The 144,179-nt window shown below is 37.3% G+C and overlaps 5 protein-coding genes and 1 pseudogene across 6 annotated transcripts; 2 read left to right on the forward strand and 4 right to left on the reverse strand.

Annotated features, from left to right (window-relative positions):
• Positions 1-16,458: 16,458 nt before the first annotated feature.
• On the reverse strand, positions 16,459-16,971 carry LOC142175750 (uncharacterized). The gene has a single exon (XM_075242738.1). It carries the CDS (start codon positions 16,969-16,971, stop codon positions 16,459-16,461), a length of 513 nt encoding a protein of 170 aa, XP_075098839.1.
• Positions 16,972-20,244: 3,273 nt separating this feature from the next.
• LOC107780210 (bifunctional pinoresinol-lariciresinol reductase 2-like) lies at positions 20,245-31,558 on the forward strand (annotated as a pseudogene).
• Positions 31,559-32,942: 1,384 nt separating this feature from the next.
• On the forward strand, positions 32,943-52,942 carry LOC107780209 (mitogen-activated protein kinase kinase kinase 20-like). Its single transcript, XM_075245009.1, has 5 exons — positions 32,943-33,033; positions 45,947-46,576; positions 46,771-46,787; positions 52,550-52,630; positions 52,784-52,942. Exons 1-5 carry the CDS (start codon positions 32,943-32,945, stop codon positions 52,940-52,942), a joined length of 978 nt encoding a protein of 325 aa, XP_075101110.1.
• A 2,051-nt stretch (positions 52,943-54,993) lies between these two features.
• Positions 54,994-57,418, reverse strand: LOC107785891 (premnaspirodiene oxygenase). The gene is made up of 2 exons (XM_016607283.2): positions 56,441-57,418; positions 54,994-55,756 (listed from the first exon to the last, which is right to left on the reverse strand). The coding sequence occupies exons 1-2, from the start codon at positions 57,356-57,358 to the stop codon at positions 55,136-55,138; spliced, it is 1,539 nt and encodes a 512-aa protein (XP_016462769.1). The 5' UTR covers positions 57,359-57,418; the 3' UTR covers positions 54,994-55,135.
• A 39,739-nt stretch (positions 57,419-97,157) lies between these two features.
• Positions 97,158-106,554, reverse strand: LOC142176392 (premnaspirodiene oxygenase-like). Of its 2 annotated transcripts, XM_075243933.1 has the most exons (3): positions 105,127-106,021; positions 98,113-98,489; positions 97,158-97,992 (listed from the first exon to the last, which is right to left on the reverse strand). In XM_075243933.1, exons 2-3 carry the CDS (start codon positions 98,326-98,328, stop codon positions 97,378-97,380), a joined length of 831 nt encoding a protein of 276 aa, XP_075100034.1. In that variant the 5' UTR covers positions 98,329-98,489; positions 105,127-106,021; the 3' UTR covers positions 97,158-97,377. The 2 variants fall into 2 exon arrangements, 1 of the variants encoding a protein (XP_075100034.1); XR_012704968.1 differs by lacking the exon at positions 98,113-98,489 and having other exon boundaries at positions 97,500-97,995; positions 105,127-106,554.
• A 2,513-nt stretch (positions 106,555-109,067) lies between these two features.
• Positions 109,068-110,994, reverse strand: LOC107785890 (premnaspirodiene oxygenase). Its single transcript, XM_016607282.2, has 2 exons — positions 110,048-110,994; positions 109,068-109,929 (listed from the first exon to the last, which is right to left on the reverse strand). Exons 1-2 carry the CDS (start codon positions 110,948-110,950, stop codon positions 109,309-109,311), a joined length of 1,524 nt encoding a protein of 507 aa, XP_016462768.2. The 5' UTR covers positions 110,951-110,994; the 3' UTR covers positions 109,068-109,308.
• Between the last annotated feature and the right edge of the window lie 33,185 nt (positions 110,995-144,179).

Genomic DNA, 144,179 nt, shown 5'->3' on the forward strand with positions numbered 1-144,179 from the left:
CCACACTTTAAAAGTGTAGTTTTAGGCATGAAAAAACGTTGCCATATGAGGTAATACAAAACATGGCCTTTGTACCTGATAGGCCACGCTTTTGAAGCGTAGCATCTAAAACAATACTTGAAAAGCGTAGCCTTAAGGAAAAGGTTACGCTCATTTAGGCCACCCCTGGAAAAGCGTTGCCTAATATTGAAAAGTGTTGCCTTTGATCAAATGCTACACTTGTGATAGTTCAGGCCACACTTTTTTGGGGTGGCGAAAGGCCTAAAATGGTGTAGTGGCAGTAAGAAAGTGCGAGCTAGCGTAATTGGAGAGAATATGTCTAGTACATTATTATAGTTGCTCGAGAGAGAATTACGATAAGTCGAGTGCTCATAATCAGTAGAGAATAATTAGGCGAAATTATATAAGATGTAGTGGGAAAGATTCTAATAATTGAGAAAATCATAACTCTAGACCTCCTTAATCTTGTCTCCAACCCTTAGTTTCCTTAGTTAATAATTTTTACTGGGCTGAATAGGTAAAGACCCCCCCCCCTCCCCGAACTTGACACCCACATGACAGTGAAAGTTGTTTCAAATGACTGAGTGCGCGTGAGAGTGTGTTTTGTTTTTCCACGTTAGTTTAAAATTTCCCTTTCCCAATCCTTTCCCATCCCCTAACGGTAATAAATTTATTTTCCCCAAAAAATTAAGACCCGAACGGTAACAACCTTATTCTCACCCCTATTTATTCTTTTCTTTCTAATTCTTCAATATTTTCTTTCTTCTCACTTTCTTTGTCCATCCAAATTCTATTATAGCCATTTTTGGCTCTTATTTTTGCCCAAATAACAACTATGTTTTTACTTGGAAGATACAAGATGAATATTTTTTGTAGATGTGGCAAGCCGGCTCCTTTAAAAGTTGCATGGACTAATGCAAATCCTGGACGACGATTCTTTGGATGTAGTCTTTATCCGAAGATAAATTCTTGTCAATTTTTTCAGTGGTATGAACCTCCATTTCCGAAGCAAGTAAACATTGTTATTCCAGGGTTGTTGAAGAAGACTAACAAACTATCGAAGAGGGAAAGAATGCTAAAATTTCTATTGTTTTTCAGTTTGCTTTGCAATCTGATTTTGCTCATGTGCAAATAATGGTTATCTGGTAGTATGTAATAGAAGTTAAGCAATATGATATGCTATTCGAGACTACTTTGTTAATATTTTGTCAACATAAGGAATTGATACCAATAACAATTTATATAAAAACAATCACACATAGCTGGTAATTTGACAAAAAAATCAGAATTAACATCAAACAATAAAGTTAAACTATGATGTCCATATACAGCTAGACATACGCATGACAAACAAGTTCACAAAACAAAGTTGTGTACCACCATCAGTATCCACAAATACAGTCACCCGACGAATTAAACAAAAACAGCCACCCCACGAATCCAACAAAAAAGAAGTCTAGTATCTCAAATACTACCTTCAAACAATAAAGAAATTCAAGTGGTCTTCTTGGAGGGAGATTTTTCCATAACTTTAGATCTTGTTTGTATTCCAGCGGATTGAGACCTTGTCTTGATTCTAGCCATTGCAGCTTGGACTTGAAATTGTCTTTGAGTCACAACTTTCTTCCCTTTTCATTTCAAACCTTTAGAAGGCTTATATCCAATATCACTAGTAACATGGGTAGAATCAATTAAAGGGCCAGTATAAACCATTTTGGCTGTAGGCAAACCATGCTGATAACATTCAAACCAAAAGATACATTTAAAACATCAGATAGTATGTTAGACAATATAATCTAAGTTAAACAAAATAAATATACTTACATTAACACTTGTAAAATCAGACTGTGCAATAAATACACCATGTCCTTGAAGCCTAGGCCTCTTGTAGTGGCTTCTTGCCCTCCTAGATTTTTCTCCAGTACTTGTAGATACCTTACTTGTAGATGCCTTGTCGGAATCCTTTCTGCCTCTCTTTTGTGAAGTTTTTGTTGTTGATTGTTGTGAGCAATTAGTAGTCTAGGAAATTCTGGTGATGCAATTGAAATGGTGCTCTAAAGTCAACTTTATTTATTCGAAGTTAGTGATGGAGAGTTTTGGACAGTTATGATGTTTATGATACTATTTAAATACATATAATTTTATAAAAGTTCACTGCTGGTATGCACCTTGAAGCAATTGGCTGTATTAGCTGATAAAGCATGAAATATTTCTTTTTCCAAGTGGATAGAAAATATGTGCATTTAAAATAACTTTTGTTGTTTATTGATTTATGTAGTGTTTGAGATCTGCATGAGTTAATATGTTTGAAACAAATGTGATTACAGGATATTGGGAAAGAATATTTATCTTTTTAACCACACAATTGCGGCTCTTATAAAGGTTAAAAGTATATGCTTTACAATGTTGACAAAATTGTTAAGCTTTAAAAGTGTGGCCATAGGGTACTAACAAAAGTGCGACATGTATGGTAACAATTGCCACGTTTTATAATTGTTTCTTTAGGAGCAACACATAAAAAGGGTGCCTATAAGGTAGTAAAATGCACACTTAAAAAATGTGGCTATAGGACTTGAAAAACGTGGCCATAGGGGAGGTATTAAAAGCATGGTCTTTGCTTCACCAAAAATGTTTCCTTAGGGCAAAGATTACGCTTCTTTTGGCCACCCCTGAAAAATATTGCCTTAGATCGAAAAGTGTGGCCTTTGGTCAAATGTCACACTTTTGTATAGTTTAGGCCACACTTTTCGGGTGTGGTTAAGAGCCTAAAATATTGTAGTGATTTTACAAACTTGTATGTAAGTTGTAACTTTGAATTAACAAGCAACTTTATACCATATTGCATAAAAGCTCTTTTCTAACCGGGATTAATCATCTGAATTTCCAGATGGGAGCCATATTACTGGTTCAACGTAGTACACTAAATATTAACCATATTACAGATTACAATATGATATTGTATACTTATATTCTTTTTAATTGTTAATTTTATTTTGACCGTGTAGGAAAATACGTGTGATGCGACTGAAATGGTGACCACAATTATGAAGTAAATGATGGAGACTTTTTGAACAATTGTGATGTTTATTATTCATGCCTTCATGATACTATATGAATACATTTTTTTTTGTAAAGTTCATTATTAATGCACATCTTGAAACATTGTGTTATTAGTACGCATATTATATAAGATATATCTTTTTCGAAGTCTGTTGTAAGTTTAGCTAATATGTTACTTACGAGCTACTTTAGTGCTTTAGATCATTAAAATGGGATAATAATATATATTCTTGAAATATATTTGATGATAGCATCAACCACTAAATTATGGCTTGTACAAATTATTTTAAGAAATGTTTATAACTTAGAGCACGCTTCAAAAGTGTGCCATATGGACTGTCAAGTGTGTGGCCTATTGATTGTAAAGTGGAAGATAAATTACGCTTCACAGGTGTTGTTCTAGCAGCTACGCTTCAAAAGTGTGGCTTATAAGGTAATAGAAGCCACACTTTAAAAGTGTACTTTTAGGTAATACAAAACGTGGTCTTTGTACCTGATAGGCTACGCTTTTGAAGCGTAGCCTCTAAAAAAGCGTAGCCTCTAAACCAACACTTGAAAAGCGTGGCCTTAGGGAAAAGGTTACGCTCATTTAGGCCACCCCCGGAAAAGCGCTGCCTAATGTTGAAAAGTGTGACCTTTGATCAAATGCCACACTTTTGATAATTCAGGCCACTTTTTTTTGGTGGTGGCGAAAGGCCTAAAATGGTGTAGTGGCAGTGAGAAAGTGCGAGCTAGCGTAATTGGAGATAATATGACTAGTACATTATTGTAGTTGCTCGAGAGAGAGTTTGTCACAACCCAAAATCTAACCGTCGTGATGGCGCCTATCGTGGAACTAGGCAAGCCACAACTCAACATCTCAACAAAGGAAAATCTTTGAACATAAACACCGAAGCTTAATAATTTGGGAAAGCCTTTTTGAAAACAGAAATATCCAAAATACGATATAATCCATCCCAAAACTGGGGTGTCACTGAGTACATGAGCGTCTAAATCAGAATACAGTCCACTACAGTGTCTAGAGAAATAAACTGAAAATACAACTAGCGATATAGAAGGAGAGTCAAGGCCTGCGAACACCGTGAAGCTACCTTGGTAGTCTGCGAACTCTGAAGTCTCAATCAGCAACTGCCGTCGTGACAAAATACGCCTGGATCTGCACACGAGGTGCAGGGAGTAACGTGAGTACATCCAACTCAGTAAGTAATAAGTCCAAACTTTGGACTGAAAGGTATTGACGAACTCAACCGGTACAGATAAAATAGAAATAACTGTACAGAAACATAGGCATGCTTTCAAATTAAATAGGCAACTTAAAACAATAAAGTGAAGCAGATTCGAACAGTGTAAAGAATATAACTCTGCTATCTCTTGTAGGCATGCGCTCACTGAGGGTGTGTTACAGACTCCGAATGGGCTCCTACGGCCCAAGCGCTATCATAAAATCAGTATAACCGCTGCGGCGTGCAGCCCGATCCCATAACTGTCACTCATAATCAGGCTCTCAGCCTCACCCAGTCATCAATCTCTCCAGTCTCACTCACGGGCTCACAATATCATGAAAACTAGCCCAAAACAATTATATGATGTATTAATAAATAACAACTGAGACTCAGATATGATATGAAATGCATGAACATGACTGAGTACATAATATCAATGAAATCAGTGAGATGACAGCAAGAAACAACCACTAGGGGTCCCAACAGTACCAGTATAAAGCCTAAACATGATATCTATCATGATTGATAGCTCAATTACTTAATCACAAGATGAAAACACGTATATCAATAAAATACAGTCACTATACAGTGCCATGGAATTAATCAGGCCACAATTCTCAAGTTGAACGCTCGCACGCTCGTCACTTTGCATGTGCGTCACCTCAATACCAATCATATAACACATAGTTCGAGGTTTCGAACCCTCAAAACCAAGTTTGAAAGCGTTACTTACCTCAAACCGAGCAAATCCTACTCTGAAATGCCTTTGGCCCTCGAATTAGTCTCCAAACGCCCCGAATCTAGCCACAAGAAGTACGATTTAATTAATATAGACTAAAGGAATCAATTCCACAAGAAAAATACGAAATTATAAGCCAAAATCCGAAATAGGCTCGACCAGGCCCCCGGGCCCACACCTCAAAATCCGACAAAAGTCACAAAATCCGAAAGCCCATTCACTCATGAGTCTAACCATATCAAATTTATCAATATCCGACACCATTTGGTCATCCAAATCCACTCTCCAATTCTCAAGCCCTAAACTCCCAAATTTCACTTCAAAATCTCACTAATTAGGTGGGGAAATCAGTGGGGAAACAAATTTTATGATCCAAAACGAGTACAAGAAGCTTACCTCAATAATCACCTCGAAAATCTTCTCCAAAATCGCCTAAGTTCGAGTCCAAAATGTTGAAATAAGACTAAAATCGCGAACCCTTGCTTTTAAACCTTCTGCCCAGACTTTTTGCATATGCGGACCTATTGTCACACCTGCGACGCCGCATCTGCGGTGAAAATGCCACTTCTGCGAAAGTCACTTGCACCTCTAGGGCCCGCACCTGCGCTCCAGGTTCTGCACATGCGAACGCCCATCTGTGGCCCTGGCCTCGCTTCTGCGGAGTCGCTCTCTCCTAGCTGCCCCCGCACCTGCGCCCACTTGTTCGCATCTGCGCTACCGCAGGTGCGGGAAATTCATCGCACCTGCGACCTATGTCCTTCATGTCCTTGCCTGCATCTGCGATTCATGCCACGCTTCTGCGTGCTCGCACCTGTAGTGCCCACTCTGCAGGTGCGGTTATATCAGTAGCAACAGCTCTTCAGATACTTCATCAACTCAAAGATCAAGTCCGTTAACCACCCGAAATCTACCCGAGGCCCCTGGGACCTTAACCAAACATGATAACAAGTCATATAACCTAATACAAACTTAGTCAAACCTTCGAATCACTCAAAACAACACCAAAATACTGATTACACCCGGATTCAAGCCTAAAGAACTTCTAAACTTCCGAATTCTACAAACGATGCCGAATCATACCAAACCATGCCCGATTGACCTCAAATTTTGCACACAAGTCATATTCAACATTACGGACCTACTTCAACTTCTGGAATAGGAATCCAACCCCGATATGAAAAAGTGAACCCCCCCGGTCAAACTTTTGAAAATTCGACTTTCGCCATTTCAAGCCTAAATCAGCTACAGACCTCAAATTTATAGTAACGACACGCTGTTAAATCCAAAATTACCCAATGGAGGTAACGGAACCGACGGAATTCCATTCCGGAGTTGTCTTCACACCATTCCGACTACAGTCAAAATCCTAAGACTTAAGCTTTCATTTTTGGGACTAAGTGTTCCAAAACACTTCGAAACCAAAACAAGACCTCCCGACAAGTCAGATAAGCATAAACATATACGGGGAATGCAGTAAATAGGGGATCGTGGCTAATACTCTCAAAACGACCGGCCGGGTCATTACATCCCCCCACTTAAACATACGTTCGTCCTCGAACGTGCCAAGAGTTGTTTCCATGCCACCAAATCACTATTCCATCTTACCACGCACGTACCCGGGGTGATCTCACGTCACCCTATCCTATATAGGTCTGATAACACCACATAACTGAAATTTCTTAATTCTACCTAGCCCACAAGCCTTAGAATCCAATTTCCAACATCCAGAATTTCTTATAAGGTCAGAATCCAGCAACCTACACACTGTATAAGTCTGAACAAGCTGTACTAAAAGCCGTAACCATAACTCAAATACTCAAAACTCAAATACCACACAGCTCAAAAGCTCGAAGCAATGATTTCTAATCACCGTAGCTGCTCGAAATAACCCCATGCCGGTAATAAATCTCATATCAAACAAGACTCCATTCTAAAACCTTCGTACACCACCAATGATGAAAGAAACACGCAGAGACTCATAACCATTCATCAGATCTACTAGTCGTGGAGCTCCCTCTCCTTCGACAAGAACCATAGCATATTCCTAAGCCGACTTTCGATATTATCCTTCCAAATATTCCACAATCAAATCTGATAGCACCCATCCTAGATCCGACGACTTCATCTTATCAAATACTAGCTACTATTCTGACATGCCACACCAATACTATCTAAAGCCACAACCCGTGCAATCCGTGCACTAATAAACAACATTCCAAATGTACTCAGTCACGAAAATGACTCAAACAAGAGAATCGTCCCGTAAGCTCGATGGGTACCACCCCAACGCAATGCTAAGAACCCATCACAACCGTAGAACTATAACACACAAATCTAACACAAGGATCATATCTCAACATAACTCTGCCGCAATGCGCGACCCCATCCAAACGCTGATCCATATGAAATACCTCAGCCACCATGCAAAAAATCAATAACCACGCGCAATCCAGCATCAAGTACTCGAAGTGCATTACCATAACCATGGAGAAGCAAATGACACAATGTCACACAAACCCGAAAGAACATAACCAATGCGCAACCACTCATGCATCACCCAAATACCCATCTCGCACAATTTCTGCTATAAGGCCCCAATAGAACTGCACCATGGGTGCATACAACCAACGAGTCACAACCCCTCGTAGCATAGAATAATAACTCACCGAATATATCAAAACACGAATAAGCTCAACAACAACCGAATGACACATCCCTCAACAATAGCAGCATAGAGCCAACCAATCCAACTCGGTGTAGAATACACATCCTAATTGGGCCTACCAATGGACCCCAAAATCAACTTCGGGCACCCACACATGGATAAATAACCCTCCGAAAGCCCACAATGACTGCATCATAACACCTACTATCGTCTAGCTAGCTTCGGCCATTACTTCACAGTCCACAACCATGGAAACAACATGCTCTTGAGAACTTCCAGTCTCCAAATCCATATAAAACACAAATCCCATATCTGATCCTAACTCTACTGCTAGAATGTCTAACACATCTCTCATACACGATCATCCCACAAGGAATACTCCTAAAATTCTTCCGTGCCACATAGAAAAATTGAATATCAGCAGTTGATCAACCATCAGAGTACCGCAATACCAATGAACATCCGTAAATCAAAACAAAATGTCCCTTTCAAACGCGCACCCCTCTGAGGGATTACCGAGCAACTATAACATTCATCTAAATATACAACACTGACCATTCTATCTAGAATTCGTGAACTTGCCTTCAAGAATGAACTGTCACCTTGTACATGTAAATCTTAATCTTGCACAACACACCACATCTATCATGTCATCATGTGGAAAGCACAAGAATCTCACTATCAATTTTGAGTCACCAGTAATTTACATACCCGGTTAGTTAGAAACCTTCCTCTTGCTTCCTTCCAAGAGAAAATCAAAATACACAGCATGTTCCCCACACTGGTAGAAATATCCGGTTCAAACCATGGTAGAAACCATCAAGAACACTTTGAAATCCATTTGCACCTAATCAAGCTATCAGAACTAATTTCCTCCAACTCGCCCAAGCCACGCAGATCACTAAAGCCCAAGAATATTGCCACCAAAACATCTGTAACGTCTCCACATCATTATTACCCAAAAGAATCGAGCATACCATTACCATACTGGTCTAGCCTACTACCCAGTTGTCCCAATTACTTCAAGTTTCTTCTGAATTAACCTCAATTTGATACTTTTCCTTGTCAGAACTCCACGATCCTTACCCAAAGCTCACTACAAGACACCCTAACATAACACCACACCACCATAGGGCCCGTAAGCCATTGTACTCTTCTTAAGTACCTCCATAAATACCGCAAATATAACGCTCACTCTGAAAATACCTTATGTAAATTTTAAAATTATTATTCTTACCTTTCTTATACTAAAATGTAGAATCCATAATCATACAGAATTATCGCAAATCACGGCACCATTAAATATAATTTCATATTCTAAATTGCATCGCCCAAATGGGCTGAAAGACACGTGCCTCATTAGCACAACAACGCTCGAAGGGCTAACCCTGCCTTAACACCACCGATTAAATTCACACTCCGTGCGCACTACATCCTTCAAAATAACAATTTAATCATTTCATGATTTTTCATAAAGTGTAATATAACCCGCATTCAAGAAATTTTCTTACTCAAGTCATCCCCGATATCAACCTTTGCAAGTCATAACCAATCAACAAGTATGCCTCACCCCAAAAACTAATACCGTACAAAATTGTGCAATCAAATCATAGATAACAGACTACCTTACTTGGCTCAAAGCCATATAACAAAACATCTGATAACTCACCATACCCAAGATAACATCTAAATTGACCATACTAAGCAATAAGAGATCTACTCTAGTCTCCAAACTCCCAATAGTCACCATACAAGACCAATATACACGGTCCACAATGACAGTATCGCCCACCAGCGTAGACATATGAACAGGTGAAACTAGAGACTCACGGGGCATATCCAGATAATGAATGAAATACGAGGACACATACGAATAAGTGGAACCTGAGTCAAATAATATAGAGGCATTTCTATGGCAAGCTAATACAATACCTGTAATCACAGCATCCGAGGAAATGGCATCTGGTTTGGTAGGAAGTGCATAGAAACGGGCCTGACCACCACCTGATCGGCCTCCCTCTCTAGGGCGACCCTTAGCTGACTGAGCTCCACCCCGAGCTAGCTGGGCGGGTGGTGAAGTAACTGGTGCCGAAGTCGAAGGCTGCTCCTCTGCTGAGATGAACCTCCCGAAAGGCGGGGACAATGACTCTTGATATGAACCAATCCTCCGCACTCAAAGAAACCTCTCTCTGCAAATGGTAGTAGGGACTGAAGGGAACCCCGAGCACCGGAATAACTGCTAGAAGGTCCTGACATAGATGAACCCTGAGCTGATGGTGCATGAGACAAACTCTGAGCTGGTAGTGCACTGAATGAAGACTGGCCCTGCTGATAGCTGTATGCACCATAGAAGTATGATGCACCACAGTGAACCGGGCGAGTCGTCTGAGCATGTCTGAAAGGACGACCCCTACCGTGGTGGAACTGACCCCCAGAAGGAACACCGTTGAATCCACCCTGTCCACGAGACCTCTTGGCCTCCCTGTCAACCCGCTCATGGCTGCGAACCATCTCAATCTGATGAGCAATATCGACAACCTCATCAAATGTAGCACCAGACACTCTCTCCCTAGTCATAAGCAATCGCAGCTAAAAAGTGAGGCCATCTATGAATCTCCTGATCCTTTCCCTGTATGTGGGAACCAACCAGATAGCATGACGGGCCAACTCTGAAAATCTCATCTCATACTGCGTCACAGACATATCACCCTAACGAAGCTGCTCGAACTTCCTACGCAGCTTCTCTCTGCGGGACTGAGGCACGAACTTCTCCAGAAAGAGAACAGAGAACTGCTGCCAAGTAAGGGTGCTGTGCCGACCGACCTACGCCTCTCGTAAGTCTCTCACCAACTGAAGGCATCCCCAGAGAACTGAAAAGTAGTGAAAGAGACCCCAATGGTCTCTAGAATACCAGCTGTATGGAGTATCCTCTGAAACCTGTCCAAGAAGCCCTGCGCATCCTCTCCCTCTGCACCACTGAAAGATGGAGGCTAGAGCCTCCCAAACCTCTCCAATCTATGCTGCTCATCCTCGGGCATAGCAGGAATAACATAGTCCTGAGCAGTTGCAACCGGCTAGACTGGTGGTGCCCCCGATGTCTGGAGTCCCTGTACCACCTGCTCTGGTGTGCGGGCGGCGGGAGACTGAGTGCCTCCCCCGGCTTGAGAAGTGGCTGCTGTGGCCGGAACAAAGACCGCCTGAGCAAGACTGGTGCACATGGTCAGAATCTGAGTTAAGGCCTCCTGAAGACCTGGAATCACAATGGGCACAGGTGGTGCCTGAGCTGGTCCCACAGACTCATCCATAACTAGAGCCTGCTCCTGAACTGGGGCAACGAGTGGATCTGCAGGTGCTTCCCTAGCTGCGGTGCGAGCTGCACCTCTTCCCCAACCGAGGCCTCTACTGCGACCTCGACCTCTCGCGACCCTGACTGGTGGTACTGGTGGTTGTCCATCCTGCCCCGTAGTATGCGTCCTCACCATTTGTGAGAGAATTAGAATAATAAAAATTTAGTTAACAGAATCAAAAGATTCGCACGACAAGAATTCAAGAATGTGTAGTTTCCTAACGGTTTGGCAGCCTCTCGAAGATAAGTACAGACGTCTCCTTACCGATCCGCAAGACTCTACTAAACCCGCTCATGACTCGTGAGACCTATATAACCTAGGCTCTTATACCAACTTGTCACGACCCAAAATCTAACCGTTGTGATGGCGCCTATCGTGGAACTAGGCAAGCCATAACTCAATATCTCAACACGTAAATATCTTTGAACATAAAGACGGAAGAAATTTAATAATTTAGGAAAGCCTTTTTGAAAACAGAAATATCCAAAATACGATACAATCCATCCCAAAATCGGGGTGTCACAGAGTACATGAGCGTCTAAATCAGAATACAATCCACTACAGTGTCTAGAGAAATAAACTGAAAATACAACTAGTGATATAGAAAGAGAGTCAAGGCCTGCGAATGCCGTGCAACTACCTTGGTAGTCTCCGAACTCTAAAGTCTCAATCAGCAACTGCCGCAGTGACCAAAAACTCCTGGATTTGCACGCGAGGTGCAGGGAGTAACATGAGTACATCCAACTTAGTAAGTAACAAGTCCAAACTTTGGACTTAAAGATAGTAAAGAACTCAACCGGTACAGATAAAATAGAAATAAATGTACATAAACGTAGGTATGCTTTCAAATTAAATAGGCAACTCAAAACAACAAAGTGAAGAATATCAGAACAGTGTAAAGAATATAACTCTGCTATCTCTACATGCTAATGCACATACTGTACGTGATGCACCATGTTGTCAGCCTCATGTGCTCACACTCTCGAATGCTCAACCACTCGGTACTGTATATGGCCCATAAGGCCCAGGGAAGATCCATCCCGAAATAGATACAACACTGACTATAAGTCACCCAGTACCGAGGAAGGCCAATCCAGCCCTGTGGAGAAGATCCATCTCCAGGTATCAAGTACTTCAGACAAGATCCACGTCCAGGTAAGATCCATCCCTCAATAATATCAATTACGCTCACTAGGGGTGTGTTACAGACTTCGGAGGGTCTTCTACGGCCCAAGAGCTATCATAAAATCAGTATAACCGCTGCGCCGTGCAGCCCGATCCCATAACTGTCACTAATAATCAGGCTCTCAGCCTAATTCAGTCATCAATCTCTCTAGTCTCACTCACGGGCTCACAATATCATTAAAACTAGCCCTAAACAATGATATGATCTATCAATAAATAACAACTGAGACGAAGAAATGATACTAGGGGTCCCAACAGTATCGGCATAAAGCCTAAACATGATATCTAGCATGATTGACAGCTCAATTACTTTATCACAAGATGAAAACACGGATATCAACAAAATAGAGTCATTATAAAGTGCCATGGAATTAACCAGGCCAAAATTATCATGGTGCACGCTCGCACGCCCATCACTTGGCATGTGCGTCACCTCAATACCAATTGTATAGCACATAGTTAGGGGTTTCGAACCCTTAGAACCATGTTGGAAAGCGTTAGTTACCTCAAACCGAGCAAATCCTACTCCGAAATGCCTTTGCCCCTCGAATCAGTCTCCAAACGCCCCGAATCTAGCCACAAGCAGTACGGTATAATTAATATAGGCTAAAAGAATTAATTCCACAAGAAAAATATAAAATTATAAGCCAAAATCCGAAATAGGCTCGACCCGACCCCCGGGCCCATGCCTCGAAATCCGACAAAAGTCACAAAACCCGAAAGCCCATTCACTCACAAGTCTAACCATACCAAATTTATCAAAATCCGATACCATTTGGTCATCCAAATCCCCAAAATCCACTCTCCAATTCTCAAGCCCTAAACCCCCAAATTTCACTTCAAAATATCACTAATTAGGTGGGAAAATCAGTGGGAAAACAAGTTTTATGATCCAAAACGAGTACATAAAGTTTATCTCAATAATCACCTCGAAAATCTTCTCCAAAATCGCCTAAGTCCGAGTCCAAAATGTTGAAATAAGACTAAAATTGCGAACCCTTGCTTTTAAACCTTCTGCCCAGACTTTTCGCATCTGCGGACCTATTGTCACACCTGCGACGCCGCATCTGTGGTGAAAATGCCACTTATGCAGAAGTCACTTGCACCACCAGGGCCCGCACCTGCGCTCCAGGTTTCGCACCTGCGAACGCGCATCTGTGGCCCTGGCCTCGCTTCTGCGGAGTCACTCTCTCCTAGCTGCCCCCGTACCTGCGCCCACTTGTCTGCATCTGCGCTACCGCAGGTGGGGGAAACTCATCGCACCTGCGACCCCTGTCCTTCATGGCCTTGCCCGCATCTGTGATTCATGCCACGCTTCTACGTGCTCGCACCTGCAGTGCCCACTCCGCAGGTGTGGTTACACCAGTAGCAGCAGCTCTTCAGCATCTTCATCAACTCAAAGATAAAGTCCGTTAACCACCCAAAATCTACACGAGGCCCCCGGGACATCAACCAAATATGCCAACAAGTCATATAACCCAATACGAACTTAGTCAAACCTTTGAATCACTCAAAACAACACCAAAACAATGATTACACCCATATTCAAGCCTAAAGAACTTCTAAACTTCTGAATTTTACAAACGATGCCGAATCATACCAAACCACACCCGATTAACCTCAAATTTTGCACACAAGTCATATTCAACATTACAGACTTACTCCATCTTCCGGAATCGGAATCTGACCTCGATATCATAAAGTCAATCCCCAGTCAAACTTCCAAAAATTCGACTTTTGCCATTTCAAGCCTAAATCAGCTACAGACCTCAAATTCACAGTTCAGATATGCTCCTAAGTCCAAAATCACCCAACGGAGCTAACTGAACCAACAGAACTCTATTTTAGAGTTGTCTTCACACCATTCCGACTACGGTCAAAATCCTAATATTTAAACTTCCGTTTTAGGGACTAAGTGTCCCAAAACACTCCGAAATCAAAATAAGACCTCCCGGCAAGTCACATAAGCAAAAACAGATACGGAAAATGCTGTAAATGGAGGATCGGGTGGCTAATATACTCAAAACGATCGGCCGGGTCATTACAGAATTGCGATAAGTCGAGTTCTCATAATCAGTAAAGAATAATTAGGCGAAATTATATAAGATGTAGTGGAAAAGATTCCAACAATTAGAAAAATCATAACTCTAGACCTCCTTAATCTTGTCTCTAACCTTTAGTCTCCTTAGTTAATAAATTTTATTGGGCAAAATAGGTAAAGACCCCCCAAACTTGACACTTTTAATGAGCGTACACCTTAACTATACGTGATTTTAATTACCCCCTACGTTTATTTTTTCGGATGTTATTACCCCCTAACTTGCCACATGGCAGTGAAAGTTGTTTCAAATGACTGAGTGCGCGTGTGAGGGTGTTTTGTTTTGCCACATCATTTAACATTTCCCTTTCCCAATTCTTTACCATCCCCTGACGGTAATAAATTTATTTCCCCCCAAAAATTAAGAACCCAACGGTAACAATCCCATTCTCACCCCTATTTATTCTCTTCTTTCTATTTCTTCAGCATTTCTTTTCTTCTCACTTTCTTTGTCTATCCAAATTCCATTATAGCCATTTTTGGCTCTTATTTTTGCCCAAATAATAATTATTGTTTTACTTGGAAGATACAAGATAAATATTTTTTGTAGATGTGGCAAGCCGGCTCCTTTAAAAGTTGTATGGACTAATGCAAATCCGGGACGATGATCCTTTGGATGTAGTCTTTATCCGAAGATAAATTCTTGTCGTTTTTTCAGTGGTATGAACCTCCATTTCCGTAGCAAGCAAACATTGTTATTTCAGGGTTTTTGAAGAAGACTAACAAACTATCGAAGAGAGAAAGAATACTAAAGTTTCTATTATTTTTCAGTTTGCTTTGCAATCTGATTTTGCTCATGTGAAAATGATGGTTATCTGGTAGTATGCAATAGAAGTTAAGCAATTTGACAAAAAAAGTTGGAATTAATATCAAACAATAGAGTTAAACTATGCTGTCCATATACAGTTAGACATACACATGACAAACTAGTTCACAAAACAAAGTTGTGTACCACCATCAGTATCTACAAAAACAGTCACCCCACGAATTCAACAAAAACAGTCACCCCACGAATCCAACAAAAAAGAAGTCTAGTATCTCAAATACTACATTCAAACAATAAAGAAATTCAAATGGTCTTCTTGGAGAAAGATTTTCCCATAACTTTAGATCTTGCTTGTATTCCAGTAGATTGGGACCTTGTCTTGATTCTAGCCATTGAAGCTTGGACTTAAAGTTGTCTTTGAGTCACAACTTTCTTCCCTTTTCATTTCAAACCTTTATAAGGCTTATATCCAATATCACCAGTAACATGGGTAGAATCAATTAAAGGGCCAGTATAAATTTTTTGGCTGTAGGTAAACTATGCTGATAACATTCAAATCAAAAGATACATTTCAAACATCAGATAGTATGTTAGACAATAAAATCTAAGTTAAACAAAATAAATACACTTACATTAATACTTATAAAACCAGACTGTGCAACAAATACACCATGTCCTTGAAGCCTAGGCCTCTTGTAGTGGCTTCTTGCCCCCCTAGATTTTCCTCCAGTACTTGTAGATGTCTTGTTAGAATCCTTTCTGCCTCTCTTTTGTGAAGTTTTTGTTGTTGATTATTGTGACCAATTAGTAGTCTAGGAAATTCTGGTAGATGCAATTGAAATGGTGCTCTTAAGTCAACTTTATTTATAAGAAGTTAGTGATGAAAGTTTTGGACAATTATGATGTTTATGATACTATTTAAATACATATAATTTTATAAAAGTTCACTGCTAGTATGCACCTTGAAGCAATTGGCTTTATTAGCTAATTGTTAAGAAATGAGAGTACTTCTTTTTCCAAGTGGATAGAAAATATGTGCATTTAAAATAACTTTTGTTGTTTATTGATTTATGTAGTGTTTGAGATCTGCATGAGTTAATATGTTTGAAACAAATGTGATTACAGGATATTGGGAAAGAATATTTATCTTTTTAACCACACAATTGCGGCTCTTATAAAGGTTAAAAGTATATGCTTTACAATGTTGACAAAATTGTTAAGCTTTAAAAGACAAGAAGGTACCTCTTGATTAGTTGTTGGTCTTGTTGGACAATTCCTCATATTATGAGTACTTGCTTTGCAAATGGAGCATGTCATAGTTATTCCCTTCTTTGATAATTTTTCAGCCCTTTTTATTTTTCCAACTTCCTTTCTTCTATTTTTTTCTTGGCCTTCCAGGCATATTTTGAACTGGAGGAGGTAATACCTTGGGGTTACTACTTTCTGGCCACATTATCATGTTGGAAACTGGTTGTATGAAGTGTGAATATGCCTTCATGTAGGTCTCTTTCCTGTACCAGTGTACAATATTCTCTGAAGGATCAAGTCTCTTGTAGTGCATTGTTATAGCATGTGGACATGGAATGCCTTTCAGTTCCCAAGACCTGCAACTGCGGTAGCCTATTCTTAAATCTACAATGAACTTGCATGGACCATCTTGGAGTTCAAAGCCTGTATCTCCATTAAACATGAAGTCAACCCTCATTGACCTCTCAACATTAGTATTGAACACCATCATTGCCATTGGAGATACACCATCCTGCCAAGTTTCAGCAAATTCTCTCATTTTTGCTATCCTACTCATAACTTTGACCCTTATTTCCTCTAGCATTGATATGATTATCTTGTGTCTAGGGCCCAATATCCAAGCATTGAATCTTTCACACATGTTATTATAAACACTGTCACACTAGGTCTTCACAAATATTATGATCCAATTTATCAAGATCATCTAACTTTCTTTTCACTTCAGACTCAAATGTTGATCTAACAACACTCCATAATCTTTTTCTTTTTTCAACCCCTCTCCATTTTATTGCCCAGTTTGCCAGAATGTGTCCAGAATGTGTCTAGCACACATTCTGTGCTCACACTCAGTTAAAATCTCTTCAGTAACTGAACATAGACCCTGCATAAAAATAGTACAAAAACAATACAGAAGTTTGTGTTAAAACCATAGAAACAATAGTGTTAAACTCAGAAAAAACAGTAGTGTTAAAATCAGAAAAATAATAACAAAAAAACAGTATATACCTTTTGCATGTCACTTATCATGGTGAGTTTCCTGCCATCTCCCAAGTTTAAATCAGTTTGCAATAACCTGAGGAACCAACTCCATGTTTGCTTTTCTGAGTGCCTACAACAGCCCAAGCTATTGGGAATATTTGGTTATTCCTATCCTTTGCTACTGCTGCCACCAGTTTTCCTTTACAAATGCCCTTTAAAAAACATCCATCTAACCCTATACATCTCCTACAACCCTCTATAAACCCTAGCCTCATAGCTGCAAAACAATGTAGAAACTGGAAAACTATTTCTGCCCATCATCTTTCTCTGTCAATTTTACTACACATATGCTACCAGGATTTGTTTTGAGTAGCATATCCCTATAGTCCAGAATCCTAGCAAACTTAGCAACATGATCCCCCATAATTTCTTTCAACATAAATTTTTTTGCCTTCAAACAAACAACCTTACCAACATATAAACCAAGTTTTTTTCTCACCGTATCCTGAATTTTCCAACCTTTAATTCTAGGTTATGAGGTAATTCTATCTCTAAAATGCTTTGCCAAATATTTTGAATTACACAGATAGTTGTAAGTGATTTTATGGCATTTATGTCTTGGATTATAAGTCTTGATTGTGAAGTTTGTACTCATACCTTCCTTGCTAGCAAACAACAACCAAGGACAACCAGTTTTGCATTTAACGCTGACCCTATGTGGCTCATTGTAATCCTTAACTAGCTGAATACTTTCTTTATTGCATACTTGGTAACTGCTTCTCTAAATTCCTTCACATTCTCAAATACCATCCCTAGTTGCCAAGTAACAATTTTGGCAGAAGGATCATAAACCACCCTATTGGTTTTTTTCCTTTCCCTTAACTGTCCTTTATTATCTTCCCCATCTACATTATCATCAGATACAGGATCACCCTCCCCTTCCAGATCAGATTCTGATTCAAAGCTATCTAGATCTGAACTATCATAGTAAGGCTCATCATCACCTCCTAATTTGTCTCTCATATTTTTTTGGGCTAATCTATGTTCTCATAACCTTCATCAAGTACAACTTCACCTAAAAGCCCATCAGGGTTTTCCTTCCTAAGTTTTCTCCTATTCTTTTGTCTATATTTCTTTAGATCTTCTTTAACAACCCTCAGCTCTTTATGGACATCACTTCCATAATCAAATGACCTCTCAGATTCATCATCAGATGCTATTTCTTCTTTTTTTTCTTCTTCTTCTTCTTCTTCTTCTTCTTCTTCTTCTTCTTCTTCTTCTTCTTCTTCTTCTCCAGCAGGTTCTTCCTGTTGAGAATCAGCAGCAATGTCCTCTTCAATATCAGCAACAACATATTCTTCTTCTTCTGAAGAGGAAGTCTAATCTATGGGTGAATCCTCTTCTTGAGTGGTATTCAAATGAGTAGGTAACCCTAGATCTGGGTTTGCAACAGTAGTATTTAAAGGAGGACCACAGGGAACAAAAGATTTCCTATTGTCTTGTTGTGTGCTGGATGATGCATTAAAAGGCTCACCCCACATGGCTTATTTGGCTACCCTCTATACCATCCACCTCCTCAAATTGTGAGTCAGAAGAGACAAAAATATTTATTGTGTCCCCATTGTTTAATAACATAGCAAGGTCCATTAAATCCCTATCTTTCGTTAATTCAACCAAATTGCCACTCATAATATAAGTTTTTTCTAACTTTTTAATCCCAAAATCCTTAGCATAATCAGATAACTCTGGTATTAAAAAGTGGTCAGAGTCGACATTAGTCACATGTTCAACCCTACCCCCAACATATAAAGGTCTTACCTCACTCACCAATATCCCACCAATTTTTCATCTTAAATTCAAATACTTAGCATCCATGGGAGCCTACACAACAATAAAAAAATAGTAAAAAATAACTCTCAAGACATATATATACAGAAGATTACAAATAAACAGTAAAAAAAAAAAAAATAACAAACAACATAAAAGCCTTGATTTTAAGAGCATATAAATATAAACCCTAATCGGCATGCATGCAAAAATCATAAATTTTTACTTGTTACAAACTACAATTCTCACAACCCTAAATTATTTTCAGAATATATTCAAATCCTAGTCACAAATCAAAGGAAAAATTTGACTATACATTATACTAACAGAAAGAGGCACATATACCTTCAAATGTGGAGTGAAAATAGTAGAAATTTTGACGAGAATCAAAGAAACCCAACGTCTTTTAGCTCCTCCATAGTCGGCTCTAATTTACCCTAAATCAAGATGATCTAGAACTTAGCATCACCTCAATGGAGAACCCTATCGACTCCCAAAATCAAGCTCAAGCACTCACAATCGTCTTTGTCATTGATGGAAGTGAAGTGGTGAGAAACCCTAGATTTTCTCTATGTTATCGACCAAATGAACTAATGGTCGAAGGGAGATGAGTTAAACTTGAGGGGTTAATTTTAAAGGCGGGTCGGGTATTTTAACAGGGTACCTGAATTATTTTCACTGTGAACAGCCACATCAACAAACATTTAAACGTATACAACGCGTGTATTCACAATACAAAGGTTTACTACGTTGGGGGTGGGGGGGTAATAACATCCGAAAAAATAAGCATAAGGGGGTAATTAAAATTACGTATAGTTAAGGTGTACGCTCATTAATAGTTGTTATATTGAATATTGAAAATTCTTGTATCAATAGCATGAGTTTGCAACTTCGTGTCTTAGTTTCAGAAGAAAAATATAACACTTTAATGTCCCAAAAAGGAGTAAAATCTAAAACAAAAAAAGGCCTTGTACTCCAAGACAAAAACCCACAACAGAAGGAAAATAAAACAAAATTAACATAAAGAAGATCCATTCTATAAATAGGCAATGAAGTATCATATATATAACAATCCATTAACAATAGAAGAAGAAATTAATATATTGAGATGGGAAAAAGCAAAGTGTTGATTGTAGGAGGAACAGGGTACCTTGGGAAGAGATTAGTGAAAGCTAGTTTAGCAAATGGTAATGAAACCTACATTTTGCGTCGTCCAGAAATAGGAGTTGATATTGAGAAAGTTGAAATGCTTATTTCTTTTAAGATGCAAGGAGCTCATCTTGTTTCTGCTTCTTTAAACGATCATCGGAGCCTCGCCGACGCCGTTAAACTCGTCGATGTTGTCATCTGTGCCATCTCCGGCGTCTATATTCGTTGCCATCATATCTTACTTCAGCTCAAGCTTGTGGATGCCATCAAAGAAGCTGGAAATATCAAGGTATAATATAATTAATGAAGAGTTTTCTCATGCATAACTCGTTAATTATGGAGTGCTAAATCTTAGTGGTCTGTATGTTGATTGTCCTTCCTCGAAGTTTGGTGGAGTAGCCATGAAGATCCTTTCTAGGTGTTAACCTTTTAGAAAGAACCTTTTCTGATACCAATTGACAGAATTTAAGGGTCCACCAAACTATATAGAGAACCAGGTTCTCTATCAGTTCCCATAGTAAGCAATAGATTATAAAACCAAATAATATAGGGAACCAGGTTCTCTATCTGTTCCCACAGTAAAAAAATCACGACCTACCCTTGTAGGATTTCAACTTTGCTACTGAGCATCTTTTAGATTACAACCTAAGTAACCTACGAATTAACCTCTTAATCCCTCACTAACTTGTAATACTCTATTACAAGCCACTTTATAATAACTCTATTACAAAAACTTTACAACTCAACTAACTCTAGCCAAGACACAAACACAAGGGTTTATGATTTACAAAAGGTTTCCTACAAAATGCTTCTAAACAATCTAAGTAGGAATTACAATTGAGAACTTTAACAAAGTTACAACTCAACTAAGGACATACAATCACTTGATATGGGAACTGATCCGTAGCCGTGTTGTTCTTTGTTCTTGATGCACTTGAGAATTGTTGACTGGAGGCTTAATCACTGTTGGAGTGCTTGAGTAAATTCTCTAAGTGTTCAAGTGATATTTTGTCTTTGGTTTAATGTTAATATAATATTGATGACATCACTTGAATGATATAAGCAACTTTGGTACAAGGTCCTTCCCAATGGAGGTGACTGTTGCACTATGTTGTACTGTTGCGTGTACAGTCAGTCACTTTTCAGCTGTGGAGAGTTGACTTGGTACAATCACCAGGGGGACTGAAGACCATCCGTTCCCCTTGTTGATTCTTTAACTTCTGAGGTACTGACGAACATCTCCAGCTTAAGTCTGGTTGTTTTCATGCGCTTGGGAATGTAGACCAATGTGAATCAGGTTCCTCATCTGGTTCTTGACATTAAGTTTGTTAGATCATCAAAACTTAAAACAAAGGTACTTATAACCTATCAATTTTCCCCTTTTTGATGATGACAAACTTATAGTTGAAAATCCTACAAAGAGCCACAAAAACCAGAAACAGGACGACCATTTAGTTCCCCCTGAATCTGTATTCCCCCTTAATCAGTGCACTCATCATTATTCAATTATACAAAAATATTCCTCTTTTTGGCATCATAATAAGAAAAATACGAAGTAAGTAGCAAAAAGAAGTCTAGCGTGGTTAACTCATGCCACATGTGTGCACACAAACATGATAGAAAACAGAGACAAAGAAACAATATCATGCACGACAAAAGGGGAAAAGCGTCCATAAAACAGTTTGGATTTTACAAACGGGAGTAGATTCAATGTTACCATCCACAATTCCTAAACAAAAACAAAAATAAGTACCAACAACAAAAGGGCATCATCAGAGACATTCATAAGAGACAGACACTGGAAATTGGACACTGAAGGTGACACTGCTTAGAGGGCACTGGAGGAAAAGGGCTTCGAGGATGGGGCAATGGTTTTGAGGACAAGATCCATGCGAGCATTCACGGACATTTGCTCATTGAGCAGTCTTTCTTTCAGGTCTCCTCCACCTGTTTTCTGAGCTCAGCATTCTCATGCGTCAGGCGAGCAACCTCTAAGTTTGGAGAACTATCGAAACCCGGTACCTCTTATAGCTGACTGAGCTGACTCTCAAGAATCGCGTTCCTTGCCTTCAACTTTCGGATCTCCTCTGTGGCACTATTCTGAGCATTTATCAGCTGAGAGATAGTAGAGGTACTTCCAACTCCTCCATCTTTGACAATATACTCACACTCCTCAAGAGTGGTCTTGGAGACGGTTTGCTTTTTAGTGCCCACTTTGGCCTGTCCCAAAGGCACTTTGAAGAACTCAAAGACCTTTGTGAGAAGAAACCCATAAGGTAGTCCATGGTTGCCATCCTTAAAGTCTGCCACTTTTTACATATGCTCAATCATTATCCCAGGCAGATTGATGGTGGTAAAACCATCCAAGGCTTCCATAAGGACCAGGTCAGCTTTGGATGTAATAGATCTCCTCTCAACGCGGGGAAGCAATACTTTGTTAACCATCTCAAAAAGCAACTAATATACTAGAAGGAGTGTCTTCTTATGCACCCGTTCCCCCTGTTGGATTGCCTTGTCCTTGACAATGGCATTTCTGAAATTGGACGAGTAGGCACTCTGAACAGACGACAACCCCTCAGCAGGAACACCCAAAATTGACCCTAACACGATAGAGTCCATCACTATGTCCACCCCATTTACCAACACACATATGTGATCATCTTTAACTGTGAATAGGTCGGCATAATAACTCCGCACCTCCTCCTCATATACTTTTGGAACATCATTTGTAAACAAATGAGTCCACTGTTGGAAATCACAAATCTCCACTAACTGTCTCATCCCAGCAAGCTCCACAATGTCAAGGGAAAATGTGCGGCCCCACAACACCTTCTGATTTCTCAACTTCTTTTTCCCAGAACTCAGACACTTACCAACCTTTGGTTTCTTGGAGGAACCGGGTTCCTCCTCATCACCCACTTTTCTTTTCACTGACTTGCGAATAGACTTTCCCTTCTCCACTGACTTTTCATGCATATTTTCACTAGAAATTTCCACTTCTTCACCATCAGACTTTCCACCACTCTCTTTCACTGTCTTATCACCAGATTTCTCCACAAACTTTTCACTAGAAACAACATCAACACTCTTGGTTGGACCCTCAACACTGGTAGAAGTATTTCTTTTGGATTGAGAGAGAGTGTGCTTCTGCCTCGAGGGCTTGTCACTCAAGGAACTAGGTTCCTTTTCTGCTTCCTCATCTATAATAACAACAAGAACGACCTTTTCATGTACAACTTTTCCATCCTTTACCAACTTTCTCCTTCTTTGACTCCTTTGACTTTTCTTGATAACAAACTCTAGAGCCTCTTTTTTCTGTAACCGTTTAGTGGGTCACTTAGGTGTTGGCTCTTGAGTTGCGACTGTCTTACTCCTAGACCTGAAAAAAACTAGCAATCACCATATCATCCAAATCTTCTTCGCTATCAGATAGCATCTCAAGCAACACCATAGACAGGGTTCAACATAAAAATGGGGAGAAGGAGCAGGATCAATACTGACCTGTGGAGATGACCCCTGATCGGGATCCTCCGTGGAGGGATCAGGTCCATTATTAGGGACCCCAGTAGTATCATCTTGTGCCGAAGTTTCAAGCGGCACAAGCTCTCTCCCATCTATTTTGTCCTGAGGCTCTTCCCCTGAGGCTCAGACCCATTTACACCATCCTCAACAAAACCCCATTACCAGCTATGGAGAGCATATTTTCTATTGCCTCATTTTCTTGTGGTTCCATGGAAATCTCAACAGAAGGAGGAGTGTTACCTGTAGACTCACGACCTGTCATGGTTGAGTCAGCATTGTCAGGACTAGCCTCTTGGTTTGCACTTGAGTTCTCTTCCATAGCGAGATTCGATGTTTCCTGATTTCCCTATTGGACCAGGTTACCTTGTTCACTCTATTTTACTGGCGAGACTGCAGGAGAGCTGGTAGCCATAAACTTTTTCGGAGTCGAGGTTTTGCGACTCCGATGAGAACCAGAACCTGAGTGGGTAGGTGAGGAGACTAAGTGTGGGAGAGACTCCGCTCTAGGGTTTGGACTGGTGGTGGTATTTATGGAGGAGTCTACTATTGGAGTTTCGACTGGTGTGGACTCGATGGGGGTATTGTTGAGAGCATCAGAGTTTTCTTGATTCTCAGTCATGATGGAGTTTACTGGAGAGATTAGTGGTTTGAGAAGAGAGAAGGGGAAGTGAAGAGTTTGAAGTTTGATGTGAGGAGTTGCGACCTTGATAGATGCATTTATGAGAGATGAGGGACCGGTTAAGAAAAGGCGGTAGTTTTATTTTGGGAGTCGGGTCGTTCAGTAACAGGTGAGACGTTTTGGTTCAAAAGACACAATGTAAAGAGACTGACACACTGATGATGTAGCATTATTTTTATCCGTTCTAAATTGTGTATGAGAAAACAAAGAAGCTACTAACCTATGTCAGGAGAACCAGGTTCCCTGACAGGTCTTGCAAATGTAAGCTTAACCCCTTTTACCAGTATGCATTGCATCAACTGCTCTGTAATAATTATGCTTGTCTACCTGTAACGGTATAGAAATGAGTTAGACTTTGCAAAAAAACAATTTTAGCTAATTTTACCTGTACATTTCTTTCATAACTAGTCATTGGGGAACCGGGTTCATCAGTTGGGTTTTATCAACCCCAGTTCCAGGCGATTTCTTTCAAAATATTCTCTGCTTAGGGCTTTGGTAAACATGTCTACAATCTGATCCTCAGTGCTACAAAACTTCATACAGATAAGCCCTTTTTCAACATTGTCTCTGAGGAAGTGATGACGTACATCAATGTGCTTGGTCCTCTTATGTTGGACTGGATTTTTGGCTATGTTGAGTGCACTTGTATTGTCACACAAGAGAGGTATACAATCTGAGTACACTACAAAGTCCTCCAACTGCTCCTTGATCCACAGCAATTGAGCACAACAAGAAGCAGCTGCTAAATATTCTGATTCAGCAGTTGAGAGTGCCACTGAGTTTTTCTTCCTTGTACCCCATGAGATGAGACAAGAACCCAGAAAATGTGCCATTCCAGACATGCTTTTCCTATCCAACAGATATCCTGCATAATCAACATCAGCATACCCAATGAGATCAAAGTTGCCACCTGAGGGATAGTAGAGAACCAGGTCCTGCGTTCCTTTAAGATATCTCAATATTCTTTTAGCAGCCTTCAGGTGAGACTCCTTTGGATTTGATTGGAACCTTGCACAGAGACCCACGCTAAACACAATGTATGGTTTACTTGCAGTGAGATACAAGAGTGATCCTATGATGCCTCTATACATGGTCTGATTTACAGGGGAACCAGGTTCATCCATGTCTAGACGCGTAGCTGTGCCAATGAGGGTGTCAATAACTTTAGATGCTTCCATGTCAAACCTTTTTAGCAGCTCCTTGAGGTACTTATGCTGACTTATTAATGTTCCCCTTTTAGATTGCTTCACTTGAAGTCCCAGGAAGAAATTTAATTCTCCCATCATACTCATCTCGAACTCGCTCCCCATGAGTTTTGCAAACTCTTCACAAAGAGAGCCAGCTGTGGCTCCAAAAATGATATCATCAACATATACTTGAATAATGAGCAGGTTCCTCCCTCGTTTCTTTAGAAAAAGAGTGTTGTCAATTTTCCCTCTTGTGAAGCCATTTTCAGTACAGAACTCATTAAATTTGGCATTGTCAAAATCTGTCCCATGATCAGACCTGATGCAAGCTGCATTATTACCCATCTTCACTTGAATCCTTTTGACGAAGTCAACAAACACTTCAAAGGTTTCATCCTTGGTTCTAAGAAACAAAGTCCAGGTGAATCCGGAGTAATCGTCAACTATAACGAAGATATATTTCTTTCCTCCCCTGCTTGCCACCCTTATGGGTCCACATAGATCCATGTGAAGAAGATCAAGTGGCCTTGAGGTACTGACTTCCTTTTTGGGCTTGAATAAGGACCTGACTTGCTTGCCTTTTACACATGCATCACACATTTTATGATCCTTGAAACTTGACTTGGGCAGACCACGAACCAGGTCCTTCCTGACCAATTTGTTCAGCAACGTGAAGCTTGCATGAACCAACCTCCTATGCCATAATTCAGCATCATCATCAACAACACTTAGATAGCTGAGATCACCATTCTGTAGAGACTCAAAATCAGCAACATAAATATTTTTGTATCTTTTTGCTACTAGCACCCCCTCACCAGTCACTAGGTTTGTGACTGTACATATTTTTGACACAAATTCCACCTTGTTTCCCTTGTCACAGATCTGGGAAATACTTAGTAAGTTGTACTTCAACCCGTTCACATAGTACATATTTTTGATTGAGTGTGAGAGAGACTTCCCAATCCTTCCAACTCCCAGAATGTATCCTTTCTTGTCATTTTCAAAGGATACACTCCCTCCTTGCATGGCTTTAAGTGAAAGGAATTCATTTGTACTTTCAGTCATATGCTTTGAGCAGCCGCTATCCATGTACCATTGTAGGCTGCTCCCTTTCACTGTTCCCTACACAAGAAAATCAGGAGTTAGACTTAGGAACCCAAACGAGTTTGGGTCCCTAATAATGAGGAAAAGGGTGAATGAGGGATCTTCTGGTCCAAGCAGGCATCATGCGTTTTTTATATGAGGGACCTAGTTCTCTACCAGTAGTTACTTTTTCAGCAAAAACTTTGTTTTTTTGCTATGACTGAAATCTGGCCTTACAGTTTTCTTTAAAGTGCCCAGTGTTGCCACAGTGAGTGCAAAGCCAATTATCAGGTACAGTAACGTACTTGATATGAGGGTTGTAGGGAATTTTTTCCCTTTGGAACCCAGTCCCCTGCATGTTTCTCCCATTGTTGGTGTATATGGCGGTGATAGCATCAGAGGACCAAGTCCACTTGAGTGATTTTTCAAGGTCACTCTTCACTCTTCTTAGTTCTTCATGAAGCTATTTGTTTTTCTCAAGCTCAGCACACAGACTAGACTTCACTGAGTTTAACTCACTTTCAAGCTTAATGTGTGCCTCACTTGCAACTTCCTTTCCCTTTTGAGAATTTTCAGGTCTACTCTCCATTTTAGGTTCCCCAATTGTTTCCTTCAAGTCCACTACCACCACTAATAGGTCATCTCTCTCATGCTCAATGTTAGTAACTCTCTCAGCTAAGACTTCTTTTTCCTTTCTTACACACTCAAGGGTCTCTTTTAGGTCTACCACAACGACCATTAGATCATCTCTTTTATGTTCTATATGTGCAATTTTTTTATCTAAGGCATCCTTCTCTTTCTTCAGGTTCTCAATTGTTTCCTTTAAATCAACAACAATGATTACTAAGTCATCTCTGGTTTGTTCTGCTTCTCCTAACTCCACAGTTAAAGCATCTTTATCATTTATAAGACTGTGATAAGCATCAATCAACACATTTTCCAAAGATATGAGTTTTTTAGGAGAATAAGATTTCAAATTTCTCTGAACATCTAGAAAATTTACCTTATCATCGTCGTCATCTTCATCATCATCAGACTGAGCCATCAAGGCAAAGATTGAGTCATACTTAGTTGCTTCACTTTCCACTGCCATCATTGAACTATCATCATGATCATTTTCTTCTTCAGATTCACTGGAGGAGTCTCCCCATGTAGAAAGAGCTTGCTTTACAACATTGTCAGTGGCATTCTTTCTCTTGAAGTGTTTATCAGGAACCGGGTTCCTCTTGGCTGCTTTGTCAAAGTTATTTTTGTGCTGATCTTTCTTTAGGAGAGGGCACTCCTTGATGAAGTGTCCTGGTTTTCCACATTTATGACAGAGGTCATAATTTTTTGGCTTGCTAGAACTTCCCCTTTTTGGAATGCCTCCATTCTTGCGAACCATCTTCTGGAATCTTCTTGTCAAGTAAGCCATATCACCATCCTCACCACTTGAATCATTGATGTCTGTCTTGAGGACCAGGTTCTTCTCCCTTATGGGTTCTCTTCTTTCATTGCCCTTCTTATTCTTCATTTCATATGTTTTCAGATTGCCAACAAGTTCATCTATGGTTAGTGTCTGCAAGTCCTTCGCCTCTGTAATGGCGTTCACTTTGCTTTCCCAAGAACTGGGCAGTACACTATGGATTTTCCTGACAAGCTTGTTTCTTGGAATAGTTTCATCAAGAGAGTGAAGCTCATTAATGATGGAGGTGAACCGAGTATGCATATCTTGGATGGATTCATCATCTTTCATCCTGAAGAGCTCATATTCAGTTGTGAGTATGTCGATCTTGGATTGCTTAACTTTTGTTGTTCCTTCATGAGCTGTCTGAAGGGCTTCCCAGAATTCCTTAGCTGACTGACATACCGATATCATGTTGTATTCATCAGGACTAATTCCACAAACAAGAATTTTCTTCGCACGAAAATTCTTTTCTATGGCCTTTCGATCAACGTCATTGAATTCCTTCCTCATCTTGGGAATGGCTATAGCTGGGTCGCCAAGATTCTTGGTAGGAACAAATGGACCATCACAGATAACATCCCATAGCTCTGAATCTTTAGCCATGATGAAGTCGTGCATCCTAGTCTTCTACCATCCATAATACTGGCCATTGAACCTTGGTGGCCTGTAGGTAGACTGACCTTCTTCAAAGTTTGGTGGAGCAGCCATGAGGATCCTTTCTATGTGTTAGCCTGACAGAAAGAACCCGCTCTGATACCAATTAACAGAATTTAAGGGTCCACCAAACAATATAGAGAACCAGGTTCTATATAAGTTCCCACAGAAATCACGCACACTACAGTAAATAAATGACAGGAGGAATTTTACATGCAAAATTCCTAGCTCAACGGGATTAAAAACCACGACCTACCCTTGTAGGATTTCAACTTCACTACTGAGCAACTTTCAGATTACAACCTAAGTAACCTAGGAATTAACCTCTTAATCCCTCACTAACTTGTAACACTCTATTACAAGCCACTTTGTAATAACTCTATTACAAAGCCTTTACAACTCGACTAACTCAAGCCAAGACACAATCACAAGGGTTTATGATTTACAAAGGGTTTCCTACACAATGCTTCTAAACAAGCAAAGTAGGAATTACAATTGAGAACTTTAACAAAGTTATAACTCAACTAAGGACATATAATCACTTGATATGGGAACTGGTTCGTAGCCGTGTTGTTCTTTGTTCTTGATGCACTTGAGAATTGTTGACTGGAGGCTTAATCACTGTTGGAGTGCTTGAGTAAATTCTCTAAGTGTTCAAGTGATGTTTTGTCTTTGGTTTAATGTTAATATAATATTGATGACATCACTTGAATGATGTAAGCAACTTTGGTACAAGGTCCTTCCCAATGGAGGTGACTGTTGCATTGTGTTGTACTGTTGCGTATGCAGTCAGTCACTTTCCAGCTGTGGAGAATTGACTTGGTACAGTCACCAGGGGAACTGAAGACCATGTGTTCCCCTTGTTGATTCTTTAACTTCTGAGGTACTGACGAACATCTCCAGCTTAAGTCTGGTTGTTTTCATGTGCTTGGGAATGTGAACCAATGTGGATCAGGTTCCTTATCTGGTTCTTGACATTAAGTTTGTTAGATCATCAAAACATAAAATTAGCAAATACCCATTTCTGTGACAGTGATGTCAAAGACAAACTTCAACATGTCATAAAATTTTCTAAAAGGGAGAAAAGTCCGAAGTTTTAATTAGATTTAAAAATCAGAGAACCCTCACGTGGATGACATGAAGAACCGAAGAAAGTCCCAGAAAGTCTTTGCTTCTCACTAGTATCCGGGGTACATTATCAAGTTAAGTAGACTAACAATTAATAACACTGTCATTTATTCATATAATATAATTGGTTCTACACAATTAAATTGTACTTTAGTGTAAAAGATAATAGTACATAGCGTAAACTCTTTGTTAATGATACTAGCACGTACACGGTTAGGTTGCATTTGTTTCTGAAATTATTCAGAACTTGCATAAAAAGGTTGAAATATAAATTGAAAAGATCGTAAGATACCTCGAGTTTAGGCACATTGAATGTGGAGCGAAAGTATCATAGCACTTCGAACCTAAAATAACACTTATTCATCCAAACTGATAACATATTCATAATTAAAGTATGCATGTGTGTTTTGAGATTCGGCGATATCTCAGTTTTAATCATTGCCGAGTTATTTTTCATTTAGGATATAAAATATTTGAAAATATAAAATTGTACAGAGATTTTTGCCTTGTGAGTTTGGAACGGATCCAGCAAGAATGGAAAATGCAATGGAGCCAGGTAGAGTGACATTTGATGATAATTAAATGGTGGTGAGAAAAGCCATTGAAGAAGCTCACATTCGTCCTTACACTTACATCTCTGCTAACTGCTTTGCTGGTTACTTCCTCGGCGGTCTTTATCAAATTGGCCACATTCTTCCTTCTACTGATTCTCTTGTTTTGTTCGGAGATGGAAACCACAAAGGTAAATGTCAATTTTTTTTGGGTATTGCTTTCCTTGAGTCTGGAAAACAGATAGAGGTAAAGTTGGCTTACACACTACTCTCCCTAAGACCTCACTTGTGGGATTACAATAGCGTTGTTGTTGTTGTTGTAATGACTTAGTGAAAAATATGTTCATATGATCTTAAGGCAGAAAACAAAATGAGCTGCTTAATTAAGCTGTTATTTTTCTGTTTATTGTGAGTTCCCAATGGTTGGAACAATAATTTTAAGAAAGAAAACAAAATTAGCTGCTTAATTAAGCTGTTATTTTTCTGTTTATTGTGTACTTTGTATAAAACTCTTTGTTATGATATATAGTTTGCAGCAATTTGTGTGGACGAAGATGATATAGCAACATATACCATAAAGAGCATAGATGATCCAAGAACACTCAATAAGACACTTTACCTTAGGCCTCCTAAAAACATACTTTCCCAAAGAGAGGTTGTTCATATCTGGGAAAACCTCATTGGTAAGGAGATTAAAAAATCAACTCTTTCCAAAGAAGAATTTTTGGCTCCTATGAAGGGTAAGAACCATAAATCATATACTCCCTTTGCCCCAATTTGATTGGCATTTCCAAAAGAATGAAAATGTTGTATTAATTTTCTCTTTTTTTTTTGTTCCATAAAAAACAGAGCTTGAATATGCAGAACAAGTTGGAATGTGTCACTATTATCACGTTTGCTACGAAGGATGCCTTGTTAATTTTGAAATAGGAGAAAAAGGAGAAGAGGCATCCAAACTCTATCCAGGGTAAGAATTTATATGTTGCATCTGCTACTATTATCTTCTCCGGTCTTCTCTCTAAAGTTCCTTGAAGTAAAATAGAATACTAATTTGAAATTATTAGACGATATATGTAATTGATAACTAAATGTTATTATTTAAAAGGAATATTTGAATAAAAAGTTAAGACATACTATCAATTACTAAATTACCTCAAATTGACTGAGAATTCCTCTCACAACAAAACCAAGAGCCATCAGAAGATTTAGTTAACTGCTAGCAGATATTCACTCCTATTTTGAATCAACTTTGTATTTTTGAATTACTGTTATGATTTGTTGTATATCTTCAAATTCAAATCTAGAGAGATTATAGGACTTGTGTAACTGAATCCTTGTACATAAGAAATATTTAAAGGACTCTTCCTCTCGGCAGTAAAGTTAACCCAGAGTCTGCACATTGGACTTTCTTTCATCTTTCACATCCTTACTTCCTTATATATGCTTTACACTTGTGCATAAAAATAACTTTTCTTCTTGATGATTCATGCATAATTATTCTATATATTTCAAGTGAAAGTTAAAACCGTAGTTAGCGAGCTTAGACATATTCTTGTTTATACACAATAAATAGGTAATAAAAAACTATGTACAACACTAAACAAGAGTAAGTTAATTATCTATTTTTGATGAAAAAAGTTAAATATCTCAAGAATAAGAATAAATTTTGAACATTGATTTAAAAATATTTAGCTATAGTAATATTTAAAGATAGGAGTTGATAAAAATATTCAGAATAATTCTATTAACAAAGAGAGTTAGTATATTTTGCTTTAATTCATGCTCTTTACTCTTCCCTAAAATAAAAATTACTAAATTTAAATGACCTTAGTCTCTTTTGAAATAAAATATGTGTATTTTTATCGTTTAAACTAGTAAGAAAATTAAGGTGTATATAAGTGGTAAAATTGAGAAAGATCAATTATGTAGAAGAATCTAAAAAGGTGACAATTTACAATGCAAAATTCGATAGGAGCAAATGGGACATATAAATTTTACAATGCAAAATGTTTAGAGTTAAAACAGAGGATAAATTCCATAATACTAAAAATAATTAGTCGAAAGGGTTTCATCATTTTAAAATTCTTTTATTTTTTTGGTGGTGTGATGATTCATCTTTTGAGAAAACTTACTGCGTATAATTAAATGTTAGTTGTAGAATAATTTAAGTAATCCAATTTGGAATAGGAAAGGAGACGGAATAAATTGAAATGGAAGTTAAGCGGCAAGGAATGAATAGGGTAAACAGAAAATAGGAAACAAAGGTTTTACTATATAACCAAAATATGTATAATACATCAACGTCTACACTGCGCAGCAGCACAAGAGACATTCACAAATTATTCTGAGAAAGAAATTGTAGAACAACGATCTAGTTCTAGTTCTAGTTCCAGCTCTACTTTTGTAATGGCCGACGAAGAAGAAGTAGAAGTTATGTGGAAAAGTGGCAGGACACTGGGGAAAGGAGGGTTTGGCTTTGTTTCGCTAGCTTCCACTGGTGATACCAATCTCGTTGCTACTGTTCATCATTGTGTAATTCCATCACTGATTGGTAAAGTCTTGTATGTTGAGCTGTTCTGAAACGCTTCAAGTAGAGAGGGAATTTTTCCGCATGTTTGAAGACTCTCCTCACATTATTCGCTCTTTTGGTGTTAAAGTGACGCTAGAAGATGATGGAAGCTTGGCTGATCGTTTGAATTGTGGTTAAAGTTAAAACACACACCTGTGTACGGTCAAAACTGATTAAGTCAGTCGTACGGACTGGTCGAGGTAATAATATTTCGATCAAAGGGTATCCGCGTGATGACGGGTCGAGGTCCAAAGTAAGGGCATCGAGCTTCGAGCTCTAAGACCGATCAACGACAAGCTCGGTATAATTATCGAGCTCATATCCAAATCGAACTATGAGGCAAAGCGGATATTATCGAAGATGCATAGACCAACCAATACTCACCCCGAATATCGAGACTTCAAGTCAGAGTCGAGCTCGAACCAAGGCCGAGGGCTCGATCCAATACCGAGGTCGAGCCGGTATCGAGCTCACAGACAAGAGCCTTTGCAACCGCACTAGGGGATAGAATCTTAATAGGAATCGAGGAAAAGACAATTCATCATGAATTCTCCACTATATTTTTTTATAGATAAAGTAGGATCCCTCTACTATAAAGGGAGAATCCTTGTAAGCATAAGGATAGATTGCAAAAAAGACAACTTCAGAGAGATTAACACTTTTGAGCTCATTTACTTTTCCTTGTTCATCAACATTTCCTTTTTCGCTGCCTTATATTTCATTCCATCTGTCAAAGAATATATATATTTCTATTTCACTCTGCAATTCGTACCAAGTTATATCACGTATCCTTAGAACCATATACAAATTTAACTCTATCCAATTTTTCGGGTAAACAGTTTGGCGCCCACCGTGGGGCTAAGGATAACAGTGGTTATTTGATACGAATTTGCAAAAACACACTGTTGTGTTTTGCGCTTGTTTCCGAAAATATCTTGGATTTCGGATTAGCAACGGTTAACTACTAGTCAAATGGCCACGCCGATCGACAACGAAAGCGGTCTTCAAGATGAGAATAATAACTTGACACCCAGTACCGAAAGACCACTTGTCAACCCCCTTGGAGCCCGAATCGGAGCAACGATAGATATCAATCCGCATGTGGCCATTGAGGCGAACCTACATTCTGAACCCGAAAATAGCATTCATGGAGGCACTCGATCTGCAGCTCGAGATACCCATAACGTCGAGGAAAACAGTATCAGCTTGCGTATGATTTTCGAAATGTTGCAAGCTCAACAGGCAGCAATAGCTCAGTTGCAGAGCCAAACCCAGCTACAAAGCAGGTCGGAGCCCAATCCATCTCGAGAAATCACCCACAGAACAGAGCCAGCCATAGTGAAGTCAAATGAACAAGAATTGGGGACTGCTCCCGAAATAGCTAAATTGCTCGAAGAACTCACAATGCGAGTCGAAGCCAACAATAAAATAGTAGAAACATATAACTCCAGGGTCGATCAGATCCCGGGAGCTCCACCAATGATAAAAGGGTTGAATGAAATATATTGAAGCTTGTTCTTTATACATTCATTGGGTTTTTGAGCATCCTAGGTTCCATATTCGATGAAGCCAGATGTGCCTAAACACTACTCAGTAGTTGAGTTTGTTATTATGATTAATCTTCTTGGTACTAGAATTCTTTGGTTTCATTTAATATGACTGATCTACTGTAATTTTAGTTTCCATGCTAGCGCCCGCTCATTTTTGTCCACCAATCTAGAAACAACTGGCTTCCTAAGAGATTTAAGTTTTGTGATAAAAAAGAATCTGAATACATCTAGGAAACGGTAGAATTGGAAATGAAAAGTTCTTGTGAAGGAACTTCTAGAAATACTTAAGACAATAATGAATGTGTAACGACCCAGCACAATCGTTTTGAGTGTTGTAGCTCTATTTTCTCATTTACTGTTTACTTTATGCTCATCTGTCGTTATGTGAGTCGCCGGGATAGTTGGTTCGATTCCGAGGACGTTCCGGAATAAGTTGATATACTTAGTCTCAAGGTTGTAAGCTTAAGTTGAAAAATATTGACCGTATATTGACTTATGTGTAAATAACTCCGAAATGGACTTTTGATGGTTCCGATAGCTCCTTTGGGTGATTTTGGACTTAGGAGTGTGTCCGGATAGTAATTTGGATGTCCGTAGTTGATTTAGGCTTGAAATGGAGAAAATAGAAAAATTAAAAGTTTTGGAAATTGAGAAGTTTGACCGAGAGTTGACTTTGTAGTTACCAAGCTCGAATTTTGGTTCCAGGAGTTGGAATAGGTCCGTTGTGTCATTTATGACTTGTATGCAAAATTTGAGATCAATCGGACTTGATTTGATAGGCTTCAGTATCGAATGTAGAAGTTAGAAGTTCATAAGTTCATTAGGCTTGAATTGTGGTGCAATTCATGTGTTAATGTTGTTTGATGTGATTTGAGGCCTCGACTAAGTTTGTATGATGTCTTAGGATTTGTTGGTATGTTTGGTTGGGGTCCCAGGTCATCGGGTGGATTTCAGATGGTTAACGGAGTGAAATGGGACTTTGAAGATTCCTGAAGTTTTTCTGGTATACAGGTCTGGTTTCCTTCTTTGCGATTGTGTGGATAGGTCCGCGATCGCGAAGGCTTGTTTTGGCAATTGGGATTTTTACTCTATGCGTTCGCGAGCGAGAGTCTGCGATCGCGAAGAGGAAATGAGGCAGGAGCTGGTCACGTACTTTGTTTTTTGCGATAGCATGAAAAGGGTCGTGATCGTGTTGGTCTGAGGAGGCAGTGCTTTGCGTTCGTGTGGAGATTGTCGCGTTCGCATAATATTAATTTTTGGGCAGCTTAGTTTGTGATTCGCGATTGCGAAGCATTTTTCGCGATCGCGATTGAGGGATAACTGGGCAGAATTTAAGTCTAAAAATGAGGGTTTGAGTTTATTTCACAATTTTATTTTCTAAGCTCGGATTGAGGTGACTATTAGAGAGATTTTCAAGGGAGTGATGGGGGTAAGTGATTCTTACTTGGTTTTGGTTAAATTCCATGAATATATCTTTGATTTCATTATTTAATTAGTGATTTGAGTTGAAAAATTGGGGGAAAATGGAAAAAGCTTCTTAGGCAGAATTTTGGGGATTTGAGCGAGATTTTGGTATCGGATTTGAGTAATTTTGATATGGTTAGACTCGTGGTTGAATGGGTATTTGAATTTTGTAACTTTCATCGAATTCCGAGACATGGACCTATGGGTTGACTTTTGAGTTGACTTTTTGACTTTTGATTTAGAATTTAGCATTTTCGTATGGAATTAATTCCTATAGCTTGAGTTGATTGTATCGAATTGTTTGTAGCTAGATTTGAGGCATTTGGAGGCCGATTCGTAAGGCAAAGGCTTGTTGGAGTAGAGATTTACACGGTTTGAGGTAAGTAACACTTCTAAACTTGGTTCTGAGGGTATGAATCCCTAAAATTACGTATTATGTGATTGGTGTTGAGGTGACGTGCATGCTAGGTGACGGGCGTGTGGGTGTGCACTGTAGTAATTATGATTTAGTCGATTCTATGAAACAGTGAGCTATCTTATCTGAATATTATTACTGTACTCTATGTGTTAGAGCACTTGAGTTGTGATTTATGCTAGAAATCATGTTTAGACTATGTGCTGGTACTATTGGGACACACAATAGTCATTCTTTATTGTTGAATTATTTGCTTAATTGCAGTTATGTACTTAGTCGTATTCATCATTATATGTCATATCTCAGTCTCTGTTATCATATATTTTCACATCATGTATCATTGATTTGGGCTGCTTAGCATGAGTGTTGTGAGCCCGAGAGACTGGAGAGATTGATGATTGAGTGAGGCCGAGGGCATGTTTGTGAGTGATATTTTTGGGATCGGGCTGCATGCCGCAGCAGGTTTTATTGATTCATGCCATGATTGGCTTATTATATCACTTGGGCTGGATCTGCCCCTCCGGAGTCTGCACACCCACAATGAGCGCAGTTGCTATTGATTCACAATGGGATCGGGCTGCTTGCCGCAACATGATTTATTTGCATTTGGGACAGACATTTTCATTTAGTTTTATGAGACTTTTACTTACTTAAGCTTATTTCCGTATAATTTAAATTTTAAGATGTTGGTATGTGTGAGTTGTCGGCTTGCTGCACTTGGGATTTTGGGTCGTGACAGAATGTATTGCATTTAATTGGAAGAAACAAGCCCTGATTTGTACTGTAACTTTGATGACCCAAAATATCATATTTAAATTTAATAAGTAATTCTGTGTTCTAAAACCTCGAAAAGCACTAACGGAACTAGCAATTTAAAGGCTAAAGACTTTCAAATTTGACCACGGGGTTGACTTTTTGATATCGGAGCCGGAATCCGATTTTGGAAATTTGAATAGCTCTGTTATGTCATTTATGACTTGTGTGCCAAATTTGAAGTCATTTCGGATTCATTTAATATGTTTTGGCACATGATTTGCAAATTGAAAAGTTTAAAACTTAAAAGTTCGAATCGAGGTGTGAATTATAATTATGATGTTGTTTGGCGGGAATTGAAACCCCGAGTAAGTCCGTATTATGTTTTTGGACCTGTTAGTATATTCGGACGGGTCCCGAGTACCCCGAGTGTGATTCGAATCGAAATCGGAACAAGAATTGGACTTAAGCAAAAATTTGAAATTTGGCCTTCTAGTGTAATCGCACCTGCGGATTTTTAACCGTAGGTGCTAGCTCGCAGAAGCGAGCCTTCCACCGCAGATGCGCCCGGGCGTGGCTGGACAAAAGTCCGCAGGTGAGGAAACCTGCACGCACCCCCGCGTCCGCAGAAGCGGACACAGTAATCGCAGAAGCGGAGGTCAGCGCAGGTGCGCATTTTTTCTTCCGCTGGTGCAAGACCTCGCCTGGTAGCCCATTTCGCCAATGCGAGGTTTTTCTCGCAGATGCGAGCTCGCATTTGCGAGTCTAGGCACTGCGGGTGCGGAAATGTCTGGGCAGTGTATATATCGAAGAGTCCGACATTTTTACTCATTTTGGTCATTTTGAGCTCGGTTAAGGCAAAGTTTTGGGCGATTTTCACGGGAAACGTTGGGGTAAGTGTTACTTATCCTATATTGATTATATTTCATGATTCCATACTCGTTTATATCATGAATCCGTGAATTTATAGAAGAAAAATCAGATTTTTATAAATTCTTCCAAAAATAAAAATTTAAGATTTGAATGTTCATTTGATATCGGAATTGAATAATTTTTGTATGATTAAACTCGTAGCGGAACGGGTGTTCGGATTTTGTGAGTTTTACGAAATTTGAGATGTGGGTCCCACTATCGAATATTTTTAAAAATTTTGGATTTTTATCTGAAAAATTAGTAAATTCATATGAAATTAATTCCTATGATTCGTATTGAGTATATTGAATTGTTTATGAATAGATTTGAAGATTTTGGAGACAAATTTAAAAGGAAAAGTTGTGGTCGAGTAATTGATTGAAATTTGCACAGCGAGGTAAGTGTCGTGGTTAACCTTGACTTGAGGGAATATAACCCTTAAATTATTTGTTATGTAAAATGCATGTGAACGACATATAGGCGAGGTGACTAGTGTCTATACGTCGTCAAATTAATGGTTTGCCTGCTTACTTAAAAAATCATAAATTATTTTAAATCATAAATTAATTATTATAATAATTGTTTCTCTCTTATTCTTTGTCAAATATTAATTCTTGAATTTCTGCATTAATTATTACATACTATTTGAATTATGTATTTTAATTGTTATTTGACATTTAGCATATTAAATATTAAACTGCCTATTTTCTCCCTGATTTCCATAATAATTTGCTATTTGTCATTGTTTGTTTTATAATTAAATCATAATTATTGTATGCTTGTTGTCTTATAATTTTATATTAACTGTTGCATTTATTGGGGAAATTTCTTCTATAAGAATTGGTAAATGGATATATTGGATGATCGAGTTGCACGCCGCAACAAAATTGATTGAAATGGATATATTGGAGGATCGGGTTGCACGCCGCAGCAGACTTATTAAAAAATTCATATTGGAGGATCGAGTTGCACGCCGCAACAGACTTATTAAGAAGTCTGTATTGGAGGATCGGGTTGCACGCCGCAACAAACTTATTAAAGTCAATATTCGGGGATCGGGTTGCACGCCGCAACAGACTTATTAAAAAGTCTATATATACTTGATTGAAATAAATATATGACAAGCTTGATTAAAAGGAATATATTAGAAGAGCGGGTTGAACGGTGCAACAAAATTGAATGTGAATATGTTGTGAGAGCGGGTTGCACGCTGCAACAGATTTGATGGAAATGATAATTGGTTACGACTGCTGAATTGGCTTCAATTATTATAAATGAGTTACCTGATTTATTTCTATTATTTGTTGTTGTTACTAATATTGCGTACAGGTTAATGTAAGTGACCCGCCTTAGCCTCGTCACTACTTCGTCGAGGTTAGGCTCAGCACTTACCAGTACATGGGGTCGGTTGTATTGATATTACACTCTGCACTTCTTGTGCAGATTTCGAAGTTGGTCTCAACGGCGTACCATAGACTTGCTCGGATTTCAGCTACCAAAGGAGACTTGAGGTATAACTGCATGGCGTCCACAGTTCTGAAGTCCCCGTCTATTGTACTTTAGCTGTTTTCGGACAGCTTTATTTTATTAAGACCTTTATTTGTATTTATTCTAGAAACTCGTGCACTTGTGACACTAATTCTGGGATGGTATTTAGACACCGTTATTTTTTTTATGTATTATTCACTACATTTCAGACTTTACTTCCACATTTGTTCTTTGTTATTAATAAATTTAGAAATTATTTTAAAAATGGATAATATTGTTCTAACGTTGGTTTGTCTAGCAAGTGAAATGTTAGGCACCATCACGGTCCGAAGGTGGGAATTTCGGATCGTGACATACGTCCAACTCCGAAAATATGTCATGTTTCGCGTAGGAGAAGGTATATTTGTAAATGGTTGGCGCCATGCTGGAGAATTACATTTTTTTCAGATATAATTCACTACCTTGTGTTGGATCCCTTACTAAATTTGTATGTACCTTAACATCTTTTATAGGATTTAACTTATATACGTTGGTAGTGTAAATAATTTTTACATTATGAATGTTGTTTAACTTGATGTAGTAGGTTTCCTATCTTATTTTTCAGATTGCCTGCTTCTGTAGCTACTTTGCAACCAAAAGGCACGGAGATAAGTTTCAGACGATGCCCACAGAATGACATAAAAGGTAAGCATTCAACTACTCACCATATCGAAAGATCCAAGCATAATCCTAAAACAATTTGTAGAAAGTTTCTTCGATCAATATAAACTGCAGTGTTACTTGGTGAACATGAATGGTGCAATTTATCAACTTTTCCAAGCTAGTGCTACAAACTTAATAAGATCACATCAGGCGTTGGGGTAGCTGATTCGAGACAGTAGACCTATAACGTGCTTGTGACCTTAAATATAGTCCATAAATCAATTGAAGAAGGTGAAATACTTAGCATACGCAGAGCCCTTTATTCAAACCAATTGCCAATGACCCTCACACCACACACATCCCGACCTTACATCCAACTTTGATATCCTATGAACCAGCTTCACCATGTCTAAGATAAGTAACGATGGAAACAATCAATTGAGAGACTGTTATCAATACAAATTTTAATATCCTCCTAAGATAGTAGACTAGAGCTCCTTCCTATTGTAATAGTAGATTAGAGTTCCATCCTATTGTAAAAACATGTAAAGATTTGACTAGATACAAGGCAAAGATTTTATATACCATAGTTAAGCAAAGAGTAACATGACGCTGCAACAAAATAAACATGACACTTGATCTTTCAGCTAATCGATTAACTGGTGGGCTTCCTTCAGCCTTTGTTTCATGCTCTTCACTCTTCAGTTTGAACCTTGGTGAAAATGAACTCTCTGGGTGATTTTCTTGCTTTTGTAGTGAGCCATATACCAAAATATTATAAATCTACATGTACCATTTAATAGAGTTACTGGTCATGTCCCTCGATAACTATTGGCAAATTTTGATCAACTTCAAGTACTGGATCTCAGCTCAAATGCCTTTACAGGGGATGTACCTTTTTGAGTTCTGCACGAAAAACTCAGCTCGAAAAACTAATATTGCCTAATAATCATCTCACACGCATCATATATGCCATCTCAGCTAGGACTCTGCACAAAACTGAAGATAATTAATCTCAGTTTCAATAACCTAAGTGGTTCAATCCCTCAGGAGATTTTGAATCTACCAAGTGTTTCGGACTTAGTCGCTTGGGGTAATAGTCTCACAGGAAAAATTCCAGAAGGATTTTGCATGAATGGGGGAAGTCTTCAGGCAATAATTCTCAACAATAATCTCATTACTGGACCACTTCCAAATTCTATAATCGATTGCACTAGTCTGGTTTGCGTCTCCCTGTCCAACAAATAGCTTACTGGGGAAAGTCTTCTTGACATTGGTAATATGGTTTAGGTGAATTACTTGAGATCGAGGGTATTCGCGTAGATAAGCTGGTAAATTTTCTTAGTATTCTTTCATGTCCATCGGGATGAATTTACTTGGCTAGCAAACTATACACTTTCTAATCTCATTAGCACTTCCTTTTTCTTTATTCATCCTTGTCATATGTATAAACTATAGGAGTAATTAGTAGTTAACCCTTTATCCAATTATCCGTTAGGAATATTAGAAAGAACATCCCTTTATCGCGAGCTCTCTTTTCTAATTTCTATATTATTTCTTGTTGACCTTTGTGGACTTTTTAATTTAAATTCCTATCATTCCTTTGTAATCGTATATTATTTCCATTTCATTTTATATGATAGTGGTTAAGTAGATATGGCAATCCTAAAAAAAAACATGTTTTATTGAAGATTAAACGAAAATGCAAAGATAAAAAGTTTTCGACAATGTATCAACATTTTTAGGAATGGACAGAAAAAGAATGTCCTATAAAATACGCGGATAGAGAAATCTTTACTACTCATGACTTTGGTCCTATTTACTTGTCAATTTAGCCTTTCTGCACACCCCTTAACAAAAATGTTAATAATATAAGTTGTTTCGACTAAATTGATCTTATTTATTTTTTGACCTTTCAATGATTTTACTTCTTTCTAGAACACTCATTAGAGTAATAATGATAAATTGAATAAAATAATCAATTCTTTTTTGTTATTCTAAAATAATAAGTATTTTGGAACAACTAATTTTAGCGAAAATGACAAGTAAATAGGAAAGTATTTTCCATTTTAGAAACACAAGAGAATGATTGTGGAGAGAGAGATTAATGAGATAAAATCAATTTGTAGTATTACTTTGAAATGAAAGAAAATAAGGTTAATTTAGTTAAATTCTCCTTTTAATTAATATTTTTTAAGGTGCGCGTAAAAATAGAAAATAACAAGTAAAGTTTAGTGGGAATTGTTTTTAACAAATTGCAAACATGCAAGTTGAACACTTGGTGCTTATTGCACATGCAACATTAAATTAAAGGCAAAAATGATTTGATATAAATAGTGAATACCAGTAAAAGAAATATTAGATTAGTGGAATATCGATGAATCATATTGAGTTATGAGAGAAGAAAATAATTTTAAAATTTAGTACCACCAAAAATATCATTCAGCCTAATTTTAAGGTTTGGACGACTCCTTTCATCATTCTTTATTGTGGTTGTAGTCTTCCTTGGTAAGCTTATAGCCTCAGTTAAGAAAGCAGTTTTCTTATGATGTTCAGCTAAATTGGCCAAAAGGTCTGCTGGGATATTTTCTTCCCTGAAGATGTGATTAAACTGGAACGCACTACCGGGATTTCCTTTGGAAAAATTAACCGGGATTTGTTTATCATATGTGTTTTATATTTCAATTTCTAATAATTTTAATTTTTTTTATACTTACTGCAACTCTCTCTCATATTAAATTATGGTTGTGTTGTCCTTAATGTACAATTTAGTAGTTGACCATGAAACTAAAAATTCATGGCATTAGTACAAGTCACACAGTCAGAAAGAGAAAAATATATAACTAACGAAAAAGAAACATAGAACGAAATGAAAAATGAGAAAACCTCCACCCCTATAATTAGGAGTGTTCAAATCGAACCGAAAAATCGTACCAAACCAAAAAGTCAAATCAAACCGATCAAAAAATTCGACTAGCTTTGGTTTGATTTGGTTTGGTATTGAGTAAAAAATCCCGAACCAAACCGACATATAAATATATAATTTTTATATATTTTGAAGACTTTATATAGAATTTTCTTTAAAAAATATCTAGAAATATTTTGGTTCCTCTCATGAGATATACTCCCTCCGTTCACTTTTACTTGGCACGTATTGACTTTTCACGCCCCTTAAGAAATAATAAATGAAGTGCATAATTTATCATGATACTCATATTAATTTATGCATATTTTATGAGAAAATGATTTAAAATGAGTAATAAATATTGTGGGTATAACAGGAATTTTTTTTTTATCTTCTCTTGATATGCGTAAAGTGACCAGTAAAAATAAAAATCTATTTTTAGTATACATGCCAAGTAAAAGTGAACGGATGGAGTAATATTTAATAAAACTATAAAGTGCATTCATTTTTATTTACTTTAAATAGTGAGTTGTATCACTTTCATATCAAGTGTTATTGAATGTGTTAATCATCTCTATGTTCTTATATATTCATATGTCAAGATTTCTTATATCTACTTTGAATTTGAAATGGTATTTTGATAGTTTAAAATTAAATAGAACATATCATTATTTAGGTATTATATTGATTTATATGTTTAATTATTAAATTCGGTTAACCTTGAAAATGTATATCAACTAATATTATTAGACAACTAAGAAAATAACTATCATGTGTTACTAAAAAAACTTCTCCCATAAGAATATTTTAATATATAAATCATATGTTTGTTAATTGTTTTTAATTTTTACTAAACATAAATTCACTTATCAAAAGTTTATCTATAACTTTGATAAAGTAAAATTACAATAATATTCATGTAACAAAAAAATCTGAAAAACTCGACAAAACCGAACCAATCAAAACTGATATAGTTGGTTTGGTTTGGTTTTGATAAAAACCGAACCAACATGCCGGTTCATGTCCCCTACCTACAAGAGTGTTCCGGTTTTTATATAACTAGTCAATACTTTCTTCTCTAGTTGATCTTGTGTTTACCATTAATTATAAGTCATTTGAGAGATAGAGAAGAATCCTGACTTCAATATCTCAACTTATAAATCAAATAATTGAGATGAGTTGTGTTCATCATCGAGCATGGTTAAGGTTAATCTGAAATGTTTTTTCTTGCAAATACTTTGTTTAGGAATTGCTCTGCATTCTTCCTCCTTGTAAAGTTAATTCTTATTCTCCGGATTGGTACCTGACTTTGTACCACTTAGCTTTTTGAGTTTTTACTTAAGAATATTTAACTCTCGTAATGTATATGAAAATAGGAGTTGACATAATTATATTAAGAATAGTCATATTAACTCAAGATAGTTCTTCTTTGAAATAAAAATAGCTAAATTCCATAAAAATGACTCCATATTAGTTTCATTTGAATAAAATAATTGCATGTTATTTGCTTAACCATGAAAGATTCTAAGGTGTATAATCTGAGGTAATAATTAAGCTGAAACTACTAGACGATAAATAATTATAAATTTGTTGCTTAAAATCAACATTGAAGTAGAAAGTAAAGATTTACTAGCTAGAAACTAAGTAATTCATCTCAAATTTGATAAAGTAAATTGATTAGCGGGAATTGGAGATTGTTCGTTTGCTAAAACCTTGTATCCCTGATCGTTGATTCAGTACGTTCCTATTTCCCAGGAACTTTTATAAATCTTCATATGCTTTATGTCTTTATGATAATAGTATTTATTGCAAAAATCAAGAGGATGATTATAGTAATACATGAAAATTTGGGCGTAGTACTTTTGTACTCCCCATTTGAGTAAAAATCTACTATGAAAGACATTCTTCACTATGAAAATTTTTATCAACGAAACTTGTATGACAGTCTAATTCTAGAATGTATAAGCATAGGAATTGACATAATATTCAGCCTATTAACAAAAGAAACTTGTTATATTTGCTTTATTTTTGCTCATAGAAATAATTAAATTCGTCAAATGACATTAGTTTCATTTGAAATAAAATATTTGCATTTTTATTGCGTACACAACAAAATTTAAGGTGCATGTCTTGTGGTAAATCGAGTATTAATTTGAAAATAATTATTACTTACAAATTATTGTGTAAAAACGAGAAGAAGATTAAACAAATAATAATAGAAATTAACAGTTCACCCAAAATTTCATAAAATAGGCCTTATTACACTAATTAATGTGTTAACATATGACTTCTAAATTATGTGTTAACATGACTTTTCTTCTCGTTTATATACGTTTATATTAAAAAAGACAAAAGGACGGTTTTGGAAATTAATAAATAAAAAGTTAGTAGTTCTCTTTTTTGAATTTTTGCTGGAGACCGGAGAGGAAAGGAATTTAAATACGTGAATGACTAGGGTCATATTTTGAGAAAATAAAAAAAATGAATAGGGCTAGCTGTAACAGAAATATGGAAAGTAAAAATAGGAAACAAAAGTCAGAATCCTACTTAATAAAGGATTGGGACGTCGTAATACTCCTCAACTTCACCTTGTAACATAAGAGTACGAAGCAGCAGCAGCAGACGTTCACAAATTACTTTCAGAAATGGCTTCACTCTTGTGGAAGAGAGTGAGAATACTGGGTAAAGGTGGATATGGGGTTGTTTCTTTAGCTTCAACGTCCGATAATCAACCTCCCACGTTAGAGCGTCTTCCACCTCTCATCGCCGTGAAAACTTGCTTACTCCATCGCTCTCAATCGTTGCAATATGAAGAGGCATTCCTCAGCATGTTTGCGGACTCGCCTTTCATTATTCACTGTTTCAGACCTAATATTGAACTACAAGATGGCGTTGCCGTTTACAACTTACTACTCGAATATGCCTCCGGAGGAAGCTTAGCTGATCGTCTTCACAACTACAACTCAGGGAAAGGACTGTCAGAATTTGAAGTTAGAAAACACACGACGAACATTGTTTTAGGTCTCATTCACATACACAATAGAGGAGTTATTCATTGCGACATCAAGCCCGATAACATTCTTCTTGCGGGCACTGATGAAACTGCCAAGATTGCGGATTTCGGGCTCTCTATGACTTTGGAACAGAGCAGAACAGGAAATCAGGGACTGAGAGGAACTGAAAGGTATTTGGCACCAGAATCCGTGGTTGACGAAAAGTACGGAACAGAAGTTGATATATGGGCTCTCGGTTGCACTGTCTACGAGTTGATGACGGGGACACCGCTGTGGGAATCAGATGAAGATAGTCAAGATTCGAATGTTTTATACAGATCAGAATCGGGTTTGAGGAATGATGTTTGGCATATTTCGATATGTGTTGATGTTACTTTGCTCATGCTTTAACCACTTTTTGATGTTATTTAATCTTTAAAATACCCAACATGGTGTAATTATTGGTTTGATGACTAATTAAGTTATGTATGACGATTTAAGGTGTTCGGAGTGCAAAATATGAAGAAAAGGTGGTTTAGCCAGAGGAAGAAGGGTTGGATGCGTCGCATCCAACCTAGGAAAACATCATCCTGCATGCACCCTTAGCAGTGAAGTCGGCCCATAGCGTCCACCGTAGCATCCGAAGCTGAGAAGTGGAGGACGAGGTGGATGCGACGCATCCACCTTAGCATCAATCCCTGAAGCCGAATTGGACTAGGAATAGGAGAGCTTTGGCCCACGACTTTTGTATGCAATATATAAGCTAAAAACGCCTCTTTTAGGTTATCTAACATATTGGGAAGAGGGAAAAAGCCAGGAAAAAGCTGTGGAGGCCGGAATTCATCAAGTTTCATCTTTCTCCCACCAAACTTAGTAATTTTTATGTTTCTTTATATGATTTGTTGTTTGGCTACCATGTCTATGTGGAGCTAAACTTCACGTTCTAGGGTTGTGGTTCTTTCATGACTATTGTTATTCGGATATTGATTTTGACTTCTTGATTTATCATATTAGTTTATTTATTCAATCTTGCGCTTAATTATTTAATTGCTTGATCACCAATTGAATATTATCTACGAATCTAGAATTGAACTCGAAAGTGGGAATTCTATATTGCATATAGGATTGAGTAGGGCAAGTTCTTGAACTCGGGCATCGGGGAACGGATTCGTGGTTAGGATAGACATATACCTAATTGCCTTGCTTGGTTGATTTACAGGAATTATAAATGCGTTCTTGTTGATTCTAACTCCATAGACATATAGGCGTTAGGTTAGCTTGAATAGGCGAGTAAGAACTCGACAGATTCTTATGAGCAATATTAACCCTGTCAACCAATAAGCTAGATAAATTAGTCGGTCAATTCAATTGAAGAATACAATAGGATTGTTAGATAGCCCATAACCCTAGATCGTTTTAATTACATTGATATCATTAAAATCTGCTCTTTCTCTGTTCAAAGTTTATTATTTATATTTTTCTTATTTAATTAGTTGGAATAAAATATTTTTAGATTTAATTCTTGTTTAGATAATAAGGATAGTCTAATTTAGTTAATAGTTAATCATAAGTCCTCGTGGGTTCGATATCCGACTTTTAGTCACTTTATTACTTGACGACCGCGTATACTTGCGTGAGTGTGTTTGGTCGCAACAAGTTTTTGGCGCCGTTGCCGGGGACTTAGAAATTTGCTATTTTTCTAGATTAGACATTTTTTTTATCTATTCATGTTTTTTTTTATTATTTTATTTTAGTTAGTATTTTTTATTTATTTTAGCATGGCATCTTGGAATAAAAATTGTTCGAATGATGGTTATTCTTATTTTGATGATCCTTGTCCATATTGTGGAGGACCCCACTGGTGGAAAAATTGTCAGAATGTTCCCAGGAGCGAGTTGTGCGCACAATCTCAATCCTTTGAGTGGAATATTTGTAATATGTGTGGTGGTCAAGATGGCCATTGGGATGGTTGTCCTAATTTTGTTCATCCTTCTCTGAGCCCTTATTATGATCTTTCTAATGATATTTCTGAGTTTGATAGGGGCAATGAAGTGCAGGATATGGAGCCTGATGCATATATCAGGGATATTCTGAGGCAAGTAGCAGAGCAACAGGATGAACTCAAAAAAGATATGAAAAAAATGAAGGCAGCAATCACAAGAATGAAGGCCAATATGGAAGAATTGAATGAAGAGAGCGAGTACCAGCAAGAGAAAATTTTTGAAAAAGAGGAGATTTTGAGCCAAACTTGGCTGGTAGAACAGGCTGAAAAGTTAGAAATATATGAAGCTCAACATGAGGAACTTACTGATGGGATGAGACACTTTATAGAGGGAAGATCTAAACTGGGACAAGGGATCTATAAATTTGTCACTACTATTCACGACTTGCAAGATAAATTAAATGCAAAGGTTGTTGCGTCTATCGCCCAACAAAATAGTAATGAGTTGTCAGAAGCTGAAAAGGAGCTTATACGCCAAATTGAGGAGCTAAAAGTGGAGAGCCAATCATTCGAGCATATTTCTGTTGATGATGCCCATGTTGAGAAAAGTACACTAGAGCCATGCGAGGTAGCAGATAATGTTATATTTGAAGACTCTAATGTGTGCACATATGAGGATATAAATAGTAATACAATTCTAAAGTTGGGGCGTGTTGGTCCTCATTCTAAACATTTTTCGACATTGTATTTGGATGATGACATGGAAATCGAGTCATCTAAGCCTTTGGAGGAGTCAATGGAAGAGGAACATGATGCCTATATTTTTGAATTTGTCATGCCAAAAAGCAAAAAATATATTCCTCATCTAAAGGCCGAGAAGTGTAGAGTGAAAAATTTATTACTTGGCCTGGTTATCTTTGTAGCCCCACCACTGGAGCATAGCCGCAAACTGGATGCCATGTTAGGGGCTCAATTCATAAGTTCGAGGTGGAGGCAAAAAGTGGTTCACGTCGTGCCGCTACGTTAAATCAGGCGCTTGTTGGGAAGCAACCCAGCGTTACTGCTTTCTTTTATTTTTGTTTACTTTTTATTTTATTTTATTTTTATTATTTTGTAGTATTTATTTTTGTTTTGTAGGATTATGAGCATAGGAAGCAAAGCCATTAGAAGAGTGCAAAAGCGAGCTAGATGGTGAGGACTAAGTGTGGGGTGCCCACACAAAGGACGATGCCTGGGGGAAGTCTGAGTACCTCGTGAGCCGCTATTGCTTCGGCCTTTGGCCTACCAGGGAGTCTCGTTTACCCTCTTATTATTTATAATGTGCATTGAGGACATTGCAAAATTTTAAGTGTGGGGTGAGGAGATCGTTTGGATAAGTTTCTGTGCTATTTTAGCTTAGTTGTAGTACTCATTCTTAAGTGTAGTAGCTTTTGTGAAGAAAAAAAAAATGAAAAATTAGAAAAATTGGACTTTTCCAGACGATTGATCGCTATATATATATATATATATATATATATAGTATCTTTGTAGATAGTAATAATCCCCTGTGGTTTTTCTTTGTGCCTCGGTTCTTTTCCATGGGATGTAGTTTGAACCGGGTAATTTTGTTTTCTTTTTAGAGTAGAGTAGGAATGTATGGAATAAAAGGAGGAAGAATGATGAACCTAGGTGACCTTGACTTGGTTGATACTGGCATATTTAAGCTTTTACATATGTAATATCTTCCCTTCTCACTCTGAAATTATTGATGATGCCTTGTTAAAACGGATAGCATGTTTTGTGGCGCCTATTTCTCATTTTCTTGACTTGTGTTCACTTTGCGCTTAATGCTTAATATCTCGTGGCTCCGTGAATACTTGCATTACTTGAGAGTCGGAATGTAACCGTCCTTAGTGAGTCATGTGCCATGTGTGGTAAGGTTTTTGTGTAGTCCATGTAGTGTACTTGTGTCTAGAACTTGCCCGGTATGTGAGTTGAAGCGAAATTTTAGGTGATGCTCGGTTTGAAAAATGATTTTAGGCTTTCTTTGATCTTTTTGAGCTTATTGCTTATCACAAATAGAATCTATCCCTAGTTAACCCTTTTGAGCCTGTAGACCTTTTATTTGGTACCCACATTACAAGCCTATACCCTTTTTATTCTTAATTGACATTGTTTTGATCCTTTTACCTCTTAAAGCACTTTAATTGTTAGATGAGCGCTAAAAGAAGTAAGAAGGGACTAAGTATGGGGTGACTTTTGAGTGGAACCAATGAAAGAAAGAAGGGTGCACTTATTTTGTAAAATAATACGCCACTAGCGAAAAAAAAAAAAAAAGAAAGAAAAATATAGAGGAATAAATTATTGTCTTATTCTTGCTAGTGGGTATGAATTAAAGTAGTGCTTAAAGAAAGAGGAAATATTGTTGGGGTGATATTATTTGTGAAATTGAAGTGGTGTTGAAGAATTTGCGCTTAAGTTATTTGATGATGTGTTAAAGTGCTTAGGAGGTTGAGTCATTATTCCTAAAATATATCCTACCCGTCCCTTAGCCCACATTACAACCATGAAAAAGTCCTAATTGATTTTAGATCGAGCGAGCTTACATTAGTAGAGATTTACATTAAGGGCAAGCCTATGGTACTAATTTCATGCATGTGACTTCTTTGTGAGAGTGAGCGATTTTCTTTGATATATGTGAGTCATTAAAATATATTTGATCATGAGATTCGAATGTGTGGATTGAACTCGCTCTATTGTTCTTGTTGTGAGGGCACATGGTTTCACGAGGGATAGGTAACGTTATTAGACTTCTCTATGATGTTGGGTGTTCAAGCCATGAGTACATAGTGACATTGAGTCGGTTTTTGAGGTTAGGGTTGTTGTGAGCATGTTGTCTTTGTTCGAATATGTTTAAAGAAGGGCATAAGTAAAGGGAAGTGTATGTGATGCATAGTCTAGAGCCTAATTGTTGCAAATAACCATGGTCATAGATGTAGTGTGCTTTGAATGATAAGAGCTTAATTTTATTTTGTTTACTATAGTGATGGTTTGTTCGAGGACGAACAAAGGTTTAAGTGTGGGGTAGTGATGTTTGGCATATTTCGATATGTGTTGATGTTACTTTGCCCATGCTTTAACCACTTTTTGATGTTATTTAATCTTTAAAACACCCAACATGGTGTAATTATTGGTTTGATGACTAATTAAGTTATGTGTGACGATTTAAGGTGTTCGGAGTGCAAAATATGAAGAAAAGGTGGTTTAGCCAGAGGAAGAAGGGTTGGATGCGTCGCATCCAACCTAGGAAAACATCATCCTGCATGCACCCTTAGCAGTGAAGTCGGCCCATAGCGTCCACCGTAGCATCCGAAGCTGAGAAGTGGAGGACGAGGTGGATGCGACGCATCCACCTTAGCATCAATCCCTGAAGCCGAATTGGACTAGGAATAGGAGAGCTTTGGCCCACGACTTTTGTATGCAATATATAAGCTAAAAACGCCTCTTTTAGGTTATCTAACATATTGGGAAGAGGGAAAAAGCCAGGAAAAAGCTGTGGAGGCCGGAATTCATCAAGTTTCATCTTTCTCCCACCAAACTTAGTAATTTTTATGTTTCTTTATATGATTTGTTGTTTGGCTACCATGTCTATGTGGAGCTAAACTTCACGTTCTAGGGTTGTGGTTCTTTCATGACTATTGTTATTCGGATATTGATTTTGACTTCTTGATTTATCATATTAGTTTATTTATTCAATCTTGCGCTTAATTATTTAATTGCTTGATCACCAATTGAATATTATCTACGAATCTAGAATTGAACTCGAAAGTGGGAATTCTATATTGCATATAGGATTGAGTAGGGCAAGTTCTTGAACTCGGGCATCGGGGAACGGATTCGTGGTTAGGATAGACATATACCTAATTGCCTTGCTTGGTTGATTTACAGGAATTATAAATGTGTTCTTGTTGATTCTAACTCCATAGACATATAGGCGTTAGGTTAGCTTGAATAGGCGAGTAAGAACTCGACAGATTCTTATGAGCAATATTAACCCTGTCAACCAATAAGCTAGATAAATTAGTCGGTCAATTCAATTGAAGAATACAATAGGATTGTTAGATAGCCCATAACCCTAGATCGTTTTAATTACATTGATATCATTAAAATCTGCTCTTTCTCTGTTCAAAGTTTATTATTTATATTTTTCTTATTTAATTAGTTGGAATAAAATATTTTTAGATTTAATTCTTGTTTAGATAATAAGGATAGTCTAATTTAGTTAATAGTTAATCATAAGTCCTCGTGGGTTCGATATCCGACTTTTAGTCACTTTATTACTTGACGACCGCGTATACTTGCGTGAGTGTGTTTGGTCGCAACAAGTTTTTGGTGTTTCAGAATGCCAAGTTGTCGAACGAAACACAAGATTTTTTGAAGAGGTGTCTAGTCAAGAATCCCAGATCACGTTGGACAGCGGAGATGCTATTGAACAATCCGTTTCTGAATTCATCCAAAGTAGCAGACAATGTCCAGACTGCAACAAAGACAACTAAGAAGCTAAAGATTATTTTACGCAGACCGCAGCAGAAGACAGCAATCAAGAATCCCAGTTCACGTTGGACAGCCGCCGACATGCTATTGAACCATCCGTTTCTGAATTCGTCCAAAGTAGCAGATAAAGTCCAGCCTGCAACAAAGACAGCTAAAAAGCTAAAGATCATTTTACGCAGACCGCAGCAGAAGATAGCATTCAAGACACCACATAACCGTGAACTGATCGTACAACATTGATGCAATAATCAGAATCTACCTACAGAATCTGAGGAAATTAGAGAAGGATCTCGCGGAAGGCTGCTGGTGATACTGAAAGTAGATACTCATATTGATAATTGATTTGTAATATTATGTAAAAGAACTACGTGTGGGCTTGATCCCTCTTTAGGATTTGTTAGTGGGGTACGTACGCAGCTGGTGACCAAGATGATCTCAGGTGCAGCCCCTTCTTAGTTAAAAAACAATACAACTGAATACTGTATATGTATAGAACTACGTGTGGGCTTGATCCCGGTTTAGGATTTGTTGGGGGTACGTAGGCAGCCTGTGATCAAGATGATCTCTGGTGCAGCTCCTTTTTAGTTGAATAAAATGAAGTTTTTTTTATATGCTCATAGTTGATCAATGCTCCTTACAAAGAAAGGCGACTTGTTGTAAGCTTTTTTTTGGTCATTGATAAGTGACATCAGTTTGTAATACATACCTTAGTAAAATTGGCAGAGTTCTATTCTGTTTCATTTATTAATGTTAAATGCTAGTCGATTTTCAAACTGCAAACTCTATTGCAGTTTCATAAACGCTACTTAGCAGTTGAGTTTGTTAGTATGAATGATTGATCTGCTAGATTTCAGAAATCTTTGGTTTCATTAATGTGACTGATCTGCTACACTTCTAGTTTCCATGTTAGTGCCCGATCATTTGTCAACCAATTTAGAAACAACTAGCTTCCTAGTAGATTCAACTTTTGTAATAAAGTAGAATCTGTAAACATCAGGGGAAACCGTAGAATTAGAAAAAGAATAAGTTAAGAGCAAACTTTTGGAAATATTTTAGACAATAATGAGTACCAACATTTCATGTTTATGGGCTCTCTTTCTTGGTTATGGGATTGTTGTTGTAGGTGACACTGTTGTTGTTACAAGAAAATTTAGTGCTGACAAGATGGTAATATCTATCGGGAATATATTGTTCCTGCCAATTCTCAGCAGTCTAATAAATGGCCTGAAACTGCTTTCATGTCACAAAATGCATTGATGAGTTCTCTAGGACTCTCCCCCAGTAGGTTTCGCGCAGGTACAGACCCTGAAACATCACCTGTAAATCAAATGTCCTCTAAACCGTTCATCATTACTGTTCAATCCAGTACTGAGAAAGTTCAGTAGCCTTCTAGTTCCAAATATTCTAGCTAAACTAGTGAATATCACAAGTTCATTCTTACCTCGCAACTGCATGAGTGAGCTCTGGAATGCCATTTTATGTTGCTAATTCATGACAGAAGTTTCTTAGCGTGTAACGTGTTCAATAGATTGGAGTGGTTCCGTTGCTGCTTGGCTTTTAGTTGCAACTTCGTTTTGCCTTGATTCATTGTTGCTATTATCTTGCAGTGATGCTTATCTCCAATGTATTAATACAGCCTTAGACTTTCCACATTTGCTGGCATGCATCAAACGTTGAAAATGATTCCTCCAAATATGATCCTTTAAGTTTACAAGAAGGGTTCAATCTGGTTATTGGTAAATTTATAACCAACATATATACAAAGAAGTTTTAGCTGTACCATTTTGATCAAAGTATCAATTTAGCAATCTTGAGTGAACTGCGCTAATTTGGTATTGGATTGTCAACCAAAGTTTCCACTTTTAGTTGACTTGGGTAGATATAATCTGCATCAAGTAAAGCCTTAAGAAGTTGAGATATTAAACTTGTTCTTTCCTTTAGCTTTTCTGACCATATCTGGTCTGTTTCTTTGGATGAATGTGGAATTAGACATTAGACATGTATAATGATACAGAGCAAGGCAAGACATCCGCTAGGACATAAAAAGATGAAATACCTTCATAGATAGCTATACAATACGTACAACTAGAATGATATGAATGTGGTTATGTTAAAAATATGTATTACTGATAATTTCATGATGAGAATGAAATGAATGAGATCCTGATAGAAAGTTACATATTAAATCATTAATCAGTTTTAAAATCTATATTTTGTCGATAAGGGATTTGATCTGATCTTTTGAACTAAATATGGGATATCAATGTGGACCAAAAACAATGACATAGAGAAAAGAGAAACAAAATGTGATCATATTATTACATACTACACAAATGGCACAACAGCTTCTTTGATCTGACCTTTTGAACCAAAAATGTAAAACCAGTTGTGGAGCTTATTCTTTGCTCATTTTCAGGACGTATAAACATCAAACTAAAGCACGACATCCAAACATTCATCGTTTTTGGCTATTAAGTACAAATCTTTCTCTTTCGCTACACTCATTCCAGGTATCTGACGCATATCCAAATCTTTCGGACTAGTTCCATATGGAAGCTCCCAGTTAAAGTGGTAGAGGAGCCGAGCCAGAGGATATCTAAAATTAGCTAAACCAAACTGCATTCCTGGACAACTTCTTTTTCCGGAACCAAATGGCATAAACTCAAAGTGATTTCCCATATAGTCAATAGAAGAATTTTCAAATCTCTCTGGTATAAAACTCTCGGGGTCATGCCAAACTTCTGGATCTCTTCCAATTGCCCATGTATTAACTAATACTGTGGCCCTAGAAGGTATTGTATATCCACCAATACATGTTTGTTCCCTACATTGCCTATGCAATATACCTGGAGCGTGTAGCCTTAATGTTTCTTTAACCACTAACATTAGGTATGGCAAATTATCAAGATCTTCTTCATCAAAACTCGATTTCCCTTTGAAGGCTTGTCTCACTTCACTCTGTGCCTTGGCCATGACGTTTGGATTCTTCATCAGTTCTGACAATGCCCAAACAATAGCTGTAGATGAAGTTTCAGTTCCAGCAGTAAACATGTCCTACATCAACAAATAATAAATAAAAACATCAGAGCAATCCAATGAAAAGAGTTGCACCTTAACATCTCTATTTAGCTACTACATACATTTCAATGATGATTATATATGCATTTTGTAAGGCGAACTTGCACAAATTACCCTAATTAGCATGTAAAAAATCTTGGTTCCCCTTTTAGGAATCCTCCCTAACTTCTATCATTTTCGTTTTGTCAAATTAGAACTACTTAACTAATCATCAAGATGAGATTGACATAAATTTAGCCCTTTATAATATACAGAAAAGAAGAAGTTAGTGACAAAAACAACTGGAGTATTTGATTTCATCTTTACATAATTAGCATGAACATTATCTAATTAGTACATAAAAATTGGAATGGATCAAACACAAGTTCAAAATTTTACCTTCGGACTAGTAATCTATCTCCAAACCGTATTTGTGTTGTTAGGATCATTCAATATTAAAAGCGGTCAATGTCACTAGTTGTAGGGAAGAACTATTCGTAAGGTGATTATGGACAAGACAACTTAAATTTTTAGTCAAACTAGATGATATGTGAGGTGTGCGTATAAAACTGAGGATTTATTTAGGTTAAAAACAGTATAATTTGACCTGTGATAAACAGATTATCTTTTACCAGAAATGCAGGGGAAGTGAAGATTAAGAGATGGTGGCAAATTACTCACGAAAATCACTGCTTTTATATGGTCATTGGTGATTGGAAACTGAAGTTGGTCATTCTCCTGAATTCTTAGGAAAACATCAACCAGATCTTCACCTCCATACTCACCATTTCCCTTGTTCCCTGCTGCTCTACTCCTAATATGCTCATTAACTATGTTTTCCAGAACTGAATCAACCACTTGATGCATTTTTACCAATCTTGATTTTGCCCCAGTCATCTTGTAAAGTAACTTCCACGAAGGGAACAAATCACACACATCTCCTCCTGCTAATAAGAGCATTTTTTTCATCAAATCTATCAATACCTCTCGGTCTTTCCCCAATTTTCCAAAAACTAATCGACATGTCACAAAACATGCATACCGAACGATTTTTTCTGTCATATTGACTTCAGAAGTACCCTTAACGGAATGAACTGATGAAAGGAGATTCGAAATCTCATCTTTTCGAATAGAGCTAAATGACTTGACCATCCTTGCACTTAGAAGTTCCATAATACAAATCTTTCGCATTTGTTTCCAGTAATCACCGTATTCAGAAAATGCAATGTCTTTATTATTGTACATAACAATATATGTGGATGTAAACTGTGGCCTATTAGCAAAGGCAAGATCGTGAGTTTTTAAAGTTTCTTTTGCCGCAGAAGGTGATGATATGATCACTGTAGGAACTTCCCCAAGTTCCAAGTACATAACAGGACCATATTTTCGAGCTAAATCTCTAAAAATGCGATGTGGATGTGCTCCAATCAAGTGATGCAAACTCCCAATAAGTGGAAGTCGCCATGGACCTGGAGGCAACCTTTGTTTTTGGCTACTGGTTTCTGACTTTCTCCATTTTCTAACTAGAACTATAATAAAAAGGGAGGAGAAGAAGAGGAGAAATGAAACTAAGTTGACAGAAGAGGCGTAAATCTCCATTTGTTCAGCAGCCAGCAGGAAGGAAAGGAAGCTGATCTTGGTGGATGTTGTTCTAAGTAATTTATAGCTGCCTTTTATAATGTCACAAACCCCACATGCCAAATAAAATAAATAAAGAATGAATTCTAATTCATATGTTTTATTTATCCCATGTTATACGTTCATGTTTACGTTGTTCACCCTCCAAAATTCTAATCTTAAGCGTCCAAGAAGTGTTATAATCATTCACCTTAGTTGAGGAATAGGTGGTTATAAATATATATTCAGTCATTAAATTCTTCGCTGTAGACTCATTATATATTTAAAATTATGAGTTCATATTTATTATTTGTTACAATTTTGATAATAATATTTTCTACACTTTTTTGTGAATTTTAATATATAAATATATTTTTCATGTCCGACGTACTGAATTCATATAATCCTGATACCGCTATATTAGAATCACCCCTGGTTATATTCTTATATTGTCTGTTGAACAATCTAACATAGTGAATTATGTGCGAGATTTTTCTTTGCTGGTCATTATCAAGAAATAATTAAACCATATATACGTGGTCAACTTTGCACTCCTTCACTGCCCACACAGAGATCATGTACTAGCTAGGAAGCATTAGCATTATTTTGACTGCACTTCAGGTCGTAAATGATATTTCCTTTCTAAACACGTGTAGGAAAAATGGGAATAAACGTTTTTCGGCCATCGACATGGACCCAGACAAGAAAAATTAAAATGAATTGCAAGAAATCCAAAAACAATTGGAATGAACACTCAAACAAACAAATATAAATTATTTCAAAATTTGGTTTGAAATGACATTTCCTATAAATAATCTTTCCAAAAGTAGAAAAAAGAAAGAATTGAAAAGAGAATTCAGTTCCATATCAGATGCCAAAAACCAGCTATCGTTTTAGGCCATGAACCAGTTCCATTTTCTTTCTAGTATCTGACAAGAAAAATCACTATTATGTTTAGGAATATAATTACGGCACTACACACATATTCTTTTGAGATTAAATTAATAATGAAAATTTTGTATAATTTGTCCTAAACATTTTACTTTCTTAAACAGCATAGGAGAAGGAAGGATGTAGGACTTAAGTTACAAAGTGCAATTACCAAAAGTACTCATAGCGAATATAACAACAATATCAATAGATTACAATTAGTTAATTATGAAACTGATTTTCTAGAAGCTTAGCAACTTAGCGCACTTACTCGCTAACATAGGGAATCCAACGAATATATTACCTAGCCAACATGAAGTTCTTAAGTATAGACGGAATCATGATTTGAAATTTATGAGTTCGAAATTTTAAAACTTTTAAGTTGCTGAATTTTAAATTAATAATTTATATATGTTCCACAAATTTCTTGCAAATATATGGTTTGAACCAAAACTAATGAATTCGGTCGAATCCATAAATTCTACTCTCCCTCCGCCCCTACTTATACAAATTTAAAATACTTAATTAGCCACCTCAATCAAGATCATAACAAAAGTTAAGATGATCTCATCTACCAATATTCCCTTATAAAATAGCACCCGCCGCCAAAGATTTTAGCTAGCAACAAATTCTAGAATATATACCATATTATTACATCGCATGACTACCTTCATTGACCATAACAAATGAGATGATAGACATTTCTTCGTTTATTTTTTTCCTGTGTATTAATGTCGTAAGAGTAGCAACTAAGTCAAGCAGCCTGCCCCGATGTAGTCATCCCGTACATCATTTACGTGCTGCTTTTACTTCCGGAATCCATGTCTTCTATTTTCTTTGCATGTGTGGTTGAAGGGAGACCGCTGCCTAGTCCAACTTGCAAATTTGCAGTATTAAATGGATTAGTCGTGATTTGACCAATTAATAATCAGCCAAGATTTGTTAGTAGGGGTATTATTTTGAATTACTTAGCTCGTAAATGTGGGACTCATCTAAAAGAAAATAAAGAAAAGATGGAAAAAGGTAGCAAGTTGGGAGGCCGGAAAAAGTTGCCTCGCCTGACTTACTTGAAACAAGTTGTAAGCAATTTGCATTTTACAAATCAAATTTGAATGGCTGAATTAGACAAATTCTTCCCTTATAAATAGAGTCATTCAGTTTCATCTCAAATACACCAAAAATAAGAGAGAAGTATTAGAGCTGTGAGAGTAATCTACAAATTATTTTATAGTCTGTGAGAAAATAGAGTTGGAGTAATATTGTGGTAAGATATTTAAAATAAAGAGTGTTATTTCTTTTGAGTCGTAGTAGTCTTTTGACACTACAAAGTTGTAATATTATAGTGGTATTAAATTGCTCCTCTCGGGTATTGTATTTTACCCCGTTAAAAGATTTGGTGTCATTATTACTCTCTTGTGCTATTTTTATTTGCCGTGTATATTATTCTTGGGTGGGATTATTATTTTCTCCCAACAACGTGGTATCAAAGCCATGGGGAATAATGGTTCGCTGTCTTTTCAGTACCCCCATCTCACAAAAGAAAATTATGAGAAATTGTGTCTACGCATGAAAGCCATTCTTAGCTCTCAGGATGTGTGGAAAATCGTAGACAAAGGGTATGCAAAATCCGATAATGAGGAAGCCCTCACTCAAAATGAAAAAAATGTTTTGACAAAGACAAGGAAGAAGGATCAACAAGCCCTCACGCTCATCCATCAATGTTTGGATGATATCATGTTTGAGAAGGTGACGGATGCTACCATCTCAAAGGAAGCTTGGGAGATTTTACAAAATTCTCTCCAAGGAGTTAACAAGGTGAGGAAGGTAAAACTTCAAACTCTAAGGGTTGAATTTGAAGTTTTACAAATGAAAGAATACGAATGCATTTCGGATTATTGTTCAAAAGTGAAGGTTGTTGCAAATTAACTAAGAAGATACGGGGAGGACATAGAAGATGTCCATGTGGTAGAAAATATCCTTTGCATTTTAACACCTAAATTTGATTTTGTGGTGTGTGCTATTGAGGAGTCTAAAGATTTAGACTCTATGATGGTAGAACAATTGGAAGGTTCTTTACAAGCCCACGAAGAAAAGATCAAAATAAGACAAGAAGTGCCACTGAGCAACTTCTTAAAACTTAGGCATCCTTTAAGGACCATGGAGGTGAAAAGAGTTATCGAGGAAACGGACGAGGACGAGGCCGTGGTAGTCATGGAAGAGGAAGAAGTGACTATAACAACTTCAACAATGAAGTTAAAATCCACCAAACATTCACAGGTCATAGTCGTGGACAAAGCGGAGGAAGAGGACGTAGTTACTACCAAAAAAATAATGGACAAATGTATGATAAATAAAAAATCGAGTGTTATAATTGTCATAAATTTGGTCATTACTCTTGGGAATATCGTAGCAGTGTTGAAGAGAAATCTAATCTTGTTGACGACAAAAAAGAAGAAGATGAGTCAACATTGTTGTTGGCACTCAAAGAAGAAGATAGGGATGATTGTAGCTTGTGGTATTTGGACAATGGAGCAAGCAATCATATGTGTGGATGCAAAGACAAGTTTGTGGAGATCAATAATCGGTGAGAGGTAATGTGTCTTTTGGATATACCTCAAAGATTCAAATCGAAGGGATATGTATGATTCTAATCTCCTATAAAAATGGTAGACACAAGTTAATTCAAGATGTTTATTATGTGCCGAAATTAAAAAGTAATATTTTAAGTTTGGGCCAACTTCTTGAAAAGGAATATGAATCCCACATGAAAAATATGTATCTTTGGCTTAGAGATTCAAGTGGAATTCTAATTGCTAAAGTGCATATGGCAAAGAATAGATTATTTTCTCTGAATCTTAAAACAGTTGATGCAAAGTGTTTGAATGCTAATGTTCAAGATGAATCATGGTGATAGCACATGCGATTTGGGTACTTGAATTTTGAAGCGCTCAAATCAATGGGAGAAAAGAATATGGTGCATGGGATACCATCAATTAACCATTCCAATCAATTGTGTGAAGCTTGTCTTCTTGAAAAACATGCAAGGAGGAGTTTTCCGAAGGAGTCCATGTCAAGAGCAACCATGCCACTCCAACTTGTTCACACTAATGTATGTGGACCAATCAATCCACCTTCCTTTGGTAAAGTAAATACTTTCTTCTCTTTATTTATGACTTTATTAGAAAGACTTGGGTTTATTTCTTGAACAAAAAATCTGAAGCTTTGTAAGGCCCCATAAAATTTCGCAAAGGAATTTAAGTTTTCGTGGTGTCGAACTAGGCTTACGTATTTGAGAATTGTAGAAATCTGTGGCTCGAACTTTTTGGGTTGAACAATGTGTTGGGGAGCAAAGAAAAAACTTTCGCAAAAAAAGATATTTTTGCGGCCCACTATGCAGTCGCAAAATCACTCTACGGACCGCATAATAGCCGCAAAGTAAAACAATGTTTCCCAGTTTCGGTCGCGACACATTATGCGGGCCACATACTGATTGTGCGGAACGGTCTGTGATCGCAGACCCGGCTTCGGCAAGTTTAAGTTTTGGAAATTTTACCCGATCCCATTTTTATAAAAAGGTATTGGGGTTATTTTTAAGGGTTCCATCTGATATTTTCAGAGAGAGGTGAGAGTATCTTAGAGAGAGAAAGAGAAGACCTAGCAATTTGTTCATCAATTCTTGCTTAAGGCTTGAAGATTTCATAAGGAACTTGCTCGGGTTTCAAAGAGGTAAGAATTTCTTTCCCAATTCTTCAATTTCGAGTTTGGGATAAAAGATGGGTGATTGGGAGTATGATTCTTGGGTGTGAAAGTATTATGTATACGTGCATGTACCAATAAGGTTTGTGGAAAGATTGTTGAGTTCAAATAAGTAAAGATTGGGTTATGGTATGAAGGAAATCTTCTAGAATAACCTTGTAGCCAAATTTGCACACTTAGTGTTTGATAAAATCCTCAAATGAGCTGAAGCCGTGAATATCTTCCTAATTTGTATTCAATTTTGTTATGTCTCAAAATAGATTGGGATTACTAGGATTTTCAAAACGTTTTAGTAATTTAAGAAACGCTCAAATAGAGGTATGTTGGCTAAACTCCTCTCTTAAAATTGAATCCCATGGTATTCATATAATTTATGCAAGTCCCAAGTGCTTCACTATAAAAATTGGCTATTCCGAATGAGTTGTGTTGAAAGATATATGTACAATATGTATACCAAATGCTTTTATCAGGTTATATTATCATTTGAGAATGTGTTCAAAGTATGAGTTGTGCATTAAAGATGTTTCGACTTCAAGTCAAGTCCAAACGAAGGTTATTATGCCAAATTTTATGAAATTTCTATGTGTCTAACACTCTTAATTGCTCACATGTGTACTAAAAATATTGAATTGAAATGCCTTGTTGTGGATGATGATGATGATGATGATGTTTGAGAGTGAAAAAGGTGAGCATGAAATATTAAATACGACTGACGTGCCAAGAATGACTTTATAATCATGTCCACTAGTGCCAATGAAATGAAAAGATGCAAAAGAAGTATGAAATGAGATGATTGGTATAAAAAATATGATATCTTGAATGAGACAGCCTAGCCGATCGGGTCGTGACCGGATGTCATGCCGCACACATGGTGGTGATTCTGCTGGAAATTATAAATTAAAATTGTGATTGTGGTTGATGTCTCGAATGAGATGACCTAGTAGATCCGTTCGTGATCGGACTTCGTGCTAAAAGTACGGTGGTATTGATATTGTGAACATTGGTATTGTGAATGGTGGCATATTGGTATTAAAAATCTCCCAACTTAAGATATGAAAATTAATTTGAACACTGTTTGATCTTAATTTGAGGTTTGATGTTGTTTGTGGCTTCCACTGATATTATGATTGTTCTTCTTTGTATTATTTATCATTCTATTGAGAGGGTGTTTTATCATTCATACTAGTACTATTCTATATGTACTAACGTCCTTTTTGCCGGCTGCATCTTCAATGGATACAGGTGGTTCCACAGCAGAAGACATTGATTAGTGATAGCGGTACACTCTCTTCCCAGCTGACTTGGTGAGCCCTACTTCATTTCGGGGTCATGTATCTTTTATTCCTTGTGTATTGTATTTGAGGTATAGCCAGAGCCTTGTTGCCGGCATTATCATAATACCCTTATATATCTATTAGAGGCTCCGTAGATATAGTGTGGGTTGTATATTGGTGTTGGGAAAGTCAAACTAGTTATGTTGTGTTTGAATTACTTATTCCACTTTAGACTATGAAAAATGTGTGTAATTTGAGACTTTAAAATAAAGTAACTCTTGATAATGAATTGGTATTGTATACATGATCTCCTTATTATCTAATTAATGAAAATATATATTCTCTGTTTTCATAAATGACTTTGGGTACAAAGTATCTAATAGGCTTGCTTGACCGGGTTCACTCGGTTAAGCGTCGATCGCGCTCCCCGAGTTCGGGGTATGACAAGCTTTTGCTGCTTTTAAAAATTTTAAAGTACTTGTGGAGAAAGAAAGTGGCTATGAAATTAAAGCTTTAAGGTCTGATAGAGGAGGCAAATTCATTTCAAAATAATTTAATGATTTCTGTCAGTCTCATGGAATTCGTTGCCCTATAACGGTACCTTATTCACCCCAACAAAATGGAGTTGCAGAGAGAAAGAATCGAATGAATCTTAATATGACTTGATATATGTTGAAAGCTAAAAGTATGCTCGAGGAATTTTGGGCTGAAGTTGTTTCTTGTGTAGTTTATTTGAACAATATGTATCCAACAAGAAGTGTTAGAGATCAAACCCCTCAAGAAGCATGGAGTGGAAGAAAAATGAGTGTTAAGTACTTGTGAATCTTTGGGAGCATAGATTATGCTCATGTGCCACAACAAGGGAGAGCGAAGCTTGATGATTGAAGTGTCAAGCATATGTTTGTTGGTTATGATATGAGTACAAAAGGTTACAAGTTATACAATCCAAGTAGCGACAATGTGGTGGTAAGTCGCAATGTTGAATTTGATGAAGCATTTGTCATGACCCAAACCAATGGGAAGCGACGGGCACCCGGTACCTTACTCAATTGAGTACCAACATAACGTATCTTTTGTATCATACTATCATAGGTAAATGAGCCAGAGAGGTTATCGTGAGATAAATAGAATAAAACATGAGGAAATACTCAATATAGGATGACCCAACTTGATATACCGACTTATACATATGACGTACTGGCCTATAAGGCCATACCAGTATCTGTATACATGACATCTGTCTACAAGCCTCTAAGAGTACATAAATATCATAAAGGTCGGGACAGAGCTCCGCCATACCAAACAATACATATTCAAATCATACTAACCAAATAGGCAACTCCGGAGCAAGTGGAGTGCACAAACACCTTCTGCTGAGCTGATAGCCTACTAGGAGAACTCTCAACCTGTCTATCGGGACCTGCGGGCATGAAACGCAGTGTCCCCAGGAAAAAAGGGATGTCAGTACAAATAAAGTACCGAGTATGTAAGGCATGACAGTAGTATATAAAAGACATGAAAGAAACATGGAGTAAAGAACTCAACCTGAAATTCTGAATAGCTCTGTGAATCATGAAAATTTATAATGCCATGCATGTGCGTATAAATTCCATACCATGCATAGGTATATGCGTACATAACATCATCAAGCCTCTGAGGGCATCCCATCATATCATCTCAGCCACTGTGGGCAAAATCATCAACGTATGTCAGCTGATCAGGTGGTGGTGCGTATATAACGCCATAACCTTTTTCCCATATACCATATACAAATAATATATGCGTATATAACGCCTTCTGGTCATGAATCAATGTACATGTATAAATGCATGAAATGCATAAGAAATACGTTAATAAGATTTCTCGAATATCATAAAATCAACATGCCTTTCGGACAAACTTTATCAAATATGTATTTTTCTGAGACCCATGAACAAAGGATATAATAATAATTCACATGGGAAATCAAGAATATAGATATCCCTAGTATTTCTATGAATAGAGTCATTTATAAAAGTTGCCGTTTTGTTTGTATCATTTGGATCATGCCAAAACGAAAGAAGGGATAGCCTTAACATACCTTAACTCCGTTGAGTCCTTAATACCTTCCAAGAAATTCTTCAAACAACTCAATTAAATCTACCACATCATAAGGAGATTCAAAATCAGTGATGAGTAAAGGCTAAGTCCGCAACTTACACTAGTAGCTCGTTTACGTAAATTTGGGCAGCATCTCCCCTGTAACTAAGCCCTCCTCCAATACCATATACCAACAACAACAACACAATAATAACAACATGTAAGAATCATTTTCCAACCTTATCTCCATCACAATATACCACAAAACATCCCACACTCCCTAATCACTTCATACATAAAATGACAACTAAAGTAGTGTCAAACAACTAAAAATAATGTAATGACGAACGACCAGCCCACCATTCCGTCATTATGTGGTGTTTATCCACATAATTTGTCCTCCAACACTCCATTAAATAGTAGAAAAATATACAGCCCAAAGGCAACACAAAACAGCCCACAAAATAGTCCACTACAAGTCAAATAACTCGAACTCACGGCTTCTGATCACTGTCCCGTAAGTTCTAACTATTAGGAAACGAATTTATCAACATTCATTGATATTTAAACACTTAAATACAGAAAGTACACGTTTTCTTAACTATGAAGTACCTTCTAAAATTTAAACTACAAAGAAAAAGAGAGGCGATATAGCGATCCTTACGTCGTAGGGATCGTTTTAATGTTATCGCTTCTTGATTCCGTGCCCGGGATGATAATCTTGTTGAAGCTCTTGCATAGAGCTTAAGAGTACAATTAGGGGTGTTATTTGGGTGTGTTCTCTGAAAAAATGGAGAAAGAGACGAGATGGGATGTAAATATCCTATTTTTGTAAAAGTAAAATAAAAAATGCTACTTGGCACCCTATGATTGGCCCTTCTTCCAATGCTTATAACCTTTTATCCGGGTGTCGTATGAACGAACGGTTAAGTCTGTTGGAAACTAAATTCCAAAACCTTTAATTTGGTATATAATATGTCCCAAAAAGACCTCATATAGAACACGAAATATATTTCTCAAAAAGCTCTATTACATGGCAAATCCTTAGTCGGTGTTTCCGCAACTTTAATCCGATTTTTCCCAAACTTCATATTTTCTATCCAAACATCATATATAGCTATATTATGACTTTAAAATTATTTAAATCATGATTAACAAGTCTCATATTCATTACGTCACCTTGGGATGCACAAGGTGTAATAATCTTCCCCGCTTAGAAACATCCGTCCTCGAATGTTAAACTCCTAGAAATCTATAAAAAATTTAGCAGAGTCTCCTCTATAACGGTACTACTACAAACCTTCCATGCAGCAAACCCAACAATATAAAGCCACACAGGGCCACAATCATCAATAACACCAATGGCCTCACACGACCAATAACAATAACTAACATAAGAATCAAGTACAATATACGTACCTAAATGTTGTGATGTCTCAGTCTGTTCCTTCTCCGGAAGTGGAAACAAGTGAGGATACCTAGTCTTGATTTCTTCTTCAGCTTCCCAAGTCATATCCTCCACATTATTGTTAATCCAAAATACTTTAACCGAAGCTACATCCTTAGTTCTTAATCTCTGAACTTGTCTATCTAGTATAGGAATGGGAGATTCCTCATATGATAGCTGCTTTGTAACCTGAACATCGTCAACTGGAATGACTTTAGAGGGATCTCCAATACACCTACGGAGCATAGACACATCAGGTACTGGATGTATAGACTCCAATTTGGAAGGCAAGTCTAACTCATATGCTACTTGGCCTACTCTGCGTATAATATTATAAGGTCCAATGTAAGCTTTTCTTTCTTACCGAATCTCATAACGCCTTTAATCGGTGATACCTTTAAGAATACCCAGTCATCTACCTGAAACTCCAAGTCTCGTCGTCGATTATCTGTATAAGACTTCTGACAACTTTGTGCTGCTAATAGCCTTTCCCTTATAAGCTTAATCTTCTCAACTGCTTGTTGTACCAACTCTGGTCCTACTAACTTAGTTTCCCCAATCTCGAACCATCCTATAAGAGACCTACACTTTGGTCCATAAAGAGCTTCGTATGGAGCCATCTGAATGGTGGAATGATAACTATTATTATATGCAAACTCAATAGGTGGAAGATGATTATCCCAGCTACCCGTGAAGTCCATCACACAAGCCCGTAGCATATCCTCCAATATCTGAATAGTACGTTCAACCTGACTGTCAATCTAAGGATGTGTGATGACCCAAAATGTCATCTTTAAATTTAATAATTAATTATATATTCTAAGACCTCAAAAAGCACTATTTATTATTTCTCGACTTGCGTGCGCAGTCCGTAAAATTTTCTGGAAAATTTTTATGTGAAAATGGATTAAAATATGAATTAGAGCTTTAAAACTCAACTAAATTGACTTTGGTCAATATTTAGAGAAAACGGACTCGGATAAGTATTTTGACAGTTTCGGTAGGTCCCTATAGTGAATTGGGACTTGGGCATATGCCCGGAATCAAGTTTCGAGGTCCCTAGCCCGAGATATGGAATTTTGATAAAAAAATTAAAAGTTTAAGTTCAAATAGTGACCAGATGTCGAATTATGTACAAACGACCCCGGAATAGAATTTTGATAATTTCAACAGCTCCGTATGGTGATTTTGGACTTAGGAGCATGATCAAAATTTTATTTGGAAGTCCGTAGTGAAATTAGGCTTGAAATGACTAAAATAGAAATTTAAATTTGGAAGTTTGATCGGGGAGTTGACATTTTGATATCGGGATCGGAATCTAGTTCTGAAAATTTTAACAGCTCCGTTATGTCATTTATGACTTGTGTACAAAATTTGAGGTCAATCGGACTTGATTTGATAGGTTTTGACATCGAATGTAGAAGTTGGAAATTCGTAAGATTTATTAGGATTGAATCTATGTGTGATTCATGTTTTTAGTATTGTTGGATGTGATTTGAAGACTCAACTAAGTTTGTATGATGATTGAGGACTTGTTGGTATTTTCGGACGGGGTCCCGAGTACCCCGAGTGCGATCCAGATCGAAATCGGATCAATTTTTTGACTTAGGCAAATTCTGAAATTTGTAGCTTCTGGTGTCATCGCACCTGCGGAGGGACTGACCGCAGGCGCAGACTCGCACAAGCGAGTTGTGGCTCATAGAAGCGGACGAAGGGCTGCCCAGTTGGAGCCGCAGATGCGGCTCATGTTGTGCAGAAGCGCTTGCGCAGAAGCGAGAGGAAGGGCGCAGGTGCGGGCAGGTCCGCAGGCGCGATGGAATTTTCCGCACCTGCGAAGGCGCAGATGTGGTCCAAAGCTCGCGGAAGCGAAGGCAGCTGGGCTAAGCAATTTCCGCAGATGCGGTATTTCACCGCAGATGCGGGACCGCAAGTGCGAGAATTTTGTCCACAGGTGCGAAAGCACTGACCAAATTACAAAACAGTGGGGTTCTGATATTTTTGTCATTTGGACATTTTCAACACGGTTTTGGGAGATTTTTCAGAGAGAATTCACGGGAAAACTTGAGGTGAGTCACATGTGATCATTGTTAGTCAATTATATTGGATTATCATTGAATATTTCGAATAGATTACATGTTTTTGAGGTGAAATTAAAGGATTTGGGCCTAGGGATTTCAAAATGAGAATTTGAGATTTGGAGGTCAAGTTGATGTCGGATGTTTGTAAAAATGGTATGGTTGGACTCGTAGTTAAATGGGAGTTCATATTTCGTAACTTTCGCCGGATTCCGAGACGTGGGCCCCACGGGCTATTTTTTAGTTAATTTCGGATTTTATTGAAAAATATAGTATTTTCTTATAGAATTGATTCTATAATTTTTGTTGACAGTATCGAATTAATTATGACTAGATAAGAGTCGACCGAAATCGGAAAATCGAGGAAAAAACATACTACTTGGTTAAATTGGAGCAAGTCGAGGTAAGTGACTTGTCTAACCTTGTGTAGGGTAAATTTCTCATATAATTGATATTAATGTGATTATTGAAATGTGTTGAAAGTCGTGTATACGAGGTGACGAGTGTGTACACGGGCTAAATGTAAAAGATTATATTTTTAAATTGTGTAGATCATTGTTGCGCATTTATTAAATTATTTATCTTGTTATATTCTTCATCATTAGTCTGAGATATATACCTTAAATTTGTTTGACCTTTTCCTGCTAATTGTTTTACCTGTTTAGTTGAAACTTGGTTTCTTTTATTCTATGCATTATTTGAAATTGATTTTCTTTAAATTAAATATTATTAATATGAAATATTTGACATTCTTAAATTTGGTATTGAAGCAACGTATTAAAGATTTTGAAATATTATTTTGCTAAATTATTTATTTCCGAATATTTTTGTAAGATTTTTGTACTCATTATGATGGAATCGTGAGCTCTTTATTGTGGAAAAATATGATTGATGATTTATGTTGGCATGAGCCGTGAGCTCTTTATTGTGAAAAAATATTATTGTTGATTTACTTTGGCAAATTGAAATATTTGGGCACTTGAGGTGCAAATTGTGATATGTTGTGATATTGATACGCATGCGGTGGTATAAGGTCTGGGTATTGAAATGCATGCGGTGAGATAAGGGTGGCTTGATATGCGTGGTTAGTAGGGGAAACTACTAGAAGTCATGCGGTGTGATAAGGATGGCTAAAACGCGGGATGCTATTTCGGAAAAAATATTTTTTTTAAAATAAATTGTGAAGGCTCCCGCGGTGAGATAAGGAAATGAGATATTGTGAATTTATTTATAATTTAGGATTATGAGGCGGTACCTCGGTAGTGCCCTTGTTGATATTGATTTATAATCATAGTTGCCTTCGATTAATTGTTGTGATTTTCATAAAGTTGAAAGGAATTCTGTTTTGATTCCACGAGACATTATTTCCAATTATTTGGTGTCATTAAATATGACATACTATTTGATTCATTTTCATAGTCATTTTATCTTATTAAATTGTTTAAACATTTTTCCATGTCATTATCTATTCTCCAGTAGGGCCTGACCTGACCTCGTCACTACTCTACCGAGGTTAGGCTTGGCAGTTACTGGGTACCGCTATGGTGTACTCATACTACACTTCTGCACATCATTTTGTGCAGATCCAGGTACATCTTACCAGTCTAGACGTCAGTGAGTTACCTGCGCACGGAGACTTTGAGGTATATCTGCTAGCCTCCGCAGACTCTGGAGTCCCCTTCTATCATTTTTATGTTGCTTCCTTGTTTTTCTTTAGACCTTGATACATAGAAACATTGAGAATATATTTTTAGAAGCTTGTGACTTATTTCTATTGGGTTTTGGGAGTTGTAATTATTTGAATTGTAGTTTTTTTATTTCAGATACTTATGATTATTCCGCATTGATAGGCTTACCTAGTCTTAGAGACTACGTGCCATCACGACTCCTACAGAGGGAATTTGGGGTCGTGACAAGTTGGTATCAGAGCACTAGGTTCATAGGTCTTATGAGTCACAAGAAGGTTTAGTAGAGTCTTGCGGATCGGTACAAAGATGTTTGTACTTATCTTCGAGAGGCTATGGAACTGTTAGGAAATATTCACTTCTTTGATTCCTTATAGTGTGCCTTTGTTGATTTCAAAGTTCTAAACAATTGTCTTTCTATTCTCTCACATATGGTGAGGCCACGCACAACTGGATCTGATGATCAGACACCCGTGCCCCCTGTTGGAGCCGCAAGAGGCCGAGTCAGAGGCCGAGGAAGACCATGTGGTGCAGCTAGAGCACCTGCACGAGCTGCTGCACGAGAGCCACCAGTAGCTCCAGTTGGAGAGTAGGCACCTGAGACGCTTGTTACTACTCCTGCACTTCAGGAAACTCTTGCCCAGGTTTTGAGTATGTTTGGCACTTTAGCTCAGGCAGGATTAATTCCACTTGCTCCTGCCACATCTCAAGCTGGGGGAGGAGCGCAGACTCCCGCCGCCCGTACTCCAGAGCCACGGACCCAAGTTGACCATGCCCAGAGGTTATACCAGTGCAACCAGTTGTCCCAGTTCGGCCTGAGATTAGGACAGTAGTTTCAGAGGGGGAGCAGCTCAGGCTTGAGAGGTATAAGAAGTACCACCCCCGACTTTCAGCGATTTAGCTTAAGAGGATGCTCAGGGTTTTCTGGAGGAATGTCACCGTATCCTTCGTACTATGGCTATTGTGGATTCCAGTAGGGTTTCTTTCACGACATTCCAGTTTAGAGGAGCAGCCTACCAGCGGTGGCGGGCATATGAGTTGGATAGTCCGGCTGAGGCAGCTTCACTTACTTGGACTCAATTTTCAGATATGTTCTTAAGGGAGTATATTCCTCAGAGTCTTAGAGATGCACGTCGCGCAGAGTTTGAGCAGCTGCGCCAGGGTTCTATGACCGTGTCAGAATATGCGGTCCGATTCAGTGATTTGGCTAGGCATGCACCAGCCTTAGTTGCTACTGTTCGAGAGCGGGTTCGCAGATTTATTAAGTGTCTCCACCCTAGTATCAGATACAGTATGGCCTGAGAGCTAAAGATCGACATCACATACCAACAGGTGGTGTTAATTGCTAAGAGATTGGAAGGTATGCAGACTCGGGAGAGGGAAGAGAGAGAAGCTAAGAGACCCCGAGATTCTGGCACATATAATAATTCTCGTGCCCCAGTTGCAACCCGTCATGGTAGAGGTTATGTGAGCCGTCCTATTCATTCAGCACTTCCAGCTTCCAGTGAAATTTTGGCTACTCCCAGACCTCAAGTTCCATATTATGCACCACCAGTGTCTTTTGTACCTCCTGTACGGGGTGCTTTCAGCGGGTAGTTTAGTCGATCAAGCCCGAACCAGTCCCAGCAGCCACGTCCTCCGAGGGCTTGTTTTGAGTGTGGTGACACTCGTCATATCATGAGGGATTGCCCTAGATTTAGGAGGGGTGCACCTCTACGGATTTATCAGGCCCCACCTATTCCACAGGGTCCTCGGGCTTCTCAAGCCATGATTACTGCACCAGTTGCCGCTCCACCTGCACAGCCAGCCAGAAGTGGAGGTCGGACAGGTAGAGGTAGCCCTAGAGGGGGAGGCCAGGCCAGATATTATGCCCTTTCTGCTAGGAAATATGTCAGTGCATCCGATTATATTATCACAGGTATTATTCCGGTCTGTCATAGAGATGCATCAGTCTTATTTGATCCAGGCTCCACTTATTCTTATGTGTCATCTTATTTTGCCCCGTATTTGGGCGTATCACGTGATTCCTTGAGTTCTTCTGTTTAAGTATCTACACCCGTGGGTGAATCTATTATGGTGAATCTATTATTATGGACCGTATGTATCGGTCGTGTTTAATTATTATCAGTGGTTTTGAGACCAGGGCCGATTTATTATTGCTCAGTATGGTGGATTTCGATATTATTTTAGGCATGGACTGGTTGTCGCCCTATCATGCTATTCTTGATTGTTACGCCAAGACGGTGATGTTGGCTATGCCAGGTCTACCGCGGCTAGAGTGGAGAGGTACCTCAGATCATGCTCCTAGCAGGGTTGTTTCATTTCTTAAAGCTCAACGAATTGTGGAGAAGGGGTGTGATGCATATCTGGCCTATGTAAGAGATGTTAGTATTGATACTCCTACCGTGAAGTCAGTTCCTATAATAAGGGATTTTCCCGATGTATTTCCAGCGGATCTTCCAGGTATGCCATCCGACAGGGATATTGATTTCGGCATTAATTTGTTACCGGGCACTCAACCCATTTCTATTCCACCATACCGTATGGCCCCAACAGAGTTGAAAAAATTAAAAGAACAGTTACAGGAATTGCTAGATAAGGGCTTTATTCGGCCCAGTGTATCGCCTTGGGGTGCTCCTGTCTTATTTGTAAAGAAAAAAGATAGTTCTATGCGGATGTGTATTGATTACCGCTAACTGAACAAGGTTACAATGAAGAACATGTATCCATTGCCACGTATTGATGACCTATTTGATCAGCTTCAGGGTGCCAGAGTATTTTCTAAGATCGACTTGCGTTCAGGCTATCATGAGTTGAAGATTCGGGAGCCAGATATCCCGAAGACTGCTTTCAGGACTTGGTACGGTCATTACAAGTTCCTTGTGATGTCTTTTGGGCTGACCAACACCCCAACGGCATTTATGCACTTAATGAATAGTGTATTTCAGCCCTATCTTGATTCTTTCGTTATTGTATTTATTGACGATATTCTGGTGTATTCCCGGAGTCGGAAAGATCATGAATAACACCTGAGGAATGTGCTTCAGATTTTGAGAGAAAAGAAGTTATATGCAAACTTTTCAAAGTATGAATCTAGGCTTGATTCAGTGGGATTTTTGGGTCATATAGTTTCGTGCGAGGGAATCAAGGTAGATCCGAAGAAGATTGAAGCAGTGTAGAGTTGGTCCAGACCGTCCTCAGTTACAAAAATCCGGGGTTTCCTTGGTTTTGTAGGGTATTATCGCCGATTTGTAAAGGGTTTCTCTTCTATTGCTGCATCTATGACCAAATTGACCTAGAAAGGTGCTCCGTTCATGTGGACCAAGGAATGTGAGGAGAGCTTTCAAAAGTTCAAGACAGCTTTGACTACAACCCCAGTATTGGCATTACCTACAGGTACAGGGTCTTATACTTGTGATGCATCGCGTATTGGTTTCGGTGCAATATTAATGCAAGATGGTAGGGTGATTGCCTACGCGTCCAGACAGTTAGAGGTGCATGAGAAGAATTATCCTGTACATGACCTGGAGTTAGCAACTATTGTTCATGCCTTAAAAATTTGGCGGCACTATTTGTAGAGTATCCATTGTGAAGTCTACACCGATCACTGGAGTCTACAGCATCTGTTTAAACAGAAGGATCTTAATTTGCGGCAGCAGAGATGGTTGGAGTTGCTTAAGGATTATGATATCACCATTCTCTATCATCCTAGGAAGGCCAATGTATTGGCCGATGCCTTGAGTCGTAAGGCGGAGAGTTTGGACAGCTTAGCATATTTACCGGTAGCAGAGAGGCCTTTAGCCTTGGATGTTCAGGCCTTAGCCAACCAGTTTGTCAGGTTGGATGTTTCCGAGCCGAGCCGAGTTTTGGCTTGTATGGTTTATCAGTCTTCTCTTTATGATCGTATCAGGGAGCGTCAGTATGATGACCCTCATTTGCTTGTCCTTAAGGATACAGTTCAGCACGGTGATGCCAAGGAAGTCACTATTGGAAATGATGGTGTACAACGGATGCAAAGCAGGCTATGTGTACCCAATATAGATGGCTTGCATGAGTTGATTCTCCAGGAGGCTCACAGTTCGCGGTATTACATTCATCCGAGTGCGGCAAAGATGTATCAGGACTTGAGACAGCACTATTGGTAGAGGCGGATGAAGAAAGACATAGTGGAGTATATATCTCGGTGTCTAAATTGTCAACATGTGAAATATGAGTATTAGCGACCGGGTGGATTACTTCAGAAGTTAGAGATTCCAAAATGGAAATGGGAGCGGATCACTATGGATTTCATTGTTGGGCTCCCACGGACTCAGCGGAAGTTTGATGCAGTTTGGGTGATTATGGGTAGGCTGACCAAATCATTCATGTGATTACTACTTACTCTTCAGAGGAGCTGGCTCAGGTATATATTCGCGAGATTGTCAGACTTTACGGTGTACCGGTATCTATCATCTCTGACCGGGGTACACAGTTTACCTCACGGTTTTGGAGGGTAGTACAGCGTGAGTTGGGTACTCGGGAAGAGTTGAGTACAACATTTCACCCTCATACAGACGGGCAGTCTAAACGCACTATTCAGATATTGGAGGATATGCTTCGTGCGTATGTGATAGATTTTGTGGGTGCTTAGGATTAGTTCTTACCACTTGCAGAGTTTTCTTAAAACAACAGTTACCAGTCAAGCATTCAGATGGCTCCGTATGAGGCCTTGTATGGTAGGCGGTTCCGGTCTCCAGTGGGTTGGTTCGAACCGGACGAGGCTAGACTATTGGGTACAGACTAGGTTCAGGATGCCTTGAAAAAGGTTAAGTTGATTTAGGATCGACTTCATACGGCCCAATCTAGACAGAAGAGTTATGCGGATCAGAAGGTTCGTGATGTTGCATTCATGGTTGGTGGGCAGGTATTGCTCCGGGTTTCGCCTATGAAGGGTGTGATGAGGTTCGGGAAGAAGGGCAAGTTGAGCCCTAGGTATATTGGGCCTTTTGAGATTCTTGAGAGAGTTGGAGAGGTGTCTTACAGACTTTCACTACCACCTAGTCCTGCAGTTCATCCGGTATTCCATGTTTCCATGCTTCGGAAATATCACGGCGATATGTCTCATGTGTTAGACTTTAGTTCAGTTCAGTTGGACAAGGATCTATCTTATGTTGAGGAACCAGTGGCTATTTTGGATAGGCAGGTTCGAAAGCTGAGGTCAAAAAATATTACTTCCGTGAAGGTTCAGTGGAGGGGTCATCCGGTCGAGGAGGTGACTTGGGAGACCGAGCATGATATACGTAGCCGTTATCCACACTTGTTCACCAGCTCAAGTACTTTTTCTAACTCCGTTCGTGGACGAACGTTTGTTTTAGAGGTGGAGAATGTGATCATCCAAAATTTAATAATTAATTTTGTGTTCTAAGACCTCGAAAAGCACTATTTATCATTCCTCGACTTGCATGCGCAGTCTGTAAAATTTTCTGGAAAGTTTTTATGTGAAAAATGGATTAAAATATGAATTAGAGCTTTAAAACTCAACTGAGTTGACTTTGGTCAACATTTTGAGCAAACGAACTCGGATCAGTATTTTGACAGTTCCGGTAGGTCCGTATCGTGAATTGGGACTTGGGCATATGCCCGGAATCAAATTCTGAGGTCCCTAGCCCGAGATATAAAATTTTGATAAAAAATTAAAAGTTTAAGTTCAAATAATGATAGGATGTCGAATTATGTGCAAATGACCCCGGAATAGAATTTTAATAATTTCAACAGCTCCGTATGGTGATTTTGGAATTAGGAGCGTGATCGGAATTTTATTTGAAAGTCCGTAGTGAAATTAGACTTGAAATAGCTAAACTAGGAATTTAAGATTGGAAGTTTGACTGGGGAGTTGACATTTTGATATCGGGGTCGGAATTCAGTACAAAATTTGAGGTCAATCAGACTTGATTTTATAGGTTTTGACATCGAATGTAGAAGTTGGAAATTCTTAAGATTTATTAGGCTTGAATCTATGTATGATTCGTGTTTTTAGTATTGTTGGATGTGATTTGAAGACTCGACTAAGTTCGTATGATGATTTAGGACTTGTTGATATTTTCGGACGGGATCCCGAGTACCCCGAGTGCGATCCAGATCGAAATCGAATCAATTTTCGGACTTAGGCAAATTCTGAAATTTGCAACTTCTGGTGTCATCGCACCTGCGGAGGGACTGACCGCAGGTGCGGACTCGCACAAGCGAGCTGTTGTTCGCAGAAGCGGACGAAGGGCTGCCCAGTTGGAGCCGCAGATGCGACTCATGTTGCGCAGAAGCGCTTGCGCAGAAGCGAGAGGAAGGGCGCAGGTGCGGGCAGGTCCGCAGGTGCGATGGAATTTTCCGCACCTGCGAAGGCGCAGATGCGGTCCAAAGCTCGCAAAAGAGAAGGCAGCTGGGCTGAGCAATTTCCGCATATGCAGTATTTCACCGCAGATGCGGGACCGAAGGTGCGAGAATTTTGTCAGCAGGTGCGAAAGCACTGACCAGATTACAAAAACAGAGGGGTTCCGATATTTTTGTCATTTGGACATTTTCAATACGAGTTCGGGCGATTTTTCAGAGAAAATTCACGAAAAAACTTGAGGTAAGTCACATGTGATCATTGTTTATCAATTATATTGGATTATCATTGAATATTTCGAATAGATTACATATTTTTGAGGTGAAATTAGTGGATTTGGGCCCAGGGATTTCAAAATGAGAATTTGAGATTTGGAGGTCCAGTTGATGTCAGATTTTTGTAACAATGGTATGGTTGGACTCGTAGTTGAATGGGTGTTCATATTTCATAACTTTCGCCCGATTCCGAGACATGGGCCCCACAGGCCATTTTTAAGTTAATTTCAGATTTTATTGAAAAATATAATATTTTCTTATAGAATTGATTCTATAATTTTTGTTGACTGTATCGAATTAATTATGACTAGATACGAGTCGATCAGAATTGAAAAATTGAGGAAAAAATATACTACTTGGTTAAATTGGAGTAAGTCAAGTTAAGTGACTTGTCTAACCTTGTAGGGGGGAAATTTCCCCTAGAATTGATATTAATATAATTATTGAAATGTGTTGAACGTCGTGTACACGAGGTGATGAGTGTGTACACGGGCTAAATATGAAAGATTATATTTTTAAATTGTGTAGATCATTGTTACACATTTATTAAATTATTTTATCTTGTTGTATTCTTCATCATTGATCTGAGATATGTACCTTAAATTTGTTTGACCTTTTCCTGCTAATTATTTTACCTGTTTAGTTAAAACTTGATTTCTTTTATTCTGTGTATTATTTGAAATTAATTTTCTTTAAATTAAATATTATTAATATGAAATATTTGACATTCTTAAATTTGGTATTGAAGCAACGTATTAAAGATTTTGAAATATTATTTTGCTAAATTATTTATTTCCGAATATTTTTGTAAGATTTTTGTACTCATTGTGATGGAGCCGTGAGCTCTTTATTGTGAAAAAATATTATTGATGATTTATGTTGGCATGAGCCGTGAGCTCTTTATTGTGAAAAAATATTGTTGTTGATTTAATTTGGCAAATTGAAATATTTGGGCACTTGAGGTGCAAATTGTGATATGTTGTGATATTGATACGCATGCGGTGGTATAAGGTCTGGGTATTGAAACGCATGCGGTGAGATAAGGGTGGCTTGATACGCGTGGCTAGTAGGGGGAACTACTAGAAGTCATGCAGTGTGATAAGGATGGCTAAAACGCGGGATGCTATTTCGAAAAAACTATTTTCTTTAAAATAAATTGTGAAGGCTCCCGCGATGAGATAAGAAAATGAGATATTGTGAATTTATTTATGATTTGGGATTACGAGGCGGTACCTCGGCAGTGCCATTGTTGATATTGATTTATGGCCATAGTTGCCTTCTATTAATTGTTGTGATTTTCATAAAGTTAAAAGGAATTCTGCTTTGATTCCACGAGACATTATTTGCAATTATTTGGTGTCATTAAATGTGACATACTATTTGATTCATTTCCATAGTCATTTTATCTTATTAAATTGTTTAAACATTTTTCCATGTCATTATCTATTCTCCAGTAGGGCCTGACCTGACCTCATCACTACTCTACCGAGGTTAGGCTTGGCACTTACTGGGTACCGTTGTAGTGTACTCATACTATTCTTCTGCATATCTTTTTGTGCAGATCCAGGTACATCTTACCAGTCTAGACGTCAGTGAGTTACCTGCGCACGGAGACTTCGAGATATATCTGCCAGCCTCCGCAGACTCTAGAGTCCCCTTCTATCATTTTTATGTTGCTTCCTTATTTTTTTTTAGACCTTAATACATAGAAACATTGAGAATAAATTTTTAGAAGCTTGTGACTTATTTCTATAGGGTTTTGGGAGTTGTAATTATTTGAATTGTAATTTATTTATTTCAGATATTTATGATTATTCCGCATTGATAGGCTTACCTAGTCTTAGAGACTAGGTGCCATCACGACCTTCTACGGAGGAAATTCGTCTGTCTGGGGATGAAATATTGTACTAAGATTTATCTGAGTCCCCAATCCTTTTTGGAAGGACCTCCAGAAATTAGCTATAAACTGAGCACCTCTATCTGAGATAATAGATATAGGGACACCATGAAGTCGTACTATCTCCCTAATGTAAAGCCTTGCATAATCCTCTGCTGAATAAGTAGTTATGACAGGCAGAAAATGGGCTGATTTTGTAAGTCTATCGACAATAACCCATATAGAATCGAACTTACGTTGGGTACGAGGTAAGCCTATGATGAAATCCATATTAATCACTTCCCATTTCCAAGTCGGAATCTCTATAGCCTGTAATAATCCACAGGGTTTCTGAAGCTCAATCTTAACCTGCTGACAATTTAGGCACTGAGCAACAAACTCTGCTATATCCTTCTTCATTTCGTCCCACCAGTATATTCCCCTGGCATCATGATACATCTTCGTCGCTCCTGGGTGAATAAAATAACGAGAATAGTGAGCTTCTCCCATAACCTGCTGGCGCAACCCTGCCATATTAGGAACACATAATCGACCTCGATATTTGAGGACTCCATCTCCTGTAATCTCAAATGGTGTATTCTCCTTTTGAGGGGATGTATCTCTGTAATGAGCTAGCACAGGATCCTCATATTGGCGTTTCTTCACTTCAATTACTAAAGAGGATATTGTCGTGTCCTGAATAGTAACTCCGGTATCACCTGAGTCTAGTAATCGAACTCCAAGGCTAGCTAGCCGATGAATGTCATGGGCTATCCCACTCTTTTCTGGTTGTAAATATGACATGCTACTCATAGATCTACGACTGAGGGCGTCGGCTACTACATTCGCCTTCCCCAGATAGTATAAAATATCAACGGCGTAGTCTTTCAGTAGTTCCAGCCATCTCCTTTGGCGTAAATTCAATTCCTTTTGATTGAAGATATATTAAAGGCTCTTATGATCCGTATAGATATCAACATAAATGCCATATAAATAGTGCGTCCATATCTTTAGTGCATGAATCACTGCTAACTCTAAATCGTGGGTTGAATAATTCTTCTTGTGCTTTCTTAGTTCTCTTTAAGCATAAGCAATTACTTTTCATGGTTGTTCTACCACTTGTTGCCTGAATACATGGCTTATCTCATTGCCCACAAATACTAGAATTTCCTGTAACTCATATGGTCTCAAATATCATCTTTTGATTTTTTTTTCCCTTCCCGTTCATTAGCCACGATAGGTGCCACTTTCTTATGGAGTGCATACAATGTTTTTGTGAGACTTTTGTTACAATACCAATTCTTCCTTATGTCACTATGCTTAAGTTAAAGCCTTCGTCCTTATTCCCTCAGCTAGTCTTTCTTTGTAGTACATAAGAGAGACCCTTCGACTTCTGTAAAGCTGCGAGCTTATTACATCGTATACCCGAAAGAATTTTTTATGTTCTTACTCGCCTATAATTATCCTTAGTTACTTTCCTCCGCGCCCTTGTGATCGTAAGGTTGATTCTAAACTGAAATTTTTGACTGTCTTCTCAGTGGCACCGTTTGTTTTTCATAACACTTATACGTTACCTTTAACAACCCCAACTCTTATCTGAATATTTCTCAAGGATTACGATATCATCATATTTGCGAGACTGAATTCCCTATGTTGGGTTTCGCTATGTTTATCTTGCACAACCTGCTGATTTGTCGGTACCCTTTTGTTTAGCCATGGCTAGGCTCTTCCTGAATCAACTACTAACTACACGTTAGTCCATTATCATATCTATATTCTGTTATATCTCTCGTGGGTTATATCCTTTATCTTAACTTACCCCGCACACTGGATCCTTATGTATCCAGTGTTCATTTGCACTTATTTATCAATAACATCTAGTGATGGAACCCTTACTGCCTCTCCCCTTCATCATGCTTACATAATGTTATGGAGTCGTATCATATCCGTAGGATCTAAATAAATGCAATCGCATTTCTTTCGCCTTTATACTACATTCTTCCTTTACTATTTCATAGCTACCTTAACCACATAACTCCGACTTAATACCATATCACACCATCTTTCTCCCTTTAGGGGAGTACTAACATTTATTGCTATGATGATAAATGTTTCACCTCTTCATATTTGGCATCTTTTCACATCTTCACGGATTCCTACTTGCCTTGTGGTAACCCTTCTGTACCAGGGATAACTGAATTTCTTACGCACGAAGGTGACACCTAGTGTAACTGGCACACTTAGTCACTTAAGCTTAACTCTGCTCACAACGCTTGTTTTAGGGAAGCGTCTTCCTGAATGACCTTTAAAGCTTATTTTTCTATTGTCTATTCAATTATCGCCGGAACGCGATCTCTGAAATTCTCACGATGTCAACTATTATCAAATCCTTCGGTCCCGAATTCATGTTCAGTTTATCGTATTCACTAGCCCATACTAATTTCTATTACTCCGGGGTCTAAATTTTCCTTCTGGTAATCATGTATGAGTCACCAACTCATTTCTCGAAATGGAAACATGACTTTATGGCTTATACTCTTTTATTGTCTCAAGGCATGTAACTTCTTGTCTTTTCCTTCACTTGACTATAGAATATGTAGTCCTGTGATATTTTGATTTACCGTTATCATCCATTTATCACATCTTACTCATAATGCTTCATTTACTTTCTTCTTATTCTCCTGCTAATATTTCTGTTTATCACCTTATTATGAAAGCTTCTTCAAAACATTCTTTCACTTTTAGCCCCCTTGATTCAACTCACTGGCTCTTTAGGTCGCCTAACACTCTCTCTTTACTAGGGACGGGAGTCATACAAAGGTAAATATTTATCCCTTCTAGGATTCCAATGTCAATCATATGAAATTTCTGAACATTCTAGTATTCATATCTGATTGTACTATTCTAGAGTGCACCATCTGAGTGTCTCACAAGGAGAACCATTACCACGTTTGCAATATCCCTCAGAAATGTGAGCTAATGATAACAATCCATCCAGAATTTTGGGTTATTCTAACCCAAGTTGGTTGTTGATATCCCATCCTTCTCTTAAATTATATATGTTAGCTCCCACATGGCATAACTGAAATAGGTGTTGTCAAGTGAATGTATCTTTGTTATTATTGAAACTAACTCAGAAGGCTTATATTTCTCTGCCTGAATTGTAAATACAGATAATTTTCACTAACTAGGTACCTCGTATCCTTCTTCACCTAGCTTCTTTTACTTGTTAAAACTTGTATCTACCTTCTAATTCTCTCGTTACTTTTTACCATAGGGGTAGATAGATACTCATGCCTTAGGGCTCCTTATCAAGATGCTCACACGTCGTAGTACACACATATCTACTGAAGTCCTTACATTTACTCATCATAAGTATGACGCAAAATCGAATTCCTCTGACTCAACTCTTCCACAACCATATTCAATCTCTTACCAACTATTTTTCTGGATGTAGATATCGTTGTATAACGAATAAAATAGAATTTAGGAGTTTGAATTTCTTACAAATAAGCTCTACCACACGATCTAGAGTAAGAAGAAAGAGTGACAGTCCTAAATTCCATGTAGCCTCCTGCTTATAAGTGTGGTGCACAACACACCCATAAAAGAAGACTCTACTATACACGGCTTGTAGACTCCCTAGGACAGAACTGCTCTGATACCACTTTTGTCACGACCCAAACCAGTGGCAAGCGACGGTCACCCGGTACCTTACTCAATTGAGTATCAACGTAACGTATCTTTTGTATCATACTATCATAGGTAAATGAGCCAGAGAGGTTGTCATGAGATAAATAGAATAAAACATGAGGAAATACTCAATATAGGGCGACCCAACTTGATATACCGACTTATACATATGACGTACTGGCCTATAAGGCCGGCATGATCCGTATATATGACATCTTTCTACAAGACTCTAAGAGTACATAAATATCATAAAGGTCGGGACAGAGCCCCGCCATACCAAACAATACATATTCAAATCATACTGACCAAATAGGTAACTCCGAAGCAAGTGGAGTGCACAAACACCTTCTGTTGAGCTGATAGCCTACTGGGAGAAATCTCAACCTGTCTATCGGTACCTGCGGGCATGAAACGCAACATCCCCAGGCAAAAAGGGACTTCAGTACAAATAAAGTACCGAGTATGTACGGCATGACAGTAGTATATAAAAGACAAGAAAGAAACATGGAGTAAAGAACTCAACCTGAAATTCTGAATAGCTCTGTGAATCATGAAAATTTATAATGCCATGCATGTACGTATAAATTCCATGCCATGCATCGGTATATGCGTACATAATATAATCAAGCCTCTGAGGGCATCCCATCATATCACCTCAGCCACTGTGGGCAAAATCATCAATGTATGCTAGTTGATCAGATGGTGGTGTGTATATATCGCCATAACCTTTTCCCATATCCAATATACATATAATATACGTGTATATAACGCCTTTTGGTCATGGGTCAATGTACATGTATAAATGCATGAAATGCATAAGAAATACGTTAATAAGATTTTTCGAATATCATAAAATCAATATTCCTTTCGGACAAACTTTATCAAATACGTATTTTTCTGAGACCCATGAAGAGAGGATATAATAATATTCCACATGGGGAATCAAAAATATAGACATACCTAGTATTTCTATGAATAGAGTCATTTATGAAAGTTGCCATTTCATTTGTATCATTTGGATCATGCCAAAATTAAAGAAGGGATAGCCTTAACATACCTTAACTCCGTTGAGTCCTTAATATCTTCCAAGAAATTCTTCAAACAACTCAATTCAATCCACCACATCATAAGGAGATCCAAAATCAGTGCTGAGTAAAGGCTAAGTCCGCAACTTAAACTAGTAGCTCGTTTACGTAAATTTAGGCAGCATCTCCCCTGTAACTAGGCCCTCCTCCAATACCATATACCAACAACAACAACAACACAACAATAACAACATGTAAGCATCATTTTCCAACCTTATCTCCATCACAATATACCACAAACTAGCCCACACACCCTAATCACTTCATACATAAAACGACAATTAAAGTAGTGTCAAACAACTAAATAATGTAACGACGAACGACCAGTTCACTATTCCATCATTATGTGGTGTTTATCCACATAATTTGTCCTCCAAAACTCTATTAAACAGTAGAAAAATATACAGCCCAAAGGCAACACGAAACATCCCACAAAACAGTCCACTACAAGTCAAATAACTCGAACTCACGGCTTCCGATCACCATCCCGTGAGTTCTAACTATTAGGAAATGAATTTATCAACATTCCTTGATATTTAAACACTTAAATACATAAAGTACACGTTTTATTAACTATGAAATACCTTCCAAAATTCAAACTACAAAGAAAAAGAGAAGCGATATAGCGATACTTACGTCGTAGAGATCGTTTTAATGTTATTGCTTCTTGATTTTGTGCCCGGGATGATAATCTTATTGAAGCTCTTGCAGAGAGCTTAAGAGTAAAGTTAGGGGTGTTATTTGGGTGTGTTCTCTGGAAAAATAGAGAAACAGACGAGAAGGGATGTAAATATCCCATTTTTGTAAAAGTTAAAAAAATGCTACTTGGCACCCTATGATTGGCCCTTCTTCCAACGCTTATAATTTTTTGTCCATGTGTCGTATGAATGAACTGTTAAGTGCGTTGGAAACTAAATTCCAAGACCTTCAATTTTTTTTATATAATATGTCCCAAAAGACCTCATATAGAACACGAAATATATTTCTCAAAAAGCTCTATTACATGGCAAATCCTTAGTCGGTGTTTCCGCAACTTTAATCCGATTTTTCCCAAACTTCATATTTTCTATCCAAACATCATATATAGCCATATTATGACTTTAAAATTATTTAAATCATGATTAACAAGTCTCATATTCATTACGTTACCTTGGGACGCACAGGCTGTAACAGAATTGGCATGGAATTGGGAAACTCAGGAAGAAACTTGGTATGATTTTCTTCCATACTTTGGTGATGAACAAGACCAGAGTCCGTGGAACCTGTGCAAGATACAACTCCACCTACTTCACCAACCAATGTTGCATCTCCCTCTTCTCAAGAAAGTTTAAATGAATAGCTGCAAAGGACAAAAAGTATTCAAGAGCTCTAAGAGGACATAGAAAAAGTTACTAATTTTGATTTTTTATATTGTCTTTTTGCTGATAGTGAACCAATAAAATTTGATGAAGCTGTTACAGACAAAAAGTGGAGACAAGCCATGGAGGAGGAGATCAAGTCAATAGAGAAGAGCAATACTTGGGAGTTAACAACTCTTCCCAAGGGTCATCGAGCAATTGGAGTTAAATGGGTATACAAGACAAAGAAGAATGCTGATGGAGATGTGAAGAAATACAAGGCACGATTTGTGGCTAAAGGCTACAGGAAAAGGCAAGGCATTGACTATGCAGAAGTCTATACACATGTTGCCCGCATGGAGACGATTCGTTTGTTGATCTCTTTGGCGGCGCAAATGAAGTGGAAGATCCATCAACTAGATGTCAAGTCAGCCTTCTTGAATGGCTATCTTGAAGAAGAAGTCTATATGGAACAACCATTAGGCTTCGTGGTCAAAAACCATGAAGATAAAGTGTTAAAGTTGAGCAAATCTTTATATGGATTGAAGCAAGCCCCACGAGCATGGAATAGTTGCACCGACAAGTATTTTCAAGATAATGGATTTACTCGTTGTCTCCATGAATATGCTTTTTATCTTAAAGTTCATACTAATGGATAGATCTTGCTTCTTTGTATTTATGTTGATGATCTTATTTTTACGGGTAATAACCCAAGTTTGTTTGAAACTTTTAAGAAAGATATGTCCCGTGAATTCGAGATGACAGGCGTAGGGCTCATTTCATACTACCTGGGCCTAGAAGTGAAGTAGATGGAGGATGTAATTTTTATCTCTCAAGAAAGCTATACAAAAGCAATATTGAAGAAGTTCAACATGCTCGATTGCAACCCCGTGAACACACCGATGGAGAGTGGGACAAAATTGTCCAAGTTTGATGAAGAAGAAAAAGTGGATCCTACATTTTTCAAAAGTCTTGTGAGAAGTTTGATGTACTTGACTTGTACCAGGCCAGATATACTCTTTGCAGTTGGAGTAGTAAGCTGCTTCATGGAAGCTCCGACATCCACTTACTTGTAAGTCACTAGAAGAATTCTTTGTTACCTAAAAGGTACGATTGACTTTGGGTTATTTTATTCTTCTTCTAGTTATTTCAACCTTATGGGATTTTGTGATAGTGATTATGCGGGAGATATTGATGATAGAAAAAGCATATTTGGCTTTGTATTTTTCTTGGGTGATTATGTTATTTCTTGGAGTTCAAAGAAACAATCTATTGTTACTCTCTCGACTTGTAAAGCTGAATATATAGCAGTAACGTCTTGTACATGTCATGCTATTTGGCTCAGAAGATTGTTGAATGAGCTTAATTTGCCACAAATTGAAGCTACAGAGATTTGTATTGACAACAAATCCGCACAGGCACTCGCGAAGAATCCGGTATATCATGATCGTAGCAAGCATATAGACACAAGGTATCACTTCATCAGATAATGTATTGCCAAGAAAGATGTAGAACTCAAATATGTGAAATCTCATGATCAAGCTGCAGATATCTTCACAAAGCCTCTCAAGTTTGAAGATTTTCAGAGGTTGAGATCAAGACTTGGAATGACCAAAAAAATTCAAAATTAAGGAGGGGGGAGGGGGAGGGGGATTTGTGGGACCCATCTAAAAGGAAATAAAGAAAAGATGGAGAAGGTTGCAAGTTTGGCGGCTGGAAAAAGTTGCCAAGGTGGGCGCGTGACTTCCTCGAAACAAGTTGTAAGCAATTTGTATTTTGCAATTGCAAAAGTCAAATTTAATTGGATGAATTGGACGAATCCTTCCCTTATAAATAGAGCCATTCAGCTTCATCTCAAACACACCAAAAATAAGAGAAAAAGTATTAGAATTGTGAGAGTAATTCACAAACTATTAAAATAGAATAGGAGTAATATTTTGGTGAGATATTTAAAATAAAGAGTGTTATTTCTTTTGAGTCGTAGTAGTCTCTTGATACTACAAAGTTATAATATTATAGTAGTATTATATTGCTCATCTCGGGTATTATATTTTATCCCATCAAAGAATTTTGTGTCATTGTTACTCTCTTATGGTATTTGATTTGCCGTGTATATTAGTCATGGGTAGAATTATTATTTTCTCCCAACAGTAAATACCAATTAGGAGACTTACGGATTTCTCCTTGCAGAAGTGGATCGTAAAGCAATCATTACTCTTTGAGAATCCTCACAAGACGGATGAAATCCCTTGTTTCCACAGCCTAAAAATTCCCTTGATAAATGCAGACAGTATCTAACCCTAGCCGTCTCTAGTTTAGTGAAAAGCTTCCATTTTCAACACCTATAGTACTAGAGTTTTAGGAGGCGGACTAGCTAATGAGTTAACGGGCTAATTAGCACCCCTAATGGGTAGGCAATAGCAATTTTCCAGCATATTTATTTCGTACATAGGCTCCATCTTACAATTTTCTCATGTTTCAAATTGGTTGGTGGATATTGATAATAAATCGCAAATTCGCAATAGAGTTATGACGCCATTGATGATCAACATAGTTGATCTCATGATGTTGGTTCACAGTTTCAATCCGAAAGAGAAAGGGAAAATGGTAGCCAAAGAGGGCCAAAATTGAATAAGTCAAATATTCGGTATTAAAACATACGAAACACAAAATGAATATCTCGCTATCAAGGTAATTTAAGCCGTGAAAACAACATCTTGCATAAATAAAGGATAAGACTGCGTACAATAGACCCTTGTGGTCCGACCCTTCTCCGGACCCTTCGCATGACGGGACCTTAGTGCATCGAGCTGCTTTTTTGCTAGGCAATTAGCCAATTCTTTTATTCACCTTTTAATCTATTCCTCGGGATTTAAATTGATTTTACTTTGACTTATCTCTATCAAGTTGAAGGTCAGGGTCAGTTATAGACGCCTTGAAAATTATTTAGGTTAGATTGCGGATGATTTAACACAAATGGTACCTTACGTTTGGGGGTTAGTTAAGTTTTACATTATCCCGAACACATATAACTTATTTAGTTAGCGAGAATTGAACACTTTTGGTTAACTGATAAAATTCTCGAATCGATCATTCAAAACTAACAGAAATCACACCAGTCACGTGTCTCCCATGTGACAAACACAATTAGGATCTTCTTGCCCATTCTCTTCTTTTTTTTTTCCTCATTGTCATATATTTTTGTTAATGACAATTTTTTTTCTTCATATTCTAGTGATTTTCTTCTCTGGACTTTCTATTTCGTTGTGGTTGTTTTGAAAGTGAAGGAACATAAAATCTGGGCAGAAGATATCAACTAGGTCTTTTTTTGATGTCATCACTTTGAAAACACATGACAATTCGACTAGTTTTATGGCATGTATGTTTTTTTAGTTAAACCAAAATGCTAAAGTTTTCGCAAACTTAAAGAATCATATATGTTCAAAATTATAATAGGAATGAAAATACAACTATCTCCAAATTCAAGAGACTATTTGAGTCAAAACTTGCTATGAACTGAATATCAATTAAAGATTGTAGCTTGTTCGGTCAAGTTTCTCAAAGTTGAAAAGTATTTATTTTTCTTAACAATAAAAAGGATTAATATCAAGTTGCAAATGATATGGACACTTTCACTGATGGTGATGTACATTTGTTAAATTCAAATTGGCAACTCCACGTACAAAGAAAATTATATGGACACTTACACTGATGATGATGGAAATATTTGTTAAATTATATTTGGCAATTCCATCTACAAAGAAAATTATATGGACACTTCCACTGGTGGCTACTTCTGAATATTCAAAGAAAATGAGAGGGGCATGTCTCTTGTTAGCACGGCCCCTTTTTTTTCTCTCCTTCAAAGCTGCTCCTGTTGCGCTGCATGTGAAAATTTTATTTATGATACATTACTAGGAATTTGTTTTTATAAAAAATAAACAACGATTTTATGAGAAGTTATTTTTTTTAAAATGTAATGATTATCTTTGTACAAAAAACAATTATGAGGTTGTTCTTTAAATGTTCTTTTCTATCTTCTTAAAACCATTTTAAACACAAAAGTTGTTTAATGACAATAAAACCAAATGCAGCACACAAATATTGGCGGCATTTGAGAAGTTGCCAGGAAAGAATGCTCCTCTTACTGGCAATTCAAAGCATTGGTCAATAAAAGTCGGTAAAAGGGAATTAAAATTTTCCCTCCAATTTATTTCGCGGAAAAGTATTCCCTCTACCGCCGCAGAATAGAGCAAACCTATCTCCCTCATCATCGCTGGCGCCCAACGCCTCTCTCACATCACCAGATAATCTTAGGTTTCCTGCAGAAATTCGTCGTTAATTGTTGATATTTCTCAGATCTAGTGTTGTTTCTGTGTCGAATAGATGAAAATTTCACCAATTCCGAGTCACTGGTGCGCATATCTGCTTGAATTTTTATATTATCGATCTGTAATAAACAATGGATAGGCGATGTGGGTGTAGCTTTTCGAATTATTGTTCGGTAACAAGCAAAATTTGTCTTCTTTTATTGAGGGTAACTGATAGAAACTAAGAGTCCATCAAACTGGTTCTCTATACAGTTCCCACAGTAAGCAACAGACTGAAAAATCAAATAGTATAGGGAACCAGGTTCTCTATCTGTTCCCACAGTAAATTGGCAGTAAATAAAGAACGCACGATATTTACGTGGAAAACTCATTGCTCAAGGGATTAAAAACCACGACATACCCCAGTAGGATTTCAACTCCACTAAATCGAGCAAACTTCAGATTACAACCTATTGCAATCTAGAAATTAAGCTCTTAATCCCTCACCCCTTACAATAACTCTATTGTAAGCTCTTTGCAATAACTCTATCACAAGCAACAAACCTTACTAACTCTAGTCAAGAAACTAAACCAAACAGCGATTTAAATCTGTCCTGCAAAGACACTTCTTGAAAGTAGTGTAGGATTACAAATGAAGAACAAAATAACAAAGACTCAACAAACCTAAGGACTTAAGATATCTCCAATCTTTGGATCTGGTCCTTGAGGCTGCAGCAACTTTGTTCTTGAGAGAGGTGGTGGCCAGCACTTGAGAGAATATTATCTTTTGATTTGCAAGTGTTGGAAAGATGAAATCCCTTGCCTAATGTTGATAATATGTGTGTGTGATGTTATCAAGGATGATGCAATAAAGTGTCCTTTAGTTTAGTCTTAGCAAGCTACAACTGTGATTCTGTACTGCTGCCAGACGGTACAGTGCAGCAGCCTACCACATGGTACAGTGCAACAGCTTTTACAGCTGTAGAGTTGACTGCACGACGACTAGGGGTGATCCATATATGTTCTCTCTACTGTTCCCTTATCTGATTTCATTGAGAATTGAACCAGACATCTGACTACTTACTGTGAATGCAAAGGAACTGATTGTATCAGGTTCCTTATCCGGTTTTCTCATGAAGTTTGTCAAATCATCAAAATAAAAGACGCATAACTTATCAATTTCTCCCTTTTTGATGATAACAAACTTAGAATTGATATCCCCCTGAAAATCATATCCCCACATTGTTCCCCCTACGAATCATCCATATTCCCCATGAGAACCAGACCAAAGGAACTGATCACAATTGGTTCCTCGAGACTGTTTAGCAAATCATCAAAACACAAAATAGCATAACTTATCAATTTTTCCCTTTTGATGATGACAAACCCAAAATTGCTATTTCTCCTGAGAATCAGATTCCTTACATGTACTGATCACATCTGGTCCTTACCTGGTTCCTTGAGAACGTTTGGAAAATCATCAAAACATGAAACATCGTAACTTAGGGCAATTTCCCCAATTTTGATGATAACAAACCCAAAATTAATGTTCCCCTTGAGAACCAGATTCCTCACACGTTCCCTTGCGGATCAGACCTATAATCAACATGTTATCAGTAACGTTCCCCTTGCGAAGCAGCGCTATCTTTCATGCACAACACAACATATCAATTCAATTATGTCCCCCCTCCCCCCCCCCCCCAGTTGACACTTGTGTAACTTCCCCATTTTGGGATCATTGAAGAGAATAACAGAAGAAGCACAACCAAAAAGAAGTTTAGCAACATTAACTCATGCTACTAGGGCAACACAACATAAACAATAATAAGAACAACAAGTGAATGTCATTGCACGAAATAAAGTAATTGCCCATAGTAGAGTAATTATAATAAAAGCACAGTAGTTTCAACATTACAGAATATGATATTTTAAACAACTAAAGTATCAATGTCATCAAACATAGGGATCAAAATAAGATAGGAATTCGAGGGAATTTGGAAGGAGTGAAATACATGGATCACTGAGCATGAAGAAAAGTAATGGGCGAAGGACTTGATGAGCATGTCCATTCGTTCATTCACAATCCTTTGATCAATGATTATCTGCTCTCTCAGGTCCTCCACATGTTTAATCAATCTTCCATTCTCACCCTTCAGTTGGGAATTCTATTCTACCAAGGCTCCACGGGGACCTGGTTCTCTACCTATCTGAGTAGGCTAAACCATCAATCATATCACCAAGCATCTCCCCAAGCTTCTCCTTATCAAGAACAAACCCAGTCCCAATTTTTACTTCTTCTTCATAAACGTTGGGACTTAGAGGAACAAAGAGGTGATTCTATTTTTGGAACTCAACAATGTCAAGAAGTTCCTTCATTTTTCAGCAATATCATAGTCAACACTCTGCCTAACAGCACTTTTTGAGACTTTAGAGTCTTGTACCTCTCCAAACCCGATAACTCAATATTTTGCTTCTGTAAGGAACCAGGTTCCTCACTCACACTACCCTTTCTTTTTCCTGAGCGGCCATGTCTCCCTCTTCTTCTTCTCAATCTGTTCACCCTTATCATTTGTTGCATCTTTTTCAACCGACTTTCTTTTCTCCATTTTGATCATTTTTAAATTCTTTCTCACACGTGAAGAATTTTTGGCTTCATTCTCTCTTCTAAATTCACCACATCAGCAGGTCACGCCACTTCATCATCAATCAACCTACTTTTCATCAATCCTTTTCACTGGATCAGAAGTTCGTTTAAACAGAGAACTCAAAAAGAAAAAGGTCATTAGAATTAACATCCTGAGAAGGACTTGAGGGATCAGGTCCCTCATTCAGTTCCCCCTTTTTCAGCACATTCATCAATTCCTCCATCCTTCAAGACTTCTACATCCCAGCAACAATTTTAGCCTCACGCTCTAGAATATTTGATCTACCCCTTCCTTTTCTGTTAAACTTCCATCAAAATCTACCAAAGACTTCTTGTGGTTTTGATTCAGATAGAGTTAGGATTTTGGAAGGTGACAGAGCTGGGTTAACTTCTAGCATATTTGGAGAAAAGGATTTTTTTTTTTAGACAAGGTTGATTTTGGCTTTGAAGAAAAGAATCGGTTTTGGTTGGGTGTAAGAGAAGAAAGTAGTTTTTTTGGGGGCAACCAGTCAGTTCAAAAAAGGTTTAACATTTTGGACTTTAAAAATTAGGCGAGCGGTGGGAATAAATGAATGACATGACACTTCAACAGGTTAAAAAGGCATATAAGTATTAGAAAGACTACTAACTTATGTCGCAGGAACCAGGTTCCTTGACGGTTTTTGAAAATCTGAGCAAAGATTTCTAGAAGTTCAATGCCACTCTTACTTGTTTTGTCCTGAAACTGCCATGTATGTATACCTGTAACAGTATAGATTTGAGTTAGATGTCATTGAAAAATACCTTTTAGAATTGTAGCTTTCCTTCTTAACATAGCCAATCATCAAGGGACCAGGTCCTTAGTTGAGCTTGATCAACCCCAACTCCAGACGATTTCTTTCAAAATGTTCCTTGCTTAGCGCCTTGGTGAAGATGTTTGCTACCTGGTTCTCTATCTTCTAGAACTTCATAAAAATCAGACCTTTTTCAACATTATCCCTCAAAAAGTGATGTCGCACATCAATGTGCTTTGTCCTCTTGTGATGTATAAGGTTCAAGTCAGCATTAACAGTAGAAAGAGCCACAAAGTTTATTTCTTTGTACCCCATAAGATCAAGCATGACCCCATAAAATGTGTCATTCCAGATATTCTCTTTCTATCCACCAGATATCCAATATAATAAGCATTAGCATATCCAACCAAGTCAAAATTATCTCTTGAAAAATAGACGAGGACTAAGTCCTGCGTTCCCTTAGGATACTTCAAAATTCCTTTGGCATCCTTCAAGTGAGATTCTTTTGGGCTAGGTTCCAATCATTGTTCTGTTTGAAAGCCTAGGGACCATGTGCCACACTTTGTTCCTCTCAAAATGATGGATTTCTTCTTGCATAACAGCTATCCAGTTAGCATTTTTAATGCTTCTTTGATGTTCTTATGCTCAACTTTCATTCCTTTGTTCTGCATCAGGAGTACCTAATGCAACATCAGCAACCATATGTTCAGCTTCAGTCGAGGTGATAGAGGGACCAGGTTCCTCTGTGCCTTTTGGAGATTCTGCTGCATCTCCTTCATCACTCTGCTTGACTTGACTCACCAAATCAGTCTTTCCATTTGCAATATCTATAGCTTCACCAGGAACATTTGTAAATTCTTCATCTTCATCGTCTTTGTTATGTGACCCTTTGCCATCATGGTTGAGAACAAAACATTTTGCATCCAAAGGCTCTCGGGTAAGTCAGCTTAGATTTTCTCCCATTGAGAAGTTCATAGAGAGACTTCTCGAGAAGGGACCTGATCATGCACTTGTTAATCAAGTAGCAGGCAGTGTTGACTGCTTCAGCCCACGAACTAGGTCCTTCATGACAAACTTGTTCAGCAAATAAAAACTCACATGCCCAATCGACTGCGCATAACTCAGCATCATCATCAATGACACTTAGGCATGTTAGATCACCACCATTAAGTGAATCAAGGTCTGCAACATAGATGTTCTTGAACCTTTTGGCTATCAACACCACTTCACCAGTTTTGAGATTGGTGACAATGCAAGATTTGGACAAGAACTTCACTTCATTTTCCCTTATCACAAAATTTGAGACATACTCAACAAGCTATATTTCAAGCCATTCACATGGTACACATTTTCAGTTACACGGGGGAGTGTTTTGTCAATTTTGCCAACACTAAGAATATAGCCCTTCTTGTCGTTTTCAAAGGACACACTCCCACATTGGAAGGCCTAGAGTGAGAGGAAATCGTCCATTATTCCAGTCATATGCTTAGAGCAGCTGCTATCCATGTACTATTTTTTGACTGCTACCTTTCACTCCAGCCTGCACATGAAATCACTTATTAGACTTAGGAACCCAAGCCAGCTTGGATCCCTTATAATGATAGAACGGGCGGATCAAACTTATTTTTGCCCATGCAGGCATCACATATTTTCTTTTTGGGGAACCAGGTTCCTCAACAGTAGGCATCTTTTCAACAAAAAATTTATTTTTCTACAAAGACTGAATATTAGTTTTACAAGAGTCTTTGTAATGACCCGTTTGACCACAATGAGTACACAACCAATTATCAGCCACAGTTACATACTTGCTATGGGGATTAAAGGAGGTTTTAGCCTTTTGGAATTCAATTCCTTACTTGTTTCCACCATCACTCTTGCACATAGACGTTATCACATCAGAGGACCGGGTACATTTAAGTGACTTATCAAGATCATTTTAAACCCTTTTCAGATCCTCCTGAAGTTGTCTATTCTTTTCAATCTCAACAACAAGACTTGTTTTAACTTTCTTAAGCTCACTCTCAAGCTCAAGTTGAGCTTCACTAGCCACTTTTTACCCTTAGGGGTGTCCATCCATTTTTTCATTTAGTTTTTCAATAAGGTATTTCTCTGGTTACTTCTTCCACATGTTCCTTCAAGTCTACAATAGAAACTACCATATCATCCCTCTCTTGTTCTATGTCATCAATTTCTTTAATTAGAGCATTTTTCTCATTAATGAGGCTATGATAAGCATCAATCAAAACATTTGTTAAGGACATCAATTTTTTCTTAGAGAGTTTTTAAATTTCTTTGAACATCAAGAAAACTTACCTCATCTTACTCATTTTCCTCTTCATCATCAAATTTTGCCATGAGTGCAAAGATTGACTCATATTCTGAAGATTAATTGTCAACAACCATCATAGATGCATCTCCTTGTTCATCCTCGCCTTCAGATTCACTGGAGGAATCTCCCCAGTCAGCCAAAGCTTACTTCATCATGTTGTCAACAATATCTCTTCTTTTGAACTTCCTATCAGGGACCTGGTTTATCTTAGCCACCTTATCAGTGTTGATTTTGTAATGATCCTGCTTATAAGGAGGACAGTCTTTAATGAAGTGTCCAGACTTTCTACACTTATGACAGCAATCATTTCCTTTGAAATTCCTACTGGAACTTCCTTTCTTTGGAATCCCACCATGTTTTTGAATCATCTTTTGGAATCTTCGAATGAGATACTCCATGTTAGATCCATCACTACTTGAGTCATTGTTGGAAGCCTGGAGAACTAGTTTCTTCTCCTTATTGGGCTCTCTTCTTTCAATAACCTTCTTTCTCTTCATCTCATAAGTTTTGAGATTTCCAATAAGCTCGTCAATAGTCAGCTTTTGTAGGTCTTTGGCTTTAGTGATAACATTAACCTTTCTCCCCCAGGAACCTGGTAGAACACTGAGTGTCTTCCGGACCAGCTTGTTGGTTGGAATGATTTCACTAAGAGAATTAAGCTCATTGATTATGGAGGTGAAACAGGTATGCATCTCTTGAATGGCTTCATCCTCTTTCATTTTAAAGAGATCATACTCAGTTGTAAGCATATCTATTTTAGACTGCTTCACCTGAGTAGTTCCCTCGTGAGCCGTTTTAAGAGCTTCCCAGATTTCCTTGGCATATTCACATGCCGAGATACGATTATACTCGTCTGGTCCAATACCACATACAAGAATCTTCTTCGCCTTGAAGTTCTTCTCAACAACTTTTCAGTCAGCATCATTGTATTCTTTTCTTGTCTTTGGAATAGTCCTTGTTCCCTCTCCAACAACCTTCATAGGGACAAAGGGACCATCACAAATCACGTCCCAAAGTTCGGAGTATTCAGCCATAATGAAGTCATGTATTCTTGTTTTTCACCAACCATAGTATTGGTCATTGAATCTTGGGTCTATAGGTTGATTGTCCTTCCTCGAAGTTTGGTGGAGCAGCAGCCTGCCATACGGTACAGTGCAACAGCTTTTACAGCTATAGAGTTGACTGCACGACGACTAGGAGAACTGATCCCTATATGTTCCCTCTGTTGTTCCCTTATCTGATTTCATTGAGAATTGAACCAGACATCTGACTAGTTACTCTGAACGCAAGGGAACTAATTGTATCAGGTTCCTATCTGGTTTTCTCATAAAGTTTGTCAAATCATCAAAACAAAAGACGCATAACATATCAATATATAACAGTAATCGCAAGTTTGTCTGATGATCCAATTTGGAGCTTGAGGAATTTTATGCAGAAATTTGGATCAATCTGGTAATTTTTTATATAGGTCAATTTACAGCCGCCATATCTGAATAAGAAGTTATGGTTCTACCATTTTGATCAAAGTATCTTAATAATCCTGAATGGACTCTGCTAATTTGGTATTGGATTGCCAAATTAAAGCATAAATTTTCACTTTTGGTTGACTTGGTTAGATATAATTCACCATCATGTAAAGTCCTAACAAGGCCCTGAGAGGATCAAGCACACACATAGATCTTTATTCATGTTAAAACTATATTACTATTGTTGATCTCATGATAGGAATAATCTGATGGGAAGTTACATGTTAATTGCTTAATCGGTTTTAAAATCTATATTATCTGATTTGATCTATACAACTAAATCTGGAATATCAATGTCGACCAAAAACAATGTCTTAGAGAAAAGAGAAACATAATGTGATCATATTATTACATACTACACAAAACGGTGGACCAGATTCTTTGGTCCGATCTTCTGAACCAAGATTGTACAACCAACTGTGAATCTTATTCTTTGCTTATTTTCAGGTTAAACTTCAACGATAAATGGGAGACACAAATATATACCAAACTAAAGGAGGTGAAGCACCATATACGGTATGAGCATTCACCATTTAAAGCGCAACATCAAAAAAATTCATCGATTCTGTAATCTATGGCAATTAAGCACAGATCTTTTTGTTTCGCTGCACTTAATCCATCCTTTTCAATTAGATCTTCTGGACTAATTCCATATGGAAGTGCCCAATTAAAGTGGTAGAGGAGCCGAGCCAAAGGATGTTTAACATTAGCTAAACCAAATTGCATTCCTGGACAAATCCTTTTTCCTGCACCAAATGGAATAAACTGAAAGTGATTTCCCATAAAGTCAATAGAAGATTTTTCAAATCTCTCTGGTATAAAACTCTCAGGGTCCTGCCAACTTTTTGGATCTCTTCCAAGTGCCCATGAATTGATTAGTACTCTGGTCTTGGGAGGTATTTTATATCCATCAACATATGTTTGTTTCGTACATTGCCTGGGCAGAAAAGGACTTGGAGGATGTAGCCTTAACGTTTCTTTAATAACTAACTTTAGGTATGACAATTTATCAAGATCTTTTTCATCAAAACTTGTCTTTCCTTTGAAGACTTGTCTCACTTCACTTTGTGCCTTGGCCATAATATTTGGGTTCCTCATCAATTCCGATAATGCACAAGTAATAACGGCAGCTGAAGTTTCTATTCCAGCAACAAACATGTCCTACTTCAACAAAAAATAAATATATAAATAAAGACAACATAATTCATACGTATCTAAGGTGGTAATAGACAATCCAATGAGAATAGTATACAAATTGAAATGGTTAAGGAGAAAATATACAGAGATTACTGCTTTTGTGTGATCATTTGTGATTGGAAATTGAAGTTCGCCAGTTTCCTTAATTCTTAGGAGATCATCAACCAAATCTTCACCTCCAAACTCACTATTTCCCTTACTTCCAAGTGCTCTATTCATAATATGCTCATTAATGATGTTCTCCAGAGCTGCATCAACCTTCTGATGCAGCTTTAACAATCTCGATTTCACCCCCCTCATCTTGTGAAGTAACTTCCAAGAAGGGAACAAATCAACCACAGAAAATTCTCCTAATGAATCCAGCACTTCCCTCAACAAATTGATCAACCCGTCTTGATATTTGTCTACTTTTCTAAAGGCTGATCTACATGTCACAGAGTTTGTAAACCGAAGAATTTTTTCTGTTATGTTGACAACAGAACCATTCATTGAATGAACTGATGAAACGAGACTCAAAATCTCATCATTCCTAACTGAACTAAAAGACTTAGGGGTCGTTTGGTAGGGTGTATAAGAACAGTGCGAAATAAGGTGTATTAGTAATGCATGAGTTAGTAATGCAAGCATTAGTTATGCAGATATTATAACTTATCTACTGTTTGATGTGTTGTATTAAAAATTATAATGCATTGCATAATTTTTAAGAAAAATAGTTGTTTACAAAAATGCCCTACATATTCTCTAGCTTAAGGGACTTTAAGGATAATTTTGTCTTTAATCATACTAATGCATGCATTAATAGCCTTGGTATTACTAATGTCATGATTTTCTATGCATTACTTATACATAGGATAATACCAAACACATGTTGAAAAAATATACCAAACAAGGTATTAGTAATGCTCCGATACCACTTGTCGCGGACCCGTTTTCTGGGGGCTCAGCGAGGGCAGCAAGATAGCCTGACTACTACTCTTGCTTCAGCCCTTAACAAGAAACAAGTACAAAATCGTGCTTTGGACCAAGGCAATCACACAAACTCAAAGGTTGGAGGGATAACGAAAATGAAAGACACAAAGATGGGAGGCCAAGGCCAATTTTCGGGGTTTATCTCATATACAAAAGAAGGAAATACAAGTAAAGAGATCTGTCTTCTAACAAGACTTATGTATCCTATTTATACAGAAAAATGCCCACAGGCAACTAAGTTGGATGTGGGGCCGGCCAGTCTGGAATGCACTGCTCTATGCTGGATTCCTGAAAGATGTTGGCAGTCCAGGTGCCAATTGACTTGTCCAGCTGCTGTGGTCCCTTTCTTGCTGGCAGGCATTTGTTCTCAGATTCCTCCAGACAGGATGTGACCCTACCTAGCGGCGCAGCACTTGCCTTTGCTGGCGGAAAGTAGCCTCTATGAGGGCCCGGACAGCCTGTCGGATTGTTGCCTCCATGTGCAAAGACCTTCTGGTCTTTGCCAGCCCAGTTTGGCTCGTTTGGCAGCCCTTTAGGCGGCGAATTTGGGCGAAAAATATGCGGGTCGGAACACTCTCCCCCACTTGAAATGGCGACGACCTCGGCGCCACAACGATTCAAGTAGTCGTGAACTTGATCTTTGAACGGCCATAATGCCTCATATTTTTCCCACGTCGTCCCTTCTGTCGGTTGCCCCTTCCATCGGACAAGAAATTGGGCGCTTGAATTGCCCCAACCTACTCCTTGTATCACCCGATGCTTGATAATGGTCTCGACCTTTTTGTCGACGACCGAAGAACTTGTGAAAAGTGTTGGTCGCCTGGATTGCCTCCGCTCCTTATCACCCTTGTCTCTACAAGGTGCCTGTAACGGACTGACATACCTCGACCCAAGTAGCTTTCCACGTTGCTTCCTTGAATCCCCCAACTTTGGCTGTGCCATGTACGGACCCTTGGCAGGTGGCTTCGTCCACACAATTAAGTCCTTACCCTTAAGGACTCGTTGTTCCGAAGGAGTCAAGGCTTTGTCCCTCTTGACCTCCTTAGTCCCTGTCCCGACTGCCAACACCGGTGCCCCCTTTTCCTTGAAGCCTTTTACGGTTTGAATTGCGGACAGCAAACTAACAACTTGTGGTACCCGAACTGCCTGCACCACACACGGACCCCTTGGGTCATATATGTAAATCTGGTTGAGAAATGGGCAGATGAATGCCTTCACTGCATCCCAATAGTCTAGCCCCAGAACCAGATCAAACACGTCCAGAGAAGCGACAAAGAAACTCACGTTTCCCTGCCAAGCTCCTAAGTTGAGCTGCACATTGCGGGTGACCCCTTTCACGTTGGTGGGTTTGGCGTTTACCGTCTTCAGTACAGAACTGCTAGGACCGAACACAAGGCCAAGTGACTTAAACTTTGCTTCGGACACAAAATTGTGTGTCGCGCCGGTGTCTACCATGATGCGGACTGATTGTCCGTTTAATTGTGCATCCACGAACAGTGATCCTGGTTCCCCTGACTGGCGTTCTTTGCCAATCACATCATCACCTAAAGCGTGAACCAGTTTGACAATGTCATGCTTCCCCAAAGCAGGCTTTTCGGCAACTACTGCACCCAGTACCATGTTGCCAAGATGAGCTATGTGCGGCGGTTGTTCTCTGGCTTGTTCACCCGGTTGGATTCTTTCCTCTGTAAGCTTCCGCTCGACAATAATTATGGCGCCGAGCTTCTTCAAAGAAGGACAATCTTTGCAAGTATGACTAGTGTCCTTGCAGATGTAACAACTTTGGCGGGAACCAGCATCCTTCCTCCTTTGGTTGTACCGATCACGCCAAGGCGCCTGATTGCCTTGTTCTCTGGAATCGCGGTCTGGGGCAGCAACTTTTTTGCCCCTGTCCTGATATCCTTGGTCTCCATCCGTCTGGAAGTTGGTGTCCCTCGCCTTTGTGGGTTCTGTCCTATAATCATTTAAGGACTCCGCAACCGCAATAGCTTCATCGACGTCTTTGACTTGACGTCGCTGCAATTCCTGTCTTGCCCAGTCTTGAAGACCATCGATGAAAGTGAATAACAAGTCATCGCTTGCTAAGTTTGGAATTTGCAGAATGAGTTTCGTGAAATCTTTCACGTACTCGCTTATGGAAGTTGTTTGCCTGAGCTCTCTCAACTTCCTACGTGCCTCGTTGACAACGTTTTTTGGGTAAAACTGGCGCTTCAGTTCGAACTTGAACTGATCCCAGCCATTGATGGAGCAAGTTCCTTTCTCCATGTCGGCCTTCTTCCGTCTCCACCAAAGCATGGCGGTCTCGGCAAGATACATCGTTGCTGCACGGATCTTGGCAGCCTCATCAACGATGTAAAGGTGCTCAAAGTAGTCTTCCATCTTCCAGATGAAGTTCTCTACTTCTTGAGGGTCTCGTTCGCCCCTAAACTCCTTCGGTTTTGGGCCCTCGATCTTGGTTTCCCGCACCGTCACATGACCAGTGCCACCGGCTAACTCTACTGCCTTCAGTTGCTACTTTAGGAGCTCAATCTCCCCGTGCAATGCTGATACAGCCTCGGTCAGCTTCAGCTCAAGGTTGGTAAGTCCTTCCTTGTGCTCAAAACTTGCTTGATCTACTGACTCTTTGACCTCGTCAAGTCCATCTAGGGTCGTAGACTCAAGTGCTTGGAAGTTATGCAGAACTTCCCCCATGTGCTGGTTTAGAGCATCTAAACTAGCTTCAGTGAGACTCATTCTCACGTTTAAAGGATCTGAGACAGAAGCCTCACGATCTTCACCAAGTCTAACCTGTTGTGGGGGCGGCGGTAAAGCTAGCGCCTCACTTGTTACGGCTATGGTGGGATCTCGAACTTTGCTTGTTCCTCTCTTCTTTGGTTTCTGCCTCTTTGTTGGTGACTCGTCTCTGCCACGATTGTTGTCTAAATTTGCGATATCTCCATCAGTTGCCATGGTCGATAACCTTTGCTCCGATACCACTTGTCGCGGACCCGTTTTCTGGGGGCTCAGCGAGGGCAGCAAGATAGCCTGACTACTACTCTTGCTTCAGCCCTTAACAAGAAACAAGCACAAAATCGTGCTTTGGACCAAGGCAATCACACAAACTCAAAGGTTGGAGGGATAACGAAAATGAAAGACACAAAGATGGGAGGCCAAGGCCAATTTTCGGGGTTTATCTCATATACAAAAGAAGGAAATACAAGTAAAGAGATCTGTCTTCTAACAAGACTTATGTATCCTATTTATACAGAAAAATGCCCACAGGCAACTAAGTTGGATGTGGGGCCGGCCAGTCTGGAATGCACTGCTCTATGCTGGATTCCTGGAAGATGTTGGCAGTCCAGGTGCCAATTGACTTGTCCAGCTGCTGTGGTCCCTTTCTTGCTGGCAGGCATTTGTTCTCAGATTCCTCCAGACAGGATGTGACCCTACCTAGCGGCGCAGCACTTGCCTTTGCTGGCGGAAAGTAGCCTCTATGAGGGCCCGGACAGCCTGTCGGATTGTTGCCTCCATGTGCAAAGACCTTCTGGTCTTTGCCAGCCCAGTTTGGCTCATTTGGCAGCCCTTTAGGCGGCGAATTTGGGCGAAAAATATGCGGGTCGGAACATAATGCTTGCATTATTTTTTCTAATACTTCCTATCAAACGATCCCTTAGAGGTCGTTTGGTAGAGTGCACTAGAGAAAACAATGCATGCATTAGTTTTGTGTATTAGTAATACCTTGTTTGGTACACTTTTTCAACCTATGTATAACTAATACAAGCATTAGTTATACACCCTATTTGGTATTATCCTATGTATAGCTAATGCATAGCAAACTATGGTATTAGCAATATCAAGGTTATTAATACATGCATTAGCATGGTTAAAGGCCAAATTATTCTTAAACTCCATTAAAGCTAAAGAATATGAAGGGCATTTTTGTAAACAACTAATTTTCTTAAAAATTATGCAATGAATTTTAATTTTTAATACACCACACTAAACAATGGATAAGAGATAATCTCTGCATAACTAATGCTTGCATTACTATTCTCTGCATTACTAATACACTTTATTTAGTACTATTCTTATACATCCTACCAAACGACCCCTTAACCATCTTGGCACTTAGAAGTTCTGTAACACATAAGTTACGCATTTGTCTCCAATTGTCACCATATGGTGCAAATGCAATGTCCTTACCATTGTAAGTAATGATATTTATGTATGTTAGTTGTGGTTTAGCAGCGAAGGCATGTTCGTGAATTTTTAAAACTTCTTTAGCCACATTAGCTGATGATATGACTACTACAGGAATTTCTCCAAGTTGCAAATACATGATAGGCCCATTCTTTCTTGCTAACTTTCTAAGAGTGCGATGTGGAAATGCTCCTCTCAAGTGATGGATACTTCCAATAAGTGAGAGTTGTCACACTCCTTTTTTTCTCCTTAACTACCCTCTTTAAAAAAGATAAAGTTGATTTTAAAGCTCAAAAGAGTTTTCAATTAGAAAGTGACGGAAATTGTGTTTCAAAGGATTTTCAGAGTCGCCACCTCACATTTGGTTTTGGTGTGCCAGGTCACCGTTTAAAAATGATTTTTCCTTTTAAAAACACATTTAGACTCTAAAACATAGTCTGCACCAGAATTTCTGAGTAAGGGGGTTCATTTGACTCGGGGAGAAGGTGTTAGGCATTTTCCGAGTCCCGTAATTAGTACGATTGCATACATAATTCGGTTGGTTTTAAAGGGTACTCAAATTGAGGTAAAACACACAAAAGCACAAATAAGCACAAAAGGTTCGAGGTCGTCCCCACCTAAAAGAAAAATAAGAGAAAAGAAAGCACTAAAGAAAGTATACTAAAAATTCTAATCTATCCTACACTGCTTCCTTCACGGCCTCCAAATACAAGTACTAAGAGGCATTCCCCCGGATGGATTAATTAACTAAGGGGGCGACCTCTCACCTCAAATAAATGAAAAGAAAAGAAGAGGCCTAAAGTTTGCCTACCCGAGTGTGGCCGACCTAAACATGCTACTAGCGAATAATATAACAAATTAAATGAATAAATAAAAGAGAACTAAATAAGAGGAAAATTCTAAATCATGGTCATATTCTTTTAACTTCTTATTTCAGCTATTTGACTGAGCCCAATTTTTAAAGCATGTGAGAAATAGTTAATTACTAATGGGCTAAGTTTTTCCCCATCCCTACGGCCAAACAACCATTTAAGACACATAATGATCAACCAAAATCAATCATTCAACACGTAAAAGCATTTAAAAGAAGTTATCAACTAAACTAAAATGGAACGACAGAATAGGTAGTCTTGAAACATGAGAAGAGCTTCTGAACTTTGATTAACCTCATCCTTGTATATCATCTCTCAATTCCAGTGAACTACGCACTATATGGTGACTAATCCTATAGCTCTATGAAGTGACACGAACTCACTGTTAAGTTCAATTCTTAACAATTGCACTCATATTGTATTCTTCTACGCTAGCCTCGCGAGTTACCCCAAAACCCATTTTAACAAGTGATCATTTTAAAAAAGATCCAATTAAAGGAGGTATGAGCCAAACTATGAGACTAATCCACTAAAGCTCAAAGGTACCGTCAAATAATTCCAACTTGACACTAAGAGGACCTATTAATCTAACGAGAAAATGATCTCCATCAAACATGTGAATAAGATAACTTTCTGTCCAGACACCCATTGACAATAAGAACACTAGTTACAGTAAGCTCTAACACTCTGAAGGGAAGATAAAATTCGAATAAACACTTTGTGATAGAAGTAACTTAGGACCTAACAAATCAAGAATAACCTGTGCCGCTCTCGATAATTTAAATGTGCTATGGACAAAATTCTCTATAAATGACTACCCCAATGGCAACTTTAAAGAGAATTACTAGAGGAGAACATGACTACGCTACTGAAAACTAACAAGATATAAACTAATATTGATGAAGCACTAAGGATCATGATTAATAAATACAAACAGAGCTCAAAAAGCTAATATCGTGCTTAACATTATCACACAATCAGAAACCAAAATCAGAGAAAATTGGGATAATAGGCCAATACTATATTTCAATCACATAGAAGCCAAATATTAAAGAGAAAGATAGGGAGAAGAGTGGACCTCAACGAGCAAATTCCTTATAATTAACTTTGGTCGAAAGTACCAACAAATGAAATGCTGACGACGAAAGCTCGACTGAAATAGCAGTTTTCCTTTAATAGCAAAATAAAGCAGGTCGACTACAAACTCTGAGTCTGAAAACCAGCGAAATAGGGGCTAATTCAATCCAGGAACCGGGATCCGAAATCACGAACTCGACAACGAACTCAAACCAAATCTCAGCACCTCAAGTGAATTCCATGGTCGAAATCAAAATAGAAGCCAAATTCTTTTTTGTGATTTTTGATTCAAAAGAAAAGAGAAACTGAACCTAACTTTTTTGGAATTTTCATTCTGTAAATCTCGGATGGCTGTCAGATTCTCTAAAGAAACAGATGAAATCAAAAATGAAACCTCCTTCAAACCCTAGAACCTTCTTCTCTGTCCTCCCTTTTTCTCAAAGTTTTCTGTCCAAAAATTCCCCACGAAAATCTGAAAAATGGAGTATATATAGAGAACCTAGAATGTTCTCTCCTTCCTCTCCAAGAAACCGAAAATTTTCCTTCTTTTCTTCTCATGAAAATCTGAAAAATCGATTTTAAAAATAAGTAAAGGACAAATGAAGGGATTAGATCGAGTGAGACTCAATCCTACGCTCTCCATTAATCCTATTCTTGCCTTCAAACGAATTTCGTGTGAGAGCGCGTGAGAGAGAGGAATATTTTTGTCAGAAGTTTGTTTTGGCTACAACCACGTGGAAGAAAGATAAGGGGGGAAGAGGGGGGACCAAGCACGTGCTGAATTTGGCATTTTCAGGCGAGTTTGGACGGCGGTAGCGGGTGACTGAGTTGGGTGTGGCTGGTGGTGGGAATTTTGGGGCTAGGGTTTAGTGTGAAAGAATTGTGGCCATTGGATTTGAGTAGGGTGAATGGTTGGAATTAAAAATGTACTGGGTCGGATAGGACAGATGGGTCAGCGGGTCATAGGGGCTAAGGGCGATTGTGCTGGGCTTGGATTTGGTCCAGTTGGGCTCAAAGTTGGCCGAAATTGCAGTAAAAATTACGTGGGGTTGCCCTATTTGGTCGCCCCTTTTTAACTTATACCCGTTTTATTTTTTCATTTGCATTCGTACCCATTTATTTTGTTAAAAATATTTTAAAAAGATGATTTTTCCTTCTTTAATAAAAGATTATTGACAAACTGTAGGACAAAAATTTAAGCATCTTTAGGCTGATGTTTTAGCAAATAAACTAAAAAATTTCAGCTTGTTTAGACTGAAGTTTCGGATAAAACTTAGGACAAAACTGTAGATTGCGTTACAAAACTTCAGCATATTTTGGTATGAAATTTTAGCAAATGAACTAAATAACTTCAGCATACATTAGCCAAAACTCTTTAGAAAACTACATACTGCAAGACAAAAACTTAAGCATGTTTAATGTGAAGTTTTAGCAAACGAATTAAATAACTTCAGCATGTTTTGTCTGAAATTTTAGCAAATGAACTAAATAACTTCAGCATGCATTAGCAAAACTCATTAGAAAATTACATACTACAAGACAAAAATTCAAGCATGGTTAGTTTGAAGTTTTAGCAAATGAACTAAATAACTTAAGTATGTTTAGTCTGAAATTTTAGCAAATGAACTAAATAACTTAAGTATGTTTAGTCTGAAGTTTTAGCAAATAAACTAAATAACTTAAGCATGTTTAGTGTGAAGTTTTAGCAAATGAACTAAATAACTTCAACATGTTTAGTCTGAAGTTTTAGCAAATGAACTAAATAACTTCAGCATGTTTAGACTGAAGTTTCGGATAAAATTCATGACAAAACTGTAGACTGCAGGGTAAATAATTTCAGCATGCATTAGCATGAAGTTTTAGCTTCAATGTGAAACAACTTCATGCTATATTAGCATGAAATTTTAGCTTCAACATGAAACAACTTCATGCTACATTAACGTGAAGTTTTAGCTTCAAGGTGAAACAACTTCATACAAGTGTGATTCTGATTTTTTTATAAAGTTGTTGAGATGAGAGGAAGAGATCGTTTTATATCTTTTGTCAGGGGTGTAATTATCATATTATTACGGATTTTTTGTGAGATGGATACCAAATCAATAATTTTAAAAAATAGGGTCTAGGTTAAAATGTGACACAAATATAGGGTACGGCTACAAATCCCCTGAAATTGCATCACAATTGGGCTTCTTTTCTAATATGAAGGTTCATTAACCAGAAACCCAAAACCTCTTCTATAATAATACAAAATACTTATAAAAAGGGTAAAAGTACTCACCATCAATTAGAATAAACTAATAAAACTAACTATAATTTTTTTTGGCATTTTCAAAGATTTTACTTAAATAAAAGTAAAATAAAATAAGCTAGAAGCAATATCAATATTAAAATGATATTCCTACAAAAACACTAATAACCTAAATTAAATACAAGTAAGATGAAAGTGAAACTATTTTTTATGTTTTCAAATTTATGTTCTAAAATTAAAATTAAAATTAAAATTGAAGATAAAAATTCTAAAAACTCAAATAGATATTAAAATACTACGAATATTAAAAATAACTTTAATGTGCGGATAAAAAATTACGTGCTTGCAGAAGTTTCCATGAACACGGAGGCAACTTTTGTTGTTCTGATTTTCTAAAAAGGAAGGAGAAGAACATGAGGAGTGCAACAAAGTTGATAGTAGAGGAATAAATCTCCATTTCTTAACAGTAAGGAAGGACTTTTGATGTATATATTGCTCAGCTAATTTTCGCTGTCTTTTATATAATGGTTCAAACAGCTGAAGTCATAAAAAATCTAAGAAGACAGATTCAATGCGTAATAAATAGTTCAGTTAAATGATTTAGAGAAGCCATACCAAGGTATGGAACCAGGTGCGGTTATCAAGGCACATTCAATTTATAACCACATTAATCACAACTCATACTTCCTCCTTAATGTTTGTCAATGGCTAGTGAGACATAGACGGTTGGTGAGCCTAATAGGCCATATGGCTGTAATCTTGCGTACTTATTGTCATGTCTCGAATCTAACCTATTGATAAACCTACTACCACTTTAAAAACTTATTGTTGTTTTCATAGTTTCTACTTTTAGAGATAAGTTTATCTCGATCTTGCTCTTCTTTTCCTTCTAAATAAGCATAAAATGATTCATATGCACATAAATTTTGAATTAGCTAGCTAGCAGTTTCTGCCGTAAAACAGTTGATATATTTTTCTCTTATAGCAAATAACATGGTAGTTTACTTCCTGCAACGGATGATGGTATCTTGTGATTTTATTACTGGCCGCTGGGGAAGTGGATCCAAGAAATTTGCAGCTTAAGGCCTTGATTTTCTCGTCTTGTTGACATGAATTTATTACTATTATCAAGTTTGAATGACGGAAGCAAGTACTAGCTCCACGCTGTTACATGTGACCGTATTTTCTTAGTCCATTCAGACAACTTTCTAATTTAAAAAATAATTTAATGAAAACTTTAGTACTTAACCCTTAACAAGTTCTTACTGATACACAATTTTAAGGACACAAATTTCAAAAGTCTTATAGTCAAACAAATATTATGACATGTTTAGATAATAAATTTTAAAAGTTTTTTTTTATTTTCTTATAATCCGTATCTAATTAGACTATACCATATTAATTGATACGGAAACGGAGGGAGGGATGGAGTAGTATTTTAGTAACATACTACACAACACGGTGGAACAGATTCTTCTGTCCGACCTTCCGAACCAAACCTGTACAAGTTACAACCGACTCTGGATCTTATTCTTTGCTAATTTTCACTGTTAAATTTACAACTTGTTTGGATGATTGTTACCTTATTGTTTTCTCTCGCTTGTCCTTTTTTATTAATAATAATCATATTTTATCTTTTACCTTATATTTTTATTTAATAATATTACCTCGTATCTTACTTTATCTTTATAATATAGCAAATTTATTCTTCATATTATTGATGCATGACATCATAAAGCGACGACAAACAATACAATCTATATATCAAAACATACAATACAATATAATACAATATTATATGGTACATTACGAAACGATACATAACAACCATCCAAACGAGCTGTTAAAGATAAAAAACGCGACATGAATATAAACCAAATTAAAGGAGGTGAAGCATTATATAGGGTATGAACTTTCAGCATTGAAAGCACAATATCAAAAGTTTTCGTCACTTCTGTGATCTGTGGCAATTAAGTACAGATCTTTTTGTTTTGCTGCACTCAATCCCTTCTTCTCAATCATATCCAGATCTTCTGGACTAATTCCATATGGAAGTGCCCAATTAAAGTGGTAGAGGAGCCGAGCCAAAGGATGTTTAACATTAGCTAAACCAAATTGCATTCCTGGACAAATCCTTTTTCCTGCACCAAATGGAATAAACTGAAAGTGATTTCCCATAAAGTCAATAGAAGATTTTTCAAATCTCTCTGGTATAAAACTCTCAGGGTCCTGCCAACTTTTTGGATCTCTTCCAAGTGCCCATGAATTGATTAGTACTCTGGTCTTGGGAGGTATTTTATATCCATCAACATATGTTTGTTTCGTACATTGCCTGGGCAGAAAAGGACTTGGAGGATGTAGCCTTAACGTTTCTTTAATAACTAACTTTAGGTATGACAATTTATCAAGATCTTTTTCATCAAAACTTGTCTTTCCTTTGAAGACTTGTCTCACTTCACTTTGTGCCTTGGCCATAATATTTGGGTTCCTCATCAATTCCGATAATGCACAAGTAATAACGGCAGCTGAAGTTTCTATTCCAGCAACAAACATGTCCTACTTCAACAAAAAATAATTACATAAAGGACAACATATTCGTACATGCATGTACAAGGTAATAGATAATCCAAAGAGAATAGTGTACAATTTAAAATGTTTTAAGGAGAAAACTTACAGAAATTACTGCTTTTATGTGATCATTTGTGAGTGGAAATTGGAATTCACCATTCTCCTGAATTCTTAGGAGAACATCAACCAAATCTTCACCTCCAAACTCACCATTTCCCTTGCTTCCGAGTGCTCCATTCTTAATATGCTCATTCAGTATGTTCTCCAGAGCTGCATCAACCTTCTGATGTAGTTTTAACAATCTCGACTTCACCCCACTTATCTTGTGAAGTAACTTCCAAGAAGGGAACAAATCAGCCACAGCAAATCCTCCTAATGTATCCAGTACTTCCCTCAACAAATTGATCAACTCGTCTTGATCTTGGTTTACTTTTCCGAAAGCTGATCTACACGTGACAGAGTTTGTAAATCGAAGGATTTCTTTTGTTACGTTGACAACAGAACCATTCATGGATCGAATTGATGAAACGAGACTTGAAATCTCATCATTCCGAATTGAACTAAAAGACTTAACCATCTTGGCACTTAAAAGTTCTGTAACACATATGTTACGCATTTCTCGCCAATTGTCACCATAGGGTGCAAATGCAATGTCCTTATAATTGTATGTATTAATGGCTATGGATGTAAGTTGTGGCTTAGAAGTGAAGGCAAGTTCGTGAGATTTTAGAACTTGTTTTGCCATAATAGGTGATGATATGACTACTGCAGGAATTTCTCCAAGTTGCAAATACATGATAGGACCATACTTTCTTGCTAATTTTCTAAGAGTACGATGTGGAAATGCTCCTCTCAAGTGATGGATACTTCCAATAAGGGGGAGTGTCCATGGACCTGGAGGCAACTTTTGTTGTTTTGATTTATTTCTCTTATCAAGTAGAACAAAAAGGAAGGAAAAGAAGATGAGCAGTGCAATAAAATTGAAAGTAGTGAAATGAATGATCTCCATTTTTTTAACTCGTAACTAAGGAAAAGGAGCTTTAGATTATGCATATTGCTTCCGTAAGTTTTAGCAGTCTTTTATAGCAAGGCACATCCAATGCATACTGTTAACTTGTTCAGCTATACCTGTTGGGATTTTAAGCTTGTGTAGCTTAAAGAGAGTGAATGAGAAATGGAGGAAAAATAAAATATTTGAGTTTCCCTTGGGAAAGGGACATTGTCCCATATCGGAGGAAGAAAAGGCTTTTGATGAGTATATATATAATTGCTCTTCTTCTAGCTCTTAAAGAGTTAAGAAAAAAGCAAGCCTCGCGCCGTCGTCATCGCTCGCTTCGGCTTCGGCTTCGGCTACGGCCATAGCTACGGCTACGGATTCTCAAAGATTGATTGATTAATCTTTTTGGACAAAATGAGTTTGAATCCCAGAATCTTTCACTTACGAAATTTTCTGAGCTTCTTCTTCTTCTTCTTCTTCTTCTTCTGCACAATATTTTCCAGTGTGTTTTACGCCCATTGAGTGGACACACTGTGTATTCAGTGGGCTCGATTTATTCCTATACTGTTTTTTGTTTTTCAAAATCTATTTCGTTAAACAAGTATTACTAACTTTCTGTTTTATTTTTTCAGAAAGTTTAATTGTTTATTACAGCAATACAGAATTTATAACATTCTTAAGGAAATTAATTTTTTTTTATATTCTGTATTTTGTTTGTGGAGATTAAAACCTGTGTGGTTTTTTACTCCTTCTGAATTTTACTATTCTGATTTGAAGATATAAAAAACTTCATCAGAGTATTGAAATTCGTAAAACGATTTGAAGAACATAAAAACTTCATCGTTTTCTGTGAAACAGTATATTAAAACTTCGGTTTTATTTATTATACATACTGTTTTTGTTAATAACAAGTATTGTTTACTGTTCTGATTTTGCCATTAATTGAACTCTTCTGTTGTTTACAGTGAGAAATGGCAATTGATAACGGAAATTCTTCTGCGACTATTGCGGCAACGACGATAGCCTCGTCAAGCCGGACTGCTATTCCACCGACAGAGAAACCGGGGAAATTTTTCGGAGTCAACTTCAAAGGATGGCAGCAAAGGGTGTTCTTCTGGCTTACCACACTTGGTATGCAGAAATTCACTAGTGAAGAACCTCCAGTGCCTGCTGCGGACATGCCAGATAACGAGAAATTCATGATTGTTGAGGGGTGGAAGCAGGCAGATTTTCTTTGCAAAGGTTATATCTTAAGCGCTTTAGAGGATGACTTGTACAATGTGTACAGTGCGATGAATACTTCGAAAGAATTATGGGACGCACTTGAGAAGAAGTACAAGACTGAAGATGCATGCTTGAAGAAGTTCGTAATTGCCAAGTTTCTAGACTATAAAATGATAGACAATAAAACTGTTGGAACCCAAGTTCAGGAGCTTCAACTTATTTTTCATGACCTTATTGCTAAAGGTATGATCGTGAATGAAGCATTTCAAGTGGCTGCAATGATTGAAAAATTGCCTCCTTCGTGGAGAGATTTCAAGAACTATCTTAAGCACAAGTGCAAAGAAATGAAATTGGAAGATCTTGTGATTCGTCTCAAGATTGAGGAAGACAACAAAACAGCCGAGAAGAAGTCTCGTGGAAATTCAACGATCATGGGAGCTAATATCGTTGAGGAGACTGCTCCAAAAAGTAAGAAGAGAAAGAGCTCTTCTGGACAGACTAAGGAGCAGAACAAAAAGAAATTCAAGGGCAGCTGCTACAATTGTGGAAAAACCGGTCATAAAGCCCCTGATTGTCGTCTCCCGAAAAGTATAAGAAGAAGGGACATGCCAACATAGTGGAGAAGAATTATGATATTGATGATATGTGTGCAATACTTTCGGAATGCAACCTAGGTGGAAATCCGAAGGAGTGGTGGATTGACTCTGGAGCCACTCGACATGTTTGTGCTGTCAAGGAAGCATTTGTGACTTACTCTACTGCTGGTCCCGAAGAAGAGCTTTCCATGGGAAATACTGTAACAGCCAAGATTGAAGGTTATGGGAAGATATTCCTGAAGATGACTTCCGGCAAGGTGTTAACGCTCAACAACGTTCTTCATGTTCCTACTATTAGGAAGAATTTAGTTTCTACTTCTTTGCTTGTTAAAAACGGATTCAAATGTGTATTTGTTTCTGATAAAGTTGTTGTAAGCAAGAATGACATGTATGTTAGAAAGGGCTACCTCACAGAGGGCCTCTTCAAACTAAATGTAATGGTTGTTGACAGTATGAATAAAATTACATCTTCTTCTTATTTATTGGAGTCAAATGATTTATGGCATATTCGTTTAGGACATGTCAATTACAAAACCTTGCAGAAGTTAATTAATTTAGAAGTGTTGCCTAAATTCGAGTGTAATAAATCAAAATGTCAAATATGTGTTGAGTCTAAATTTGTAAAACATCCTTATAAGTCTATTGAAAGGAATTCAAATCCTTTAGCTTTAATTCATACTGACATTTGTGATATGAAGTCGACACCATCTCGAGGTGGAAAAAAGTATTTTATTACTTTTATTGATGACTGCACTCGATATTGTTATGTTTATTTGCTTAATAGTAAGGATGAAGCAATTGAAGCATTTAAGCAATACAAGAATGAAGTGGAGAATCAATTGAATAAAAAGATCAAAATGATTAGAAGTGATAGGGGTGGAGAATATGAATTTTCATTTGCAGAAATATGTTCGGAATATGGAATTATCCATCAAACTACTGCACCTTACACACCTCAATCCAATGAAATTGCGAAAAGGAAAAATCGGACATTAAAGGAAATGATGAATTCTTTATTAATAAGTTCCGGATTACCGCAGAGTTTGTGGGGCGAAGCTATCCTTACAGCTAACCGAATACTCAACAGAGTACCCCACAGCAAAACGCAATCTATTCCATATGAAAAATGGAAAGGAAGAAAACCTAACTTGAAATATTTCAAAGTGTGGGGGTGTCTAGCAAAGGTACAAGTTCCTTTACCTAAAAGGGTTAAAATCGGACCAAAAACTGTTGATTGCGTTTTCATTGGATATACTACAAACAGTAAAGCATGTCGGTTTTTGGTACATAAATTTGATAATCCCGAAATTCACGTTAATACGGTAATAGAATTAGATAATGCTGAATTCTTTGAAAGCATTTATCCGTATAAAACTGAAAGTGAGTCGTTAAGTGAAATACCTAAACGACCTCGGGAAGAACCAAAGGAAAATACTCCACGTATAGAAGATCCAAGGCGTAGCAAATGTTAAAGAACATATACTTCCTTTGGACCAGATTTTGTGACATTCTTGCTTGAAAATGAACCTCAAACTTTTAAAGCAGCTATGTCATCTTCTGATTCAGCATTTTGGAAAGAGGCAGTCAATAGTGAGATTCAATCAATTTTGGATAACCATACATGGGAATTGGTAGATCTTCCTCCAAAAAATAAGCCTTTAGGTTCGAAATGGATCTTTAAACGAAAAGTGAAAGCTGATGGCACTATTGACAAATATAAGGCAAGAATTGTTGTCAAAGGTTATAGACAAAAGGAAGGCCTTGATTACTTTGACACTTACTCGCCAGTAACGAGGATAACATCTATTAGGGTGTTAGTGGCACTAGCGTCCGTGTATGGCCTTGAAATCCATCAAATGGATGTTAAAACAGCTTTCTTAAATGGAGAATTAGAGGAAGAGATTTACATGGAATAACCTGAGGGTTTTGTGGTAACTGGTAAAGAAAAGAAAGTGTGCAAACTTGTTAAGTCACTTTATGGACTTAAACAAGCACCCAAATAATGGCATGCCAAATTTGACCAAACAATGTTGGCAAGTGGGTTTAAAATCAACGAGTGCGACAAATGTGTTTACATTAAAAATACTCCAGGTCATGAAGTCATTGTTTGTTTATATGTTGATGACATGTTGATAATGAGCAAAAACATAGCAGATATAAATGCTACTAAGCGCATGTTGGCTAGCAAATTCGATATGAAAGACTTAGGAGTTGCTGATGTGATCTTAGGAATCAAAATTCACAAGACTCCACAAGGTCTAGCATTATCACAGTCTCACTACATTGAAAAGGTACTTGACAAGTTCAAGTATTTGAATTTCAAAATTGCCAAGACTCCAATTGACGTGAGTTATGCACTTCAAAAGAATGAAGGTGAAAGTGACTCACAATTGGATTATGCAAGAGTATTGGGAAGTTTGATGTATATCATGAATTGTAGACGACCAGATATAGCATGTGCTATTAGTAAACTGAGTCGGTTTACAAGTAATCCCAATCACATACATTGGATGGTAATGAAACGAGTTTTGGGGTATCTCAAACATACCCAAAATTACGCTTTGTATTATAACAAATATCCCTCCGTGATCGAGGGATATAGTGATACAAATTGGATCACTGGATCATCTGAAGTTAAATCCACGAGTGGATATATTTTCACAATTGGGGGTGGAGCAGTGTCTTGGAAATCATCCAAACAAACGTGCATCGCCCGTTCTACAATGGAATCTGAATTCATAGCTTTAGATAAGGTCGGTGAAGAAGCTAAATGGCTCCGGAATTTCTTGGAAGATATTCCATTTTGGCCCAAACCTTTGGCACCTATTTGTATACATTGTGATAGTCAAGCGGTAATAGGCAGGGCAGGGAGCGTTATCACTACTAGAAATTCGGCAAAAACTGACCAAAGTCGACCGACCAACTTTGGTCGGTAAAAAAACCGACCAAAAAAAAATTTAATTTTTTTTTTTACGAAACCGACCAACTTTGGTCGGTTTTCTTTGGCGCAAAAATGCGGGAAACTATTTTTGAGTCCCGCGAAATTTATGTTTCAAGAAACCGACCAACTTTGGTCGGTTTTTCAATTAATATAAATAAAAATTAATATTAAAAAACCGACCAAAATTGGTCGGTTAATTCGGCGGGTCATTTAAAAAAACCGACCAACTTTGGTCGGTAATTTTACTTTTTAATAAAACCGACCAACTTTGGTCGGTTATTTTCGTGCGAAAATACAATTAAAGAGTATAAATCAAATAAAAGACAGTCTTAAAACAAAATGTACCAATGATCTAGTGGTAGAATAGTATCCTGCCATAGTACAGACCCCGGTTCGATTCCCAGATGGTGAATCTTTTTTTTTTGAAATTAAAATACCGACCAACTTTGGTCGGAAAAAACCGGCCAACTTTGGTCGGTTTTTTTTGCAATATTTTTTTTTGAATTTAATTGACCGACCAAAGTTGGTCGGTAATTTCCGACCAACTTTGGTCGGTATTCCTTTTCGACCACAAAAATACCGTCCACACGTAAATGGTCGCGTTTTGGTCGGTTTTTTGCCATTACCGACCAACGTTGGTCGGTTTTTTTGGTCGGTTTTTATCGAATTTCTAGTAGTGTATGTATAACGGAAAATTTCGTCATATACGACGGAGACACAATACCATTAGACAACTACTCTCTAGTGGTGTTATCACAATTGACTACATAAAGCCAAGAGATAACGTGTCGGATCCACTTACAAAAGGCCTATCTAGAGAGGCAGTTGAAAGATCATCAAAGGGAATGGGGTTTAAGGTCTAGGACAAGTCATCATGACGGTAACTCTACCTAGCAGACTGAAGATCCCACGAGCTAGGTTCAAAGAGATCAAACAAAGTTATGAATGACGGTTCAACATTGTCAAATAACTCAACCCATTCTCGTGATGAAGACAATGTTTAGAAATCAAGGCAAAGCATTAAGGCTTTTTGATGAGTCAACAAAGCTTAAAGATTTTTTAATGATTTGCTAAGTCTTGCAGGATATGACCAGATAGTGTGTCTATAAGATTACACGTTTAGAAATCACCTATGTGAGTGTGAAGTGTAAGCCGCTTCAAGGGGAATGAAAATAAAGGCCCATTCTCTAAGCACTCATGAAACCAGGCGGTGTTCATGGCTGAAACGAACACAACCGTGAGAACCATAGATGGTTAAGGATTGATTGTGTGACTTATGTTGTCTAGGTATACAACAAAGCTCGATGGTTCAAAGATATCAAATCTACCGATTGACCGAGTATATCCGATATAAGTTCACTACGGAAAGTTCAAAGGGAAAACCTACTTATCTAGATGCAATTAATTCTTGCATGTAAAACACACACGTGTCCGTGCATTCCTTTATTTTATAGCCATTCCCCATTCATGTGGGGGATTGTTGGGATTTTAAGCTTGTGTAGCTTAAAGAGGGTGAATGAGAAATGGAGAAAAAATGAAATATTTGAGTTTCCCTTGGGAAAGGGACATTGTCCCATATCGGAGGAAAAAAAGGCTTTTGATGGGTATATATATAATTGCTCTTCTTCTAGCTCTTAAAGAGTTAAGAAAAAGACAAGCCTCGCGCCGTCGTCGTCGTCGCTCGCTCGGATCGGCTTCGGCTACGGCTACGGCTTCGGATTTGGATTTGGTCAAATATCGATTGATTGATTAATCTTTTTGGACAAAATTCCTTTCAATTATTTAATTAATTAAATAATTAATTAACGAAAAATTCAATCCGGAATAACCCTTGACCCGCGACCCGGTTCGGTCAGGCCCGTTTTCTTTTCCGGATTATTTTAAATATATTTTTCCCGCAATATTTCAAACACCCCTTTTCCAACAGTCATGGCTATTTCTGAAAGGTTGCAAATAGAGTTTGAATCCCAGAATCCTTCCTTACGAAATTTTATGAGCTTCTTCTTCTTCTTCTTCTTCTTCTGCACAATATTTTTCAGTGTATTTTACGCCCATTGAATAGTTCGCAGTTCATCAGAGTTTTTGGTACCAATACACTGGTGAGTTAAATCGTTCTATCTTGGGAGGATATATTCCAGCACCTCGGGTACTTGAGGGGAATAATTTCCTTAAGGACACACTGTGTATTCAGTGGGCTCGATTTATTCCTATACTGTTTTTTGTTTTTCAGAATCTATTTCGTTAAACAAGTATTATTAACTTTCTGTTTTGTTTTTTCAGAAAGTTTAATTGTTTATTACAGCAATACAAAATTTATAACAATAACTAAATAAGCCATTACAGAAACGTGTAGTTAAGGAAACCATCTTCACGTGCAGGTAGCTTTCTCTATTTATGCGTGGATGTGTACGTTGTTAGGTGGTAGTTACCGGTTGAAAATATTGAGAGCGATTGTGTGTTTTATAACCAAAAAAAGAATGCGCCTTTTTTGCCATTTGAAGACCACACATATTAAATGGAGTTAAGAGGAAGAGTACATTATACCCACGATTCACCTTCTCATATAAGATTGACAACTGGTAATTGAAAAATAGTCACATTTTTAAAAGTAATTGAAATTTGATTATTTTTTTTATTTAAATATAAAATCTAAACAAAAACACTCTTAAAAATCCAAAAATATTCCCACATAATATGCCGGAGTTCGAAATTTTTACATATGAGCTTCCAGCATAATGTGCTGCAGTTTCAACATAATACGCGGGAAGTTTATATGCAAGAGCTCCATAATCTAGCATATTATGCTAAAACTTTCCGTGTGCTGGAGTTCCAACATAATATGCGGGAAGTTTATACGCATGAGCTCTATAATCCCGCATATTATGCTGGATTTTTTCTTGTTTCAGCAAAACAGTGACTATTTTTTAATGACTTTACAAACGATGTCTATTTTTCGACTATCAGTCCAAAAACTAACTAACCCGTGCTATTTTCACCATTATTTGGATCTATTTATTTGCATTCTATTGCAAAAGATAAGAATATAATGATAAACATTCAGCACTTTGGACATATAGAAAATCAGCATAAGAAAATTAGAGGGTTAGGTCCTACAAAGATAAACATAATTTCCAAATCTCCCATAGCCGCAACTCATGCATTTTTTGCAGCTTTCTGAGATGGCTACTGAGCCTAGCTTGGCAGGTTGTGAGCCTAAAAAATTCGTATGGTTGTGATCTTGCGTATTATCAATTTATCCTTTGCCAAACCTACCACTTATGACTAAACGAATTTAATGCATTTTAGCTTTTTCTTCAAGCTTCGGAGAGTGAATAGAACATGTGCAAATTTTGGAGATTGCAGTGGTGAAATTTGGCCTTAACACGTGGGTAGTTCACATGGTGACACGATGCTGCTTGGAATAAGTTTCACTTTGGGGATAAACGAACAGTGGAAGTTTGCCCTCTCGAGAAATACCTTCGACCTGATAGCTCCTTGCCGGGGAGATGGGAGCAATGCCCCGATAAGGCACTCTAAAGACGGTTCCAGTGATTCGTTGATGAAGCTACAACTTAGAGTCTTGCTTGGTTTTCAACCGCGTCCAAAGTATCCGGGATTCACTCATATTTAGTCTGTCTGACACTTATCTCACAACCGGCGAGTATTTTGGCCACTGACAACCACCCAGAACAACATGTGAGAATGGAGCTAGGGATATGAACGTTGGGCTTAGGCTATAAATACCTCTAATTTTCTCACTTGTAGATTCATTCAAATTCTGCTCTACTTATTCATGACTTGAAGCTATTGTATTTCGCTGTAGTCATGCTGAGCAATATAATCAATCTTTACTTTACAACATTGTGACTCATACTAATTTTCAATAAGATTATTCTTTCTTTTGTTTATCTACTTTAATTGCATTATTATCATCGTAATCGTACATTGCTTATTTGGCCTAGTCAAGTAATTTATTCAACTATGATTTGAACCGATTGTTTGTGATCTCATCAAATATTTTACTTTGAGAGTAAAGTTTTCGCGTGACATAATTATGTGCGCATAATAAGTTTAGAATTAGGTGTTTCTATCATAAGATATTGTTAGGATCAGGAATCCGGGTAGTACGAAATTTAGCCAAACAACGGTATAATGACAATAACAAAGACAATGGAAGTTGATAACAACGACAATTAAAGAATATAAAGAAGACACCAATTTAACATGGTTCGGTCAAAGTAACCTACGTTCACAAGCGGAGATGAGCAATTTTACTATAATAATAAGAGTACAAAAGAGAGTACAAAATTAGAGTAAATACTCTAATTAATCCCAAATACTCTAAGAGAATAACCTCACAAAATCACTCCAAAGAAAGGGTTCACACAAGTGCTTCCCAACACTAACTCTCATACAAAATACTCTTAATAAAGGAGAAAAGGAAGAAACAAGAAATGAAGACTCAAATTTTGTTGGTGTGTATAAAATGAACTAATTGCCTTCCCTTTTATAGGCAAAAAAGTATTGGCCTCTTAGGTGTAAAAGAAGAGATACAACTTGTGCAAATGATGTCCACCACACAATGCAATATTTTTGGGTCCCAAAGAATATTGCCAACAAAGTCTACACTTTGCAAAGATGCTTATGCTTATGTGATATGGACTTCATTATTTGCCATAATACAAATTTCCACCTTGGCCTAATTTTGGATGATATAGTAAGTTTGCTCCACCTTCTCCGCAAAAGCCCCAATGGGCATATGTTAAAATTTAATGCCATCAAATCAGACAAGTTGTTTGATACCAAAACTGTAGTAGGGCCTATAACAGTGGATCCCAATAAAGTATACAACGAACCAGATTTGTGTGCTTTCATGATCACAAGAGCACCTTGAAAATGTTTTAGAACTCCACATTCACCAATGAATTTGCACTCAAGGGATTCTAAAGTGCCCAAAGAACATATCTTCAATTCAGGAATATATCTAACATCGGTGAGAGTTCTCACCACGCCATTGTGCATTCTGATCCGAATTGTACCTTTGCTAATAACGTTACAAGTAACATTATTACCCAGTTGGACAACTCCACCTGCAACCGAATCATATGTAGAAAATAAGTCTCTGCTAGGACACATATGATATGAACAACCGGAATCTAAAATTCACTCATTGTCTAATGTGAAACTAGTTTCAGTTGCTAAAAATATAGTTGTTTCAATCTCATCAGTTGCTACACTAGCTTCGGCGGTGTCAGTATTTTTGTGCTCATTTTTTCTTTCATTATGCTTTTCTTTATTTTTCAGTTTATAGCATTTAGAGATAATGTGACATTTCTTATGACAATAACGACACTCTAAATTATTATATCTGGATATGGAGTCGGATTTGCCCCTTACAAGCAAGTCAACTTTCGCTTGAGTTCCACTAGCTTCCCCAACAATATCACTATCTATCTGTTCTTTTGATTTAGAGATAGATTTAATATCCTTATAAGAGATATTATCCTTTGCATAAAGTATAGTATTTCTTATATGCTTAAAATATGGGGGTAGAGAACAAAGCAGTAACACGGCTTGATCCTCATCTTTAATTTGAGCATCTATATTACTCAAATCCATAAGAATGGAATCAAAGGTATCAAGATGAGAGAGAATAAATGTATCTTCACCCATACGAATTGTATAAAGTTTCTGCTTCATGTAAAGTCTATTTTTCACCGTCCTCTTCATATATAAGGTTTTCAATTTTTTTCACATGCCGTTGGCTGTGGTTTCTACAGAAACTTCACGTAAAACCTCATTTGAGAGATTTAAGATGATACCCGATTTTGCCTTTTTATCTTTGATGGCAAACTCCTCGTCCGTCATTTTATCCGGCTTCTTCTCCTCTCCTTGCAACGCCAAGTTTAAGCCATCCTGAATTAGGATAGCTTCCATATTTAATTGCTACATTTCGAAGTTTGCACTTCGGTCAAATTTTTCAACATAGGTCTTTGTTAGAGTCATTTTGGCTATTGAAACTAACCCGGTTAGATCTGGCTCTGATACCAATTTATTAGGATCGGGAACCCGGGTAGTACAGAATTTAGCCAAACAATGGTATAATGACAATAACAAAGACAATGGAAGTTGATGACAACGACAATTAAAGAAGATAAAGAAGACACTAATTTAACGTGGTTCGATCAAAGTGATCTACGTCCACAAGCGGATAGGAGCAATTTTACTATAACAATAAGAGTACAAAATTAGAGTAAATACTCTAATTAATCCCAAATACCCTAAGAGAATAACCTCACATGATCACTCCAAAAAAAGGGTTCACACAAGTACTTCCCAACACTAACTCTCATACAAAACACTCTTAATAAAGGAGGAAAGGAAGAAACAAGAAATGAAGACTCAAGTCTTGTTGGTGTGTATAAAATAAACTAATTGCCTTCCCTTTTATAGGCAAAAAAGTATTAGGCCTCTTAGGTGTAAAAGAAGAGATACAACTTGTGCAAATGATGTCCACCACACAATGCAATATTTTTGGGGTCAAAAGAATATTGCCAACAAAATCTACACTTTGCAAAGATGCTTATGCTTATGTGATATGGACTTCATTAGCCAAAATAATAGCCATATTATAAATCTCCACCTTGGCCTAATTTTGGTTGTTTGTGACCTCATCAAATATTTTATAATACAGTGCAAATCTCATTTAAAATTCTCTTATACATAACATGGTAATCTACTTAATGCAATGGAAGTTGGCTCTAAACAGAAAGTTTATGTTCCTTTTCCCATTCGTTCTGTTGCCCCGACTTGTAGCCTGAGAAGTCAGCATGCTTTAACAGTTGTTGTGTAACACCACCATAAAACTCGGTGGAGACGTGGTTTGCTCAAAAGGCTTTCTACAAATAGAATTAGTAAGAAAACAGACAGTCAAAAATAACATCTTAGTACAAATATGTTACTTAGCTGTCGTTATTACTTGTGACAGCTCCAAGGCATTGGAGAAGTCAGTTTTTTCTTTTCTTTTTAAAGCTTTACCATTAGTTTTGGGGGGTATAACGTGGGTAAACAAACAAACGGGGGACACTGGACTGCGACCTATGTTTACTTTATTGGGCAACTTTTATAACTAAAGTCTAAACATGATTTAAGAAATTATTATAAATTTATTACAGAAAATCCATAATTATATGGATAGAAGATTCTATAGCAGAAAACTGATCCACACCCATTAATACTAATTAATTACCCATTAATTATCACCATTTTCCATTCATTTTGCACATTTTAAGGGATACTATCTATACTATATTAAATGCACGAATCACCTATCAAAATGCCGTTTGCCTTTTTTATCCTCTGTAATTATATTCTACGTTGGATAAAATTGTAATTGTATTTTTTAAGAAGTATCAAAACTGCCGTTTATAACCCCCTTTTTTGTTGGACACGGTTTTTCTATATTTAGGTTTTAGGATTCACTTTATATTTAGGATCCTTTTACCGATTAATGTTAATTATTGTCACGACCCAAAATCCTATCACAAGCGTCGTGATGGCACCTAGTCTCTAAGCCTAGGTAAGTCGATTACAATTATATTTCTAGTCATTTTTTTTTATATATACCAAGAGGGGAAATAATTACAAATATAACAACCTCCCAAGACTGGTAGTACTGAGTCACGAACTCTAACTGAATACATGGAATGATCACGAGGACCGAATATACAATACTGTTTGATTAAAAATTAACAATACAATGAAATGAAAAGACTCCAAAGGACTGCGACGACCAAGCAGCTCTACCTTGAATCCTTACGGTCCCGCTTTAACTCTGCTCAAGTCCGATACCTCCAATACCTGGCTCCGCACAAAATTATGCAGAAGTGTAGTATGAGTATACCACGGTCGGTACCCAGTAAGTATCAAGACTAACCTCAGTGGAGTAGAGACGAGGTACAGTCAAGGCACTCACTAGTCTAATAACCTGTGCAATATAGTATAGAAAATAATACTGGAAAATAACTAGCAATGATAACAAGAACATCATATTTATTGCTTAGATGAATAATAAATACAAATACACCCAATTAAATCAAATTCTTCAAATAAATGTCCTTCACATATAATTCTACCAAATAACTCTCTTTCAAATATAATTTTTCTCAAATAAATATCTTTCAAATATAATTCTTTCATATAATACTTTCTAAATAAAAATACTTCCAAATAAATATTTTGAATATAATGCTTCAATTAAAAAGTCACCACGTAACACCTCATTTCATAATCATAAAAATACGGGTCTCAACCCATTTTTATATTTTTTATAAACATGGGTCTCAACCCATTTAGGGAAGTGAAAGCACTTGGAGAACTTCCTTAAACCAATGCTTCTGTCCAACTTTTGTGTATAAGGGGCACATTTAAAATATTTAAGGGGTCCTCACTATACATACATATAGATATAAAATATATATACAGTATTTTTGCCGAGGTTAACGGGTTCTGGTGACCCCCCATCTCCCAACGTAGGTCCGCCTCTAACTAAACATGATTTAAGAAATTATTATAAATTTATAGCAGAAAATCCATAATTATATGAATAGCAGATTCTATAGCAGAAAACTGATCCACACCATTAATACTAATTAATTACCCATTAATCATCACCATTTTCCATTCATTTTGCACATTTTTAGGGATACTATCTATGTCTATCTATACTATATTAAAGGCACGAATCACATACCGAAATATCGTTTGCCTTTTTTATCCTTCGTAATTATATTCTACGTTGGATAAAATTGTAATTGTATTTTTTAAGAAGTATCAAAACTGCCGTTTATAACCCCCTTTTTGTTAGACACGGTTTTTCTATATTTAGGTTTTAGGATTCACTTTATATTTAGGATTCTTTTACCAATTAATGTTAATTATTGTCACGATCCAAAATTCCACCACAAGCGTCGTGATGACACCTAATCTCTAAACCTAGGTAAGCCGATTACAATTATATTTCAAGCCATTTTTTAATATATACCAAGAGCGGAAATAATTACAAATATAACAACCTTCCAAGACTGGTAGTACTGATTCACGAACTCTAACTAAATACATAGAATGATCACGATGACCGAATATACAATACTGTTTGATTAAAAATTAATAGTACAATAAAACGAAAAGACTCCAAGGGACTACGACAACCAAGCAGCTCTATCTTGAATCCTTACGGTCCCGCTTTAACTCTGCTCAAGTTTGATACCTCCAATACCTGGCTCTACACAAAAATGTGCAGAAGTGTAGTATGAGTACACCACAGTCAGTACCCAGTAAGTATCAAGACTAACCTCAGTGGAGTAGAGACGAGGTACAGTCAAGACACTCACTAGTCTAATAACCTGTGCAATATAGTATAGAAAATAATACTGGAAAATAACTAGCAATGATAACAAGAACATCATAATTATTGCTCAGACGAATAATAAATACAAATACACCCAATTAAATCAAATTCTTCAAATAAATGTCCTTCACATATAATTCTACCAAATAACTCTCTTTCAAATATAATTTTCCTCAAATAAATATCTTTCAAATACAATTCTTTCATATAATACTTTCTAAATAAAAATACTTCCAAATAAATATTTTGAATATAATGCTTCAATTAAAAAGTCACCACGTGACACCTCATTTCATAATCATAAAAATACGGGTCTCAACCCATTTTCATATTTTTCATAAACACGGGTCTCAACCCATTTAGGAAAGTGAAAGCACTTGGAGAACTTCCTTAAACCAATGCTTCTGTCCAACTTTTGTGTATAAGGGGCACATTTAAAATATTTAAGGGGTCCTCACTATACATACATATAGATATAAAATATATATACAGTATTTTTGTCGAGGTTAACGGGTTCTGGTGCATCCCTAAAGGATTTTTTTTTGGGCAACTTTTATTACTAGACAAGATTTAATAAATTATTATAAATTTATAGCAGAAAATCCATAATTATATGGATAGCAGATTCTATAGCAGAAAACTGATCCACACCCATTAATACTAATTAATTACCCATTAATCATCACCATTTTCCATTCATTTTGCACATTTTTAGGGATACTATACTACTAAACATAAGCAAATGCTATTCAAATTTGTTCCGTCCCCCTTTCATATGAGAATAGCTCCATTTTTTCTTTCATTTTTTTTTTCTTTTTTTCCTTCCAAAAATACGTTTATAACCCCCTTTTTGTTAGACACGGTTTTTCTATATTTAGGTTTTAGGATTCACTTTATATTTAGGACTCTTTTACCAATTAATATTAATTATTGTCATGACCCAAAATCCCACCACATGCGTCGTGATGGAACCTATTCTCTAAACCTAGGTAAGCCGATTACAATTATATTTCAAGCCATGTTTTATATATACCAAGAGCGGAAATAATTACAAATATAACAACCTCCCAAGACTCGTAGTACTGAGTCACGAACTCTAACTGAATACATGAAATGATCACGAGAACAGAATATACAATACTGTTTGATTAAATATTAACATTACAATGAAATTAAAAGATTCCAAGGGACTGCGACGACCAAGCAGCTCTATCTTGAATCCTTACGTTCCCGCTTTAACTCTGCTCAAGTCTGATACTTCCAATACCTGGCTCTGCACAAAAATGTACAGAAGTATAGTATGAGTATACCACGGTCGGTATCCAGTAAGTATCAAGACTAAATTCAGTGGAGTAGAGTCGAGGTACAGTCAAGACACTCACTAGTCTAATAACCTGTGCAATATAGTATAGAAAATAATACTGAAAAATAACTAGCAATGATAACAAGAACATCATAATTATTGCTCAGACGAATAATAAATACAAATACACCCAATTAAATCAAATTCTTCAAATAAATGTCCTTCACATATAATTCTACCAAATAACTCTCTTTCAAATATAATTTTCCTCAAATAAATATATTTCAAATACAATTCTTTCATATAATACTTTCTAAATAAAAATTCTTCCAAATAATTATTTTGAATATATTGCTTCAATTAAAAAGTCACCACGTGACACCTCATTTTATAATCATAAAAATACGGGTCTCAACCCATTTTTATATTTTTTTTCCATAAACAGTGTCTCAACCCATTTTTCATATCTCCACGGCACTTCGTGCCCATAATTAAATCATCATATTTCCCCAGCACACTCGTGCCCTCATTTCATATCTCACCTGCACGGACAACTCACGTGCCAATATCCTCAATGAATATAAGATCCACGTGATCAATTTATTTTTTAATAATTTAAGGTAAAAATCTTTAAATCAAGTAAGAAATCAATAAATGAATGAATTTATTTTAGGATCATTTGGGTGGAGAAAATAATATTTCAATTAAAATGAAACATTAGATAAACTACTGATTTGGATATAAAATTTATTAAATTAAAACATACTAGAATTTTTCTTTTATTTAAAATAACTCAATCATAAAAAACAAGTACAACCCAAAAAATACAAATTCTCAAAGTCTTGTACGAAAAAGTCGAGGTCAACACAATACATCAAGAATTACAAAACACTTAATATTAAGTGAAATAATACATCGCAAAAAAACACAAGAATTTACAAATTTGGAAAAAATAAAATAACCAAAGGCAAGTGCAGCCATAGAGAAATATTAACAAAAGGGCACTCCCGAGTTTATACCTCGTAGTCTCAAATCACAAATAAATTCACAATATCTCATTTTCTTATATCATCGCGTGAGCCTTCACATTTAATTTTAAAGAAATTATTTTTCCCGAAATAGTATCCCGTGTTTTAGCCACCCTTATCACACCGCATGACTTCTAGTAGTTTCCCTACTAGCCACGCGTTTCAAGCCACCCTTATCTCACCGCATGCGTTTCAACATCCTGACCTTATATCACCGCATGACTTCTAGTAGTTTCCCTACTAGCCACGCGTTTCAAGCCACCCTTATCTCACCGCATGCGTATCAATATCACAATATTTCACAAATCGCACCTCAAGTGCCCAAATATCACAGCATAATACAACTTGCACCTCAAGTGTCCAAATATTACAACATATCACAAATTGCACATCAAGTGCTCAAATATTATAACATATCACAAATTGCACATCAAGTGCTCAAATATTACAACTTTCCACAGAAATCAATAATACATCATTTTTCTACAATAAGGAACCCACGACTCGATCATAATGTGTACAACATCTTAACAAAATGTTCGAGAGTGAACAACTCAACCGAATAATATTTCATAATTTGGCACTTTACCTCAATATGATTCACGGCCTTTTTAATTCAATACCAAATTTTCAACAACGTGAATTGAAAAGTAATTCATAAAGGAACAACACCTCTTTTAAATCACAACTTCAAGAAATAAATAGATTTATTCATCTTATTAACTAAAATTTTTATTTAAATTATCTATAGGTAAAATCAATAATGAAAGTGCTTTCCATAAAAATGGCAACTCAAACAAACATAGAGTTCACGTAAAAGTCAAGTGACAATCACACCAAATTATCATATAAAAATAACTTCGGCAAACAAGGAATGAGGCATGACAAATAAGGGATTTAATAAGTTACAATAATTTTCCAATTTAATACTCAAGGGCGTCTACGAATTTCAACCGATATAATATGCACATATAAACCAAGTACGTACTCGTCACCTCGCGTACATGGTTTTTCATTATATAATTTTCACATAAGACTCAATACCTAAGAGGTAATTTCCCATACTCAAGGTTATGCAAGATACTTACCTTTTTGAAGTTATGCCGATATTCCAAAATAGTCGTCTTGCTTGAATAAATCCTCCGGATAGCTCAAATCTATTCAAATTAATTCAATTTAGTCAATACTAATTATAGAAATTAATTCCATATGAAAATACTAATTTTCCAACAAAACCTGAAATTTAACTCAAAAATTGCCCGTGGGGCCCATATCTCGGAATCTGATGAAACTTACAAAATCCGATAATCCATTTAATTACGAGTCCACCCATACCAATTTTATCAAATTCCGATAACAACTCGACCTCCAAATCTTAAATTTTTATTTTTGGAAGATTTTGCAAAAATCTTAATTTTTCTTTCATAAATTTACGGATTCATGATGTAAATGAGTATGGAATCATGAAATATAATCAATATATGATAAGTAACACTTACCCCAATGTTTTCCCATAAAAATCGCTCAAGAACCGTGCTCCAAAAATCCAAAACGAAATGAAGGAAATGACCATATTTTGTCCTTAAATTTCTGTCCACTCGTCACTAAAAGTCCATTTTCTGTCACTAAAAGTCCAGAATTTGCTTGTACCAGCCTTTATTCAATCGAACATAACTTTATGTACAAATGTTCAAATGATAAATGGTTTAACTTTCTGAAAACTAGAATCACAATACTACAACTTTTATGTTTTGAAAGGTTTCTGATTTATTATGAATTGCGAGATATAAGCTTCTAACATCGGCTCCACGCATCTGAAATTTCGCCATAAAATTTCTGGCGAAACTGCTCTAATAGCCTTCATTCAATCCATCATAACTTTCTGTATGAATGTCCAAATAATAAATGGTTTAACTTTCTGGAAACTAGATTCAAAGGATTACAACTTTGAAGTTTTTATACTATTTCAAATTCCTTGTATATTGTGTGATATAAGCTTTCAAAGTCGGCTCTGCGATTGTACCAGTTGCTGTCCAAAAACAGCTTTTGCAGCAGAAACATTCCAGCAGCTCCTTTTGTTCGAATCCATTCCGTTAACCTTCCGAAATCCACCCAAGGTCCTCGGGACCTTAACTAGTTATACAAACATGTCCCAAAATACAATACGAACTTAGTCGAGGCTTCAAACCATATCAAACAACATCAAAATGATGAATCACACCTCAAATCAAAATCTTTGAACTTTGAACTTTCAAATTCTATATCTTTACCACATCAAATCAATTTGGAATGACTTCAAATTTTTCACACAAGTCATAAATGACATAATGGACCTATTCAAATTTTCAGAATCGGATTCCGACATCGATATCAAAAAGTCAACCCCCGGTTAAACTTCCCAAAAATTCAACTTTTGGCATTTCAAGCCTAATTCCATTAAAGACCTCCAAATAATTTTTCGGATACGCTTCTAAGTCCAAAATCACCATACGAAGCTATTGACATCATCAAAATTTTATTCCGGGGTCGTTTTTTCAAAAGTCAACTCTCCGGTCAACTCTTTCCATTTAAGCTTCTAATTAAGGATTGTTTCTTTTAATAATTCCAAATCTTCCGAAAAATCAAACTCGACCACACCCGCGGGTCATAATACTTATTATGAAGTTGCTTGAGACTTTAAGTCGCTGAACGGGGCTTTAATTCTTAAAACGACAAGTCGGGTCGTTACATTCTCCACCTTTTAAACAAACGTTCGTTCTCGAATGTGTTAAGAATTATTCTGAGGTTACCAAATTGCTGATTTTACTTTTACACATATACTTATGGTTGATCCCACGTTACCGTATTTGAGATAAGCCCGACAACATCGTCTCAGTTGAGATTATTTCTTTGATTTACACTTATAAGCCTTAAAACCAATTTCTTACACTCTAAATATTTTCAAAAGGCCTAATTTTCACATCAACGCACGGTATTAGTCTCAACTGGCTATAGCCACTCGTGTTTACACACGCATCAACTTTCTTGATAGTGTTGAAGTACTTCGAAATTATTCCAGGGTGTTACATTCTCCCCCGCTTAAGATCATTCACCCTCAAATACATAACATAACTTATCTCAATCCCCCAAATTTTTACTAACTCCCAAATTTTTCAGAAATTTCGGCAGAGTCTCCCTTATAATTGGGTTTATCCACCTGCTAGAGTAACACCAAAATAACTCCTAACAACAAATCGCCAACCCAACAAAGCACCACAATGTATATATCAATAATACTAATCTTAGCATTACATGCACCGCATTATCATACTGATATCAGGACATGAAGCACATTATATGTATGCCCATCACCACATCTCTGGTCTTAATAGTTGTTCATAATCGATTACAATATCTCCGATTAACCTTATATTAACCAAAATCACGTTTCAAATTTTTCACAAAACTGACAGCAAAATGTGAGGCATGAAGACCTCATAACTATTTACCTGACTTAACGAGTCATATTTAACGCCACCTGGTCACTCACCTCGTAGGCTAAAACTCAATAGCTACGGCACAATTATGGTACAAAAATACATAAAAGAATTATCGCATAAGCCTATCAGGAATAACTCCCTATTATTACTTTAGTACTAATTAAACTTCACAGAGGGAGAATTTAAACTCATAAATATTTTACCACAAGGACCTCGTCCTTATATAACTTCCACTACGGCTTGTAGGCCGTTTTATATATTTCACATCATATAAAAATGCGAGGATTTCGTCTTCAACTCCGAATCACAAGTATTTTGCATATTGTGCCAACTGAAATTTCAATTTCCTTTCTTTCTTCTTTTCAATAAATTTCGTAAACATTTTTCATAACACATAATGAACCCTCATACCGGTAGGGCATATAATTCATAAAATTGGAATCAATTATTCCGGAACACATCAAACCCACTGTAATGAATAATAAAAATTACTTTTGAACTTATAGCCCTCAATGGTGTCCAAAAATAAAATGATAGACACGGGCTAACATCATCAAACCTCCCAACAGGGATAAACATATAATGGTTCACAAAATTACGATGCTCACCCATGAGCAGAGCATAGTAAGAGGACTCGCCTCAATATTCAGAACCGAATCTAATTAAGGAAAAATAATTTTTTATAACAGATCAGGATCATACCTGTAACGACACCATATGGTGTAGTGGCTTCAGCCACACCATAGCAAATATATCAACGGGCTGGGCCTCCCCCTCTAGGGCACCCTTTACCCGCCTATCCTCCACCTCTAATTGGTTGTGCACATGGAGTATTAACTGAAATAAAGCTTTTAGCTTGAGTGCTCTAATGAAATCCACCCCTCCCAAGTCTGGGACAATTTCTCTTGATGTGTCTAGTATCACCACACTCATAACAACCCCTCTGCGGGTTCGGCTTCTCACACTGAGTTTGTGCCGGATAACTGGAATACCCATTATAGGAACCCCATGCCGGTGGTGCATTAAAAGAACTTACTGGAACACCCTGAGTATTCTAAAATTTTTTACATGACCCCGTTGATACTGAAATATAGAATTATTAAGGATGCGGGAATACCACAAGTTTCGTAGAACCTTTCAATACCACATAAATACATCTCAGGCCAAAACTCATATAGCACATGACCCCGCAATCTGATTATTGATAGTGGACTCCCTTCACTTGGCGCGAATACATAGGACACATTCCGATGATCCACAATACTAACCTTCACCGCTCATACGACACCAGTCATAAGACACCTCAAGTCATTTATTTGGCGCATGTCATCCTCGTGACAGTTAAATTCGTTTCCTCCAGTGCCTTGACTGCTAATATGTACCCTTCACTTAAATAGAAATCTCATACGCACCACAGAGTCTCTAATACCACCAACTATCTTCAGATCTACATCCACCCCGTGATCCTACCACGATTGTGACGATCAGGCAGCTAATTAAACCTTCTTAAGATCGTACTTATCAACCCTGGCTCCCTTATAACCCCTTAGTAGTATCACGAACTGTTGGCGTATAGTTAATACCGAGTGCGCAATTTCATACACGAGTGCATGCAAAAGAACATAAGATACATGCTTCAAGATGAATAAATGCCATACGATGAGGAATGAAAGAAGTGAAAAATTTTCCTACTAGTTTTGGGCCTCTCGAAGATAAGTACAGACGTCTCCGTACCGATCCGCAAGACTCTACTAAACTCGTTCGTAACCCATAGAACCTATGAACCTAGAGCTCTGATACCAACTTGTCACGACCCAAAATTCCACCACAGGCGTCATCATGGCACCTAGTCTCTAAAACTAGGTAAGCCAATTATAATTACATTTCAAGCCATTTGTTTTTATATATACCAAGAGCGGAAATAATTACAAATATAACAACCTTTCAAGACTGGTACTACTGAGTCACGAACTCTAACTGAATATATGGAATGATCACGAGGACCGAATATACAATACTATATGATTAAAAATTAACAGTACAATGAAATGAAAAGACTCCAAGGGATTGCGACGACCAAGCAGCTACCTTGAATCCTTCTGTCCCGCTTTAACTCTACTCAAGTCCGATATCTCCAATACCTGGCTCTGCACAAAAATGTGGAGAAGTGTAGAATGAGTACACCACGGTCGGTACTCAGTAAGTATCAAGACTAACCTCAGTAGAGTAGAGACGAGGTACAGTCAAGACACTCACTAGTCTAATAACCTATGCAATATAGTATAGAAAATAATAGTGGAAAATAACTAGCAATGATAACAAGAACGTCATAATTATTGCTCAGACGAATAATAAATACAAATACACCCAATTAAATCAAATTCTTCAAATAAATGTCCTTCACATATAATTCTACCAAATAACTCTCTTTCAAATATAATTTTTCTCAAAAAAATATCTTTCAAATATAATTCTTTCATATAATACTTTCTAAATAAAAATCCTTCCAAATAAATATTTTGAATATAATGCTTCAATTAAAAAGTCACCATGTGACACCTCATTTCATAATCATAAAAATACGGGTCTCAACCCATTTTTATATTTTTTTTCCATAAACAGTGTCTCAACCCATTTTTCATATCTCCACGGCACTTCGTGCCCATAATTAAATCATCATATTTCCCCAGCACACTCGTGCCCTCATTTCATATCTCACCTGCACGGACAACTCACGTGCCAATATCCTCAATGGATATAAGATCCACGTGATCAATTTATTTTTCAATAATTTAAGGTAAAAATCTTTAAATCAAGTAAGAAATCAATAAATGAATGAATTTATTTTAGGATCATTTGGGTGGAGAAAATAACATTTCAATTAAAATGAAACATCACATAAACTACTGATTTGGATATAAAATTTTTTAAATTAAAACATACTAGAATTATTCTTTTATTTAAAACAACTCAATTATCAAAAACAAGTACAACCCAAAAATACAAATCCTCAAAGTCTCGTACAAAAATATCGAGGTCAACACAATATATCAATAATTACAAAACACTTAATATTAGGTGAAATAATACATCACGGAAAAACACAAGAATTTACAAATTTTGGAAAAATAAAATAACCAAAGGCAAGTGTAGCCATAGAGAAATATCAACAAAAGGGAACTCCCGAGGTACCACCTCTTTGTGATGACCCAAAATATCATCTTTAAATTTATTAAGTAATTCTGTATTCTAAGACCTCGAAAAGAACCATTTATCATTCCTCGACTTGCGTGCGCAGTCCATAAAAATTTCCGAAAAAAATTTAATTGAGTTGACTTTGGTCAACATTTTGAGCAAACGGACCCGGATCAGTATTTTGACAATTTTGGTAGGTCCGTATCGTGATTTGGGACTTGATCATATGCTCGGAATCGAATTCCGAGGTCCCTAGCCTGAGATATGGATTTTTGATGTAAAATTAAAAGTTTGAAAGCTTAATGATTTCTAAGAAATTACTGATGTTAGATTTATTGACTTCGGGTCCGTATTTTGGTTTCGGAGCCCGGTATAGATCCCCTATAATATTTATGATGTGTCTGCCGAATTATGTGAGAATGAGAGTTGATTTGACGTGATTCGGACGTCCGGTTGTAAAAATATAAGTTTTAAAGTTTTCTTGAAAACTTCCTTTGATTTGGTGTCCGATTCGTAGATCTAGATGTTATTTTGGCAATTTAATCGCGCGAGCAAGTTCGTATAATGTTTTAGGACTTGTGTTCATGATTGGTTTGGAGCCCTGAGGGCTTGGGTGAGTTTCGGATAGGCTACGGGATGTTTTCGGACTTAGGAAATCTGGTTTTCTGCAGACTTTAGGTTTCTGGTGTGTTCTTCTTCGCGTTCGCGAAGGTACTCTCGCGAACGCGAAGAGCAAATTGGGGCTGACACATTTTGTGCTTTACGTTCGTGACATAGCGACCGCGTTCGCGAAGGATTGAGGTTCAAAGCTTCGCCTTCGCGATAGAATCCTCGCGTTCGCAAAGGGAAAGAGACTTGCCCGGAAATATTAGCCTTCGCGTTCGCGAAGGCCAAGCCAGGCAAGCATCGCATTCACGAGGTAGCCCTCGCGTTCGCGAAGAGTAAAAATTGGACAGCACAAATTGTGCTTCGCGTTCGCAAGAGTACCTTCGCGAACTCAAAGAGTAAAAATCCGAGAAACAGAACTTAAGTTCTGGAAATGGAGTTTCGACCCATTTTCGATTCTTTCCCATTTTGAGCTCAGGTAAGGTGATTTTTGGGCGATGTTTACGGAAAAACATTGGGGTAAGTGTTCCTTATCCTATATTGATTATATTTCACGATTTCATACTCATTTATATCATGAATCCGTGAATTTATGGAAGAAAAATCAGATTTTTTATAAAATCTTCCAAAAACGAAAATTTAAGATTTGAAGGTCCATTTAATATCGGAATTGGACAAATTTGGTATGGTTGAACTCGTATCGGAACGAGTGTTCGGATTTCGTGAGTTTTTCTGAGATTTGAGATGTGGGTCCCACTGCCGAATATTTTAATATATTTTGGATTTTTATCCGGAAAATTTGTAAATTCATATGGAATTAATTCCTATGATTTGTATTGAATATATCGAATTATTTGTGAATAGATTTGAAGCTTTCAGAGGCAAATTTAAAAGGAAAAGATGTGGCTGATTAATTGATTGGAATTTGCAAAGCAAATAAGTGTCGTGGTTAACCTTGACTTGAGGGAATAGAACCCTTAAATTATTTGTTATGTGAATTGCATGTGAACGACGTATATGCGAGGTGACGATTGTCTATACGCCGTCAAATTAATTATTTTCCTGCTTACTTGAAAAATCATAAATTATTTTTAATCATAAATTAATTATTATAATAATTATTTTTCTCTTATTCTTTGTCAAATATTAATTCTTGAATTCCTGCATTAATTGTTACATGCCATTTGAATTATGTGCCTTAATTGTTATTTGACATTTAGCATATTAAATATTAAACTGAATATTTGCTCCCTGATTTTCATAATATATTTCTATTTGTTATTGTTTGCTTCATAATTAAACCATAATTATTGTATGCTTGTTGTCTTATAATTTTATATTAATTGTTACATTTATTGGAAAAATTTCTTCTATAAGAATCGGTAAATGAATATGTTGGAGGAGCGAGTTGCACGCCGCAACGGGATTGATTATAATGAATATATTATGGATCGGGTTGCACGCCGCAAAAAATTTATTAAAAGCCAATATTGTGGATCGGGTTGCACGCCGTAATAGACTTATTAAAAGTCAATATTGTGGATCGGGTTGCACGCCGTAACAGACTTATTAAAAAGTCAATATTGGAGAATCGGGTTGTACGCCGCAACAGACATATTAAAAAGTTAATATTGGAGGATCGGGTTACACGCCGCAACAGACTTATTAAAAGTCCATATTGGAGGATAGGGTTGCACGCCGCAACAGACTTATTAAAAGTCCATATTGGAGGATCGGGTTGCACGCCGCAACAGACTTGATTAAAATGAATATATTGGAGGAGCGGGTTGCACGCCGCAACAGAACCGAATGTGAATATATTGTGAGAGCGGGTTGCACGCTGCAACAGAATTGAATGTGAATATATTGTTAGTTACCTGATTTATTTATATTATTTGTTGTTGTAATCAATATTGCGTACAGGTTAATGTAAGTGAACCGCCTTAGCCTCGTCACTACTTCATCGAGGTTAGGCTCAACACTTACCAGTACATGGGGTCGGTTGTACTGATACTACACTCTGCACTTCTTGTGCATATTTTGGAGTTGGTCCCAGCAGCGTACCATAGACTTGCTCGGATTTCAGCGACCTGAGGAGACTTGAGGTATAACTGCATGGCGTCCGCAGTTCTGAAGTCCCCGTCTATTTTAATTTGGATGTGTGTTTATTTTCAGACAGCTTTACTTTATTCAGACCTTTATTTGTATTTATTCTAGAAGCTCGTGCACTTGTGACACCAATTCTGGTATGGTATTTAGACACCGTTGTTGATGGATTATTTCACTATATTTCAATCTTTGCTTCCGTATTTGTTTTCTTGTTATTAATAAATTTAAAAATTATTTTAAAAATGGATAATATTATTCTAACGTTGGCTTGCCTAGCAAGTGAAATGTTAGGCGCCATCACGGTCTGAAGGTGGGAATTTCGGCTCGTGACACTCGTAGTCTCAAATCATAAATAAATTCATAATATCTCATTTCCTTATATCACAGCGGGAGCTTTCACATTTAATTTTAAAGAAATTATTTTTCCCGAAATAGCATCCCGCGTTTTAGCCACCCTTATCACACCGCATTACTTCTAGTAGTTCCCCTACTAGCCACGCGTTACAAGCCACCCTTATCTCACCGCATGTGTTTCAACACCCTGACCTTATATCACCTCATGACTTCTAGTAGTTCCCCTACTAGCCACGCGTTTCAAGCCACCCTTATCTCACCGCATGCGTATCAATATCACAATATTTCACAAATTGCACCTCAAGTGTTTAAATATCACAGCATAATACAACTTGCACCTCAAGTGCCCAAATATTACAACATATCACAATTGCACATCAAGTGCTCAAATATTACAACATATCACAAATTGCACATCAAGTGCTCAAATCTTACAACATATCACAAATTACACATTAATTGCTCAAATATTACAACATATCACAAATTGCACATCAAGTGCTCAAATATTACAACTTTCCACAGAAATCAACAATACATTATTTTTTCACAATAAGTAACCCACGACTCGATCATAATGTGTACAATATTTTAACAAAATATTCGGGAGTGAACAACTCAACCGAATAATATTTTACAATTTGTCACTTTGCCTCAATATGATTCACAACCCTTTTAATTCAATACCAAATTTTCAACAACGTGAATTGAAAAGTAATTCATCAAGGAACAACACCTCTTTTAAATCACAACTTCAAGAAATAAATAGATTTATTCATTTTATTAACTAAATTTTTTATTTAAATTATCTATAGGTAAAATCAATAATGAAAGTGTTTTCCATAAAAATGGAAACTCAAACAAACACAAAGTTCACGTAAAAGTCAAGTGACAATCACACCAAATTATCATATAAAAATAACCTCGGCAAACAAGGAATGAGGCATGACAAATAAGGGATTTAATAAGTTACAACAATTTTCCAATTTAATACTCAAGGGCGTCTACGAATTTCAACCGATATAATATACACATATAAACCAAGTATGTACTCGTCACCTCGCGTACATGATTTTCAATTACACAATTTTCACATAAGACTCAATTCTTAAGGGGTAATTTCCCCCACTCAAGGTTATGCAAGATACTTACCTTTTTGAAGTTATGCCGATATTCCAAAATACCCGTCTTGCTTGAATAAATCCTCCGGACAGCTCAAATCTATTCAAATTAATTTAATTTAGTCAATACTAATTATAGGAATTAATTCCATATGAAAATACTAATTTTCCAACAAAATCCAAAATTTAACTCAAAAATTGTCAGTGGGGCCCACATCTCGGAATCCGAACAAACTCACAAAATCCGACAACTCATTCAATTACGTGTTCACCCATACCAATTTTATTAAATTCCGATAACAACTCGACCTCCAAATCTTAATTTTTTGTTTTTGGAAGATTTTGCAAAAATCTTGATTTTTCTTCCATAAATTCACGGATTCATGTTGTAAATGAGTATGGAATCATGAAATATAATCAATATATGATAAAGAACACTTACCCCAATATTTTTCCGTGAAAATCGCCCAAGAACCGTGCTCCAAAAATCTAAAACGAAATGAAGGAAATGACCATTTTTGGTCCTTAAGATTTTGTAAATCCGTCACTAAAAGTCCAATTTCCGTCACTAAAAGTCCAGAACTTGCTTGTACCAGCCTTTATTCAATCGAACATAACTTTATGTACAAATGTCCAAATGATGAATGGTTTAACTTTCTGGAAACTAGAATCAAACGAATACAACTTTAATGTTTTGAAAAGTTTCCGATTCATTATGAATTGCGAGATATAAGCTTCTAAATTCGGCTCCACGTATTAGAAATTTCGCCAGAAATTTCTGGCGAAACTGCTCTACCAGCCTTTATTCAATTCATCATAACTTTCTGTACAAGTGTCCAAATAATGCATGGTTTAACGTCCTGGATACTAGAGTCAAAGGACTACAGCTTTTACATTTTAAACATTTTCATATTCCTTATAGATTGCGAGATACAAGCTTCCAAATTTGGCTCCACGCATCAAAATTTTTTAAATTTCTGGGGAAACTGCTCTAACAGCCTTCATTCAATCCATCATAACTTTCTGTACAAATGTTCAAATAATGAATGGTTTAACTTTCTGGAAACTAAATTCAAAGGGATACAATTTTTAAGTTTTAAAAGTTTTCAGATTCCTTGTATATTGTGAGATATAAGCTTCCAAAGTCGGCTCTGCGATTGTACCAGTATATGTCCAAAAACAACTTCTGCAGCAGAAAAATTCCAGCAACTCCTTTTATCCGAATCCATTCCGTTAACCTTCCAAAATCCACCCGAGGCCCCCGGGACCTTAACCAATTATACAAACATGTCCCAAAATACAATACGAAATTAGTTGAGGCTTCAAACCACATCAAACAACATCAAAATGATAAATCGCACCTCAAATCAAAATCTATGAACTTTGAACTTTCAAATTCTATATCTTGTGCCGAAACACATCAAATCAATTCGGAATGACTTCAAAATTTTCAAACAAGTCATAAATGACATAACAGACCTATTTAAATTTCCAGAATCAGATTCCGACCTCAATATCAAAAAGTCAACCTCCGGTTAAACTTCCCAAAAATTCAACTTTTGGCATTTCAAGCTTAATTCCATTACAAACCTCCAAATAATTTTTCGGACACGCTTCTAAGTCCAAAATTACCATACAGAGCTATTGACATCATCAAAATTCCATTCCGGGGTCGTTTGATAAAAGTCAACTCTTCGGTCAACTCTTTCCATTTAAGCTTCTAATTAAGGATTGTTTCTTTTAATAATTCGGAATCTTCCGAAAAATCAAACTCGACCACACCTGCGGGTCATAATACTTATTACGAAATTGCTCGAGACCTTAAGTCGCTGAACGGGGCATTAATTCTTAAAACGACAAGTCGGATAGTTACAATTATATTGTGTCTTTTCTTTGTTTTTTGGCTTAGGATCCCTTGACCTAAATAAATCGCCGTAGGCTCTAAAGGAAAAAGTATTTTTTAGGATTCAGCAATTAATATTGGTATTTATATTTCAGTTGAACATTATTTATATTTATTGTACTGTCATTGTTTTAAGAGTCTATTTTCTGGTCTTTTGATTTGTGGTGAAATCGTTGTTCATGGTTTGATCATTGCCTAACTTGGAAATCTCTTATTTTGGATTCTCTTTTCTGATCTTTTTAGTTTGTTCATATCATTAGTAAGATATGATTTTATGATTGCTGAAATCTTAACCAATATTAGTTAAATCTCTTTTATTACTTTGTGCTAATTTTGGTTCTTGATTTCTCTTTTATATTTTGAATTTGGTATTGCATGACATTTGTGCTTTCTTCTTCTTCTTCTTCTTCTTCTTCTTCTTCTTCTTCTTCTTCTCACTTAATTTTTGGTTGTTGGATCCAGGTTTTAGAAGTTTTTAGGTCTTTCAATGCTAATACTACAAAGTTTATTTCAGTAGAAATTTGAATTGCGGTCAGTGCTTTCGCCAGCTTCAAGTTTCTTGCTAATGGTTGGCAGAAGATCTTCCTATCTGTGTAATCTTTCAATATTATTTTCAACAATTTAATTATGATTTTTTTTTCAACAATTTAATTCGTGAATTAATTTTGCATGTGAGTCGAGATAATTGTCTGTGTTTCTTTTAGGTTTGATGATTGGGGCAGAAAATTTTCATATCTCTGGTAATCTTTCGATTTCATTCTTCAGCAATTAAATTCATGAACTAATTTTGTATTTGTTTCTAGATGTTAGAATAATTTACCTCTTTTATTCTATAAAAACTCTTCATACTTTGATTTTAGTAATTCATTAGTTTTAACTCATTATTATATTCGGTAATTCTTCTTTCTTCTCGAATTGTGATGCTATTTTGAAGGTAATATTATAGAAGAAAATTTGAAATGATTGTATTGGGTGATGGGATTTAAGCTATATTATGCAAACAATCAATCATGAATTATCAAACGGCAAGATTTGTATATTCCGAACAAGTTTCCAAGAAGATGCATTGTTTAAAAGTACATAATGAGCATTTGTACTACAGGTAAAAGTTGTCTGCATAACATCAAGAGAAAATTTTGCATTCTGAAGCTAACATATATGTGAAATCAATAATATTATTTTAGACTTTCACTATTTTATATTCAATTGTTAAATTATATATCAATAATTATTAAAAAGTGAGAAGCTTCATACTCAAATGTTTATGGATCAAATTGTAAAAATAAGTACAACGTATAAGATGTTCTTTGAGAACGTATATATCTGTCAACTTATTTTTGTTAAATTCACAAGTAAATATTATGAAATATAATTTGGCAGTTAGTGGTTCCATCTTTCAACACAAGAAAATATAAATTTTTACAGGGGGCAACAAGTTGGAGGTTGTTATGTCAAATATGGATATGCCTTATCTTTCCTTAGTTGTGTATACTATATTCTATTTGTATCCTGATGGTGCTACCATTTCTTATAAATATTGTTTTGTCGCCACTGGTAGATATGTTGTGCTGGTTGTATGCCTTGCAATGGTCGATGTGAAGAATGTAGTTGTCCGCCCTGAATTTTGCCCTAGAAACTAAGGTGAGCTACAAAATAATGTTTATATTATCTTTTGTAGTCTGTAATATTTTTTTCTCCTACTCATGTTAAAAGCTGGTGCTTCATTCTGCGGAAAAGACTTGGGAGTCTTCGTCATGTATATTTATAGTATCAATCTTTAAAGACAAAATTTTATTAAGAAGTTGTATATTTTTCCTTTATTACTTTTATAATAGAACAAATTTTTAATGAATTTTATAAAAGTTTTATTAAAAACACGAAACCCCTATCGAAATGTCGTTCGACTTTTTACCCTTAATAAGTGAATTCTACGCTGGATATAATAGTAATTGCAATCACTAATAATTTTCTTTTGTTTTTGGGGAAAACCCAAAATTATCGTATATTACCGTTATTTAGGTTTTTCTTGGTTTAGAATTAGGATTGTTTACTGTCGCATTCTTTACAGTTTTCTTTGTTTAGATTATTTACTCATGCCTTTTTTTAGGTTTAGAATTCTTTTATTATCAATGTTACTGTTACGCGGCGCCTTCCTTAAGTTCCTTGGAAGGGCGACGTAAGGCTAAGCAACCGATGTCAGTGCGGTTGCTATTCACCAACTGAGGTCCTCGCCGTACGCTAGACTAGATTGTCAGTGCCGTACGGGAAAACCAATGTCGTGAGCAATTGAGCAGCGAAAAATGAGCAATTGATGATGAAAGCTGATGATTGTATTGATGATGATGAAAGCTATTACAAGATGCAATGCGGTGTCGGGGGAGAGAGACACCAGTACAGAGAATTGTTTGAATACTTGAATGTTTGAATGATTTGGTCCCCCTTAATAATGCTTAAAAAAAATAAACCAAAGTTCCATGAGTTGACCTAAGAAAGCTGTAGAAGCACACTGAAAATGAATGAAGTAAAACTACTCTATAATTATAATGAAAAGGACTTAGTCTTCTATGGAAGCAAGTCCGATGGCAGCAACTTTGTCTTGAGCAGTAGGGTCTGCGCGCGCATTGCTGTGGGCGCGCGCGGCACTATTTGGATCTGCCAGCGGCTGGGCGCTGGCGCTTGGCATTGGGTCTGCGCGCGGGGCACTGTCTGGGTGTGCGGCGCTGATGGCAACATGATAATTTGGGCGCGCGGCATTGTCGGTGCGCGCGACACTGATGGCATTGGCCAGCCGCTGGGCGCTGGCATTGATTATCGGTGGGGCGACAGAGGCGCATGCTCGCTTGTCACTTGGCGCTGCCGAGACCACGGGGCTAACCGTGGTGCTAGGCGTTGGGAGGCTTGCCGGGATGCCACGGGGCGCGTCCAAGGGGTCATGGGTCGATGATGGAAAGCAGCCCATGACATTCTCCCCCACCTGAGTTGGCGACGTCCTCGGAGCCTTACCTGCAGGATGATGATGATTGGTCAGGCTCTTGATGGCTGGGAGGTCTGTTCCCCTCGGTGCTGTGAAATGTCTTTCTGAATGATCTTCCATGCATTTCTGAAGTGGCCTGAGGTGGCTAACATGGAAGACTGGATGGATTTTCCACCAGGATGGTGTGTTCAGCTGGTATGTGGATTTCCCGATGCGCCTTTCAATGGAAAAAGGCCCGATGTAGCTTGGCAATAGGCAAGGATCTTGGATCCTCTTTGCAAACAAGTTCCGCCTCGGGGTTCTTACCATCACTTTGTCCCCTGTTTGATGTTGGGCAAAGCGACGGTTTTGTTCGGCATGCCTCGTTGCCCTGTCTTGGGCATTGACAAGATAGCTCCGCACTATCTTCAAAGTTTGTTCCCATTCTGTAGAGAAACTGGCAGCTCGATGAGATGATGGTATGTTTGGTGCATTCACATTTTGTGGGAGTAGCGGTTGCTGTCCGATAACAATTTCAAAAGCGCTTTTGTTTGTATGGGCGCACTTTTGTGAATTGAAACACAGCTGAGCAGCATCCAGAAGCTTCACCCAATGTGTTTGTGACCCGGTTGCAAATTGGCGGAGATATTCCTCCAGCATGTCATTGAACCGGTCTGTTTGATCATGTGTTTGCTGATGATGATGGCTTGAGTTGTAACTCAATTTGGATCCAAGGCAACTGAAGAGTTGGGTCCAAAACTTGCTAGTGAAGCATGGGTCGCAGTCACTGATGATGTTGTTGGGCATACCCCAATGTTTGACAACATGGGAGAAGAAGAGTCGAGCTGTTTCTTCTGCCGACATGTTCTGTGGGGCTGCGATGAAGGTAGCATACTTGGAAAACTGGTCTACTACCACCATGATGGTTGCATGATTTCCGACCTTGGGTAATCCTGTGATGAAATTCAGGGAAATGCTTTCTCAAGGTCTCTGTGGGACAGGTTGCGGCTCCAAGAGTCC

The sequence above is a fragment of the Nicotiana tabacum genome, chromosome 22, assembly GCF_000715075.1.
Source record: "Nicotiana tabacum cultivar K326 chromosome 22, ASM71507v2, whole genome shotgun sequence".
NCBI classification, from domain to species: Eukaryota; Viridiplantae; Streptophyta; class Magnoliopsida; order Solanales; family Solanaceae; genus Nicotiana; species Nicotiana tabacum.

Bases quoted from the DNA above. Each gene is read 5' to 3' on its own strand.
- LOC107785890 (XM_016607282.2), bottom strand. From the start codon at position 110,950: ATGGAGATCATTCATTTCACTACTTTCAATTTTATTGCACTGCTCATC. The intron at 109,930-110,047 runs GTAAGTTTTCTC...TTGTTGAAGTAG, and splicing joins ACATAAAAGCAGTAATTTCT to GACATGTTTGTTGCTGGAAT.
- LOC142175750 (XM_075242738.1), bottom strand. From the start codon at position 16,971: ATGTGTGAAAGATTCAATGCTTGGATATTGGGCCCTAGACACAAGATA.
- LOC107785891 (XM_016607283.2), bottom strand. From the start codon at position 57,358: ATGGAGATTTACGCCTCTTCTGTCAACTTAGTTTCATTTCTCCTCTTC. The intron at 55,757-56,440 runs GTGAGTAATTTG...TTGTTGATGTAG, and splicing joins ATATAAAAGCAGTGATTTTC to GACATGTTTACTGCTGGAAC.
- LOC142176392 (XM_075243933.1), bottom strand. From the start codon at position 98,328: ATGAGGGGGGTGAAATCGAGATTGTTAAAGCTGCATCAGAAGGTTGAT. The intron at 97,993-98,112 runs GTATATTTTCTC...TTGTTGAAGTAG, and splicing joins ACACAAAAGCAGTAATCTCT to GACATGTTTGTTGCTGGAAT.
- LOC107780209 (XM_075245009.1), top strand. From the start codon at position 32,943: ATGGCCGACGAAGAAGAAGTAGAAGTTATGTGGAAAAGTGGCAGGACA. The intron at 33,034-45,946 runs GTGATACCAATC...TTGTTTCTTTAG, and splicing joins TGTTTCGCTAGCTTCCACTG to CTTCAACGTCCGATAATCAA. The intron at 52,631-52,783 runs ATGCTATTGAAC...ACAGCCGCCGAC, and splicing joins GATCACGTTGGACAGCGGAG to ATGCTATTGAACCATCCGTT.